This window comes from Erythranthe guttata, chromosome 14, assembly GCF_056151865.1.
Source record: "Erythranthe guttata isolate IM_541 chromosome 14, IM_541, whole genome shotgun sequence".
NCBI classification, from domain to species: domain Eukaryota; kingdom Viridiplantae; phylum Streptophyta; class Magnoliopsida; order Lamiales; family Phrymaceae; genus Erythranthe; species Erythranthe guttata.
In genome coordinates this window covers 24,003,122-24,119,683 of record NC_142546.1, presented here as the reverse complement: position 1 = coordinate 24,119,683, position 116,562 = coordinate 24,003,122, and the positions used below count along the sequence as shown (strand labels likewise).

Below are 116,562 nucleotides of genomic sequence, written 5' to 3'. Positions count from 1 at the left end.
TTAATTGTAACTACGGCAATATAATGTGGTGTTTTTCATAATTTAATCCTACTTTAAGGGGTCATCGTAATTTACCTCATTTATTTTTTACTTAAATGTTTAAATAAAAAAAACTATCTAAAATCCTTTCGAGATCCCAATTTATTGATTGAATAATCATCGAAATTTAATTTATCCGGGTATAATTATTGTATACTGATCTCTTTTTGTAATATTATTGATTATCAATCTTAAAAAAAAAAGTTATTAATTCTAAATTAAAAAGAAATGGACGATAAATATTGTAGTGGGATGTTGGAGGGAAGGGCTATGCAGGCTAGCCCGGCCCATATGACTATATATTACGACCAAATATAGGCCCAATTGACAATTTATAAATAACAATAAGGGTTACCCTTGGCTAGCCCGGCCCATATGACCCGACCAAATGCAGGCCCAATTAGCCATTTTAAAAATAACACTTAACCCCATGTAGTTTAAGTTTTATGTACATGACCCCCTGTAGTTTGAACTTTATGCACATGATTCCCTTCTAATTTTAATATAAGCACACATAACTACCCTATGGTATTTCACTTGGTAAATAATCATACTCAGTAGGAAGATTTTTTTTTTTAAAGTACCAAAGAGTTATGTGCCTATAATAAAATACAAATTGTTCATGTATACAAAGTTTACACCACAGATGAATTAAGTGCTATTTACCCTAACAATATTTATGGACTTTAAATGAGAACGAGACACGTGGTAGAATATAGATCATATAAGTTCAAAAATAATTGTGCATCATTGAAAAATGAATGATTGACATCGCTTTATATAGAGGAACATTGTACTATATATAATGAACAAAATCAGAAGAAAAAAAACCCAAAGCAAAATAAGTAATTGTATACTTACATAAATAAATCCTTTAACAAGTGATCAAACGTGGTTCTAAAGGTAAGTTTTCTATTTCCATTACAGTTGCATAAGTTCATAGTCAACAGCGGAACCAAAATTTTAAATGTGCAGTAACCGAATGCCGTAAAAGAAACACTATGAGATTACCGTTAACACAATCATACAAAAAAATTATATATTTATATATAAATAATAAATATTTGAAAAATATTAGGGGAGCATGCCCCCATAACCCCATGTTGGCTCCGCCAATTAATTTACGTGTGATGTGTGTTCTCTTCTTCACATCACACCTCATATAAGGATATTTATTACTCATAAACTTCACTTTCACATTATTACCTAAAATCAATATGCTAATTAATATATATATAATTGTTTTATTACTGTCCAACATTTATGGATATTATTATTATTATTATTATTATTATTATTATTAATTAAAAAATCACAAATAAATACTTATTAATTAATTATCTATTTTATTTCATGTGAAGAATGGCGAAAAACATTCCGGCCATGTTTGATCACCGGTTAAAGCTAATTATTTGTTTAGTCATTTCAATGAGTACTAATATAAGTGCTCATTTAACTGCTGACTACAACAATATTAGCATCACAATACTTGGAAGTGCAGTAGCAAAAGGAGCAGGTTTGTTTTTATTTAATTTTTTTTTAATTAATTTATTTATGATGTTAATCGAATATTTATATTCACATTAATCTTAATTTAATTGCAATATTTTATACTATGCAGTTTGTTTGGATGGGAGCCCACCAGCTTACTATTATGTAAAGGGATTTGGAGATGGAGTCAATAATTGGGTGCTTGATTTGGAGGTTTAATTTATAAATTATTATAAATATTAATTAAATTTACATTAATTTTTTAATTAATTATTTATTTATAAATTAATTATGAGGTTTAAATATTAGGGGGGTGGATGGTGTGCCTCAGATGATTTTTGTGCCACTAGATTAAAAAACAACCTAGGCAGCTCCAAATATATGAACGGTACCCATGACTTCGGACAGATCAAAAGCCAAAACCAAACCGAAAATCCAGGTAAATAATTAAATAAATAAATAAAATAAATCAGATTTAATTATAATTAAACTATACAAGTGTTGTTCATCCTGCATCAATAATTGTACCACGAAATTTAATTCGTTTTTTGAATTCCAGATTTCTATAACTGGAACAGAGTCTATGTTGCTTATTGTGATAGCTCTTCGTTTATGGGAGACAATATTCAATCAGTAAGTCTATCTCATAATATAATCTTTTTTATATATATATATATATAATTAATTTATTTTTTCAATTAATTCCCGATTTTTTTTCTTTAGGAAACCGGAATTAATCGTAGGGGTGCAAGGATTTTTAATGCCATTATGGAGGATCTTTTAGCTAAAGGAATGGCGAACGCTGAAAATGTACGGCTATAACTTTACGCGATGATTACTCGATTTATGTATATTTATATACAAGTGTTGGTAAACTAAAGTACTAGACGAAATTCTTGTAATAATGTAAAATAGTATGCGATTAAAAATTCAATCGGAATTTTGCAGGCCATACTCGCCGGAGGCTCAGCCGGTGCATTGGGCGCCCTCTTTCATTGCGACGGGTTCAGCGAACTTCTACCGAATGCTAAGAGAGTAAAGTGCATTTCCGATTCCGGTGTTTTTGTCCACGCGTAAGACTTTTATATTAATTTACCTTTTTTTTTCAATTAAAACATATGATTTATAATATTTTGTGTGAATAAATTTGTAACAGGGTACATCTTCCTGGAGCCGACAAAAGAGCTAATTTATTTGCCAAAGTAGCTGCATATCAGGTATATGAATATACATTAAAAATTAAATAAAAAAAAAATATTCCCACAAACATGGAATATTTTATTTATTTATTTGATAAATGTAATTTTAATTTTTGTAATATATATTTTAATGCAGGGAATACCCATCGATTCTTTGCCTTCGTCATGCACGTCAAGAATGAACTCGAGCTTGGTGAGAAAATATTAAATAACTTAATTTATTTTTACTTTTATTTTTTATTAATGAATAATAAACTTTTATTACACGTAATATATTTGCAGTGCCTTTTCCCCGAGAATTTTATCGGAGATATCAAAACGCCACTCTTTTTAATCGAAACAGCTTTTGATCAATATCAGGTACAATTAATTTTTATTTAATAATAATTAAAAAATATATATATAAGTAATGCATTAATGCATTTTAATTTTTTTATAATTCGGATTTAATTTTTTTCAGTTAGGGTCTCACTACTTCTCAAATGGGTCCGCTTGGAAAAATTGCACTGAGCATTTAGAACTTTGCACCCCTTCTCAGCTACAAGTCATGAAAGGTACCAATATAAATAAATAAATAATATAATATTTTTCACAATTTTTTATTTTTTTTATAAATTTATATTTTAATTTCAGATTATGGCATAGCCGTTAGACAAACATTGCAAGAAATAAGTGATACTACATCCGTAGGAATGTTTGTTCACTCTTGCTTACGTCATGGTCACACGTACGAAAGCTCGGGTTGGGATTCGTCGTATGTACTGGCAAATAAGGTAATATTTACTCACACGCATTATTTTATTTAAAATTAATAATAATTTATTCATTTTACTTATTGTGCAGACTATTGCACAAGCCGTTGGCGATTGGTTTTACGGTAGAGACTTTTTCCAAGAAATAGATTACGATAACGAGCTCCCACTTTTCAAGAATTGCACCAAGCTCACTGCATCTACATACGACCCAAACTTATACGCATAAATGCACTTGTAATTTATTCCAAATATATTATTCATTATCTACTTGAAATTTGAAAATCACCAAAATACATATATATTATTGGTGACGTTTCATATTTTACGTAATTGGTTATTTACAAGTATGTCGTCGTGTAAGCTTGTCGGTCCATCTTTATACAAAGTGTTGACATATTTATTGAGCAATTAATTCATGAGTTATTATAAAAAAAAACATATATAATCAAACCGTTAATTTATATAATACAATCAACCCTTTAAAATCTATATATTCTAAAATTAAAACGTAACAACTTACCAGTGATCTTAAAATAACTTATCAGATGAGCTTATCTGTTGTTTAAAGTAAATTTAGTCAAACGGGCCTATGGTTTATATTTCTCATTTTCTTTAATTTAGTATATCTTAACTAGCTAGTGCATGGCCCGGCCCATATTTTATATAGCCTGAAATCAATTTTTATTTTAAATCGAACAAGGTTCAGCCCATTTTCTTTTTTAATATAAATAGACCATTCCTATAAAATATTGGGTAAATTACACACACACCCCTGAGGTATGCTTAAATAACTGTAAGGTCCCTGTGGTATCGATAATTACACTTAGCCCCCTGAAACGTAGTCAGAAACTCTAATGGGATAATGAATTGGATACGTTATTCCGATAGGGTTCTAACGGACTACTGGTTTCAGAAAGTGGTGGAGACAACAAAGAGCTATGGGTGATTTAAGAAATGTTCGGGAATGTTCGGGGAGCCATGTCACCCCATAGCTTTTTGTTGTCTTCACCACTTTCTGAAACCAATAGTCTGTTAGAACCCTATCGGAATAACGTATCCAATTCATTATCCCATTAGAGTTTCTGACTACGTTTCAGGGGGCTAAGTGTAATTATCGATACCACAGGGACCTTACAGTTATTTAAGCATACCTCAGGGGGGTGTGTGTAATTTACCCTAAAATATTTTCAACAGTTATACCAGTCATAATTGATAACAGTCTTCAATTGTTTTTAATAATTTAAAAATACAAAAATATAGTTTTATACTTTTATTTGAGGTTCTACGTGCTGCCGAAATTTTCATTATATTGACATAATTAAAAAAAATTAAAGTAATTAATAAGTCGTATCTTGTACAAACTAATAACATAGTTTAAGTAATTAATTTTGATCCACGCGATTAAATCGTTAATCAATTAAATCAATACAACAATAATAATAATTTAACACAATCTCAATCTTGTAATGTTTACATATATACTTAGATTTATACATATATTACGTAAAATTAAATAGGTTTCGTAGCTTTTGGGGAAGGAATGTATATCTGTACTTGTTATTATTAATTTATTATTATTATTATTATTATTATTATTATTATTATTATTATTATTATTATTATTATTATTATTATTATTATTATTATTATTATTATTATTATTATTATTATTATTATTATTATTATTATTATTATTATTATTATTATTATTATTATTTATTGTAAAAGGAGAGAGAGAGAGAGAGAGAGAGAGAACCGTTGGGAAAACTACAGTCCAGTAAAAAAATTCACGTTCAACACTTTTTCTCTCTCTCCTTTTCTTGTTTTTACTTTCCTCTTGGACAATCTTTCTCTGTCTATTCGTACGCAAGTAGCCCTGAAATCTCGATCTCAAAAATCCTTCGGTCAGAATTTTAGAATCTTTTTCTTCTCGAGCGTTTTCGTAAGCGACGCAATTAATTTTCCGAAATTGAGATTCGGCGATTTGCGTACGGTTTTCTCTCACGTTTGTTTTTTTTAACGCGATCTGCTTGAATAATTTGATGATGGGGGGTTTTCCATTTGCTTTATTAGAAAGCTGATTTTTTCTCCTTTGATAGGGTTAGAGTTAGCTCGTATCGTGACTAGGTTTCAGGGGCGAAATTAATCTATGAATTTTGAAGAATTGGGGTTTTCCGGTTGCTATTTGATCCGCTGCCGTTGTTGTGTAAATGCTTTTAAGAGGGGATCTAGGATTGTTGTGCAGTTTGGTAGCGGTGGTGCTTGGATGGCTCTTCGTCCGCCGGAAATTGCGGCGCGCCGCTGCCCGGAGGGACGAGGTCAGGAGGCTCATGGCTTTTGCGTCGGAGGAGGCAGCTAGGGTTGAGCGTGAAGCTGCCGCTGTCTATAGAAGCTACGGCTCCCCCCTGCCGGCTCAGCCAATTGTGGCGGAGGAACCAATTGTAGGGCCAGGATCACCTCCGGTACGGCAATTGCAGTACCAGTGCGAGGTGTGTTTTAGCCCAACCACAACTCGTTGCAAGCAGTGTAAAGCCGTTCGTTACTGGTAAGATCTTTGATCAACCCTAACCCCTATTTTGGAATTTTTATTTAATTTTTTATAGACTTGCAAATATTTATCTTTAATTTGTAGGGTTGATTATGGGTGCATCTTTTTTTTATAGAAATTCCACATAAAAAATAATAAATGAGTGAAATTGTAATTTCGATACCCTGGTAAGTAGCACAAGAAATCTGCCTGAAATTAGTGCAACAGCTTATGAACTAAGCTAAGCTGTCTTTTACTTTTCAGCTAATGATTGGATTGCATAATATCGTAAAAATGTTGAAAAAGTAAAAAATTACGAACAAAAGAGAGTGATGTTAAAACAGTTAATGAACTTCTCCGAATAGGGTAATCAATGTTAAGAAAAGTATAACTATATCTCTTAATTTGGGATAGTGCGCTATCGTTAGAATTGGAAGTTAAATGCGACGTCCTACATTTATCGTGTTCCTTTTTTGTTTTGTTTGTTCCGTACATTTCACTAGCTCTACCCCCTTGATAAATACCCTGGAAATTTAGAAATCAAAGTTGCAAGGAGGAATTAGGAATACTTGAGCTCTTGTCCAAAATGTGAACTTATGCATGCTTCATTAAAGCGTAATCCATATTCTCATGTTTAAGATGGAACGCCTTCATAATTGAAAATGGGTTGTGGAATAACTCAACTATTTCTGCAGTTTCTGCAATAGTTTAGTGGACATAATATAATTTAGTAACTGTATATTTGGTCGATGTGAAGTCAAAAAAACGTGTTTGAACTATGTATAGTAATTTTTTATGTTGTTCTAGTGATTTTGGTAATTTCATGAAACCTTTTCATTACGAATTCTCTCTTTTAGATGGTAATCTTAAAGTGAAATTCAACTGCTTGAAATAATAAATGTTGACTAAGGACCAAAAAATTAACAACCGTAGGCTATACCGCCATACCATGGCATTTAGAGCCATTACAAATTCTTATCAATTATAAAATTTCTAGCTCAAATGATTCTTGTTCTGTATTCTTACTGTGGACCAAGACAAAATCTAATTGTTTAGAATTAAATAATGTTTCCTTTTTTCACTAATTAATTATAGTTTTCCTTTGAGAGATGGTGCTAAATATTAATTATTTGAAATGACTTTTTATCCCATAGATATCCTCCGGTTTCATATGATGATGTCACATCACCGACGCTAAGTCGTTGAGGGTGTTGAAGTAAACACGAAACTCAATTTCTTAACTGCACTAAAAATTTGTTCCGAAACAAGATTTTAAATGAGAAAAAATGTCGAATCCTCACAATCAAACGATTTCCTGAATAACATAGTTAAATAAAATTATTACCCAGAACTTGTTAAATTGGATTCAACATCTTTTGTCATTTATATTATCTTGCTATGTGTTATGTTCGACACTTGAATGATAATGCCATGGTTCAAATCAACCTGCTAGTTATCCTGTTCCGAGGCTTGAACTCTTGTATAAGAACAAAATTTGGAGGTGACCTTGCCTTCTTTCACCAATTTATTGCTTATCTAATCGTTCTCCGATAATAGTTTGGTTCTTCTTCTCCCACAATCTAAAAAATATGTTTCCAAGTATCTTTTTCTTAATTATGATTTTATAAGTAGGAGCCTAAATAGGCACCTTGGCAAAACTCCTTTCATTTTGACGAAGATAAAAGGAAAGGGAAAAGTAGGGGGCGTTCTAACAAACAGTGTTTAATTACTTGCTTAATGACATTAAAATACTACCATGTATATGCAATGATTGTGGTCTTTTGATGGCACATGTTCCGTTTTATATACATATCAAAATGCTGCAGCTCCAGAAGATGTCAAATATTCCATTGGCGACAAGGTCACAAGGATGAGTGCCACTCGTTTAGCAGTAATCAGAATGGTGATGCAGGAGCCCAGTCCGATCATGAAGAATTTAAGCAAAATGAGATCCAAAGCAGTCAAAATGTTATTGAGGTTGAAGTAATGGATTCTACCAAACCAGTTGAATTGTCTTCTCGAGAAGACGTGGTTTCAGATAAAGTTTCTCATGTGCTTGATGAGAATAATGACACTGAAACTGAAGCTGAAGCTAGTCATGATCTGAAAAAAGCTGATATAAATGTGAAGGCACGGGTACAGTTGCTTCCTGATGAATCTTCGCCATCCGCCATTTCAAAGGACACATCTGTTGCTTTGAATAACTTAAAAGATGGTAATAAATTTGATGCACAGAGTACTATGAATGTGGAGTCCATTAAGCCTCTCTTATCAGAACAACCTACTGTGACCAGTCCTGGACATGGTATGCCTGCTGTCAGTGTCTCAAATCAGCTGAAGTCTGATTGTATCGATATAGATGAGAAGTCTGAATCTTCAACTTCATCCGGCTGCAATGACAATGGCTCGGAAGAACATCTACTTTCTGAACCTTCTTCGCCCTCATTTGATTTTTGGGGTGGAAAAATTGAACCCGTTAGATCCAAAATCAATCAAGTTCATGAGGATGATGTCAGCATGCTGAATTCTCGTTCATCACTTCGTCCATCCTCAGACAGGATTAATGGCCATGTTGAAATGTTGCGTCCTGACAAGAGTAAAGTCCTGGTCGATTATCCTTCTCCAGCTGCACCGGCTCTCAAGGAGTCAATTGCAGTATCAGAAGTGAGTGAAGATGGTTTGAAGCCCAGAGGACCACAATCATTGGCACCTAAACATTTGGACCGTGAAATTGGTCGAAAAAATGGTAGTTTAGATACTTTGAAGCGTCAACAAAATGATTCTTCAGGACTACTATCTTCTGAAGCCCGTTTCTCTTCTAGCGCCTACATAAGTAAACCTTCTGTTCTTGATGTGGAGTCTGTGAAAAACGAGCGTTTGCAAGGCGATGCTTCTTGCTCTTTGGGAAACGGTCTCTATGCGCGAAGTGCTTCAGCGAGAGTTGTGGATCAGCGGAGAGCGTCTAACTTTATTAGGCATGGTTCTTTAGGCGCTGGAAGTGGGAAAATGGGAAGATATGAGGTCTCTTTGAAGCTTCATTTTTTTTACTCATATATCATAGAAAACGAGAACTGCTAACCAGGTCTTGTTTTACAGGGTTCGTTTCCATATGACGTTTTTGTAAAGCTTTACCACTGGAACGAGGTTGAATTATGCCCCTTTGGACTTTTAAATTGTGGGAACAGGTAAAACTCAACAATTTTTTTTTCTCTTTTTTTTCCCTGGATGTTTTTGTATCTTATTTAACTTAAGGGGAAATATTTTGAAATGAATTTTTATCTGAACGGGTTGTGTCTAAATTTGTTAATGCTCACAAACATTTTTTTAATTTAAATATCCTGCAGCTGTTACGCGAATGCTGTGCTCCAGTGTTTGGCATTTACTCCGCCCCTCACAGCCTATTTTCTCCAAGGACTACATGCGAAATCTTGTAAGCATATTTGGTGTAATAATCATGTCAATGTACCTGCTTGTATAATCTTTTGGAATGGTGGTTAATTGTTTTTTAGATTATTATATTGTTTGGATCCTTACCTCTTCTATTTGCATCTTTCTAAAACATCAGGTCGAAGAAAAGAATGGTGCTTCACCTGTGAATTTGAGGCACTAGTTGAGAAGGCCATGGAAACCAATTATCCTTTGTCACCAGCCCGGATAATGTCCCGGATGCAGAATGTTGCAAGTCATCTGGGTAATGGTAGGGAAGAAGATGCTCATGAATTTCTGAGGTGAGTTCACGTTGGCGTACTTGATATCTGCCCAACTGAATGCATGGTTTAAGGTTCTACAGTTTATCAGTCTTCAAAATACGTCTGACATTATGCTAAATCTACAGATACGCAATCGATGCCATGCAAAATATTTGCTTGAAGGAAGCTGGAGTTAATGCGCCAGGCTCTTTGGATGAAGAAACAACCCTCATGGGGCTCACCTTTGGGGGCTACCTCCAGTCAAAGGTTATTTGAAAATATGTATCTGAACTATGGAGTTGGGGAGCTAAATTAGACGAGTTCCTAATTTCTTTTTCTTGTGACTTGTGAATTCACATTGCAGATTAAATGTATGAGATGTGGGGGAAAATCCAAGCAGCACGAAAAAATAATGGATCTCACCATTGAGATTGGAGGACAGATAGGAACTCTTGAAGATGCCCTACGTCAGTTCACTCACTCCGAGGTTTTAGATGGTGAAAATAAGTACCACTGCGGCAGGTTTGTTTTCTGTTATAATTATTGCATAAAGGTGGAATATAGTAGGGCAATGTAGAAATATCTTCAAATGAAATATGATAGAAATATATCATTTTGGTAGATGTAACTCATACGAGAAGGCCAAAAAGAAGCTGACGGTATTGGAGGCTCCTAATGTACTCACCATTGCACTTAAAAGATTTCAGGTAACCACTTTTCGGTGAATGTAAATTTCAGAACATTGTTTTGGTGTCTTTACTATAATTACTTTCTTACGTTGTGTTTGTGCTCACAGTCGGGAAAATTTGGGAAGCTGAACAAACCAGTGAAGTTTCCGGAGATTCTGAATTTAGCTACGTTCATGAGTAGAACAAGTGACAAATCCCCGATTTACCAGCTTTATGGGGTGCTGGTTCACTTGGATGTTTCGAACGCCACATTTTCCGGTCATTACGTGTGTTACATAAAGAACAATCAGGGGAGGTGGTTCAAAGCTGATGACAGTGTGGTATGTTTCTTTTTTCTGCTCTATTTTTTGTTGCCACTCAATCACTCGATCTCATGTTTTTTTTTGTTGTTTATCATGGTCATAGGTGCAACCGGTTGAGGTCGAAAAGGTTCTGTCCAAAGACGCGTATATGCTTTTCTATGCAAGGTAAAGATTCCTCAGAAATCTACATTCTTCTTTTAAACTCGAAACTGTTTTCATCCATAAAAATCAATCCTCAACATTAATGGAATTTCTATACTAGGTGCTCGCCACGCGCACCAAAACCAATACGAGAGTCAATCGCATGCCACGATCCTATAAAACCAAATACTATATTCAGAACCCCCCATCAACCCGTTTCATTAGACAATTTGACTCCTAACGTTGACTTTTTCCGGGATATCAAGAACAACAACACGGTGAATAATTATACCAGGAGGAGGAATTTAGAAGAAAGTTCGAGCGAATGCTCTTCTACTTCTTCCTCTTTTTTCTCTGAGTCCGAATCTAACAGCACAGAGAGCAGCAATAGGGGATCTGTAAGCACAAACGACGAAATATCGTTGGATCAAAGTTTGGGCGTTGACCAAACGATCAACTGCTGGAGCAGACAATGGAGGGGCGCCTCGGATTCGGACTCGTCACCGTCACAGTCATCTTCTTCTTCGTCACCTCTGTGCATGAGGCGCTCGCGGCTTGCTGAGCTGGGCCATTACTCCGAGAGAAGTGGCTTTTGCTCTGCTTTCAATGTAAGTTCGAATATGGATGGGGATCGTTTTCGGGAAACGGGTAATTGTAAAGAAAGGGTTTCGCCTATTTTGTGCAGCTCGAATAAGGTGACGGTTAGGGCTTGTAGAGGTAGTTAGTTGTAGGGACAACTAATCCAATAGATTAGGAATCAATAATAAAAGTCTGAAAAAAATATGTACATTTGAGAATATGCAAGAGAGAGAGAGAGAGAGAGAGAGAGAGAGAGAGAGAGGATTGAACTTTGGTAATTTATATATATTTTTTAATTTTTTTATTTCTAAATAGGTGGGGAAGAATGGGATTGAGGAGATGGGGCTAGGGGGTGAGTAAAATTTGGTGTTATATGGCCTTGCTCATGTTGAAAATGATCCCTCAATTTTGTCAACTCTTTTTTTTCCCCTTTATACAGATGTATAGGTTTATATATATATATATATATATATATATATATATATATATATATATTATATGCACATATATGTAATGTTATGTAATTATTATTTTAATCTAACTGAATTTTTTTATATAATTATTTACATATTATGGATCCCCCCGGGTGTCTGAAACTGTCAGGTGTTTCTTTAGCTGCTGAAGTTTGTTATCTTATGATATGCCAGCTATTTGGGCACTATTTCGTATTTAATACATGTTATATTGGAAATACTGAATTTATATTAGGGTTTTATACTGCACTATACCCAATCATAGTTATTGGGTAATATTCAATCGTACACGTGTGTGTATATATTATATATATATATTTTACACATTCAACTTGAGTGCATGGGCATCTGTATCTACAGTAGAACCTCGATAAATTAATAATCGATAAATTAATAATCTCGCTTAAATAATAATTTTTTCCAGTCCCTACTTCGGGACAACGTGCTAAATTAATAATTCGCTAAATTTATAAGATAATACACATTCGAAAATTTTAAGAAGCCCCATATAATATATAAATTAATAATTCATAAAAATAATTCTTAAATTACATGATACAATACATATTTTATAGATCTATAAAGGTTTAATAAAATATAATTTTATTGCCGTTTGTTTCTTGTTAAAGTTAACATTACCATCAATCTTGTGCCTCACTTTTCTTAACATAGTTATTAGAACTTCTGGTATAGCTTTCGCATAACTCAACATGAAATTGTTCAATACCATTGCTTCTTTAAGAGCTTCCGTTCGTGAAACGGGCTCTATAGTGCATTGAACGAATGGTACAATGAATAATATATACGTAAAAAAATTAAAAAAAATTGTTTATTGAAAATAATAACAAAAATAATTTCATAAATTAATAAATTATTAATTAATGTATAAATTAATAATTATTAATTTATCGATAAGTTAATATTTCGCTAAATTAATGAAATTTTGATGGTCCCAACTGTATTAATTTATAGAGGTTTAACTGTATTTGGAAATGTCTAAAGTGGGCTCCATAAATTTGGGTAAGGTAGTAATCGTCAGGATAAAAGCAAAAGACTAAACCAGCCTCGGTTAGTAGTTGCTAGTACATCATTACATAGAAGGGGCAAAACTGTCATTTAGTATCTTTTTCTAATGATATATATATATATATTATATATATATTATATATATATATATATATATCATATTTATGGGACGAATAAGTGAAAAGGAAAATGAAGAACATGAGAGAGAGAAGTAAAAGAGTGTGAAATCGACAAGGGTTTTGAGTGACACAATAGTAATAATACATTGGACAGAGAGCAAAAGAAATTATCACACCAAAAAGCACTTTTCTGCTCTTGCTGCTGCTTCTGCATTAATCCCCAGCCACGTCTTTCAATGCAAAACCTCTATTATTATTATTTATAATTATTTATTATTATCCACCCTTTTTATCCATCCATCTATCTGCTTATAAACCCTACACCAACTTTTTTATATGATTTTTCTTTTTTTGGCAAACGTTGGACATTGAAGAATTTAGATTATACTTTGGCTTTAATGTTATTTTGAAACAATATTTAAAATAGAAAATAAAAAGAAATAAAAAAGAGAATCTTGGTAAAACAGTTGGGTAGAGTAGCGTTTGGGTAAATGACAGAAACAAGGAAAAGGACATCTGATAAAGATTTTACTCTGACATTAAATCATATCAGCACCAGAGTACACATCTTTTTCTTTTTCATTTATTATTTTATTATTATTATTATTATTATGGAGAAAATTTATATATATATATATAAATTGTTTTTTTGCGAGCAGTAGAAGCGACGAAATAAAAGCTGAAGAAGAAATTGGAATGACAGCGAAAGCAGTGGAGGAATGGAATGCTTTTTTAAACCAAGACTTTTCTATTAAATAAATAAATAAATTATTAATACTTTTCAAAAAAAAAAGGAAAAAACAATTATTTTTTGTTGACAGATGAACTGAATAATAATTAGAAATATATTTCTTATTTCTTAGCATGCTAAAGATAAATACAAAATATATCAAATAGTGACACACTTAATGCAGGCATAGACTATGCATATAATAATGCATGTGGATAATATATATTATATTTAATGTAAATAATAAACAAATAATATTAATAAAATATGGGATTTAATAGTAGTTAGAATGAAGTTCAGATTAGCATTTTTTTTTTTTTTTTTTTGAGTAATTCAAGTCCATTACAAGGGGAAGTAGGGGTGGGGGGACTCGAACCCTAGACCGTTACCCTACTATTTGTAAAGGCTAGGGCTAGGTACCAACTCTCCTAATGAGGTCCTAATGAGGGTTGGTAAGTTCAGATTAGCATTCAGAAACCTTTGTTTATATTCTTAATTAGCTGAACTAAATTAATTAATTAATTAGAGTAATAAACAGGTGACAAATTGCTAAACTAGTAGTCATTAACAAAAATAAAATATAAAGTGAACCACCCATAGCAAACAGTATCGATCGGCATAAGAAAAAGAGGGAAAAACTAGGGCAAATAATTTGACACAAACATTCGACTAAATCGTCACCGGCATTGCGTGAACAATTGGATCAGTACGGTGGTTGTGATGGCGGTGGCTGTCTGGCGGTGGGCGCCCATATTACATCGGAAGGCTGGTAGCTGTAAATAGGAGTGCCGCCGCTGTCTCCGCCGGAAACCGCTTTTGGAGAGTCGCGGTGGTGGTTTTGGCCGCCTTCTATGGCCGCCGCGTCCGCGTGATCTACCGCGAGCTGCAGCCTGTCGAATGAGGGGCGATTGAAGCTGGCGGCGATTAGGTATATGGTTCCCGCGGAGATCAGAGGCCCAACCACGTGACCGCCGACCACCTGCCCCTGCGGACCTGCCAGGGAAATTGTGAACGAACCGTTTCCGACCGGCAGGGCGCCGGCGGGTAGGATAGTGGCGGAGATCGATAGAATATCGAAGCGGCCGTGGAAGGTGACTGTGGCGCCGGGGGTGGTGGACGGCTGCTTTATGGTGACGTTCGCAACGACGCCGTTGCCGTTGAGCACGGAGAGGCCCATGTTTCGCTTCCGGCAGAAGCTCGCCGTCGATTCGATGACGTCGACGCCGGGGGGGAGCTCGAGTACGTAGGGGCTCATGGAGGGTTCCGACGAGTCACGAGTGATGATGACCGGGGGTTTGGCTTTGTTCTTAGATCCCGGCGGACGGCCGCGTGGGCGGCGGACGACTTCGATGGTGGCGCCGCCGTCGCTTGGTGGAGGAAAAGCGTCGTCGTCGTAGGCCTTCCTTTTGGCGGCGGAGGAGTGGTTGTAGGAAGGGCTGTGGCTGTGGCTGTCGGCTTCCTCGGAGGTAGGTGGGCATTCAGGGCCGGCGGCGGTGTGGTGGAGATGTGGGGGCGAGGGTTGTGAATGAAGGTGGAAACTGTTGTGGCTTTGGTGGTGGTGGGAGAACATGGCGGCGGCGGCGGTATTAGAGTGGTGGAGACGTTTATCTTCACCACCGTATTCCCTTTTCATTTTCTTTAATTATTTTTTAGCAGTAGAAATAAGAATGATTCTAATATATGTTTGTTTATGCAGATGAGAGAGAGAGAGGAGAGAGAAGAGAGAGATGGATAATGGATGGATACAAAGATAAAATATAGCAAGTGGGAGAGAGAGAGAGAAGCAGACGTCTGGAGAATTTCAGAGTGGATTGGGGGTGCAAGGGTAGACATGACTTTTTCAGGTAACGACAATTATCCTTTTTATTTCTTTTTCTTTATTTTAATTTCTCCCCTAATTAATTTTCTTTTTTAATATTTGTTACGATTTATATATCAATACATAAAAATATAAGGAAAAATATAGCGGGAATAGAAAGAAGGGGGTTGGTGTAGGAGCCGCAGTTATTGGGTGGCGGTAGGGGTGTAATGAGCCGAGCTAGAGCCCAAGTCCAGTTGATTAAGTGAGTTTGCACTTCAGATCTATTCTGACGAGCTCGAGTTCGAGTTCAAATACTAAATTATATTTTAAGAAAAAATACTATATTTTCTTTGGTAGCAACAAACTTTCATGCCATTTTCTCCTAATAAACGTGACAAATCCTACAACGCATCCTTCTTCCAACCACCATCACCTCGCCGCTCACAATAATCATCTTCGATACTAATTGGGTATTAAAAAATAAAATTGAGAGATTCATCGATTTTTTAGTAAAAAGTGTGTGCGCAATAGTATACGATTTTCTTATTTTGCTTCACTACTAAACAATTAGTGAATGTTCTTTTAGATCATAAACTATTTCTTTTTTAGATCATAAACTATTGCTTGACTATAAGTAAACATCTTCTATACAACTTATATGAGTGTTGAAACATATTATTATTGCTTTTTAAAATTTCAACGAATTTAAGCAAAATGCGTATGCTATAACATATGCTATTTGCTAAAAAAATGTTGAAATTCCAAATTTTTACTTTTATATTTTTTGCTAAAGCCAATTAGACAACCCATGAGCCTTAGTTAGAAAAGAACACTCGAGCTAGCTCAAACTCATCAGAATTTACTTGAGCTCGAGCCCATCATACTCGAAGTCAATTAGTTTAACCTCTATACTAAAATATAGTATACAAGTATTTTGGTTAGTCTAGGGTTGGAGTCCCCTACCTCCCTTAATTAACTTGAATTTACTAAAACAAAAAAAAAATAAAAAAAATGTAGTACTTCTTTGGTCAAAATCCAAAAGCAGTAAAACTTGAATTTTCTCAAACACTCCTAATTACCTTTTTTCCTTTAGGAAAACGAAATATAAAAAAAGAAAATATAAAAAGAGATCCGAGTGGTGTCACTTTAAAAGCAGCTGAGCAGACCAAGTGGGATTGAGGAATAGACACAATGCCGCCCATCGATATATATTATGATGAAATCTCGTCTTCTTTTCCTTTTTTAGGTCACGGGCCCTTCTCTACTATCATCATTACCTCTAATTTCCATGGCGGTCATTAACATTTTACCCCCTCAACTATACATATATTTCAACACTTCCCCCATTTCTTTACGGACGTATTATCATGTCTCATCAAACGCGTTTTTGTATAGTTGGGCTGGGGTGAAAAAGTTAGAATGCGTTTAATGGAGGGGCAAAAATATAATTTACCTTAAATACCATTCTTTAATTCCTTTCCAAAAAGTCATCTCTCTATGTATCAGGCCCGCGTCGACGTTTGTATGTCTTTGGCAACTTGGCATCGCCCACTTTATTTGACTAGAGTTGTCCTGCACTATCCCACCCATATTTTCCCCTTTAATTAATATTGAAGCTATATAAATAAATAAATAAATAAACAGTTTTCCTTCTAATGTTTCCCTAAAATATATCTTTTCATAATTTTTTGGGTGAATTAAAACCACTTTTCTAAATTAACTATTTACGAAAAAATTCCTCTTTTTTGAAAAATTAAATTTTCATGTGATTTGTAAATTTCCTATATCCACCTCCTTACAAAAGTTTGTTAGGGTAAGAAATTTACAAATTACTGAGGACGAATATAATTATGGAAAAAATGAGGCTTTTTTTTAATAGTGTAAATAAGTCTTATCTCAGTGGGACGGTTATTTTTGTTAGAATATAAACAAGAGTACTTAGAATTCTAAAACGACAATTATTTTGGCATGTGACTTTCTTAATATCCATGTGCCTAAAATTTTGAAACCATAAGAAAAAAAATAAAAAAGTTGCATGGCGAGTGTGTTTAAATTCTTGAATATTTTGATATATTTTGATCATTAATAAATACACTTGCCTTATTTGGTGAAGACCATATTGTAGTTTCATTGCACACCAAATGCAAGGACTTCTAACTCAATATCATATGCAGTGACCACATAAATGTTGGCAATGGATAAGATTTGTTGGTCCAAACTATTTATTCAATGAATGCAAACAAAAAAAAGTCTAACATACGGAAAGAAAAATAAAATAATAAAGAGAGCGCAGCATATTTTGGATAATCATTTAATAGGGGCGTTACGTCTGAATTATTGACATTATTAGAATGAAATGTCAAAAGGCGTTGGTCATACTTTTCTTCTGGTGTTAGATTTTGTTAGGAGGGATTAATTAATTACGTCTACCTTCCTACCTAATTATCAAAACTATAACTCAATACTTGTGAAATCACTTAAATTTACTCGTTCTGACATTTATTATCATTTACTTCTCGAGGGGTTGAGGAAAATAAACGAAATAATACTCCATTCTTCCCATTTTATTCGGTTTTCCGGCTAGTGCACACGTATTTAAAGAAAAAACTAATAAATGTGCATAAATTCTGAAAAAAAAAACCGTAATAAAATGACTAAAAACCCCCTTCTCACTAATTGTTTCGCGATTAAGACTCTCTTAATAAATTAAGAGTGGTAAGGGCAAGATTGAGAAAAGTAAAATAAATATTTCATTGAAATTCCGAACTCACAAAAAAAAAAAAGGGGAAAAATATCCTAAACAACAAATAAAATGGGAAGAAGGGCGTAGTAAAATCGAATAAATGATCAATCACAAAAAGTTAACAAAAAACAACAGTTAATAGTACATACGAAACAAATGGAGTGCCGTAACTGACCTACATTTCCCTTGTTTGTGAATACAAAACGACAATTCATGTATGTGGGACAATGCACTTCCACAAATCCATTATTTGTGAATGCATACACCCAAGCAAAACTTAAATATCTTAAAAGATGCATCAATAGTGAAACAAAGATTCTCTCTTAGGCACTCAAAACTCTTGAATAAACTAATGTGACCTCAATATCATGTTCTGAAGGTTATTGTAAATTGTACATGCAAATTGAGAAAGTCCAAATAGTGCAGATAGTACATGCAAATTGAGCAAGTCCGAGTAATGCAAATTGTACATGCTATAAGGCATCCAGCTTCCGTCATTGAGAAAGCCCCGATCGAAAAAGAAAGACGTATTGCAAGCATTAATCTAACGAGATATAACTCAAGAAACATTACACTAAACGGCAATAGAAATCGAAGCATAAAAAGGAAATGAATATAAACAACGGGGAAAAACCATGACAGCTGTCACATGCGAGCAACATAAGAATTAGCCTGAGTGACGTATCTCACCCAACGATACGGGTTGGAAGTTTTGGACTTCTTCGCAATCTGTAAATACTTCACCTGCATCGACACAAACCAGATTTTCGTTAAAATGCTTAACAGTTCAGTACTTAATACATTAAGGGCTCGTTCGGTTACATCTATTATTTGTAAATTCGGCCCCTCGTGTGCTAAGAGTTATATATACTCATTAATTGCGAAAGTTGAATTCATAAATCACACTCAGTTTGACAAGTTTTGAGGATTCAACACTGTTCTTGTGCCACATTTTTCATAGCGTTAAGCAATCGTAAAGATAAGTAGCACAGAAAGTGGAGAGTATGCATCCCATGCAATCATTTGGAATAAAGGAAGTATAACAATAACATATTTACCTCCAGCCTTGAAGGATTATACATAGGTATTGTGAAGGTCATACTGACGGGTCCAGCTTCTTTAGTGATATTTCCTGTGTGATCAAGCAATAATAACATGAAGGGAAATAATTCCCAGTTAATATAATGAGATAACATCATAGAGTGACGAAATCTGACATGAAATTTTCGACTCTATAATCATACCATGCAACTCCTGTGAAAAATTTAACTTTGCACGTAGAGTGTGTTCTGATCCCCCCACCATCTGTGAAACATGAGCAATTGCTTTAATACAAAGATACGAATAATAATAGTAATAAAAAAACTGGAGCTGAACTCATTGACTATTTATTCAACAGTGTGCAGTAGCATTACCTTCTTCACACTCCACTCGAGTCTCTTCTGTGATTCTTTGAAATCAGCATTCTGCCCAACTACTCCACGTTCCAAGTCAAAATTGACTCTGAAATATAATGGGGGGAATTTGTTATTTCGCACACAAATAAAGAGAGAAACTATATGAATCAGCAAAAGACAAATGTTACTCATTTCTCGGAACATCCTGGGGTACAAAGCTTTTAAGCTAGCTATTTGGGAAAAATCATAATAGGATCTAAATGGTAACAATGCAGCACTAAAGTATGCAGAGCAGCAATCATTATACAAGTGAGAAAATAATTAAATCTGGCAAAATCATAATGTTGAAAATGAGATTCACCTGGTTGTACATGCTGGCAATGGCATTTCTACTAAAACTGTATTGGCAGTGATGTTTGAAGGAAACTCGGCACGGATTTTCAAAATCACTTCAGCCTAGGATGGAAAGAGAAAAGAAAACATCAGGTGCTGACACTAAAAATGAGAGTGGAGGCAAGAATCCTGGAAACATATTATAGCTTCTCATTCTGGAAATACAACGATCTGAAGCCCATTAAGCCCAAAATCGGTTCTCTCCAATTAATGACTTTTACATCACAAAAACATCTAATGATAAAAAAAAAAAAACCTTATATACCTTGAGGGATCCCGCTTCTTCAATTAAGGTGTTAACAGTAAAGGGGGGCTTGAATTCCTGGGTAATACGATAATTCATGACAGGAAATTCGCCGTCTGGTGGTACCTAATTGACAAAAGATAGATGAAGATAGAACATTTTAAGAGGAAAAGAAAATCGAACAATGTATAGGAAGTTTGTAAACCATGGGGCAGTACTGACCAGACTCAATGTTTTATCAACCTCAAAATTGTCCATATGTACAGATTCATGAAAATTGCAATCGTCCAAAATAACTGCTCCTGACCCTGAAGAACCACTGTAGCCGCCTGCAGAGAAATCAGATTTTGCTTTGAAATAGACTTTCACAAACTCATACAGGTTGCTAGCCACAAGTTTAAGAAACATGATCTCCTAAAAAATTTCATGTATCAAATTTAGATACATGTTATACATCGACCCGCAAAAAAATATTGTTATTAATAGAAACAATAAACAATTTTGCTGTGCAGAATAGTGTAATCATGAGAATACCATAATTTGGTACCCCGCCTCTCCCGACGTATAGATCATCATTGAGAGCTAATTTGATCTCTGGGTTTCCAGTTAGATAACTCTTCATTTGAATGGTTCCATCAATTTCGGAAGTCAATACATATCCCTGTTCAGCATCAGTTTGACCTCGGTTTAATTCAATCTTTCAGCAAAGTAATAAATTAAAATAAAAAACACTCAAGATCAGATATATGAAATCATGTAACATAGAGTTAGGCGTAGAAAGATTAAGAAGCACAATGTTAGACCTATGCTGTTTCCTCTGTCCTGATAGGCTAGCAGCTTAACTTTTTATAACAAAAAGTAACTATATTTGACTCCATATACATTTTCCTACAAGTCCTGAAGATGGAGGAATGTAAATAAAATTCCCTCAGGTGATAAATAAATTATCTTATGCAATGAATTATCATATCCAACTTCAGGCACAACATAAGGCATATTGTCTGCAGCAAATTTTTGAATTAAAACATCATATGAATAACTAACATATAAAGAAAAAATCAATGAAATATATCGGAACATAAAAATTGCTTATGGGTCTGACAAGGTCTCTGCACTCACAGTTTCTCAAATAAAGTGAATGAAGAATTAGAACAAGAATAATTAGAACAAGTAATACAACGAACTGAAACTTCACTTACACTAGAGCTAAAGGTGACACTTATTTTCTCAATTATATCAACAAAGATTTCCTCCCTCTTTCTCCCCCCTGGTTCATTTGCCACAACAGATTTTGTAACTGCGGTCCCAGGCATTCGTTTGGTTCCTTGCTGCACGAAATAAAAAATTGCTGGCATCAGGATATCACATTCATAATCAGCCAGCTTAAACTATATACCAAAGCATAATAACTTAATACCATGAACAAGGATGCCGGACCAAGGGGAGGCAAACGTGCAGCATCAACCACAATTGGTTCATTGAATATATAAGACTTCAAAACTTCAGTCGATGTCGTTTGAACATAGCCAAAATCCTGCAAACAGAACAACACACATGGGCACATAAACCACCAAAAAAATTACAGCCAGGATAGTGTGAATGCACAAGTTGTCACCAGAGAAAAATCATCAAATGTCCTAAAAAACATTATATGGGATGTTATTCTACAACAAAAATCGGACTAGATTTAATTTTAATAATGGGGCATTGCCTTCTAGGCTGTTTATGATTGACATATTACTTGAATGTTAATTCTAACAAGCAAAAGTTCAAAGAAAGATAGCCGTTAAATACCAATCCATCAAATAAAGAACAATGTACAAGGATACAAAGTAAAAAAGGTGAACATGCTATGGTTGAGGGAAATGCAACAAGCACTTATTCAATAATACTTACTATGACTTCATCAAGCAGCTCATACACAAGTACAAAATTTTTTCGTAAGGATTCTTCGTTAAGAACACCAAGATAATCTTTGATGACGCGTGCAATCCTCTGCAGAAGTTCCAGAGCTAAGGAAGGGGACAAGTTGATCCTTGTGGTTGCAACAAAAAGCAGGCCAACCACCTTCACATGAAAGTAGTTTACACCATCTAGATTCTGTCGAAATGATGTGGAAGAAAATAAAGTTAGTCCCAGCGCTCGACTCATTTGTTATGTAGTACAATGCAAGTCATTAAAAAATGTAGCGAAAAAAATATAAATGGATTGGAATAATAATTCCCAATGATAGAACAATTCACTTCACAAAGTAGAATGCCAAATTATGAAATATACGAGTTTAATTCACAACATTTTTCTTACAAATGCACACCATCATAGAAATGAAGAAACAAAACATCCATGCTAATCATGTGGTCTGAGATGTTAAATTTAACATCGCTCGCTGCTGTTGGTGAATAAAAAGGTAGGAAATACCCACAAAGACAGGAGGAGCTTCCTCTTTGCCATCTTCCTTCCAGAACTTCACTTTGCGGAAAAATATCTCTGCACTTCCTTTCTGTACATCACTACGATCTGCATCATAGGCAACATTACACTCAGGAAGAAATAAAGTTTCGAAGGAAGCAAAATTAAATGGAAACCAATCAGAAAAGGATAACAAATTACAAAACAATCTAAAGGAAACTTTGTGATTGCCAAATTTCTATTGAGTTGACCTATCATTTTGAGACCTAATCTTCGTTTACAGAGGAAACTCTGTGATTTCTAGAGGAACCAAAGTAAAAACATTGAATATATAGTTTTATACGAAAGCTCGATACCAGGATAATTTCAATGCATGTCCTTTAAATCTCCTAACAAATCCCAGAAACTACCAAAAATATATATACCAATGTAAAATCTCCTCAATCAGATATCTAGCAACAGTGGAAGTCGAACTAATGCCAGCTTTAGGTTACAGATCTCCAAACCATTAAGAGAATTAACTCAATTAATTTCAGGAAGAAACATATAACTAAGATCGTCTTCCTTCAGTAAGCTCAATCAGCGAAAACCCCAAAAAAATTGCGAAAGAAATGAAGGTAAGGAGAAATAAGTCCTAATCAACACAATACTGAAGAATTAGAGAAAAAGGATGAAGAAGAAAAATCGAACGAAAGCAAACACAATACTGAAACAATGCACGTAATTCTTCTATTTCAACAAGAACATCAGTAATTTGGGGATAGATGATCTACACAGCGTGCGAGGAGAGAGAGAGAGAGAGAGAGAAATGAGCGTACAGTCTCGGAAAACGATGTTGTCGCCTCTCTGTGATAGCACGAAGAATTGAGAGATCATTGATACGATGAAGACGATGATCAACAGCTACCACCAAAACCTCGCCTGTATTAAGAGAGCTCTGTTGAATTCTAGATCGACTGATTGAAGAAATTTCTCATTGTCTTTGAAGGCGAAATTTTGCAATTTGGCCCCCTAAAAGTTATGTTTTCATATATAACACCTCTATATTTTAATAAAACAAAACTTCACCCATCTTAGTGCATAAATAAGTCCATAATGGAAAATTTTCAAATCGCTCAAAGTTAAATGATTTTGTTTTTTTTTTTTTGAGAGACAAAGTTATTTCATTAAATTAAAATCCACAATAATGAGATCATTGTGTTACAAGGTTAAAATTTATTTTAAAAAATCAACATATATATTTATTTATTTTAGTTTATTGCGATGAATTGAATATTAGTGTAGCATTTTTTAGTCACGTTGTGCACGATCTCCTTTTTATTTTTTATTTTTATTTTATTTTTTCTCAAAAAACATTCACCTAATTGTGATGAATCAATCCATGGCAAACGTAAAAAGATGCTCGATTCCGAGACTTCAAACAAGATCGTTTTCGTTATTGCTAGTGTCGAAAACAGTTCTAAGAGATGCTACAATGTAATACAAAAACCTCTACAGTATTCCATTTGTAATAATAATATTCGCATTCTAATAACTCAAGAAATATCAACAGAAATCGAAGAAATAAAAAGGAAACGAATATAAATACGGGGAAAATATAAACCACGACCGCTATCATCATACATGAGCAACATAAGAATTAGCCTGAGTGACGTATCTCACCCAACGATACGGGTTGGAAATTCCGGTCTTCTTTGCTATCCATACACTCTTCACCTACATCAAACAAAACTTTATTTTTCAGACAAGCCCTTAAGTAAAAAAACAATAGCAACCAGATTTTCCTTAAAATGAATGAAATAGTATACATCTCCAGGAAATTAAAAAGAAAATGGAAATTTAGTTGACACCGAAAATAGGGAGTAGTAATCACATCTCATTTTGCCTTTAAACCGTTTCGTTTTATTTTATCAATTAATTCCAAAAGTTGAATTCATAAATCACGCTCGACGGTAACACGTTTTGAGATCAAACTAACATATAAATAAATGGAGCCATAGCGAATAACAAGGCGGAATGCAACACTATTTACCTCCAGCCTTGAAGGATTATAGTTAGGTATTGTGAAGGTCATACTCACGGGCCCGGCTTCTTTACTGATATTTCCTGTGTTATCGAAGCAACAATCAATAGCATGAATAATAATTCATCAGGCAAAAATACTAAGAAATGAATTATATGATCAAGCAACTCTATAACCATACCATCTAACTCTTGTGAAAATTTTAACTTTGCACGTAGAGAATGCTCTGACCCCCCGACAATCTGTTAAACACCGGCAGTTATTAGGCACTTTGTCAAAGATACAAGTAACTATAATAATCGATACGCCAAATAAAAAAAGAAAAAAAAAAAAAAGCAATACTTTCTCCACACTCCATTCGAGTCTCCCCTGTGATTCGTTGAAATCGGCATTCTGCTCAACTATTCCACGTTCCAAGTCAAAATTGACTCTGAAATACAATTCGAAGAGTTTGGTATTTCATATGCAAATTAAGAAACTAAATGAATCGTTAAACCACCAAAATATGCAGAGCAGAAATCATGATACAAAGTGAGAAAATAATTAAATTTGGCCAAAATCGTATTTTTTAAACCGAAAATTCACCTGGTTGTACATGCTGGCAACGGCATTTGTACTAAAACTGTGTTGGCAGTTATGATTGAAGGAAACTCAGCACGGATTTTCAAAATCACTTCAGCCTAAGATGAAAAGAGAAAATTAAACTTAATAGTTTTGTTATAATCTTATACAACGTAACCATCTGAAGCTCGTTAAGCTATAACCAGATTTTCTCAAATTAATCACCCCAAAGATATCTAAGTGGTCAAAAAACCCTATATACCTCAAGTGATCCCGCTTCTTCAATTAAGGTGTTAATAATAAACGGAGGCTTGAATTCCTGGGTAGTGCGATAATTCATGACAGCAAATTCTTCATCGGGTGGTACCTAATTGACAAAAGACAGATCAAGAATATAATATTAAAGAGTGAAAAAAAAAAGAATCCCAGAAGAACAACAACCATTGACAGAGTAAGCACTACTGACCAGACTCAATATTCGATCAACATCAAAACGATCCATACGTACAGATTCGTGGAAATGGCAATCATCCAAAATAACTGGTCTCATCCGTGAAGAACCACTATAGTCTGCTCGAAAAAAACAGATTAAAGACTTGAGTTCAAGAAAAACGACATACAATTTTCAAGAATCGTATTCATATAGACTTTATACATTGACATGCAAATAAGTGATGTTAGCGTAATATCGCCTTTATGAGCATACCATTATTTGGTAGTCCGCCTTTTCCAATGTATAGCTTATCGCTGAGAGCTAGTGCAATTTCTTGATTTCCAGTTAAATAACTTTTCGTTTGAATGGTTCCATCAATTTCAGAAGTCAATACACAACCCTGTTCAGCATCAGTTTGACCTTGGCTTAATTCAATTTTTGAGCAACATACTAAATGAAAAAAAAACAAATAAACAAAATCTCTATTGAAGAAGGAAAAATAAATTATTGTATCCAAAAATTCGAAAGCACTGAAAAAAAAAGCATAGGTCATTGAATGAAAGGAAAAGTATGACTTACGGTAGAGCTGAAGGTGACACTTATCTTCTCAATTATATTAACAAAGAGTTCATCCCTCTTTCTACCTCGACGCTCGGCGGATTCTGTAACAGGTGGTGCTTCCTCTTTGCCATCTTCTTTCGAAGACATTACTTAAACTTCGCGGAAGAATCTCTCCGCACTTCCCCTTTCTGTAAACAACCACGATTTGCAGCGTTGAAACACAATTTTAGAAGCAAGAGTAAAATGGAAACCAAAAAAAAGAAGATCAACATCTATTACAGATTCAGAGTTGACTGATCATGCCAAAAATATTATTATTTGAAAATACTGTAATACCCTTACTTATGAAAAGAAAAAATAAGACACAAGGCTCACTTCACGCTTTACCTTTGGTGCTTCCTCTCCCTCTTCTTCAATCTCTTCTTCCTAATTTGCTAGCCTCCCTCCGGCTGCCATGCCGGAAAACGCCGCTACATCCACACCCGCAATTCCGCCTCCGATTTCGACACGTAAATTTCGATTGTTCCCCTTAAATTCGACACCTCCCTGTGATGTCGAAATTTAACATGCACATATCGAAATTTTTGAATTCGATCTACAAACATAACTCGAATTTTCTGCAATATTTCGACACTTAAACACTTAAGTGTCGAATTAAAAATTGACATTTGTGAGGCGGCAATGGAGGACTTCTTTTCCGGCGGCGATGGAGGACTTCTTTTTTCGACGGCTATGGATAACATATTTTACGGTGCCGACGGAGGGATTATTTTCCGGCGGTGGAGGCGGCGACACAAGCTTCATCGGTGTGTGGGCGAATTCTCGGCGATTCCGGTGAGCTTGAAGTCCGTGTCGTCTGGTTGTGGTCTTGTGTGTAGGAGGAATTGGCTTTTAGGTCCTCTTTCAATAACATGAGTTGGGAGGGTAATATTTTGGTATTTGATATAGGTTGGTCTTCCTCTTAGAATTTTTCCGCTTGCAAATAGCCAGCCCCTATTTTCAAACTACGATTTTAACACAATTACTTAATTTAATACCGTTTTTTTTTCTCCCAAATTTACCCTTACAAAGTTGAAACTTGAATGGCAAACGTTCTTCATAAAATGTGTTCCAAGTTCTAACATAAGTCAATGGTGCATATCTAAGTTATCTAACAATCGAAAATAAGTAAATAGCCGACGCACATACACGCGTATGAACCACGACCTTGTACTATAACACACGCACACACACACGAACACGAACACAAAAGAGACTTAGAGCGTCTGGCATAATTAAATCGATAAAATAATTATCAACAGTAAGTTTGAGCAACGAACAAATGATATAATACATCTCTCTCTCTCATGAAAACAGTGGGAGATTGTAGTAGCCACTGCTGTATTTCTGTACACAAAAAAAACTTTACATCACCAGTCCAGTGGATTCACAAACTTCAGCAAGGCTCTTTAAATCATCGACTTCCCTGTCATACTGAACCAATCAAAAATATATCTCGTTAAAAAAACATGCGCACGAGATTAACGGGATACGCTAGTCTTCCAAAACGGTAAACTGATAAACATAGTAAGAGGTCAAATCAAATTCAGGACTTCTAGAATCATATATACGAAAATTGATTTTTCTTTTTTGGACAAAAATAATATCAGACCTAAAATGAATGTAGAAACAATAAGTAAATAAATAAATATGGTACCTATAGCCGAATACAGTGAGAAGAACTATATCAGCTTTGCGTGCACTCAAATGGATGGAAACTTCCTTCAGCAAACTCGTGCATCCTGAAACGTTCAAGTATCTCAAAAGGCCTGAAACGAGAATAAATGTTTGAATAGAAAATTATGGTCAAATTCAACAAGAGGACGGATTTAATAAAATTGAGCAGGTGTAAACTAAGGGGGAGCTAATTAGTAGCATATGCTATATGCATAATGTCCCACATCAGAAAAAGAAAAGAAAACGACACCCAAAAGCAAAAGCGCAACAATAACACAAAAGACAACAAAAATAAAGTAAGGGCAGAGTTAAATATAGAGAGTCATAATACATACAGAATTGTTTCACGAGTACGACATAATCTGCGCTGATTGCCCTCCATAGCATCTAATACATTTGAAGTCTCTGGTCCAGCTGCTCCACCAGCCACAATGGAGGCGACTGGGGAATTTGGAGACCAGATCTGCATCCAATATAGTGGTGAATGAGATACCATTCCTTATAGAGATATAACTAACCGAAATATATATAACCCTTTCCCACCTTTATCGTGCTATCAATTCCACTAGTTGCAATAACACAATCATGTGGATGGCACTGTATACAGTTGACAACTGCAGATGGTAAGAATAAAGGCATTAGAAAATCATAAATACAATTAAATGAAGAACATAATCCAAACTATTTTTGTATTAGTTGTTCCAAATTCAATAAGCTTCACAACTTGCACCTAAAATTTGGTTCGCTGTGAGGAAGAGAACAAAGCTATACACAATACTATTCTGGGAATACAATTATACCGAGGGGCGGACATGTGTGTGTGTGTGTGTGTGTTGGGGGGGGGGGGGTATAGTTACTTTACCAGCATCATCTCCATGTAACATCTTTATTAAGCGGCCGGTTTTCTTTTCCCAGATAAACCATCTACCATCGTCACTTCCGCTGGCAATGTATTCACCTGGATACAATAAAAAAATCAACATAATACTATAATAAAATGCAATCTTCAAAGGGAGTTTCACTAAGGGATCAACTTTTCAGTTGTGTTTAGCCACGAATGACATTCCAAGTAAGGGTTCATTTAGATCTTACATTTGCTTGAGGGGAAAGTACAGGAAAATTCTGTTTGTTCTCATATTTATATTTAAGGGTAAATTACACACACCCCCCTGAGGTAAGCTTAAATAACTGTAAGGTCCCTGTGGTATCGATAATTACACTTAGCCCCCTGAAACGTAGTCAGAAACTCTAATGGGAAAATGAATTGGATACGTTATTCCGATAGGGTTCTAACGGACTATTGGTTTCAGAAAGTGGTGGAGACAACAAAGAGTTATGGGTGATTTAAGAAATGTTCGGGAATGTTCGGGGAGCCATGTCACCCCATAGCTCTTTGTTGTCTTCACCACTTTCTGAAACCAATAGTCCCTTAGAACCCTATCGGAATAACGTATCCAATTCATTATCCCATTAGAGTTTCTGACTACGTTTCAGGGGGCTAAGTGTAATTATCGATACCACAGGGACCTTACAGTTATTTAAGCTTACCTCAGGGGGGTGTGTGTAATTTACCCTATATTTAAATATTTCACCGGAAATGTTATGAGAGTCTAAAAATGATTAAAAAATTAGATAAAAGAAATCACATGGTCAATGAAGTCGAGAAAATTTATCATTCATGCCGAGTAAAAAGATTTAGAAATGATCCGGACACTAAACGACAGGAGTACAAAGGTATCTTCCTGTCTTTCTCTAGTTTCATACATTACTGAGCATTCAGTATAATAAATATAATGGTGAAAGCTGCCTTGGGCAGAAAACACACACATATTTCCCTTTCTTTGTTTATTGCACAAGTATGATCCAGAAAGGTTGCATGTAAGATCTTGAACATACCTCTCTGGCCAATAAAACTAGCTTGTTTTATATCAGTGCCTATATTACAATGACCAACATATCTCTGCTTCATATCTACCGCCATCTCAGGCTGCAACAGAACATTAATTTGTTAAGATAATCTGGCGACAATATACTGCATTTTAAAAATGAAATCAGCAAAAGAATCATAAGCATTTCAATGTTGGAAGCATATATATATATATATATATATATATATATATATATATATATATATATATATATATATATATATATATATATATATGATTATCAAACGTGATATAATACCTAAAATAATTCTAAATTTATGAAGGAAATAAGTATAGAAAATATTATGTTTCTGAGTAACACACAAAAGGTGAAGTGGCTTTATATAACTACAAGATAGAAATGAAAGGAAATTCCAAATACAAAAGAGCACAGTATTTAAGACTTATTGACAACAGTGAGAAACAAACACATGATAATTCACTCACAAAAACCAAAAACCAAAAACTGCACTACCAACCACAGAATTCTACGAATACACACAAAGTTGCAAACAGTGACCCAGGAAGACGCCACTAACACACCGCATGAACCATGATGGTATATCTAATAAAAAACAACATAATGGCCATCAAACAGTTCAATGCACAAACACACAACAGATGATATGAGAAAAAATCAAAATTATTTTTTTGGGTAAAACATAGAACCAGAAACCTGGTAAGGAGCTTCATTTTCACACGACAATAGAGGCCATTCACTAGATCCATTCGGCCTCTCAGTTTCCACAGCTGAATCACCTATCCTGTGAATCCTCAGATTTAAGTTTCTCGGGAGAACATCAGAGTCAACATCATACCCTCCTTCAGTAGATATTGATGTGTCAAAATCCAATTCCAGCTCTTCATCATATTCAGAGTCTTCTCTTTCAGGTCCATCTATTGAAGCATCATTGTCTCCTTCGGAATGATAGATTATGTCACTCAAAGAAAGCACTCTTCCTGCCCGATAGCTTGCCTTGGTTCCTCTATCACTCTCTGTGTTAGCTTTGTCAGCTTCAGCTATAAGTCAAGGGCACAATATTACATATCTAGAGGTGTACCTAATGAAAAGTTACCGCTAGCAAACAGATCCCACACCATGAGAAGTGAAGTTAGCAATTCTAGTGAAGAATGGACTTCAAAAGGATTTCCCACTCCATTTATAGACATATATTTTATTTAAGTTTTCATAATTGCATTGACTATTGATGGAGCAGTTTGATATCTTAAGCTTGGAGATAAAATTCAAAACAGAGTCACTTTGAAGTACTAAAAAATGTTCAAGATATCAACAAGAACAACAAGTATTGCGAACCTGCAGCAACATTCTTCTTAATACTCTCCACCCTCTCCATAATTTCAGAATCAGTTGGAGCTAGAGACCGGGATGTAATAGCAAATTCCAACGCTTCCTTATGTTTTTCCAACTGCAATGACCAAAAAACCAGAGCCATCAACATAAGACCCAGACGTAGCATACAGTAAATTCTCTTCAAAATGCAGCACGGATCCTATGTGATCAAGTATAAGTCAAAGGTCACACTAAGTCAATCGTTACGACAGATCAACCCATGTAACAGTCAGAAAAGTCAAGTCAGAAAACGTATATGACATGGGACGTCAGTCGTGGAATCTTGCCGACAAGACAGTTGCAGATCAAATCTGACCAATTCCACGTCTAGAAATTGTTCTAAAATTATTGGATTAGTTAAAGACTGTTAGGCATCAGACTGCCATTCAGTTACCAAGAGAAGTGCTTCAGCCATGCAAATCAGTGCCCTGGTTGAAGAAGGATTAATAATCAGAGCTCTATGACAGTCCCTGATAGCCATGTGCGAGTCACTTTTCCACCTCCGCTGTAAGAAAGAATAAAAAAGATTAACTGATAGAGGAAAGCAGCTAGAGCAAATGAAGCTGGATAATAAATTCCAACCTTGAGCAACAAGGATGCACGTATACACAAACACTCCTGCATGAGAGTTGGCCCAATTTCATGACCATGGCCATCCAAAACTTCATTACAAGCCTCAATTCCATAATAATAATCTGTGTCTGTTTTTAATGATTTTTCAGCAATCTGAACTAATTTCTTGCACCTATCAAGCTTAAATAGAGAAACACAACCATGCATCAGCACTCAAAATTATGAGCTCGCATATCAACATAAAGCAGAAAAGAGTGCATACTCCTGCTTTATTTGTCCGAGGAAAACCATTTGAGGATACACCAGAACGAGATGAATGCATTTCTACTCCACGTAGTAGGGGACTCGAGCTGATACGATTCGAGACATCCCCCGAAGAATACCTCATTGTACTCCCAGAATCTGTTGAAAAAGAAACTATTAGTGCGCAGTGATAATAGTTTCAGACATCATGGCAGTCTGATTCTAGATTAGATAGAAAATATTACCTTTACATAAATTCTAATTCGAAATTTGAAGTAGCTTAGAAAAACATAGCATATAGTAGTACACCATACAAAATGGATATATAAAGGGTAAATTAAAAACACCTATAAATTACCAAAAAAAAACTCTTGCTTGCAGAATTACATTTACCCCCTCAAACTGGAGTCAGAAGTTTTAATAAAAATGGTTAAATGTAGACCTCATTTTCTCTGATAGCATTTTAGATAGAAACATAGTTGAGGCCACGAATAGTGGTTCAATAGATGATGAAGAAAGGGAACACTGAAAATGAAGAGACAATATATACCAAGATTGACGTCCATCAGGTAAACATGCTCCCCACTATAACTAAGAAGAACCTCCTCTCCATTAGGACTAAAAGTGACGTGAGTGAGATGCAAGCTAGAACGACCCTGGCAAGAAAGATGCGACCATAAAATTGCCACAAGTCAGCTTTTGCTCCAGAACTCACAGAATAAATTCATAACAGAGACACGTCACCAAATCTACAATGTATATATATATTATATATACATATATATCATTATATTGTATCATGGACTTACAAGGTCAGAGAGATGCATCGGGCAAAAGTAGTTCACACAAGGAGGTGGCTGCAACTTGTACTGACTAGATGATAGTGGGGGCAGCATTCGTCTGTCATACAAACGCGCAAATGTATCACTGCAATCATTAAGCACAGTAATTAGTGGATGCACCATAATAATAGGATACAACTGAAGTAACTATAAGGTACCTGCCACCAACAAGAAGTAAATGAGGCCTAGTGGAACTGATATCGAAAGACTTCAGAGCAAGGGACTGCTTAGGAGGATCTGCTAATGATTTCTTAGCTCCCAAACGCAAATCAAGCTGCAATCAAGTAGTACGCATGGCCAAATTAAAAAGTGGCAAAAGAAGATATGTTGGGAATGTCTGTTGCAAACAAAACTGACAGGAAGAATATCCTAGGTTTCAGTTTTTCGGCATTTGAAACAAGACTTCCAACTTTTTTATTTTCCAAATTTTATTCAAGAAAGCGAGTGATTTGCTGTGGGAAGAACAAGAAGGGGAAAAACAAGTATGCAAGGAGTAAGAACTCACAAGGATATTGCGACATTCTTGATGAGAGGACCCCGCAGGAGGACAAGAATCACCCTCACGGAAATCATGCTGCCTCAATGTCCCGTCTTCACTGGCACTCCAGACCACATTAGGGTTTCCGACCTCCACCTAGAACAAGAAACATATATTTACAAGCAGCGAACACATTGACAACATATAATCAATTACGAGACAGAACAAGGAGTTCACATTAAAAATAATATATAAAAAAATAAAGAAGTAGCTTACAGCTAATTTTTTAACCCTCCTTGTATGACACTGAAACACTGCTGACGGGCTGATAGCTCTCTCCTCCAGTCCACTCTTCCTCAAACGGGACAAATTGAAGAGGCGCACCTACGATGAACAGATATGACCTTAACTAAGGAATTATAAACCACTCAAAGTGAAAAGTTCGCACAAATTCATAATCTGATAACATGAATACCTTACCTCGGCATCAGCCGCCCCAGAAACAACTAGTTCATCTGAAGTTTCAGGGACGAATTTTGCACAGAAAATGTTAGCAGAATGACCAGTCTCAATGGATTGCATAAGTTTCCGGCTAGAATAGGACCAAATATTAAGCTGCAACAGATGCAACATTTCTAATTTTCAATAATAGGTAAACATTGATACAGTTATATCAATAAGTCAGGTTCATGGGCCACCAGAATAAAAAAATAGCCATGGAACAAAACTATTCATAAGAACAAAGTGATCACGTCAATAGTAGCAATTGTCATTATTACATCTTCCTTGAAACATAAAGAAATATAACACACACAACTAGGTCAGCATTAAGAAAAACCACTCTCATGTATATGTTGTAATTTGAAGTATCGCCTTTATGCACACAAAAATAAGTATGTTACCGTACTAGTAATCTTCAACCTTCATATATAAAATACAAGACCAGGCAACCACTGTAATAACCTCATATATTTGAGTGAATATGCATATAAGGTTATGTTCATCACTAATTCACTTAAATAGTATACTCATGTATAATTAGACTAGGCAACCACTGTAATAAACTCATATGTTTGGGTGAATATGCATATAAGGTTATAGTATATATTCGTACTTGTGTGTCATCAGATCCTGATATCAACAGTGAACCTTCTGAATTCCAAGCTATAGTATTCACACATCCACGGTGACCCTGTAAAACAAAAACGTCCCGGAAAAAAGGACATTCAGATTGTGGCAGGTAACCAACAACGAAATCGAAGAGCGGATACAAGGATGCTGATTTCAAGCAATGCCATTAAAGTACACATAAGCAACTCAATATGGCAGAAACTACAGACCTCAGTAACTATTTCTAACAACAAAAAAATACCAAAAAAACATTTATGAAGGGATAAAATCCATTGAATGAAGTGGCCTCTAAGTACAAGGAAAATGCATATACATTACCTCCAGTTCTCTTTCCAGGGTCAGCCTTCGCACAAGTGAGGAGTGCATTTGGAGATCGTTATTAAAATCCTGAAAATGAAAGGACGGAAAAGTAAGTGCTCTAAAATCTCAAGCCAATAATATTGAAGTATGATAACAAATTATCGTAGTAGTCCCACAGAGAAGTAATCAACAGTAGTATTAAAAAAAAAAGTCCAATGCAAAGGTTCTATTATTGCTCGATGCATCAAATAAGACTTAAAATTAGATGATTTCTAACGGTTTGAGAAAATAATCTGCAAATCCCCATATCCACCTGCCCAAGTGCATAACCATTAACATCATCGGGCCATCCCACCAAGTGCTACTTCCCTAAATGGAACGCTCTAGAAATGTATACATTTTCCCAGCACAACATTGAGCATCATCACATATTCAAAAAAAAAAAAAAAAAAAAACAATCAAACCAGACATTATTATTATGTTGCCTTCATTCTCGCATTCCCCACCCCCAATAATTTATGCAAAACGTACTGTTATCAGAGGAAACCCCTAAGTGACACAAATATATACATATATCGCCCAGTAATCATAACTCACAACTCTAGCGAAATTCGTAAAATCATAGTAAAACGCAATCAAACAAAGAATATACGAAACAAAACCATTCTGAAATCCATTACAAAAAAAATAAAAAATAAAAAAAAACAACCGAATAAAATTGATGATCGAGGGAGAGAATAGAAACAGACATGGTGAGCGCGGAGAGTGCGGCTGTTAATCAAGTCAGTGATGTTGCCGTCGTGAAAGCAGATGGAGTAGTCCATCTCAGACAAACCAGCGGCGAAGATCGTCGGTTCTCAGCTCACTATCGTACGCCAGTTGGAATTTCTCAATTTTTTCACGAACAATACCCTCGTCTGTATGCGCTATAGATACATACATTGTGTGTATATATATATGTACAACTGAGACACGTGTAGACAACTTGAAGCCGCTTTGTTGCTCACTCAGCCCATCAAATTTCCGATTACGCACAGTCAGCTGATTCGTTCCCAAATCCCATTGATTGATATAGTAATTAATTTGGCCTATATTAAACCGGACCGAACACAAAACAGGACAAGGTATAACCCGGGTTAAATCCGAGTTTTTATTTTTATTTTTTTAATTACTTTATTAATTTTAATATTTCTAAATATATATTTTCTAATGAAATGCTATTTACGGTTAGAAAATTGATATTTGCGGTTTATAACAAAACCTCCAAAACTTTTCAAGAAAATCCAAAAACCCCCAAACTGCAAATAGCAAAAAAAAAAAAAAATTCGAAAATTCGAAATCAAGCTTGAAGAAGGGTTCGGCTTCGATTTTTTGATGTAATTTCGACTCTTTTATGTGAAATATGCATTGAGTAGGCCGATTACGGAACCAATTTCATGTTAAAAAGCCCTATAAATCGATTTGTAAGACTTTTTTTTTCCGCAAAAACATGTTGGAACGCCCAAGATGGGCGCCCAAGGCGTGTACGAACGCCCGTCACGGGCGTTCGTACACGCCTTGGGCGCCCATCTTGGGCGTTCAATTAAAAGAAAAAAAAATTTTGCACTAGACGCCCAACTTGGGCGTACACTGCATGAATGCGCGCCCAAGTTGCACTTTTACGCATTTTAGGGGGGTTTTGGATTTTTTTAGGAAGTTTTGGGGTTTTAGAGAGATAAAATATTTTTTGTTATAAACCGCAAATAGCAAATTTCAAACAGCAAATAGCAAGTCCCGTTTTCTATATATCCTTTTTTTTTAACCCTTTCTCCCTCCTCTTTCCACCTTCACTTCCCTCTTCACTGCACCATCTTCTTTTTCCTCCCTAGTCCCTACATATGCAACCATACACACCCTTTTCCGGCAATCCACGATCACCGCCAACGCAATGTTTTAGATGAAACCCGGTTCATTGGCTGGTTTCCGGGTTAACCGGGTGCGGCCGGTCGAACCAGGTTATATACAATTGGGGGTTTTAATTTACCCGGTTTTAGTTGTCAGATCGGACATGTTATCACCAGAGCTAAGTCACCGGCGAGGTTTGGCACCGGAGTGGTGGCAGATAGGCTTTCGCGTAACTTTCCTCTCCCTTCAACTTGTTTCGAATAAAAGCTCTTGTTTTCTTTTCTATGCAATATGATATATAAATATGTAGGGGATTATATGCAACATGATTTTAGTTTCACGAAAAATAAATAAATTAATTCCATCAATGATATAAATTCCATCTAAAAATCTCTAAATACATAAATAGCTTATAACAAATCAGACAAAAAAATTATTTCATATTTGTCAACGTTGGAATAAACCTATACAACAGAACCAAAACTTCTTCTCCAAACAAGCCCTTCATCAATTTTGCTCACCGCCATTCTTCATTACCCGAACTTCGTATTACCTTGTAGCATTCTACACAGCACAAAAGAATCTTTATTTGTCAATTCAAATGTGAGAATGCTGACATCATCATCTGGAAAATGTTCTCGGAGGGAATTTAGACTGATCTTTTTCCCCCGTTGGAAAGCTCTCGGATTTTCCCTTTTCGAGATTCGGAGGCACTTCCGATTTCCCTTCTTTATCGAGATTTTGTTGCGTTTGTCCGTTCGCGCTGTGAGCTAGTTCTTTGTTCTCGGGTTCCGAGGTTGTTTTCTTTGATGATGATTGTTTGTCTTTGGAGAGTTTATGATGTTTGTTGTCTGAGTTTTCGACCGAGGACTGGCTATTGTGGTCCGATGATTTTGTACCTTGTTCGAGGTTTTGCACAGGCTGAGACGAACTCCTGCCTTTGTCCAAATTATGGAGCTCGGACGCAATTTGTGAGCGTCGTTCCTTTAAGAAGTTGAGTCTGTTTGTCAGCTTTGACAGAGCAGAAGTGGTTGAATTAGAGACCTGGCATTTTCACCAAAATCAAGAATATCAAAATCGTGTTCTTTTTTATGAAATTCCGCTTAGTAGAATTTAAACGACATTTAACATTTCAAATCGAGAAAATACTACCTCGCCCCTTGTGCTCGACTTTCTAGACATGGAACTGATGGGCTTATTCGTGCTCGTCTCCACAGCTCCAGTGGTGGCTTTTGATTGTGTACCATCTGGTTGTAGGATCAGAGGCGCAGATATATTTAAAACCTCGTGTTTCTTATCTTTGTCACTCCGATAAGATTCGTGCTGTACACGGATTCATTAACCAAAAAAAAAAAAAGGACGATGAGGTATGACTGATAAAAAATAGTAGAACATACTAATTATATCTTCAAACTTCAAAACGAACTCTAGCTATCTTTTTCAAAGTTAAAACGATAAAAATGCTACTGATTATCAACTGAAAGAAGTCGGAGAATCAATCGACGTAAATTCGACGGAACTGAAATGGGTATACCTTACTTCTTGAAAAACTCTCGGAAGCACTTGAGATGGCTACTCTTCCATCTATATGTTTCTCTTTCCTGAATCCACAATGAAAGAAAAAGAAAACACACTAACATCTTGAAAACTCAGAAGTGCACAAACACTTGAAAAAATTAAAACAAAAAAATGAAAAATAAAATAAAAGTCTTGTTTGGTATTTTCTCTCAAAGGTAGAGAAGAATATTAAAGTATGTGCATCGTTGCAAAGGGAGGGAGGGAATTTCCAATTAAGGTAAACATCGAATATTTTTTAGTAATCTAGCCTATCTTGGAGATAGCTTAAACGTAGGCAGACATAATTAGAAAATTATATTCTATCACGTTGATAGATGTCTTATATTTTTCCGGTTAGTCATGCAAGAGTTAGGGGAAACACAAAATAACAAGTACGTAAGGAAGAAAAGTTATTCTCACGACTTCGTTTGATGATTTGGATTCTGATGAAGCTGGTTGACTCTATCGTGTACAATCCTGGAATTTTGTTCACGCTGTTGATTAATCTGAAATTGAAGATCATCGGTCTTCTTCTTTAAATTTATAACATCTGCCTCCGCTTGAGCAATTTCCTCGAGATCTGCCTTCATCTACAGAACCGGAAAGTTGGTTATTTATTAACCGAAAATTACATCGTCAGATGACAGCGAGGCACTCTACCTTTTCGTCAACAAGAGAAGAAACGGATATAGGTAATTCTGTTACTTTGAGTCCAGCTTCAAGTGCCGCCCTCAAATCCATCTCCTTCTGTAACTGCTCTTGCAGTTTTGCCACCTACAGTGCAATTTCCACTTGAGTCTACTTTTATGTTAAATATCATTTGAACTGATATTCAGACAAGACAAAGAAGGGTTTCGAAATATTCATTAAAGTTCTTACATCTTTCTCGAGAGCTATGCGACATTCATGCAGATCATGCTTCCGCTTCTCAAGTTTTTCTTGCAGATGTGAGTTAGCCGAAGCCTGTTATTGAATTCAAGAGAATTACATAAGCCAGAACAAAAAACTAATTCAGACTTCAGAATATAAATAAACGCTTAAAGCTCTACCTCACTAGAAATTTTGGTCTGAAGATCGGTTTTAATACCCTCGAGCTTATTGATTTCATCCCTAATAACAAAGCCAACTTAGTGTGATAACCATGTGGAACAAATTTTAGTTAAGACAAAGGAAAATGCTGCATAACAAAAAAATCCTACAGCAATTAGTGTCATCTGAGTTTACAAACTTATCATGTTAAAGCAGCCAAAAGGAACAATTGATTTTTTTTAATAAATTTTTGACGTAAATGAAAGAACGTTATAAAAGGTATTCACACTAAGAAGAAATTTATGATTGTTGTAATTGTTACGTAATAACTCAATTGAGCTAAAATGTCATCGAAAAGTTGCAAGTAGAGCAATTATTTGCTGATGGAAGATCATAACTATAGCAATACTTTAATTCAGACATATTAAACAAACACAACTTAATGGTTTAGAATTTGATTGGTGGTGAAATATTTCACTTACTCCTCTTCAAACTGAACATCAATGGATTCCATGGAAAGATTCTTCTTTGCCTGAACTCAAACCAGATCAAGCGAGTTTCGTAAAATGTCCAAAAACGTAAAAGTTTCATGATCAGTTAAATTGTTTCAGAATATGGATCTGTGTATACGTATAACTGTTAATCGAAGAAAAAAAATGATATACTCACAGGAGTACGTCCCCAAACAGTGGGTCTCCGAGCACTGCGCGCAGCTGCATATGACATTTCAGAAGACAATTGAAGTGCTGATTCTTCAACAGGATCAATCTCTAATTCAGAGTAATCTGATTGCATTTTTGCATCATTGGAACTCGGAGAATCGTCACTTCTTCTCCTACTATCATGTCGAAGAAATGAAGTTTGAGGTGGGGCCGATGGCAAATTTTGGCTGGTTTCAATAACATCATCCTTTTTAGGAGAGTTGGACCCTGAACTACAACTTCGAGAGACCTGCATTTTCAGCAGAATGTGTAAGAAAATATTCTCGAGGAAGGTGAAGGTTCTTATGTGGTTGACTATGTTGCTAACTATAATTATGCTGCACTGTTGTATAAGAAGGTGTAGATAAAATAAATTAAAACCTTTTTGATCAATTTTTTGTCACCAGTCTCACTAATCGTTGGGCTTGATTCATGCTCAAGATCTTCTTCTACATCAGAACCAGATTCTTCGGTCACATCATCTTCATCATCATCATCATCATCATCATCATCGTCCTCATCAAAGCTCTCATCATCATCATCTGTAATTTCCTCGCTCTCACTTCCACTCTCTTCTGAATCAGTGTAGGGTTCATGAGTTACAGCACCATCCTGGAAACAATTAATTATATGGGTTAATTTATAAAAACATTAATAATTAAAAAAACGAAAAAAACAGAAATCACTGATACTACATTGTTGCACATGGATAACAGGATTATGCAAAGAAGATGACAAAAATAGCGAGTCAAAAAATTTGAAGCATACCCCAAATATATTCCCATATTCCTCAAGTAAAGTAATAACGATGGCTTGAGCATTATTAGCAGCAGCAGCTGCTTGCAAAAGTTGAACAGAGCCATCACCTCCCACATCAAGACCATTATCTAGATCACAGTCACCGGCAAGAAGAGGGCGAAGAAGTAAGGGAGACATGCAAGCTGCTACAGCTGATACACTCATTCGGTTCACTGCCTTGTTAGAAGCCACTGCTTGCATTGTCATAAGAATTCTGATAGAGGCGCAAACAAAATGGAAATTCAACAGACTTAAAAACAAACATATAAACTTGAAATGAAAAGTGAAGCAGGCTTTGGTAAGCAAATATTTATTAAAAAAGAATTACTAAAGAATATTAGTTTCGTAAATAAAAAGATGTAAAAGAACATTGAAATGTGACAGGGATTTAGGACTACCTCTGTAACAAGCGACGATTTGGCTCCGGAAATGTTTCACACACTGCTGTACGCATAGCATTTACTCTCATGCTACGTTCAGTTCCTAATCATCACCATAAATTGCCCACATTAAAATCTAAATGATAAGGGAGATCCAAATGTAGCGACTTTATATTGCTATTCAAAATCCCACAAAAGCCTGAATATCTAGCTTAATCTTCCCCAATTGTTGAAATTAGTATATTTTGCTATTTTTCGGCAACTTATTAAAGTAATATCTCTGTTACAGTAATATAAATACTGGTTATCCAAACCAATTTAGTTGTATCACACAGATAGTACAAAGTTCTGATCTATCAATAGTCTCTCTAAATAGATAGAAATGTTTTTATTATGCAATACACACAGGAGAAACAGAGGTAATAAACCTGCTATTTACTTTTGTCTTCAAGGTAAGTTATCCAGTTACATCTCAGAACTACAAACTTTAAAATTTCAGGTTTAAAAATGGAAGATAGCTTGAAAGAAGATTCAAAATACTAGGATTTATTTATTAAAAAAAAACTAAATACTGAAACGACAAACTTACGGTAAGATTCAAGGAGAGCCTTGCAGCAAGAAGCAGGAACTGGTGGTGAAGGCAACTCCCGAAGAACATACTGGTCATGAACCACAAAAGAAAGTATTGAATTGAACTACATCAGAAAACTCCAAAATCAAATGTTTGTACACCATTATGAAATACCTTTATACAGTCAGCTATTACATGTGCATCCTCATCGGGTGAAAACTCATTTTTTCCTGTTTTTTTTATTGAAAAGGTATCATTTAGTATTTTGATAAATACCTTATGCAGAATTAATGAAATATATAACTGCAAGCTTCAGAAGATGCACTGTTTCACATTATATCGCATAATAACAAGGAGATGTCATATAACTGTTAAAAGTATGCACTGCATTAGCATGACAGAGAAAGAGATAAATATTTCTGCGTAAGTGCCTCGTAAATATGTTATAATTCATCGAACAAAACAGGGAGATATTTAAGGCATCGCAAATCTTAAGTAGGTTCAGAAACTTTAGCCCAGATCTTTACTAGGGAAGAGAAATTCTCAATTTCTGTAAATTACTTTAAAAATGTAACATATATCATGAAACCTATGCATCAAAACAACCAACCAACCTTTTTCGTATTCGTGTATTCGACGTTCAACATCTTCAACATCAGCAGCTTGCCTCAAGATGCCTTCTGTTTTGACTCCTAGAAAACGACTTTTGCAGATCAATACCAACCAAAAGGGAAGTCATAATTCCACATAGTGTGAGTATATGAGTGAAAATAGGCATAGCATGTCTTAGCTTAGCGCATAGGAGAAGTGCGTATGGTTGCTTCATGCTAATCATTCTAACTTTAATTTTTAAAAGATAAATGCATGTAAGGATTTTCCCAAAAAGCTGTAACAATGTCATTAAAACACCGAAAACGTTAAATTTCCCCTTTATGACTTACGCCACCATAATCTAAAGTAAACTTCTCTTATCTTGTGTATGTTTGAAATGCATTACATATTAATTGGGAATAGTGCATTTCCCTTCAATGGTAAAACGAATAAAGGAAATTTTGTGTCAAGGATCATCTAGTGGAATATATGCCAAATGTAATTTACTCGAACGAGTTTAACATAGCATATTGTTCCATGCTTTCCATTTGAGCCACTGATTCAGAATGCAAGACATGCAAAATATGACTTGTGGCAGTTACTGTCTTTTCACTGATAGAATTAATTGTTATAAATAAATACCTTTTACGAAATTGAACTACTTTATTCAATGTTGCACTATAAGAAAATTCAGGCCAACATGAATATGTAAATAAACAGAGCATGAAACCACTTCTGAGTCCATTAGTACAATGAAAAGGAGGCTCACCGTGCTCTTCAAGAAACCTAAGAGCTTTTTCCAAAAAGGATGGAGCGCCGTCTATATCTTCCAGAGCAAGTAAAATTGGTCGGCCGATAACCAGGGATTTAACTGTTTGTCTGTCTTTGGCTAAAAGCAAATACAAAAATAGCAGAATAGTAAGATTCATATTTCATGCCCGACAGCCAAAAGCCGAAGCACAGAAGTAATAAGGTACTAAAGTTCAATTATATCCCCCGACCGAGCCCATAATCAACCCATAACACTCCACAAAAACATCAAATAAAAATAATATAAATGAAAACAAAAGTAAAGAAGTTAATCGACTGGTTGATATATATATATATATATATATATATATATATATATATATATATATATATATATATATATATATATATATATATAAAATGCATGCATCACATTAAAAAGAATAACCTACCACTATCTAATGGTATAATGTTTAACCTACATCACAAAATAATAACACATTGAGGTAGTGAGAGCTTACACAGTTCTAAAGAAGCATCAGCTGCATTGGACTGATCATTCCTGAATATACCCTTTTGTCCCACAACAAGAGCAGCATTAGGGGCATTCGCAAGGGCTTCCTCAAGCGCAGCCTTCCATTCATGCAAATCCTCAAGTGTTTCTGCCTGCGCCCATGTAAATTAGATGAGTGATGATTATGGTAGCAGAAAAACAACAGAGTGACGGTAAACTGAGCTTGAATTTTTTTTAAGAAGCTTAAAGCCAAAGCTAAAGTTTGGTCAAATAAATGCATACAGTTTTACCTTAAGTGTGAAAGCTCGACCGTCGCGACCATCAGTGAAGAGCACGGTGAGCAACTTCTTATCTTCTTTGACTACTACACTGTAAATGGATACAAAAAAGGAAAAAGTCAATATTCCTTGTGGCTGGGAAGTAAGGCAAATGTCCAAATTGATAGGCAACTAAAAACCAAAAGCATGACAACTAAAATAAAAAGTAATTAAAATAGTAAAAGCCAACCTGCCTGAACTGTTGAGATCAATGCCTCCAAGGGTTAAGTTTACTTCACTCCACTTTTGAGGGACAGCGCTCTTGAGGAAAATTTTTAAATAGACAACAGAAAATTTAACATTTGACGAGAAAATCTTATACAACGCATAAAGAGATAAAAAATAAATAAAAAAATGGAAAAGAAGCAACTCACCGGGTCACTTCTGTAGAAGACCAAGGAGGTTTGAGTTAAAATAAACCACCGTTTCTTCCATGATGTCCAGCCAATTCCTACATAGAGGAAAAAATATTGAGGAAAAATATTGGCCACTGTGAAGAAACACAGTTTTTCTCCTTATAAGTTATTTAGTAAGGATTATTTTGGAAACATAGAATGCTTCCTCGGTACCAACGCACTATATTATTATAGGTTTTGGTGCACTTCATACCACTTAAATCTAAACTCATTCAGCAAATAGAAGTATCATAACAAACAAATGTGAGGAAGGGACCAAGAAGGATGTTCACGCTTGGCGATTCGTCATTTGTTCTTTCTAGTAGAGAAAAGAGCAAATGGAATGGCAAACAAACCTTTCGATGATAAAAATAGTGGCCCGCTTTTAAAAACCTGCAAGATGACGTAAATGAGAGAACTAGAATAAGCTGATTGTTCCAAATATATAAAGCAAAAAAACAAAAGTTAGAAATAACCAGGAGTAAAATATCAATGCCCTAATATCAATCCTCACGCTTTGGTATCACTCACGTATAATTCATAATCCTCAAACGAGAAGAAGGCTTTACAATGTCAAAGACCTATTCCATAGTTAAACCAAGAGTGTTTTTATCTAGTTTTTGGTAAACATTCTTCCTAAGTTAACCCTCAACGGCCAACGCATAACGTGTGCTGCCTGAAGCAGCTATCACCTTTGAATATGTAGAAACCATCTTAATTAGTTCTTACGCAAATTTATCAACTATCTGTCACCACCTTGTAACATGTCCAAATTCATGATTCTATCTCGTATTTTGTCCGAAAAATTGAGCTTAAAGCCACATCTCTAAGCCTGACTAAAAAGTAATCTCCTGAGGCTATAGGCCTGCCATCCTGGGAATTGCAGGCATATGATTCAGACTAATGTAAACATTAACGCTTATCCTCCACAATGCAGAAATTTTCACACCTAGTCTTCTATTTCATATGCAGCAAAATTAAACCTCCGATTAATAGGGGGGGAAAACACGATACGCTAGAAAAACGAATTTAGATATGCAAAATTTTGAATGAAAAAATACCTTACTCCCGCCATGAAGAGCGGGGCCTGGTTGCGCAGCGGGTGGAGGAGGCGGCTCAGTTTTTCCGCCACCACCTTCCACCTGAAATTATCATGCACAAAATTCACATTTCCGCGATCATCATCGTCATCAACAAACAACCGTCAGATTTGGGAAGACGTACCTGCGAGGGATCCGCTGCTACATTCAGATTCGTCATCTCGCAAATTATGAACGGATTAAATTAATGGAACCCATGGAATCAGAATCTGCAAAAATGCATGATGAATCTTCAATCAAAGCTCAAATCTGATTCATATTCTCATTGATTTGCTTTAACGGCGTTCACCTTTTCTCCTTACATTAATCTAAGAAAATGCACAAATTCTGAGAAACCGGGTATTCGTCACAATCACGAGTGCGGAGGAAAAACATCATACAAATGCGGGTGTGTATGTGGAGAGAGAAAGAGAGAGAGGAGAGAGAAAAAAAAAAGAGGAGAGGGAAAGAGAGAGAGCTTTTTTTTTGTTTTTTTGTTTTTTTTCTGTATTTGTATTTTGGGTACGTACGGTATTGATTAGTTGCCTAATTTTAATATTTAACTTTCTTAATTACGTATTATTAATTAAATAAATAAATCTGCCATTAATTCAATTTTATTTTTGTAGATTTAATTTTTTAGAGTTATTACATTCGATCTAACGTATGATTAATTAGTGCTAATCACAAGCCGAATGTCCAGCGGAAGCAAACTCGGTACTCCCAAAAACAGCGGGTGTTTTTTGCATGCTTTGTGGCTTGTATTTATTAGACGGTTAGACTAATAAACTTTCTAATTATACATTTAATTAATGCAGCTTAATCTACTTTACTAATGGCTGTTAGATTCAGAACATTGATTAATCACCGTTTATCTTATCCTCCTTTCTAATTGAAATATTCAATAATTTTTGGCAAGATGGAATTAACGGTACGCATTACTTAATTTGAATTAACGGTATGCATTACTAAAGTATTGTTTAATATGATGATAAATTTACAATACAATTAAACCTTTTCTTTTCTTTTTTATTATTTACAGACTATTGCACTGATAAATCGATTGTTTTTTTTTTAAATAAAATATATGTAATAATAAACTTATCTGAATTGATTTCTGTCCGTCTGCATAAATAAATAAATAAATAAATAAAAATATCTTGAATTTCTACAGTATTATATTGAGAAAATTGAATTGTTAGTGCAATCACATTGGAATTGAGATAAATAAATACGCAAATTACATAATAATAATAAATTGCAGCGTTAAGCGGCGGTACAAAAAAAAAATTATTATTATTATTATTATTATTATTATTTACAACACAAAGTGATGATTCATATGCAAAACAAAACATTCCCTTTTGCTATAAAGTTGGCTGTTCAATGTTTTCACATAAATTAACAAATGCAGGCACACACACAACAACACAATGCACCTATATTGCAGCATACAACAGTATCTTCAACCATATATAAGAATATATTTTTTAATCTGCACACCTTAAACACAAAACACATGAAATGACACTGCAATAATATCTTTACGATGATAATTTTACGAGTGATAATCCTGCAGTGCACCGAGTAGATTCTTCACTGCACTGTCATAGTACATGAATCCCATGAACCAGAACTCGTGACCGTCGACAGATATAATCTGGATATATTTTTCAGATGCATTTGTTTTGTTTGTTGAAGGATTAACTGCTTTCAGTTGATACAACGGGATAACCACCTGCACCCATAAATGACCAATAGTATTCAGTTTATTCGTTCACATAATACATACATATATATATAGATATAAATATCCAAATATCATGTTAATAATCCACACGATACCATAATTAATTTCTACAGATGTAACTGCAATCATATGAAGGAACTTGGTGGTAATTACGATAAATATAATCGTGTCCCTCCAATAGTGGAAAATAAATAATAACAAACAGACACGTGTTTGCAAAACATAGAAAAAAACAAGAATGAGTTCTGATTTGTATCATACCTTATAATAGCTCCAAGAAACCTCGTCACCCACTTTGTACGAAAGAGGACTATCGCTACAAAATGCTACTTTTGCAGACGACAAATATAGGACTCCCACAACGGGACCCACAGAAGTAGACAAGTAGCACCCGTAAGTCTTGAGGAGTTTCTCCTCTGGGATATTTTCAAATGTATTCTGAAAGACCTTTTCATATCCCCCTTCGGCCAAAACCTTGGTACTTTGTGCTATTCTTCCAACAGCAGCATCTGCCAGGCTTGGGCCCGTTTTCACTGATAAAAATAAATAAATTAACAACGGAAAACCCTTACCGTGTTACTGACATTCTCCGATTTTAGTTTTGTCTTAACAGTTATTTGGTCCAAAGCTAAACTGTAACCTATTTAGTTTCCAAGTGACATAGGATTCCTCAAACTAAGTGCCACGTCTGTCTCGTGGGTCGTTTTCAAAGTTAAAGCATATTTAAGGATTACCACAAGACGAAAAGGGTTTCGTTGTTTCCAATATGTGCAAAATTGTGTTCGATGCATGTTAAAGTGTTGTAAGAACTACAATCGGACCTTGAAATGACCCCAATTTGACCTTATGATATCCACAGATAACAAAATCGAATTACAGTCTATGAAATGGCCAGTGATAAAAAAACAAAAAAAAAAATTAAGTAACTAAAGAAATAACAAAATTGAATCACGCTCATATCACACGGCTTGCTTATTTACGGACTTACTCCTAAATAAGCCAATACTTACTAGAAAACGCATATGGTCCAATTTATGTTTGTTGCGGTTTTCGCCATTAAACCTTTGCAATTGATCGAGTATGAAAACCAAAACCCGTGTATCTAAAATTTAGAAACTCGAAACAAAGATCTGAATTCACAGAAACAGGAATTTTGTATCCTATCACACATCAGATTTCAAACACAATGTGTAATATTTGAGAACATTAATGTAACGAACTTCACATTTATGGCGATCAAAACACTATTAACAGGTACGCATCACACAGTTAATAGGAAGAATTGAAGGCAAAAAATGGAGCTCCTAAATTCACTAATTATCGAAGGAAACGAAAAGGATGAACTCACAGTGCTGCCACATGTTTCCGGCCAAGTCTTCAGCCGCCTTAGTGGCCTCTGAAGCCTTCTTACCCCATTTACCCAAAACATCCTTAACCTTGTCGACGTTATCTAATCACCCCGCAATCAAAATTACACAAACAACAAAAATATTAATAATTAAATCAGCCACAACTGATCATCGATAACGAAAAAAAGCAGGAAACGGAACCAAAATAAAAATAAAAATAAAAAAATAGCATACTCTTCATGGAAGACTCCGTCACGGGATCGGCGGAGATATAGGGATTTGACTCGTTGGGCATGGTGGTGGCGGGGATCTGACCGGGGGTGAATCTCGGAGGCTCGCCGGCAACCGGAACTGACGTCGTGGTGGTGGTCCAGGTATTAGCGACTGGAGCGACGTCGTCTGGCTCGAGTTTCGGATAGGGAGCGTACCCCGCATGGTGGCCGCCACCGCTACCGCCGGCAACTGGTTTCGATTCTTTGGAGTGGGTTAGGGTTTCATCGGAGGGATTTGCTTTCGTATACGAGTTCATGATTATATTATTATTAATTATTGTGCAGACTTTTTTTTTCTTTTCTTTTTTTTTTTTCTTTTTTTTTTTTTTTTTTTTTTGAGAAGAATTATTATGCAGATTGCTGGTTGTTGAAAAGTGGGTTTGCGCCTTCAAAAAAAAAAAAAAAAAGAAAAGTGGGATTGCTTCGTTGCCGCTGATGTAACATTTTAATTACAATAATAATAAAAGAAAAATTGTTTGAATTGGTAAATTAAAAATTATATGAGGGTATTTTTGTCTTTCCAGGATAATTACATTTCTAGTAAAATTAACGTGGTTAAAATTACACTGTTCATGATAGTATTTGATTGTCTTGTATTTGAAATTTGTAATTATTAATTACTTGATTGTGTTAATCTATAATTATGATTGTATAATCATAAGGGTCGACAAAATTCGAAATTGGTAAGTTAAATATATGTTAATTAGGAATAATTGATTATTCTATGCTAATCGGACTCTTGGAGCTTGGAAAGGCCCATTACTTAATTATAGTTAATTCTATACTAATTGGACTATTGGAGCTTCGAAAGGCTTAATATTATTGGTTCTTGGACCCTATTAGTAAATAATCAATTATATAAAATTATAAATCATTTATATCCGAAAAATGCAAAAAATATAAAAATATTATTAAATGGAAATAACGTGTATTTCTAAAAAGAAATAATCATTTTATTCGGGAAGTTATAAGAAAAAATAAAAATTCATAATATATATTTAACGGAATATTCCATTTCATTTGAGTCCTATTTTATTTATTTATTTTGGAAATAGATATGTGTAAGACAAATAATAAAGAAAGAGAAAACAAATTTAAAAAGAAAAAAAATAAAAAATAAAATACAATTAGAGGTGAGAGAAATAATAATAATAATAATAATATTATAAGCAAAGCTTGGCCTGGGTGGAAGAACCAAACAAACAACCACTCGAAAATATCGAAAGGTCAATCGAAGAACAAAGAGAATCTCATGTTTTCTCATCTCTTCGCGCAATCAGGCAATCTTCTCCAGCCGAAGATGGCCAGCATTTGCTAGATTTTAGGGCTACGACCACCGCAGGATCAACCTATTTACATACTCTCTCTCTCTCTCTCCTCTTTCTCTCTCACACAAACACGCGCGTAGAGAGAGAAATTTTCGATATGGCTTCCTCAATCTCAGCTGGACTCTCTCTGAAGCTGGGTCCACAAAGACGGCTCGCCGGCAAGGTACTGCATTCTTCTTCCTCGCATTCTCCATTCCACAACCCCTCCCTCGTCTCGTCGTACCCGTTCTCCGCCACCGGAGCGATCCATTTCCGCGGCCAGCGGGCGGCGCGTGATGCTCCACCACCCACGGCGATTTCCAATTCCGGCAACGACGTCGCGGTGGCGTCCAAGGCGGTAGGGCTGGAGAAGGATCCGCGTGAGCTGTGGAAAAGGTACGTGGACTGGCTTTACCAGCACAAGGAGCTGGGCCTGTACTTGGACGTCAGTCGGGTCGGGTTCACGGACGAGTTCCTTCAGGAAATGGAGCCCCGACTCCAGAAGGCCTTCAAGGATATGGAGGAGCTCGAGAAGGGGGCGATTGCTAACCCGGATGAGAGCAGAATGGTGGGGCACTATTGGTTGAGAAACCCCAAACTAGCTCCCAAAGCTGTGTTGACTCAGCAGATTGAGACTACATTGGACAAAATCTCCGAATTCGCTGCTCATGTCATCAGCGGTAAGGTCAGTTTGTTCACTTCGTTTTTCATTTTTTTTTTCTACTTTTGCTGTACGACAAGATATTTCATACTGTATAGAGGCGAATTTGTAAATCAATCATGGGAGAAAAAATATGATTCAACATTGATTGATTTAGCAAAGGCTCAAATGAGAATGAGGTTGCAATCTTACGCTGCAGATTAGGCCTCCTCTGAAAGATCGTTTTACGCAAATCCTCTCTATTGGAATTGGTGGTTCAGCTCTCGGGCCGCAGTTTGTTGCAGAGGCGTTGGCTCCTGACAATCCTCCTCTTAAGGTACTTGGGAACATCATTGGTGTAATAGACTTCTCTTGTTTTCATATTTTAGATTGAACTATGCTCCTTCTCTTATCATGTTGCCTCGATTCCCGTCTTGTTTAGTATCTGCATTGTAAAATATGTTGCCCTCGTATTAAAATTCGAGTGTATGTATCGATCGTTTGTTTTTTTGCATGTTTCATAGTATATATAATTGTATATTAATACCATGACACGTAACCTAAACTTTCAATTGTAAATATGTAACTGATTTCTACTATCCAGAATTTTGGCGCTCCGTGTATTTTTCACGCCGAGAGCTTATATTGACACTCCTGGTGTTTCGAATTCTGATATAATTTTCTATGCTCTGGTTCAATCCATATACTTAAGTTGACACTTGAAAATATTTCTGGGTCTTTTGCTTTATATTCTTGCTGTGAAATCTTAATAGTTAATACTATGTTTCTATAACATTTTCAGATCAGATTTATCGACAATACCGATCCTGCCGGGATTGATCATCAAATAGCACAACTCGGCAATGAGCTTGCGTCAACACTTGTAATAGTGGTTTCTAAGGTATATAGTTGAACGATTCCACTCTTCTGGTTAAGTCATTTCACAGTTAGCTCTACGTATCTTTTGCATATCATTTTTACCCTCCTTTGTTTCTGTTAGAGTGGAGGTACTCCCGAAACACGAAATGGTTTACTGGAAGTTCAAAAGGCTTTCCGTGAAGCTGGCCTGGAATTTTCAAAACAGGTCTAAGTCTCAGGTTCTTCTTTCTGCATTAGTTATTTTCCATCAAATTTCGGGGTTCTAATTGTATATGAATCATGGCAATAGTGATCTAGCAAAATATGTCCCCTTGTTGGATTACATCGATATTCTCTAGATTTTTTTTTGTTCAAATATAGAAACTGTTGTGACATTGTCCTTGGTACTGGTAAACAGGGTGTTGCTATTACACAAGATAATTCGTTACTTGATAATACAGCACGGATTGAGGGCTGGATAGCTAGATTTCCTATGTTTGACTGGGTGGGTGGTAGAACATCCGAAATGTCTGCAGTTGGTTTACTAGCAGCTGCACTTCAGGTTTTTATTTATTTATTATTATTTAATTCAGAAAAGTTTGACTGTTTTATTTATGCTGTTAATTTTCATGTAAGGACTCTGAATTTACATGATTCTCACTAACAGGGAATCAATATTAAAGAAATGCTTGCTGGGGCAGCAATGATGGATGAAGCCAACAGGACCAAAATAGTAAGACAACTCTTCCTTCTTTCTGAAGAAGCATGTCTGTTAAGTGGTATTAACGATTGTTATAATTTGATATCTTATGTTCACAATAGTTCATATACCGCATTATTATTCAATCTAATGGCAGTTTCTTATATTACGATGTATATAAATGTAGGTACTGTTATATTTGAAATAAATCATTGGTATAAATAGAGCTAACCTGTAATAATCATATGTTGTTCAGGTCAAGAATAATCCAGCAGCTTTGCTAGCTTTATGTTGGTATTGGGCGACCGGTGGAGTAGGATCCAAGGTTTGTGCTATTCAGATTAGACGAATCATAATATAGATATTCTTTTAAAATATTTCCTAAACTGACAAAAACTAAACTTCATTTTTTTGTGGCCACTGCAGGATATGGTTGTCCTTCCTTACAAGGACAGCCTTTTGTTGTTTAGTCGGTACTTACAGCAGCTAGTCATGGAATCTCTTGGAAAAGAGTTTGACCTAGATGGTAACAGGGTATGCTAAAATAACTCGACTTAGTAAACTTGTTTATTTTCTACATAGTAAACTTGATTAGTTTAAATATCTCGTTCTTGGCATCTTCGTTTATCTGCAGGTAAATCAAGGATTAACTGTATATGGAAACAAAGGGAGCACTGACCAACATGCGTATGTGTTTTATTCACGTCTCTGATTTTTGATTGACACAATCAGATTTGTGCTGCATCTATCTGATAATCTCTCTCTCTCTTCAGCTACATTCAACAGCTAAGAGATGGAGTCCACAACTTTTTCGCGACATTCATTGAAGTACTACGAGATAGGCCACCCGGTCATGATTGGGAGCTTGAGCCAGGTGTCACCTCCGGTGACTATCTGTTTGGATTTTTACAGGTTAGTATATTTTTGACCTATCAGCTCTTTCCAGTAACAGTTCCCTCCACCACAAAATAAAAAGGATTTGGTCAAAATTGCTGTGCATTTGGATCCTTACCTTCTAGTGATAGATGTTTTTGATAAAATTGGAAAGTTACATAATTGTTTATTTGCTTACTTTAGTTGCTATACAAATAAAATTGTTTGGTGCTTCCAAATTTTGATATACAGGGAACAAGATCTGCTTTATACGCCAATGACCGCGAGTCCATTACAGTCACAGTGGAAGAGGTAACACCAAAATCTGTTGGGGCTCTAGTTGCACTTTACGAGCGAGCAGTTGGGATATACGCCTCTTTGGTTAATATCAATGCCTATCACCAACCTGGTAAAATGTCCATCTTATCCTCGTGCATATTTCATGGTCATATAATCAGTAATTTTTTTTATTTTTTTTTATTTTTTTCAAATAATCTGTTATTGCTGAGGCTTGTCATTCATTCATGTACTGTTTTTGGATTCATAAATGGCTTTTGACAAAAAAAAAATTGCAGGAGTTGAAGCTGGCAAAAAAGCAGCAATAGAAGTTTTAGCTCTTCAAAAACGTGTTCTTGCAGTGCTGAACGAGGCGAGGTATTCTTACTCGCTAGATAACTTATAGGATCCCTCTGCTTACAGTTACAACCTATTCTAATTAATTAAACAAAAGAACCTACGATAGGAGGCCTCTTTAGTTATGATAAAGGAAAAAAAAAAGGTGTTAGATTAATTCATTTTTCCCTGCGATCTTGTGCCTTATTGTAGCTGTAAAGATCCAGTTGAGCCATTAACACTTGAAGAAATAGCCGATCGTTGCCATTCCCCCAATGATGTAAGCTATCATCAAACTCCATTTTATCACCCTCAATAACTACCTCCAATTTCGTTTTATACGTTTTTTTTTAAATATTTTATTAAACACCATTTGAATTTTGGTTGGCAGATTGAAATGATCTATAAGATTATTGCTCACATGGCTGCAAATGATAGAGCTCTAATCGCTGAAGGCAGTTGTGGGTCCCCACGAAGTGTTAAGGTTTACTTAGGGGAGTGCAATGTCGGTGAGATGTATGATTGAAGACATCATCCGTTTTCCATCAAGTTGTTTTTCAACATTTTTGGTACGAGGTTTCTTTTAGACCACAAAAAGACAGAAGGTGAATTTTGTGGCTTTTAGTGACAATAAATGGATGGTTTATTTTATCAAGAAAAAAGAAAATTGAAAATAAGAGTTTTCTTCAAACCTGCACCTGTGTGTTGTATTTGAGAACCAAAATTTTAGGAACAATATTTTACATTCCATTTTGTTTTCATGTTTTTTAGTAAAGAATAATATGTTTTTTAGGGCAAATTATGGTCACCCAGAGGTAAGATCAAATTACGAAAACCCTCATCTTGTTTTGGCAATCAGAACCACATTACCTAAGGGTTCTTTCACTTTTTTTTTTCTTTTAAAATTTAATCTTCCCTTGGGTTGGCCATAATTTGCCATTTTTTTACTTTCCTACAATAGTACGAACAATATCTTTCATTCCATTTTTTACTTAAGAAAAGAATGATTTTTCTTTTTTTGTAAAGTACCAACTACCAACTCCTAACTCATCTGTTCATAGAATTAGAATAATTCATTTTGTAAGCACTCAATTTTTTTCAACCAGAAAGAATTTAATTATATGGTTATAACACTAGGGAGGTCGGTTTAATACTACGGTAAATTTAAAGATAGATTGAAGTTTCCGCAAAGGAAGCTTGGCAGCTTAAGTTTCGTTGCAAAAGTCCACGTATAGTTTATGGCTCATTGACCTAAAAGATACACAATTACTTACAACACTCTACAATTCACAAAGTTGAAGATTGAAATGGCATCCTATAATAACTGCCAGATTTGTTTTCATCTTTTCTTTTTTCGTTTTACCTTGTGTACATCTAATCTACCTTATACATTTTATAAGTATCTAGTTGAAGAACCTCCCTCTCAGCTCTAGGACCTTCCATATCGAGATATGAAGACCAATCGACTACAGATTTTAGAGGCAGAAAAAAAATGAGCAATGGAGCGCCTCTGTGCATAAGTCGCTAGATCAAAGCACCAAAATGCCAGAGCAAAACATATCGAGCGACCAATAGCAAGTGTTGTGTCTTGCATCTGAGACAGAAAAAAGTTGGTCAAAACAAATTGATAAGAGTAATTCCACCACTGCAACTAGTAAAATTGCAGAGCAAGACAAATCACCTTGTTTACTTCTATCTCCATGCTAAATAAAACCAAGGACCCTTTTTAGTTACTGCACAAGCCTCATGGAAAAAGAACCATTCATAACGATTTCTGGAAAGAAAGTATGGTACTTTTTTTTAGGGAATCTTGTAATATATGCAATCATAAATTTATTATCCTAAAACACTTGAAATAGTTTGGAAAATATGGTAATAATTAAGTGGAGAGGTAAGAATAGTTAACCCTTTCACTTTAAACCTGCAAAGCATGTGCTTTGATGATATTAACAACTGACAAACTGGTTCATTAGTAAGTTTCTTAACACAGATATTTAGTCTTCTGAACATACAAAGTATATATATATATATATATATATATATATATATATATATATATATATATATATATATATATATATATATATATATATATATATATATATCACATACCTCAAACTAGGAAGACTCCTTCAACTTCAATATCTGCTGTCAACTATAATCTGTCACGTCATATGTGTTTTCGTTTTGGAGTTTTTCTGACCACCAGTCTTACGAAGTTGAGGATTTTCAATGGAATACAATAGAAGGCTTCCATCTCTAGTCCCAGCTATAAAGCATTCTTCAGGGGTCACAGTCAGTGAACTAATTGATTTTCCAGTCCCAGTATATTTTATTAATATTTCAAGGGTGTTCATCGAGCGTACGACTATTTGCCCCTGGTCTCCTGCGCAAACTAGAAAGTCGCCACAGGTACTCAGTTCAAGGCAGCTAAGGCGGCCATTGCAGTCAGCACTTGTAATGTGCCTTCCATTAATAGAATAAAGGTGCAAACTAAGATCATCTGCGTATAGGACAATTCTGCCATGACGAGATACAATAAGCTTGGACAACGGTCTGCCATGAGGATGCCGAAGAGATCTTACGTATCTACCTTCCTTTAAAGTATGGAAAATACAAGTGCCATCTTTCGAACCGCTTATCACTATATCAAGCTCAGTACTTGCATATAAGCATGTGATGATGTCATCATGTCCACAAAGAATATGGAATGGAGTTTCGGCGACAACAGAGTCCTTCCAAGGAATCTCTGTCCGATTATTTCGAGATCTTTTTTCGGGGGCTCTAACACGAAGAATTTCCCAAACCATAACAGTGGTGTCGTAGCCTCCAGTAGCCAGTATGCTTCCATCAGTTGTAACTGCAAAATCATGAGTAGATTTCTCTAGTGTCAAATCCATGAATTTTGTAAGTAAAGGACGGTCAAGCAAAAGTTATACTGACGTCGTAGGGACAAGCATCGCGAAAACCAAATGTTCGTTCTAAAAGAACTATAGTTTTGTTGAGTAAAATGGCAAGTTTCTTGAAAAATGGTCCAACTTATGCCAGATGACAATATTATGTTCTCTTATCAAAGAATTGTCTAAAATTGGCTGACATAGAAGGCCGATGTTTTAAGAAGAACTAAGCTCTGATAGGATTATCTAATAGTTATAGAGCTCTAAATACCTGCAATGCAGCTCACTACGTCTTTATGATGTCTAACACTCTGCACCATTCTACCATCACTGAGGGACATGACCTGGAAACTATTTTCCCAGTTGCCACAGGAAAGGAGGAAGTTCTCAGATGGTGTTTGCAAGGTGGCAAAGCATTGTGCTCCAATCTCAAAATTGTCAGCCAGAGGACTCCCAATTTTACAAGGAGAGAGCACGTCAGAACCAATCCCAAAAAACGGATCCTACAGGAAAATGCTAAGTCAATAAATATACATATATGCCTACATATGTTTATATTACTCGATAAACAAGCAACTGTAACATGGATCAACGACGTACCTGAGAGCCAGAGAATGTAAAGTTCCCACCAGAATGCAATTGAGTTGTCAACCACATCTTAACAGAAATTTCAAGGCTTTCACTCACAGTGACGATGTAGGAGTCCAAGACATTGACATAGAGCACCACAGAAGGAATATTGCTTATACTCGAAACAACAGAAGTTAAGTTGATGGAGCCAGGAGCAAATCGCAAAGGATGAGCAATTGGGATTGGTGGCCCCCTCCTTGGATGTTTCTTACGAAAAATTTGAATTGGTGTCTGACCGAAATTAGCAATCTGGTCTTCTATGGCTGACCTTTGCAAATCGTCATCCATGTTATCCAAGTTAACAGCACCTTCATAAGTTAAATAGTAAAAAATATTTGCAGCCTGCAGACCAGTGTTTCAAAGGTCAGGCCAATTCACAATTATTGGTATTCACATTGACTGAAGGGGAAATAATATTTTCTGCAAACCTCAACAGCTGGCTTTCCACGCTGTTTGTGACCAAACACCAAATCAATCCAGTGGTGAAGGTTTGAACTAACATACTCACTTTCAAGGGCCTCCCTGTTTTTATTTATGAATTCTTCAGGTGAGCCCTGCATAACATTTTGATGGGAGATCATTAAATGATACCGCGAACTTGTGAACAACATAGTAACATCCGTCACTTGGACATGAAACCAATTAGCTATAAAACAAAAGTCAATTTCTCGACAGCAATTATTCAAGACTCGTCACTTTTATCATCTTCATCACCTATCCTAACCCACAAATGGACCATCAAAAAAAGCTTTTCAAGTTTATCTAAGAACCACCAAACCTGGGTTTCAAGGACACCACCACAATTGGATAATGAGAATGGAATAAAGAAAGAACAAAGTTACATGCAAATTAAATATACCTTAGCCCAGCGGGGAAGGGAAACATCACCCAATGGTTCCCCATCTTGTTTCACTCCAAAATGATACGAGTTTGAATTCATTAGAAATTCTGGCATGTAAAAGAATTCAGGAATCAATTCCTTCACATCACTGGTATTGGAAAGACAGTTTTTGTAAGTGCCTTCAATGCTTTGGAAAAGTCGGTCTGCATGGTCAAATTTACCACCCTGATTGAAGATAGAGCAAGAAAACCTTTTGAGAATATAGCTGAATGATAAGTCCAGAAAAAACTAATAAGATGGGGCCGGATTAAATGAAAAACCTAAAGAACTGTCTATTAATGTAGAAGAGTTGATTTACTGTGGTGATTCGAAGATTCTGGTGGAAAATTTAGGTTTCAATTTAAGCACTAAGCTACGTCGTTTTGTAGAAGCCGCGTTAGTACTAATAAAAACCCGTAATAGCTTCTAGCGTTTTGTCTTCTGAAGAGCCCGTGAGGCATGAGCGGGTTATCTGCATTGCTGCCCAAGAAAACCTACTAAAAGAAGGAACCTCTAGCTTTAAATATGGAAAGTTGCTGAGTAATATGTAAGTTTTGGACTAGGTAGCTTGAGCTAGTGTAGGTAGCTGTAGAGATCTTCCCTAGTTATCACGTCTTTGATCTGTTTTGTAAGGCTTTAATTGCCATATCTTTTCATTCTATTACTATAAGAGCTCACAGCTCACTTTTGGAGCTTTGAATGAAGAATTCCTTTTCTGTTTTCTCTCAGTTATTTCATGTTCAACCCTAGTACATGACATTTAGGATGAATATCTTTGAATAATATTTTCTGTTAGCCATATTTTCAGATTTTCTTCTATTTAAGAGAAGAAATATCTCTTTGTAAAGTATGCAATGAATAACATTTTACTCTCTTCGTTTCTACTAAAATTCTGCAAGAACTATCAGGAGCTAACTATTAGAAGAAGAAAGTTAACTTCAGGTCCTACATAGAAAGCCTCTAATAGAATGCACGCGACACATACAGTCATTATGGACAATGCAGAACATACCTGCAAACTACGGTGGAGTGCAGTAAATGGCTCTAAGCGAAGTAGGTAAAATAGCACGATTCCCATGCTTGAGTAGTGCGAACCATAATAGAAACTGTTCAAAGCACATTGAATCATCATGAAGATGAAAATGATAAAGATTTTGTCTTGGAAATTAGAGTCATAAAATAAAACAACAAAAGGGGTCAAAATTACCTGGGAATATCAGGATCGATAAAGTTGTGATATCTATCCTCAAAAGCCTGAGTCATCGAAAAAGAATTTAAAAACAAATAGTATTTACAAGGAAAAAATTCTGAAATGAGAAAATAAAATTGCCCAACCTCAAACCGTTTTTGATCAAGAGCTCCAACGGGCTTTGATAAATCTCTGAAAGTCGACGACTTCTTCAAATCAAGAGTATCAGAGGAATAGTCCGCCAATACCCATGGAAACACAGGATACTGGGTTAAATCATTGTATGACCTTCCTGCAAGGGTGTTGAGGATCATCAGATACTCAAAGTTTGTAATCTCTCTTCTCCTCCATCTTTCTCTAGCAGTTTCTGCCATTTCTTGAGCTACGCGTCTATCAACAAATGAAATAACTCCAGTCTTGTCCTTCTGCCCCTTGAGGAATATAGTTTCATTTTTTGTTGCTACTATCAAGCATCCGACATCTTTTGCATCTTTTGGGGATGCAAAATCAAAAAATATTGGAGCCTCAGAGTTACTAAAAAAGATCTCTATTGCAGTATATCTCAGCAAATATCGAGTCCAATGCACAGCCTTAATCTACATCCAGAAACAGAAGTGTAGCAATCAGATTATATACACATAAGGTTCCCAAATACAAAAAAGTAAAAATTTCAAAGAAAGTTCTAGTACCTTAGATATCTTCCACCACCTATGATGCTTAATACTTTTGTGCTGCTTTTGATCATTATCTTGGTTAATTGAATTGGTATTCTGATTGACATTTGGTTTTTGAGAATCGAAAGTCAACGGCATGGGCCATTTTAGAAACTTCTGCCTATGAGGTACACCAACAGTTTCTGGCTTGCTGTGGTCAAAATTATCTGAAGAATAATAGGTTTTAAGAGCAGAAGATGACCCTCCACTACCTTCAACCAAAAACTCACCAAAGAAATGTAAGAAATTTTTCATAATTGCCAATCGCCCAGCTAATTTTCTCTTTGGTGTTACAAGAACACACGGGATTTCCCTGAGAACCTGAAAATAAATTAAAAATCTAGGATAACCTGAAGGTAAAAGATAGGGGCAATTATAAATGTTTTATGCTAGATGCTGATGTTCATATTCATACCTCACTGTTCTCTGACTCTGTCAATGAAGGATAATCTTCTCGGTCTTGCACAGTTTCCTGCTTGCTACTTTCTTTCGACACTTCAAGAGACTGCCCGTCTGAAGAATCCTCAATCTCTGGTATATTGGCCTGGCTAGATTGAGCGTCAATTTCACTTGTTTCTGTAGACCCATCATCAGTAATTCCTTGAATTCCTTTCAGTTGAAATTGTTTCATTTTCTCTAAAGTAAAAGCCCCAAAACCAAGTTTGCCATCATTGGTGGAAGGAAGTTCTCCAGCACTATTTATTATGGAGGGGTGGCAAAGCTTATCATTAAAATGATAATTTCTTCTTAACTTTTGCCTACGACGCCATGAATCCTCTGTTTTATCAAGTTTCCAGTGTGCAACCATGCTATTTGGGAAAGGATTAGCCGACCATGGACCCCTTTCATCAATCAGCAAGCGGAAAGTATGAATCCACTTTTCCTGTCGAAACAGCATTCAAGATTTATATATAACAAGAGCCAAGGTTCGAAATAGGTAATTAGTCAAAGACTAGATTCCTAAAATTACCGCAGCAATTTGCTGGTTCTCATCCAAAGATAGCTGGAACAAAGATCTTCTACTGAAATCAGAAGCAAGAATTGTATTCAAATTAATTTGTATTTGATCCTCAAAAGCTTTTTTCTGATTGGAATCTATTAACATATTTTCTTCAATTCTATGTCGCAGTTCGTCTAATTGCAAAATTCGGTCTGCTGCTACACTCTTAATGTACTTGACTTCATCCGCAATCTGCAAATCATTGGCTAAATTTCAGAAAACATGAAACACCCTTCACTTTTCAAAGGAAATGACGAATTAGTTATAAAAAAATGCATATTTACTAATTTTATGTTTGCATTAGGTGACCTGTCAAGAATCCATTTTGTCCCAAACAGTTGCTAATACTAAAAAGCAGGGAATAAAATTGGACACGCACCGCACCAAGAAGTCGGTCCTTTTGGATGAAATTGAATATAGTGTTTCCTTCCTTTGAATTACTACCTAAATCAGATAGATCATCACTACCCATGATACTTGTAGCTAGCATCGACTTCCCACAGCTGATAGTTTCCCGTATCAAGCTGGAAAGGACGTGAATGCGGGCACCACCATCAAGCACTCCATACTGGGACCTAACGGCAAGCAAGGACCTATCAAACAATCAAGTGGTCATCAATTCTGAAAAGCAGATTTCACAAGAATATAACCATGTAGAAAATCCATCTTATAAATAAGCCAGTCTCACAATGATGAAATTAAGATAGCTAATCCTCACAAACATTTCAGTTAGAACTGTGAAAAAAAAGAGTACCAGATAAGAAGTTGCAGCCTATTCTTGCTTTGGTCATCATCAGCAGTCAGAAGGGAAGGCAGAACAGGGATAACCTGTTGAACACAACGCGATGCTCTCTCAAGCGATGATCTACAAAGATAGAGAATCATAAGGCGGTTAACAAATCTTAAGCATCTTTCCGCTCTCAATAGCATAGCCTTATCCACAGTTCTATTTGGCTTTCCAACCAAGGCACTGCTAATCCCCCCCGACACAACTGCAGCCATCTCAGCAGCAGGGATGTTTAGTGACTCTACCAATCCACGAGCTCTTTGGCTTAAAGATGGCATCATAAATGATGATGATCTTGGTAACTGCTTACTTGATCCCTTGCCATACATTTCAATGATAATGATCCAAAGGTTGTCATATATATTCCACCAATCATCAGCAGTTTTTTCATCTTCATTGAAGTAATGCTGGTTCTCTACCCCTGTAGTCCTATTAAGAAAGTGAACAACATAAATAAACAAATAAAAATGGCAACTGATAATTAAGGTTAATAACTATAGTCAAATTCTTCATTGTTGATGATTCATAATCAAGTTGCGGGTACCCCGATAAGTTCCCAGAATCTCCCTGCAAGGCCTCAGATAAAGCAGCGTTGAAGTCTGGGCAGTTATCCAGTTCGAGAGACTGAGGAGGGAACTTGGAGCTGCATGCAGGAAACTGTTGCAAAAGAAGAAGGATTTGTTCTTACAGCAGAAGACTGGACCAAATGTCTAAGGAATATAAACAACAAAATTATCTCTCAGCAATGCCAGATCCAAAAGAGCAATCCAACAACATATTACAATTCAGTAAGGAAAAACAAATTCAAAAACTAAATTACAAGTAGACATGATATCTATAGAACAGGTCAATGTTGTGCAAATAAATTATATGATATATTCTGAATAAATTAATCTATTGTAACTTAGTCTGAGTTGAGGTTTTTTTGTTCTTCTATTTTTTCCTTCATTTTCATTCTTCATATCAAGTATTTTCAAGTATATTTCACTTTCTAAATTGATGTTTATATGAACATAAAAATATCTGTTTAATATATCGTATAATTTTGACTTTATATAGAAAATAATATTTTATTGTACAGGTAATAATTAATGAACCTAATATTTTCTTTTTGTCTCATCAGTCTAATTAGTTTAGATTGATTAATTGTTATTTATTTAATATGGTACCATCATAGAAAGTGAAATTATTACTTTTGTAGAAGTTCACCAAGAAAATATTTTGAGCCCAACAGATTCATAAAGTTGAAGAAAGCTACCGCAAATATGATTTAAGATACATACCGGAAGCCGGCAATCCATCTCAGAAATGAGCACTTCATCAACTAATTTTACAAGGTATAATGTGTTGTCGCGACATGGCTGAGAGACAAAAATATTTTCTTCGATAGGAGAGTTTATTAGCCTCTGAATTAAATCTTCATATAAATCACGAATAAATGATTGATATGAGATTCCAGCCTGCAAATAGAAGAATTTTATGAAGATTTTCCTTCGCTGATGTTTAAATGCGAAAAAATCATATTGTGAAGCAATAGTGGAACATACTTTTTCACTTTCAACCAACAGGAAATTCACGGTCTCTTCTAAATTCTGCCAGCCACCTTTTACAGAAAGAATATAGTGACAGAGAACAAGACTGTATACATTTCTCACGAAATATTGCTCATCCATATCAGTGTCGTGGCCAATTTGCATTTTCATTTTGTAGTTCTTTATCACATCGAGTTTCAAAGAGGCAACCAACCAATCATGCCATCCATTTTCCTACATGAGAAGTTCTACTATTCAGAAGAATGATTTCTTTAGCAAAGTTCACAGCAGACCAAAATATTAGTACCATAAGAGCTTCAATGTTCGAAGGATTTGAATCTAGAAGATCTAGCAGATCACCCATAATTTTCATTCTTGAAGTTCGATCCTCACAACCTGACAAAAATCTGAAAACGAGAGATAAAACCTGAGGAAGAAAAAATTGGGAATTGTTTTTGCCACTTTTTGGACGATCAGATTGGTTATGCTTCCGCAGAACCTGCAGATAGACCAAATTGATTATGCTTTCTGCAGCATGCAAGATCACAGAAACACTGCAAAATAACTACGGTTAAATGGTCTGTGAACATATATAGAAAACAAATCTGATGCATAACCTGTTTCGGGCTAGCACCACCTAGAAGAACATCAAACAGTGTAGCACATAGAAGATCTGTCTGTGGAAATTTGAAGAGCCTGTCCGATATTATGGAGAAAATTGGTTGAGTATGCAAGCTTATCTTTTTAGGACCTTCAGATAGAGATTTAGACCGCCCGACTGAAATGTTAAAAAATTTAGATCCTTTCTTTTCTGCTGGAAGACCAACAAGAAGTCTTCCAATGAACTGTAATCCAAGCAATCTAACTGGCTCAAAATCCCTACAATGGTGACATTTATAAATATATGAAATCAGCATCACCAATTATTTCCTCAACTGATGCAAAGAACAAAATCTGGACAAATGGAAAAGAAAACAAGTTTTAAGCAATATTATTCTTCACAGTGACATCGAAGAGGACATGTCTCGCAAAGTAGTCTAAATGGCTCAAAAGATTGAGAACACGCTTGTCAGTATCTTAACCTTCATGTTGTGAATAAAGTGCAAAAGTATAACTAAACATACTCGAAATTAGTTCATACACCTTAAACAAGGTCCAAACCAGCAAAGGTTGTCCAACAAACTTAAACCAATGACTAATCTAATAACCCATGAAACAAACTATTGACTGCAAGAAAAAAAAAATCCACTGAGAAGAATGAAAAAGAAGAGTTGGAAGAATTTGAAAGAATGTCACGGATTAAACTATGACCGCATAACAAAGATCATGTACAAAATAACTTGGTATTTGATGTTTTATACATTTAATGAATTATTTAAGCAAATATCATCTTCTCTCTCTCTTTTAAGCTTTAATTAATCTGTTTAATCCCTTTCCAGTATAAGAATATTGGTGGGAGTGGAAAGTTCAGTACATGCAGTTTGTCAAACTCAGAGAAGGAAATAATTAAATAAAGAGATGTTATCGGCATAACCATAAAATAAGGTAATGATTCTAAAGAACACGATCTGTTGCGCTTCTATTCTAAAAGATGTAATAAAATTCTGTTATCATCATCTCAAACCCGAACCACATAGTAAGCTTAGGGTAAATACCTCAATAGAAGATTAACAAAAATGTGACAGCCTCCAAGTAAATGCACTTGTTCTAAAAAGGAAGGAAGCAGTTGTTTGTGGGAAACAGTGCGTATGATCATGTTTAGAATGTCTTCAACGCAAGTCATATCTTGACAGGTTTCACAGAATGCAATGAGTGCTTTTATGTCAGACACTGCTATATGCTCCCTGCAAAATCCAAATAAAACCAATAGTCTGAAAACAAAAGCTCTTTAAAATCATATATACCAGCTAAATTGTAATTTAGGAGCGCCATTGGAAAAACGTCACTCAATGATAGAATTCTCATACAAAAGCACATATCATACCTGATACTCATCTCACCAAGACTTAATAAAAGGAGACGAATTTTATGTACTTCTTCTTTGTCAGGCTTCTCTCCAACAATTTGGTCCACCATGACATGTACAGTTGACTTGTTCTTGACGGCAGGTTTGAATTCTGCATTGTCCCAGTAAAACTGTCGAATAATATCAAGCACACGAGGAAGCCCACACAGACTCTTTAGCAACCTCGGATCATTATCAAATTGCTGGATAAGGAACATGTACAGTTCACGTTGAACCTTGTAAACTGTACGGACCCATATATGAGGGTTAAGAAAGATATTTGAAATAGCATCTTTGATCAGGAACTCTGACAACCCTGGAGGTGAACAAGAAGTAATTAAATACTCACCAAAAACAGTTCGAAGAAAAAAACATTAATCTCAAATAACTACTGGTCGAAAATTGATAGGTAGAATAGGCGTCATGCTTTACCACCATTAGCAACAATAGTAAACAAATGCTTCAACGCTGAAAGAGTATCCAAATTTAGCTGCTTGGCTGGCACTGATTGCAGCAAAAATCCCAGAACAGAAAATCCTGAAAGTAGCAGCATCTGCTGTTGATTGGCCAAATTATCATCCAGAATAGAAGCTACGAGCTTAATAGTCTCAGTAGTCAAATGCCCCCTGCTAATAGGAGAAAGCAACATCTCTTCAACTTTTTCACTTCTGTCGTCTTCATAAATATCAGACTGTGTTAAAAGAGGAAAAAACACAGATACTCCCCCAACACAATAAATTATCTGCTGCAGCAGTCGTCGAGAGCATAACTGTGTGCCACCCATTACAGTTGCTTCAAAAGGCTTCATATCAAGTGCATGATCAACAATTGGTGAAACATTAAATAATGCCCTACCCTTGCTTGCCTGAAAAAAAAATAATTTTGCTTGAGTTCGTGTGGTCACATAATAAATAAAATTCCTTATTCACAATTAAATATTTCTTAGAAAGGAGAAACAACCTGCGCGTTAATTCCAAAGATAATTTTTGATGCAAGGCCATCTTTAGCATCAAGAACTCCACCAGACAAAAAGTTATCAACATAAACTGAAATTTCATTATCAAGGAAGTAGTACATATAACTAGGCCCTAAAGAGCAGATGCCCTGCACAAGTTCAGAAGAGATAGCATCGCTGAAGAAGTATGTGGGACCAATCTGACCAAGAAAAGGATAAGACTCTTTGACAGGATGTGCGACATTCTCATCCTCGTAAACAGGCAGATCGAGTTTGGTGCCAACTGTGCAGCTACTCAATGGTTCATTTATTTTTGCATATCTGAAATCCAGAAGATTCGAATTGAAAATTCACCTGCTAGCTGAAGATACTAAAAGTTTTAGCCTTCCATAAGAAAAAAGATTACCTGCACTTTTCTGCAGAAACAAGGACCCCATCCAAATAACATTTCAACTGGCTTCCCCCTGAAAATGCTCTACCAACAGAATGTACTAAACAGAAAAAGTGCCACTTCTTTCTGACAAGGTTCAACTTCATTGAAACACATTGTCGTTTCTGATTGATCGACTGAAATACACGAGCAACACAATTAAATGCAAAATAACATCAATCCATATCAACAAACAGACTCTTTAACTTTATCAGATATGATTGATGCAGTCTCAAATTGTGCAGATATGACACGAGACTTATCTTTACCTCATAAATTAACTTGTCTTTCTCAAGGACAGCATAGCACCCCCGTCCATTTTCTGTGAGGAAACTGAAGATCCCCATTGCTCCATTTTGAGGAAAGCTTTCTACCCTGAGCCAACATGTAAATGAAAATCCCTTGTTCGTGGGCCACTGAAATGGTGTTTTGATTACAATGCCCTGCATGCACAGGTTACATGATAAATCAGTCATGTAAACAGCATAAGTGACCTGTTAAAAGTAAGACTTCAGCCAAATAAATTATGCCGCCACCCTTTCTTTTGCTCATTATTTAAAGGGTTAAATGCAAAAACACCCCTGTACTATGGACTTTGTATCATTTACCCCCCTGTACTACACATAAATACAAAAACCCACCTCACATTGCATTTTTTCCAAAATATGACGAAAATACCCCTACTCAAGCATATATATATATATATATATATATATATTGAGCCATTTTCCACTATATATTTTACCATTTTCAGTCAAATTTACGTTGAGAATTTTGGTATTTATACTTTTTTCTCCAAAACATCTAATTGCTTACATTTTTTTATTTTCTAAATACAACCTTTTATTTTTGCCATTTTGAGTTTCTTCATTTTGTTTCTTAAATGTCTTCCGGTAGTTCAAACATCCTAAGATTACAAACATCTTTACAATCCTATTATTGTTGATAATTTGAACTACCGGAAGACATTTAAGAAAAAAATGAATAAATTCAAAATGACAAACATAAAAGGTTTCTATTCAGAAAATTTTAAAAAAAATCTAAGTAATTAAATGTTTTGAAGGAAAAAATAAAAAAATAAAAATTTTCCAAGTAAAATTGACCGAAAATGTTAAAAAATATAGTGGAAAATGGCTCAAACAAACCCTTATATTTATAGGTTTAGCAGGGGTATTTTCGTCATATTTTGGAAAAAATATAATAGCAGGGGGGTTTTTGTATTTATGTGTAGTACAGGAGGGTAAATGATACAAAGTCCATAGTACAGGGGTATTTAAATTTAGTAGTACAACAAAAATAAGTACACGAGTATAGTAACTGGATGTTAAGTTTTTGGTTAAAATCTGGTTTCTAACCGTGTAACTTCCAAAGATAATTTCAAGAATCTATATCATATCGCAATCTGTAAGATTCATGATTATAGAGTCCTCAAGTAACTTCATAACTGTTATTTTTTTCGTGCTGCTTCCTTCTCCTAACTGCAAGTTTAAGATGCCCCACAAGAAGGAACTATAAACGTGCTTATATAGGTATAGAACCTAGCTTAATGCTAATTCAAAATTCTCTTTATTTTCTTTATTTTTTTGGGGTGGGGTAACTAGCAAAAGATGGGTGATATATTTGTTAGGGAGGATTGTTGAACTTACGGAATCAATCCCATTAAGATCAAAGAACGCTGTTGGTCCTTTCTCATTTAGCATTGTTAACATGCTTGTTAAGAGTAGTGAGCTTGACTGCTGCTGACGACTAGTACTCTTACTACGAAGCAGAGCAAATATTTTCCGGATATCCTTTCCAGATACGCTATGTCCACCAATCACCTGAATTAACTGGGAAATTTTCCAAACAATAGCTTCACCACTGTCTTGTGAAAACCAAGTGAGAAGAAATTCGAGCATTCCTGCTCTAACACATGAAGCTCGATTGGGTAGAGAATCCCTTAGCAGATGAAGGAAGATATTGAGACCATGGTGCTGCAACAAATCACTGCTCTGCCCAATTATTGAATGATGAGGTAAATTATTCAGATCAATTTTACATTTAACAACAACTAATAGGAAAAGAAAACCCACTATTCAAGTGGATAGGGTAAAGACTAAAAAGATTATGCAAGCTCATGAATAACAAACCTTTTGAAGAACACTGAGATAAAGCAAGATCACATCTTCATTCTGTTAAATAAAACAAGAGCGATGAGAAACATATGCAGGACAGATATTAAAAGCCAAAAGGAGTCCATGTTAGTCACTATGTATTCATTTGTACCCTGCATCAATAGGTTACCTTTATGACACAATTCGCTTTAAGATCAAATTTTCCATCGACCAGCATATCAAGCAGCGCGCTTAAGAGTGCTTCACTAGGCTGCCATTGGCAGAAATCCAACAGCAAACTCTGAAAAGTCTGATAACCCTCGCCAACTAGGGACCTAAAAGCGACCTTTAAAATTAAAAGATAACATGACAAAATTAGTCGACGAATAAGAGTGATAAATTCATGCAGCTATTTGTATTGCTGCTCTTATGTGTACTTATCTGCTAGTCCGCCCTGGCACATCACATGGATTGCTACTTGTAAATTATGCAAAAAATATAAAAGAAGATTAAACAAAAAGCATCAACCAGCTTCAAATAAACAAAGGGGACCTTCACCATTTTCAAGTACTGATGCCCAGAAAAAGATACCACGCACAATTTTTCAAAATGGGAAGAAACTAAAACTATGACTCCATCCCAAACCAAGTGCCTGCAGCTCTCCAAAACTAGCTCCCCTATGCTGTAACTAATAGAAAGTGTAAGGAATTACTAATAATTAGGGATTTGATAGATGTAATTAGTCCTAGATTATGGCTAATTATCAGCCATATCAATTACATATATTTTCCTTTCTGGTATTCTTTAGTTAGTATAATCTAGTTTGAGGTATTGTAACACACAAGAAATACAGAACATGTTCTTCTTCTTCTCTCCTTATTTTACAGAAGGCATTACTCAAATCTTTCTGGAGTGCAGCATATTTTCTCCCAACTATCCACTACTTTGTTTCTTAGTGGGCTATTGTTATCATTGGAAAATGGATCTAAGTACATAATATCAAGTGGCACAGATCAAATAGAAAAGAGGCACTTAAAACGAGTTTCTAATACATCAATTAACGTCCAAATCTTTCCAACTTCAAATTTTTGATCTAATCTGTACCAGGGTTGGAGAGATAATTTAGTGATTCAAATATGAACAAAAGGAGAACAAAAATGGTAAATCTTGGTACGTGGTGCCTGATTGAAAAACAACAATTAGAGACGTACCTTTGAAGCTTCATTCTGTGATAGCAAGCAAGTCAGCGTTTGGATGACATTCAAAACCAACTTCTCTCCATTTCCAATGTCCATATGTCCATTCAACAAAGATACAACGTGCAAAAAACATTCACCCTCGCGGAACAAAGCTTGATAATACTAGCAACAAAAATAGCGATTGGCAAGTCAAATTGTACTGGCTTTGTTCATACATATTACTGTCTATATGAAGATAAATTCAAAAGGGCTTGTTTCAATACCATTTTATCTGTTAGTAGCAAATCTTTCATTCCAACCAGTAGCTCAATTGACAAATCTGTAGAATTATTAACTCGTTCTTTCAAATGTGTGAATGTCTCCAGGTACTTGGAGCACAGGAAAAGTTTTGCTTTCCGTCCTTCTTCGGATAAAGGAACTATCTGCCAAAAGAAAGAAAAACTCCAATGATAAAAGCGAGAAATGACATCCATTTGCATTGGCCTTGATCAATTCGAAACGGAATATCGTACATAGGAGCGGCATACCTTCATAAGCTCAAGAACATAATTGAGCATAACACTTCTTAGGCCTTCTTGCCAAAACAAGTCAAACATACAAGTGATACACATAGAACTGCACAAAATAGAAAGTTTTGCATCATCTGATACTGAGAAGTACTCTGCAAACAGTTCCATCAATGTTTTCATGCATTCTGCCCAACTCTGAGTCACCTCAGGTGATAAGAATTCAGGAGATGCGACTTCACTGGTAATGTTTTCGGCTACTGCACTTGTAGAGCCAGGTCTTTTAGACTCTTGTACCTGAATACAGGCAACTTTGAGCATCCGAGGAATTGCAGCAAGCGTTTTAAATGAAGAAACTGTTTTCTCAGCTGAAAGCTGCAATATATGAAGCAGGCTTTTTGCCAGAACAGCAGCAAGCTCCGGAATACAAGCAGATTGTTCAAGGGCGTCCAGCAAAACACTACATTCAGGCTGCCATAAATTAATCATCAGATAAGCAGCAAGCTAACAGGAGGCATGTGATGAAACAAAAAGACAGACATATGTGAATCATATTTAGAACAAAAATCACAATGATGATGTAGTTCTTGCACATCAGCAGTCTCATACACATGGCCATGCTACATTTAATAATCATCAACTAAGTCAAAGTTCATCACCTAGAAAAAACAGGTTAGAGTTTGCATGTGCCAACTAAAGTAATGTGGATACCAGAGTTTAAAAGAAAACGCAGACCATAGGAATGGAAAGTGACACAAAAAAGTCCTTCAATTATGCATCCAGCGTTACTTTTAATTCAAATAACTAATTTATATCAGATGAAGGAACTGTGACCCCAAGAAAAGCTGCATTCCTTTTCCTTTAAAAGACTCATCTCTGACATGAAACCCATCAACCAAAACCAAGCACAATAAGAAGTTCATGTCCCACTACTTTGGTGCTCCAGTGGAACTCTTTTAAATAATCCGACAAAGATCCAACAAAGATTATCCACCATGAACTTTATAAATGACTATCAGATAAAAGAAAGACAACCAACCAAGTTATGAGAAATTCCACTTAAAGTAGATGCAAGTTCCATGAACGAGATTATTTCAGCTTGAAAATTTTCACCGCCGTTTGCATTTACTCGGTCCTCAACAGAACTTGAGCCACGATATCCTGCATCATCCATTAAAGAAACCTCGTTCCTACTAGAATCCTCTCCAGAAAATTCTGCAGGAGCAGGACCGAAGTAAAAAAAACTCTCAGAGAAGATGAAGTCCCACACACCCTCAGCACGGAAGACATCAACTAATGATGGTGACGAAACAAGAACCTTCTTAAATGCAAAAAGAACATAATGCTGCATCGTATAGGCAAAAATCCTGAAAAGGAAGCACAAAAGATGAAGAATTAAAAGGAAGAAAGCGAAACAGGAAGAAGGATAGAAGTTACTATAGACCTAAAACTCACACAGCAACAAAAAAGCACTCATATATTATATACTCCCACTAGGACAAAAAGAGACTGCAGGAAGTTGACTAGTCCACCTTAAGTGGCTGGGAATTTCATTTTGATTGGAACAAGCCTTGATGCACGGGAAAACTGTAAGTAGCACCCTTGTGAACCACTTCAAAGAAAGTTCCGCATAAACTGCAGACACCAATATTGTGTTTCTGCTCATAGTTGGTTGAATGCGTCCGGATTTGGTTTCGTTAGCTTCAAGAAGGAAATCACAAAAAGCTGCACTCAACCTGGCAACATATTCTTTCCAAGATCGTATGTAAGACGGATTAGATGAGAACAAAGGTGACAGCTCTGTTATGAGAACTTCTGAATCATTTGTATTTTCCCCTTCAAACTCAGTCACATAATTTCTCTCAGGAGAGGACTTGTCCCTTTTGTATTCTTGAATCATGAATGCGACTGAACAGAAGCTATTTGCAAACTTTTGTACCCTTCCATTTTCACACAGAAACTGCAAGTTGTTGAGATTTCCAAAGCTATAACTAGTTAAGAATTCAGTAAATTTGTTCTATGTATGCATAACCAGTCAAGATTTCCTTACACCATCCACATCTTCATGTGCCAAGAAGACTTGGCATATGCAGAAGTGGATCGGATATTTTTGCATGTAAAATTTAGCCTTAAACAATAGCAACATTAAGATTGAAATGCTTGAATCTGTTTCAGTAGAAAACTTTAGAACCATGGTTCAACTAGCAAGGAAAATTGAAGGTTAACATGGGTCAACTAACATCCAAGTTTGAAGGTTTGGTTAATATCATAATTCAAACTAACACGTGTAGCTCGAGGCTAACATGAAATTATTAGTCTTCTAAATCATGTGAACATAACAGGTAAGAAGTAGGTACGAAGGATACATAGCTTCCCTAAGAACCTCCAATGAGAGAACATGGAGATTAAAAAAATCCTGCAAAGGTTTTTTGCTTCTGCAACAAAAACAAAAAGACAAAAGTTAGAGAGAGCTGAGATATTAACAGAAGTAACCGCAAGAAATTATATTAGAGTACTAGTCCAGATGACACACTTACATGGGCACTCGTGTCTAATTGAAACAAAGCCAACCAATCACAATAAAGTACGATGATATTTGACGTTACGTTAAGTACAATTTAGTCAATGTATAGTTTCTGACAGCATTTATACTTGGATTTAGGTCGTATACACAACCATGTTCCATCTGGAACTCAAAAGAAAAATAACTTAACGTTCTCATTGTATGCTCATATGTTACATAATTTCATAATTTTGCATTAGTTGTCAGGTATCACCAGTTCAGGACATGACAGCGATGGTTTGACAATTGATAACTGCTAAGCATATGATCAAGGAACATAAGCATAATCCAGCAACTAAACTAATAACAAGTTACGGGATTGATCTTCATCGTAAAACTAAAAACCTGCAAATGTAAAGGCATAGTTCATCAAGCCCAAAGAAATCATCACCTTTCTTGATAGCTTGATGAATCATTTGTAACCAAGCTATCTATTGAAGGAACTCCCAGTCCATCCAACAGAACTTCTAAACCCCCAATACTTCGAAAATGATTTTGACCCCGTGGGTTGTCATCCAAAGCTGATCGAAGAGCTCTGAGGGTCAAGTGCTGAAGGTACATATCTGCCCACTGTTCTTTCATAATCAATCTCCTGATCAAACGCAATATCTCTGGAAGAATTATAATAATGATGAGTCTTCTATCAATAATACATGAATTCAAGCATTAGATAGTAAAGACACAATGCAGACAATCAAGTATTCAAGTTTCCATGAAAGAGCAGGGGCAAAATTTGCTGCATGATATAGAGGAGAACAGGGTAAATCATAAACAAAGCTGAAACATACCTTACCTAATAACCAATTAAGACCACCAGCTTCCATAACTGATACAACTGCTGTCAGATGCCAGGATAAGATTGTTTCAGATACTAGAGACTTTACAGCAGTCGAAGAGTTAACATATATTTCGCTGCTCCTCGATGTGGAAGATCCTGTGTTGGTACTTTGTATATTTTCGTCTATGCTTGAACGTAAATCAATGAAATTGCAAATAATGGACACCACATGAACAAGTATCTGCTGTAAAACTCCAGCATTCTGTACCATAGTATTTAACAAACTTTCATCTGCTGGAAGTGCACTAATAATAGTCTTAAGCTGGACAACAGCAGCTGGAAAAAGAAGCCATGAGTGTGAATATCAAATAGTAACAATCATAATAGTAACAGAAAGAACAAGGTGCTGCCACTCATTAAAATCAAGTGGTACTCGTACCTTTCATCAATGCTGTAAGCTTCTGTATCCCCCCATGGTAACCAAAAACTTTGCAATTATAAATCGACAGAGTCACAACAGTCAGAGCATCTAAGGTCATCCATGATTCACTTGATATACTTATGCTTGTCGTGATGCCCACTTGATCTGCAAATATTTCATTAAAATTCCAAAAACTAAAAACTAATAGGAAATATCAGTCAAAAACATCACAGACGGGGAACATAAAAATGTATACCAATGCACCAATTGAAATCTTCACATTTTAAGCAATAGCCAAAGGTGAACATTTAGAATGAGCCAAATAGATTAAGCAAAAGATGAAGACAGTTGTCGCATGGTTCTACAACCAATGTAACCAATAACCAACAAATAGATAGATTCTACTTTGCGAGGTATCATTTCTCAATTACTGCTAACTATCCATCAAAGCAGGCTTAAAAGAAAATAAAGGGAAAAAACATTTTTCATGGAGTAGAAGAGGACTGGAAATTGAAAAATAAAATGGGAAAGGAAAACGCATAGCTCACAGACATCAGCTAGAGTTTTATCAGATGCATAGATATGTAACGACTTACTGTCAGTAAGAAATCTTGTTATTTGTGAAACTTCTTCTGTCAAGATCAATATTACTTCAGCAGGGTGGCCCAAATTGCAGCCGACCACCACATCACTGATACCTTGTGCATGATCAGCATGTGAAAAGGTCTGAGATTCTTTGGACGTTTGGTCGAGATTGAACGGTTTCCAATCCCGGAATATTGTTAAGAATTGCTTGAGAAAAATATTAAACAACTTTCTCTTTTCAACCTGAACATGAGAAAACGAGCATAACTTGCACAACTTTTCACATAAACACAGGAAAGACAGGACGGAAATAAAATAGGAAGGACTTTCCATTAAACACATCAAGTGCTTCTCTAGCTATCATCAGTTACTTCCTGTCTGAGCAAAATCTAGCATATGTTTCAGTGAGTTGGGTGGTAAATATATGATTCTTTAGTTCAGAAGTATAGGAAACTTATTTAGAAGAGAAGTTGTATCTACATCCAGCTACTATCTATCCTGAAGCCTATGGATAAAGATCCGTAAGGATCTTCGAATTTAGAACAGTAATAGCACAATGTTTCTGTACTTATATAAATACAAAAATAGCTGTCAGCATAAATCCATATACATGCACTGTTTTAGACACTCCAGGTTTAATAACTTAAAACAGGTCGCTAATGGCCAGTGTCCAAGTAAGGACAATACACTAGTCTAATTGAACACTTTAGATGAAATCGTGGCACATACAGTAATATTTCGAGCAAGGTGCAACAATTCATATAGCTCAACTTTTGTTGTTCTGAACATGTAGAACCATCTAAATATTTTGTAAAGAATACAGCATAAACCAATTTCACATAGATATTTACACATACATACCTGATCAACAGCATGCACATATCTGTCCAATAGTGCCTTCAAAATTGCCTCGTCGCCGACCTCGCTAGAAAAAAACAAGATTAGAAATGTTAATTGATGGAGAAAAAAATAGTTTATCGTGAGTTATTACATATCTCATCATAAATCAGAGAGAAACGATACATTAATCCCATAACCAAAACAAATAAAACTAGACTAAAATTCAATGAATTGGCAGCATTGGTGGAGACATATGCGTACAATGGGTTAAAAGAGGTAAACATGGTAAATGAGTTGCTCTTCGGTCTCTTCACAGGAGCAAGGATTCAGAATTCCAAAGAGAAGACCAATACATAGCTTAATTATGAAAAAATTCTGAGTTTATCCTTCCATAATTACGAATGTCTTCCTTGGTTTCAATTATTGATCAAATCTATGCATATGGATGAGTAAAAAAGAAAAGCTTAAAATATGTTATACTGCGAAAGACCAAGAAACTGATTGGATCATTTGACTATTTGAGTGATTAGATAATTTTCCCAGACATCACATACAAAAATTCTCACGAGAGTCAAAGAATGTCACATGCTAAGGTACCTTGCACGTATTTTTATGCTCAGATGCAATTGAAATTTTATCATGGGATATACAATCTTATTACTACAATAAGTAGGCAGATAGAACCTCGTAGATTGTCGGCCTGAACCATATACTCAACAGACAACCCAATCGAAAACAACAAAACAAATACCTGAAGTTGATAGCCGGAGTTGGTGGAGAAAACCTCCCAGATTGTGCTACCGAGCCATATTCTCCACTTTGGCCACTCGAAGTCCTCCAAATGAGGTCTGCTACACCTTTGACTATGTTCATGGATCCTCACCACCACGCCAATATTACATACCCAATCAAGCACTACGCAACCATTTATAGATATGTAGGAGATAGCTGCAAACTACCATCGCTTCCTCAAACCTCAAGTTCTCACGAACGACAACTAGGGCTAAAAAAAAACATTGAAACAGTATTAAAATTGGTATTCAATTGAGCCATGATCAGTGCAAAACAAAGCTTCAAAACGAACGGGAAACAAATGAAATGATCAGCGCAAAACAACCGATTCCCACTTTCACATCAATCCATAATACAAACAACAACTAAGCGGACGTAACAGAAAATTATAAAACACACGAACAATCAAAAAAAAAGCAGCTCCCCAGATAGATTGGAATTCCAACATTCATGTCAGTCTATCGAGGTCAACGAATGACGATAAAGTAGCGTGCGAATCAAACATTTACAGTAGCAATGAAGAATCGGGAATAACCTGATCGGATCAGAAGAAGCAAGAACCCTAATTTTATTTAATTTAACAGGGTTTGGGGGAATTAAGATCGTGAGATGAAGATTTTCTTCGAACGTCGAAAAGAATAAAGGACCGATGAATGAGTCGAACTGGGAATGCTAAATAAATAAATAAATGTTGAATTGTTTATTAATTTAATTAATAATGTATAAATCCTATCTGAATATCCAACTTTGTTTTATTTTAGGACAAAATTAAGGGGGAATTGTCTGAAACTCCCTCGTTAAGTATTTTCACTAGCTATAGGTCCATCGCTATTTTGTGTATTTGGTTAAAGTCCCAAACTTTTTAGGTTAACTTTATATATTTCATTTATTGACAATTTTGCCCTCAATTTTGTTTTTTTTCCACAGACGGATAGAAAGGAGAAAGTGTTAAAGAAACCGTCGGATTCCTCATCGCCTCCGTCTGACCCACCAATTATTTCATAACCTTGGCCACCTTCTCTTGCTATTTGGCGGCGTGCGGGCTCATCGGCGGCGGCGACAGAGCGTAGGGTTCAGTGGCGGCGCGTTTGGCTGATTGGGAGGAGTTTTGAGCAGCGACAAGACGGAGATTAAGAATTTGGTCGTGTCTCGAGTGTTTGACGGAAGTTGCGGAGAATAAAGATTGGGGTGCCAGAAAGGTCAACGCCAAGACATTGGTGAAGATCGCGGGGTAAAGTCGTCCTTTAAAATATTCGAGCACTTTAAGCAAAATAGCAAAAGTGGATTGTCCTTAGAGAAATATAGTACAGGGGTATATAGCAAATTGCCCCATAACATTATGAACACAACTGTGAAACTAAATTTACCCGAATATCAAACTAACCGCATTCAACTCGTTCTGTTGGAGAACGTTATGTTGGTACAAGTAAAATCCACAATCTCAAGAAATAGGAGTCCGTAATGATTGGTATTTACGTGCAATCGATGACGAATACGTACGGATACGACTGTGCCAACTTAATGCATTTCGGGTGGATCCACAACAAGTCGGTAACCGCATTCAACTCGTTCGGTCTATGGTACGAGAGGTATTCATCTTCTTTCAACTTGACGAACAATAATTGCAATTGAGATGTCCCAGATAATTCACTAAAATTTAACTTAGAGATAGTATTGTAAACTGCTTCGTACCAGTTACATTAGACGGGTCATTTTCCTTCCATAATCTTAGAATTGTCATTGGTTTCACCATTGCTTTCTTCAAAGTGTGAACAAAGGAAGTCTGCTCCTTTGATAATCTTCCAGCATAAGAGTGTCCGTGCAAGTTTTCAAACAAGTTGTGGTTGTGAATACCACTATAAACTTCCAATTTCCACTCAGCCTTTTCATTATCCTTGGGTTCTTTTGTCCCCTTCAATTTAAACGGACAATAACAATCACATACGGTGTCCTACGTCCTCTATCCCCGTCACTCGAACCCGCAATCATTAACACCATTCCAATTATTTTACATACTTCACGAACCCATGCCAATAAAGCTTCTTTTGTTGAGAATTTTTCTGACATGGTAAATGAATGGGTGCAATCGATCTACACAAAAGTGGAGAAAATATAAGACAAGTAAATTTGCAACAGGCCAAAAATCGACATCTAAGTGTCGAATTTGTCCCCTACTTTCGACACATAAGTGTCGAAAAAATGGGAAAAATCGACACTTAGGTGTCAAAAATATGGGGCAAACTCGACACTTAAGTGTCGAAAACGGTAGCAAAATTCGACGGGTAACTGTCGAATGTTACTGCTATTTTCGACACTTAAGTGTCGAAAATGAGTAAAATATCAATTATTATGTTGTTCGACACATACATGTCGAAAATTAAGCACATTTTCGACCTGTATGTGTCGAAAGTTGATGGCGAATTTAAAAAAAAAAAAAAATCAAAATCGATGTTTTAGCTCAAAAAATACATGAATATATACCTTAATGGGTTCTCCTTGCTCGTAAACTACCATTCTATTATCATTTGACGCTATTTTGCAAGTTGTGTAAGGTTTTGATTTCTTTAGTTTTGAGGTTTTTTAGGAGGGTTTTTGAGGGAGGGAGAAGAAGGAGGTGGAGGAGGTGAGGGGTTTGTGAGTGTAGGAGGGAAATGGTTTTTGAGGGTTTTTGATTATTTGGTATTTAAGAAAAAAAAATAGTATTTGTAATATTTTTTTGGTTTTAATTTTCATTAAGGGTATTAATGTAATTTACCATTAATTATTTAATTTTTATTTTTTTGGTATTCAAGTAAGCAAAAGTTGAAATTTGTTATAGTGATCCCCATTAAATATAGGACTTATTTTTTAGGTTTCAAAAATTGCTATTTGCAACTCATACATATTTTTTTTCCTCTCTCTAGAAAAAAATCACTATTGTCACTAATTTGGCACAAAATCATCTTTGTTAAAGTAATATACGAACACAAATTCATCGGATGAAGATCGGGATACACATCACAACGAGGTAAAAATTTCGTCATTTGTTCAAAAATCTGGACAGAAAGGGCAAAAGCCCAACCCGGGCGCCCGAAGCTGTTTTTTTTTTTTTTTTTGCTTTTTATTTTTTTATTAATTTTTGTACGTTTTTTTCAGGGAAACCAACACAATGCGAGGTAGACGTCAAGCGTGGAATTTTATGTCAAATTTAATACTTTAGTATGTCGAACTTAGTACTTTATTAAGTCGAACTTAGTACTTTATTATGTCGAACTCAATATTTTATTATGTCGAACTTAATAGTTTTATTAGATTGACAAATCCAAATAAAGAAAAAAGACTAACAATCCTGAATCAAGATAACAGAATAAAAATGAAAACCAACAATCCAACATCAACAAGTGCTTGTGGTTGTTTAAAAATCATCGTCCGTTCGCCACGTCGTGTAGAACTAGTAACCTTTCGATTATGTCTGGGACGAATCATAAGCCCCTTCTTATTTCCCATCTTCAATTTTTTAATCCAATTAGACATCCTGCTAATATAAGAGATATTTAAATAAGTAAAATTGAAATTAAAAAAAAAAAAAAAAAACAACAACAACAACACTGCTAAACGCCCAGACCGGGTGTTCACCGACCGCATTTTTGACCAAAAACAGCCATATAATTTGATTTTAGGGTTATTTAACATGCAATTACAATCGGAAATTTCCTACCCAATGCAATTAAAACGTTTAGGAGTTGAAAATACCTCAAATTTTCGATGATTTGACTTCAATTCGAATTTTTTGAATTTGATTTTTTTTTAGAGAGAGAAAGCTTTTTGGGGTATAAATTGCAAATAGCAATTTTCAGACCCCAAAAAGCATTTCACTTAAATATCAATGAGCAGGGCAGATTAATTTTAGTTTATTATTATTTGTTTTTTTACTAGGGCAGATTTTTTAAGTTATTTTTGACAATGATATAAAAGGTTTGATTATGGCATTTGTGTCTACGCAAATGGGAATTTGGAGACGAACAAATCATCCTAGTGTTCTATGCAGATGACATACTCGTTGCAGGAAGTACGCCGCAGCTATTTGAAGAAGTAAAATACACAAACCATTTAGGAATTTTAGTTATATAAACTTGAATCGAAATATGGACCGTTCAAAAGTAAATAATACTGAAAAGTGAAAACTCTTCTATCGCTCTATATATGTGCATTTTCATGGTTTGCTTCCACTCGATCTGAAATACAAAATGGAAGTGTATATATGCATGTATAAACAAATATGACGTATTCGTGTAATCTTACGAGTCCCATCTCAACCTCTTACTCTGCTACAAAATATTATAGAACCTTTGGAATCAGCAAGTTCCCTTCTACGAAGAAAACACAATGAATGGAGAATACGTTGGCCAAAAGCAAAACATGCAACTCCTTTTTCAGGGAAATGAGAGCAGCATTAATACAAACTCTCACAAATAAATTATAAGGCTATATTTAAACAGTACGATATATCCATTGCCTTCGAAACAGAGCTTCAGCTCAATTTCTCTGCAGATGGCTCTACAAAAATCTACGGAAATCTTTTGCTGCAGACTCGGTCATGATTTTTACAATTGGCTGTAAAAATCTCGAGACTCTACTCATGAAAATCCTCATAAGGTGAAGATCCGCTTGAAGAATCACTTTCGTAGGGTGTGCTCTCCCTCGGAGATGCAGGCAGCGAGTCTTTTTGCTGAAATGATAAACCTGAAGTAGAAAAACATATATTTTGTTTAGTGATCCTCGAATTCCCTTTCTACAATAGTTATAATAACTGTTTTAGACGCTAATAACAATGGGTTTTATTTCTACTTGGAGAAACAAAGAAACAAAAGTGATATAACGGGATGGCGATACGGGGAACAAAGATGATATGCATAAACCTTTTCTAGAACGCAGCTTTTTAGTGTGGCGTCTAATTAGCCTTTTTGTTATAGTTAGCTGTCTGGCAAACGGTGAGAACTCTGCATCACTTTCGCTCCATTCACCTTGAAGAAGCTCACTCTCCGCGTCACCCCTCATTGTGCGGAGAACAAAAGCCTTTGCCTTACGGCGTTGGGAATTGAAAAGACCCTTTATGGAGGTAACAAAACCATCTCCTGCACCATCACTAGGGCGCTTGGGCCAGGACATTGGGTTCTGATCACCTTTTTCAGCCGAACCTCCATCACTATCACTGAGATTGAGACTACTCTCCGGAACAGGAAGAGGAGTGGGTTGTGCTTTATCTTTAAACTTCTTCACCTATACATACAAAAGTTGCGACACAAGATTACCGCAAAGTTGCGTGTCAGGTGCTAATCTCATTGTCATTGCTCTTGATATACGATATGAAAGAACAATAGCATTTTTTGGCAGTCCAACGGACATAAGATTCATTTTTCTTGTCAGTCAGAAGATCTGCAAATTACTGAGAGGGAGAGTTTACCTGCATCCCCGTGACCGATTTTAGAACTCCCCATATTATATGCTTCTTTACACGTGAGAATAACCTCCTCCAAGTCCCAGTGAACTCATCACGGTGGAATGTGTCCATTAACAACCTTAAGTCGCTCACTGCAAATCTAGATCCTTCATAGGTAACTAGAAGCTCAACCTACTCCATCGTGATGCACAAGTCAATGGCAATCAGAATGATGTCAGGAAAAAGGATAAGTACAAATCTAATAGAAAAAAAATCAACCTGACTAATCTTGATATTGTTGAACTCCCTCAGCTTTCGTGGTTGGGACCTTTTCTCATCTGGCACTTTTCCTGCCTTTTTCTCCTCATGAGAAGACCGGCCAGGTTTTGCTATTTTGGTATCTTTTGATTTGTTTCTAGTGTTTTCATCTTGCTGTTCAAGAGAAGTAATGTTGCCACTTTTTGATAAAGATAAAGGTGAAGATTGCACTTGCATTACAAGTTCATTAGCCACAGATTCTGCCAGATTTTCTTCCCATGTTCTATCGAAGGAAGATGTTCTTCTTAGCTCTGGATTTGACCCACAAACAATATTTGCTTTTAGATTTTGCAACTTTGATGCCTGCACAAGATAGTATATATTTTAAGAAACAATTAAGCAAATTAATATTGTATCTAAGAGAGAATACAAAAAGGCAGCGACTGTTAGTCAGTGCAAGTTCAACACTCTATAGTAACTCAAGTCAGGTTTACACTTAAGCCTAAACTATCTCAAAACAAAACTATAAAATTGTTTGAATGGAGACTCAATATCAGATGAAATCATGGGTACAACACAAAGTTCATGAAGTCTGTCCTGGTACAATATGGGTGCTGAGATCAAGCTTCTTTCAAGGGAAGAACATCTCGTAACGTTTTGATTGCTCAAAAATTGTAAGGTAAAACACCTTTACTATTCAGGTTGAGGTGTACAGATATGGTGGTATCATCAAGGCTTACAATGCTAAACGCTGAATTACATACTATAGGTATTGCACTTTATAGCATTCCCCTCCAGCCTTATTGGTTGTATTCAAGATACTTGAGGTGGTGTAATATGTAATGTTTATCGGCAAACTCATTGGTTCGACTAGATCATGTATATCCACGTGTAACTTTAATTTTGACTGCTATGTTTTATACTATAGGAGCAAACCTTAATTCTCGAATACCACTATTAGAAGATACTAGAAGCTATTTACTACTGAACAATAATGAGGCTCGTGACCACGTTTTCCACACTTTCCATCAAAATGGGTTCTTTGAGAAACTCACTTGGGGAGAATCAGCATGACTACTAGATTGGTTAGTCGCACTTGAAGTTGAAGCTCCAATGGTGGAGGTGTTTGATTTGGATGTTTCAGCATCTTTTGCTGATTGACTGGTGGACGGAGATGCACCATGAACTGTTGAGCCTTTCTTGACACGCCGTGAACCTGCTGTGGTTGAAACCTTCCATACTTCCTATAGACCACAGACAAATATATGCAAAATGAAAATTGCCCCAAGTGATTCCATGTTCAAATCTGCTACTCCGTAAGCAATCAATGATTGCACTAACCTGCCGCCTTTGTGAGTCTTGTTCTTCTTCAGGAAAGAAATATTGCCACATCAATTTGTACATGGACTCAGTCAAATGTATCTTCAAAGGGTAAATCTCCACCTGAACAGTAGGGCAGTGTTTGTTATGCAAGAACATTAAAAACTAGACTTGTTTATAGAAGTTCATCCTATGAAGACAAGCAAGCAAACACATTGGCAAACTTATCTTTCAATATTCAAATTAATCATGAACGTATTAATAATTGCAGTTTTAATGTGATACGAGACAATGTATGAAATAAGGTATCAGCATATTCTGTGTTCCTAAAGTGAAACACATCACAAGTACACCCCAACTGGTAAATGGAATGGCCACAAAGAAACGCCACTCAGTAACAATTCGAGAGTTATTAGACAAGTGAGATAAAGGATACTTCACAAACATAAAAGAATTTCCAACCTGGAATAATTCAAGAGGAGTGTTTCCATCCTTTGCAGATCCTTGTTTTGCATCTACACGGAGCATCACTTTTCTGTAGCCAGGAAAAGAAACAAGGAAAATGCAAACAGAAAGTTTAGCTGCATCTTTTGCTTCAATCTATCAGAGAGGAAAAAAGTTCATTGAAATAGACAGGACATCTGATTAGCAGAATGAGTTGCTTGCTGGACAATATTAAATGCCACGATGGATTAAGTGACCGAGCAGTTGGTTGGTATTGCCAACCTCATTTTGAAAATTGGACGAGGTTGAGGGGTTTCAACCATCTGAAAGCTAAGTATAGCTAAGTAACATCTACACATGGTAAGTAAACAATTGATTTTACTTCCAATTGTGCTATATCATTCACTTCCTAGAATTTTAAAGTGTTATCCCTGGAGGAGGTGTTTCCTGCTAGATGAAAATGCTAGAAAGATCAAAGTTAATGTATTAGTTAGGAATACTTGTGCAGAAGTGCTAAAGATTTTGGCAAGATAAAACATGAAAAATTCTACTATGATTATATAACTTGCAAAAAAAGCCATTTTGACTTTCATTTTGTGGTATTACCAAGATAATGTGAAAGCAAAGCCTCAATTAAATTCCAAATCAAGCCCCAATTGTCGGATTGGTTTAAAATCATATTAACCTCAGCTTGGAGTAACATAGCCTGTTGATAAGCTTATTTTACCTATGAGCATGTCGGACATAAGTTTAAGCCATGATAAAGGAGATGCAATATATGAAAAAGAAAAAGCAGGTCTACAAGACAAAAAAAAACAAATTAACAAAATATTCATGAGAGAAATAATACATACTTTCCCCATTCAGCAGGAGGACTCCATGCACACAGTAGCATGTCAGACTTGGCATTGGGAAGACAATTTCTCACAACAAAATACTTTGTAGTGAACTTAGCAACACCAACATCCTTATAGTCTCTGTCAAAATCATAAATCTGCAGCAATAAATTGCAACCTAAGTACTAAAAACTACACTAAAGGTTTAGAAAATGAAATAAGGAACTTACTTCGATGAGACTTCTATAGATAGTCAGTGAACACTTTTAATGAGATTTATAAGGGATAGTGTTCTATAACGCATAATACGAGGAATTTTATAAAATCTCTGCTACCTACCTTAAATTCACTACATATTAATGAGTTTGATAATTGAAGGGTTCAAGCCATGAGAAAGTCAGAGAGTTATATGGCAGATCATAAAAACAAACAAGAGAAGTTGCTTGTAGTTACTCACAATTTCACATTAGTTCACCTAACAAAATATGGACACACTTGGAACTTGCACAAACTTAACCGAACAAGGATAAGGCAACACAATTATGTATAGAGACTCACCATGTCATTTATCTCAGCTTCAGCAAAAGACTTTCCATCAAGAAGCATGCCCCAGACAACCTTATTGATTTGCAAAGAAATACGCATAGCATAAGAAGGACTTTTATTTTTCTCTTTTTCCATTATCCTCAACTGTGCAGCTTTTTGCAGGGCTGTCCTTAGAGAAGCTGATGCAGCCTTTCTAGACTTCTGCGCACTTATGAGCTCTTTTTTCAATCTTTGCACCTGAGTATCAACTCCTTTATAGTCATAAATTCAGAAAACGTAGAAACAGGAAGTAAAATAAACACAAAACCTACTCCTATTTAACTTCTCTAATATGTCAACAATCTTCCATGTACTCTTAAATAATTCTCGATTTAATATTTTTTTTCTGACAATTAACAAATCTAATGTCGGTAAGTTTTTTATGGTATGATTTCCCTATAAGTATGATAAAAGAATGTAACTATGATATACACGCTATGATAATTTTATGACAAGAAAAGATGAATAGCTTGAGAAATCCCAGAATTAGAGCAAACGATGATTAAGTTTGACAAGGCCTTTTAGGCACCTCACAGGTATTGTTTTTCCTGTATGTATAAATTCGCAAAGAATATAAAACCCTTTGGTAAGAATGCAAACTGTTGAACAACCACAGTCTAGCAAATGACGCTTTATCCCCAGGAAAATTAGAAAATGCAAATGTTAAAGCATTGGAACTCGTAGAGGCTTACCAGTGTGGACCTTCCACTAGTTATCATCCATAAATCCATTTCCATTTCTGAATTTGGGTCTCCAGAAATATCACCCCGGGAAGACAATTTCCTTATATCATCGAGGATCAACTTCTGCACTCTCTCTTTCTCTTCAAGGTTAACTTTTGCCAGTTCTACCTCTTCAACACCATCAGGAACCACTTCATCTGCCTCCTCCTCAATGTCTTCGTCATCTTCCGCAGAATATGATAGACTACTTTTCCGCGGTCTGGATTGTCAATAAACGACCATTAAGCATGAGATAATCAACCAAAATGCAACTACTATAAAGACAGTCATGTTCTAAATAAACTGTCCTCCTTCAGAAGAAAATTAAAACCACTATTTAAAGTTGCAGGAAAATATTACTTTTATCGACGGACTTGGTTGACAAAACTATGTTGACTAACACTTATGAATGCATTTTGTCATCATAATACATCTAAAGAGAAAACTATAATAATCAAAACATCTTATATCTTCGACTTCAAACTTCTACATCACTATCACTTGATTTTTTAACTTGCTAAACAAAAAAGAGGGTCCACTGAAAATAGATCATGCATCAAGACATGTTTAGTAGGGCCAAAGTTTAAATTTGTGACAAAACAACCCTGACCACATGCATCTTGAATGACTGAGAGGAAATATGTACTTGTTCATAGATATTTGAGTCCAGCAGAACTTCAATTTATCATCATCCAAAGATGCATCGAAGCATTGTACGGTCTACTTGTTGCACATTAAGATATTAGCCCACCTACAGTATTTTGCATTCCAGCTAGCTACCAGTAGTAACTTTATGTCAACAGTTAATTTCTTAATTCAGCGCTGCGGTAGTACGCCCACCATCTTTAACTTGGTACAATAATTTTTTTTTTTTTGGATCAATGATGTCCACTTTCACTGTTAATCTTAATCATCATAAGCAATGAGTAATAGTATATGTTTGCATTCCATGATGAAACCATGGGGAAAATAAACATACATCAAGTAGCTGGTCATGAAAATGTGCTTTTCAACTTAACTGACCTGTGTAGAAGAAATTTTAATTACTTGAAGGAAAGAAAATCTCTAACTACATATACATCTAATAGAAACTCTGGGCAACTCCATTATGTTGCAGCCATCTAATTGCATAGGCAGAATAGCCATTTGTGACCAGGTATTGAAACATTGTGAAGATAAACATAAAACTTTCAATTCAAACAGCATTTCAAGGTTATTCTTACTTTGGAAGTCGAGCAAAGAGAAGATTGGTTAACACGTCGAGCATAACTTGGAATTGTCTGGATGTCATTGTAGCTGTTATATTATGAGAATTGAATGTGAGCTCTTTCAAGGGCTTCACCTGTGACATGATAAATATGACATTGTCATGATAAAGTAAAACATATTTTTCTAACACTCGCATTCTTGATGCTATAAGTTTCCTTTGACAACTGTGCAAATTTATCCCCACAAACTTAGGTGCATACCTTCAAATCAGAAGTTCCTCCTTTGTGTCTGGTGTATCGGAAGTACATGTCACATGGCATAAAGACCCTTTCCAGTAAAGCACCTGTACGCTTTACTTTTGGTGAGCTACGACGAATTTTAGGGAGCCACTGCAGTCCAGCTCCTGGATCGACGTCAGTTGGAGCTACATGAGCCTGCACGTGCTCCAACATCACAGAGAACTCCATGCGGTTCCATGTCATTTCAGGCTGAGATTCAGGTGTTTGGATCTTTCCTTCACTAAGTGCTTGTTCGATTATCTCATAGCCAACATGAAGAACCGAATGAAAGGATCGGGCTAAAACACGACCACTCACAGCAGCAAGCAAGAATCTACCCTGTCAATGAGGTTTATTTGTGTTATAACAGTAAAGTAGAAAAGCCAGGATCATTTAACCAGAAGCCATAAAGTTTTATTATAGCAAATAGCCAGACATAATAGACAGAGATACAATATTGAATCAACCCACTCTGTTATATAGAGTTGGGAAAAGCCAAACTAGGAAAGACTTGTTCCCTAAGACAGACATAAATCTCATAACCAAGATACATAAGAATTACCTGATTTAATAAATTCCCAATCAAATAAAAATTCCTAAATATATTCTAACAATTTGTAAGCATGACCAAAAATATTACACAGTCCACTTACTGGTACTTCCCTATTTTCGTTCTACTGATAGCTTTATGTCACTTGGCCGCTCTAGAAATGAGCAAGTTTCTGCAGCTCAAACACAGCTCAAAAGGGTTGAGCAAAACTTGCTAATAAGAAGAGAAGCCAAGATGTCAAGGCTCAACATGCTTCAACTGCCCCACTAGTAAATCTATTTCACCCTTATCAGTGATCCGCGTACTAGTACAGGCATCCACAAGTGAAACCAAGAGACTGGCTTTGAAGATTATTGAACCACTATTTGGGAAAACTTGTTGGATAAAAAGTTGGATCAGGAAGCTTCAGTCATAAGGGGCCAACTACAGTTAACTACTAAGGGACTTTACAAAGTCTACACCATAAAACAACCCCACAGTTTTGGAAGGGAATAGGATGCTTCAGAAACAAGAGTAGGTCTTAACTTGAATGATTACAGGACTATCAAGGAGTATATCACTTTTATAATGAAATAACTATCCTATGGAACTAAAAGCATTTGTACTAGTCCTAATTACCTTTTATGGTATGCAAGCATTTGAGCGCGTCCCAATTCCCTTTCATGGTATTTCTCATGTCACGGGCAGCCAATGCTATGACAATTACTAAACACAAGTAAATTTTCAAGTCCATTGGTCTTAACTATCCACAATGGCCCTACTAGGATTCATTAGTAATATAAGGCAAATTCAGCATTAATTGCACAAGAGGGTTAACAGTAGTGGAAATTCAATATTTTTGTCGCATATATTGGCCTGACAAATAAAAGGAACAAGATTGTTCTCTTCCTTCTGTTTCTTCAGATGATTATTATCAGAGTCCATACATCAGCACCTGAAATCCTAGAATACTAGTAACATTACTTCCTGTTTTCATATTATCATTCTAACTCGTAGAGCATGCAAATACACAAACTACTATTGGAGGCTTGAGATGATTTCCCAGCAACAGTACTACTTATATTATTGTTCTAATGCATATACGGTTCTAGCATTAAGAACTTACATTAGATTCTTCTGAGTGAAGATTGAATTGTGGCTCAATGACGTTCACCATGAAATGGCGAGTGCCTTCCTCCTCAGATTCATCAACGTTGTTGTGCTTTGCTGTATGTGGACACAACAATGCTTATTAACTAGGAAAATAAGGTGCTGAAATTTTCAAACATGAAGGATTTCATAAACGAAAGCACTTTGTTGCAAAGAGACAGGCTGATTATAATATATGATTAATTCACAGGATGAAAGCCTAAAAAAGGAACAAGTGACAACATAATATAAGCATATAGTTCTCCATTCCTCCCTCTCTCGGTGTTTGTGCATTTGTGTTTACATATACATAAATAAAGAAGATCAATTTGCCGATGATGCATAAAAGTCACATTTGTTTCAATGCATGAATGTTGGGGAGAATGGGGCAGAACACTTTTTAAGCATACCAATGGCACTAGAGAAGGGATTTTCAACTGTATTTGAATTTGATGGAGAAGAGAGAGATCTTGAAGTATCCACGTTCTGGGTCGACGAACTTGCAACATCAACGGCAGCAGGAGACTTTTGGTCCTCCTTTTTCTGCATGTCAGGTTCATCAAGGGTGTTGTTCTCCTCAATTGATTTTCTTTGGGCATATTGACGAGAAGGAGAAGGCTTTGGAGGTTCGAATGCCTTAGATAACCCACCTACCCAAGACCAAACTGCATCTCTATTTTCAAGAGTCCAGAGAAGCTTCAGACCATAAACAAAAATCCGCTGACAATTATCAGCAATAACTACGTTATACCCATCATCATCACTGGGGTCAGATCTTGTATGGTCATCGCTTTCACTCCCATTTTCAAACTCAGATCTGACATAAGTCATCTCAACATTTCTTCTACCAGCTTCTTGCCACGCCAATAACCTAGAAGGGTCAGCTTTTGGGGCTTGCCTACGGATCGTAAAATAATCAGATGATAACAAAAACCCATCATCCTTAGGCCTTTCCGTGCTGTTTGCAGAAGAGCTATTTTTATCACTCATGACCCTTTCCATTGATGCAGAGTGGGACTTTTTCCTTGTCATTTGGACTACTTTACCAATAGTTGCACAATCTTCCTTATCTATGTAAGCTTTAGGCACGTGAAGGTCAACACCCTGATACACAAGGTCAAGAGGATCCCGAAAGCATTCAAATGTATACTTTTGCTTACCCCGACTAAAATACATTTCGTATTTGACTTTCGTCATCTTAAATGTCAGTCCCTTTGCTGGGTCATCATCGTGTAATGGCATGTGCCTTATACATGTCGGCGTTGCATCAATTCTGAACATGAATTCTGTCATTACTTTATCTAGTGACAGATTTCCTGATCTGGGAATCCTAGGGACCCCAAAGCGGGGCCACCTGGAAAAGGTCCGCAATTTATGAGGAGGGAGGTAATTTAAGTTCCAGAATTTGATTAGCCATGCTAAATCATGATGACCAATATTTACCACCGGTGAATCATTCAGTGCATTCTCTGTTTTTGATGGACTACAAGAACCTCCATTAAGAACCTGATCATTAGTTGCAGAGGAATGTGACTCATAACTATTTGAGGAAAGAGAAGGTCTAAGGGAGAAATTCCATCTCAGGGAAAGAGAAGTGGATCTGAAGGGATCAAAAACCTTTTCACGCGGTATGCCTTCATTGGGAAGTGCAAATAAATAATGATTCAATGGATTTCCAGATTCACACTCCCATTCCATTGTTACTTCAACAGTGAAAACCGGGGCTTCAAGGAAAGGTGCAGAAAATCCAGATGAATGTTTTGAGGTGGAATTCTTCAGTAAGCTCTCTAAACTGCTCAGTAAAATCTTGAAATCTTTAGCTGAAGCATAAACCCGACCATCTGCTTGCTGGATTTCCATATAGCCCGTAACAACATTAAGTTTATCTAAATTTTCATATGGATCGGTGGTTGCAAGAATATTCCATCTTGTCTCTGAAAAATATAAAGTGGTGTTCCCATGAACGTAGTTTCTCATTTCATCCCACCAAGGTAAGCTCTTTTCCTTTTTAGGGGGCTGAACTACTGGATTTGGATTCCTAGTGCTTAAATTAGCCCTACGGAGAGCAACAGTAAAAGCGTAGCTTAAATCAGTGAAAGATGGTTCAAAACCAATTCCAAAAGAAACTTCTCCTTTCTGAAAATGTATGGGCAGATCACAATATGTTTTCATTGGTGGAGTTGTGCCAGTGGCTGAGCGAAGGAGTTGCACCTTCCTCCATCTTCCAACATAGACATCTTGGTGAATTTGAGGCTGAAAACAAGTTGCCTGCAATTACAAAAAGGTACATGTGAATCAATGTCCCAAATATATTCTTGACCATAACATATGTAACAAATTATTGGAAGTGTTGTGCTAATCAACAGTTTTCAACCACCCCACAATGTGAATTATCCATCCACCCTTGCATATAAATTTTAAAAATAACAAGGTAAGTAGTTTAAGTAAAAAGCATGTATATTTGTTAACTACTGCATGTATCAGCTTCTACTTTCTAAGTGGGTTATTGAAGAGACTCGCATGTATGCTGAAGATGAATGAAGCACAGATACTGAAATGCAGAAATTAGACACTTCTGACCTCTGAGAAACACTGAGTAACTAGGGCTGGGTGGGTCCAGTAAAGTGTAGGTGAAGGCCAGTACAGTTGGCATAAACCGAAATCAAGGTTCTTATGATAAAAGTACACATCAACATGATATTTCACTTCCACTCCATGAATACACACATCAAATTATTTTGGAATCCTTTCTCAGCACAGGCTTGTCAAACTTAAACTGATCCATCTGGTGAGTAAAATTATCAATACCCAAAAGTTATATGAATACTCCTCAGCTCACCCAATTTAAACTAGAAGTTGTATGCATTAAAGCTTCAGCAGTTTGATTGACCTCAGAACTTTTTGCCACTGTGGCTGTTTAAAGTCTCTTTTGGGTCTGAATGCAGTGACACACTAGGAAAATTATGGCAAATGGAAACACAATTTTTGAGGTTATTGGGCATGGAGCTGTGGCGGAACAGAATAAGATTTTGTGATTTAAAACAGATGAGAATGTTTAACTTCTCAAACTCTATACAACGAGACGGAGAGGGGCAGGGTGATCTGTTTATGGTACTTTTAATATGATATTGTCTCTATTTCATAAAATATTATAAGGAAACACAGTGGTTGATTCATTGACAATTCTAGACTGAAGGGACGCTGTTTTATGAAGTTATATCAATTTTATAAGCATGCCCCATTAGCAGAAAAAGTTCATATAGAGGAGAAACAGCACCCAAAAAAAGGTACGGACCTGTTGAGCTAGTATAAGACGGCCTTCACACCGACCACCAGTTGCAGCAAATAGTGGATATGTATAGTTTCTTATCTGAGCAGCAAGAGAACCTGCATGCAAAATGATGTTTGCTCCATACAGTCTAGAAAATGGAATGTTATGGGCACGGCATACTGGATCGAGCTTCTGCAGAACTTCAATCATCCCAGCATCACCACCTTCAATTTTTATCAAGCTAAGCTCTAACTCAGTAGCACAAATAGAGAAGAGAGAAGTTCTGGCTGTGCTGGGCTTGAAACCAGATTGGAAGCCAGCTTTGCAGGCCCCTGATCCTTGTGATGGAACTAGGCCCTGGCATGCCTGATAATATGACTTGAATGACTGTTTGTATATTTTTTCATGCAATTTCTGAACGGCTGAAGCATCTTGAAAATCAATCTCCTCCCCATCATAGTGAGTCTTTTTTTCTAGAGAATCATTTGATTCACTAACACCAGGACAGTTGGTGCCCCTAGAAATAAGTTCATCTAGAAAACTTAACCTAACAGCTAATTCACGAGCCTCGTTCTTCAAAAGCTTGTAATGCTCATCGAGCCAACCCTGTAGTGGTTCTTCCTCAATATCAGCTGTTAGTTTACGAATGCTTAACTTTATGCATCCAGTTTTCATTGAACTAGCCTTTTTGGGTTTTGACTGCTCTTTCTTCTGAGGAAATATACCTCTAGTTTTACCAGAAGTCACAAGCTTCAAAGCTCGCAGCATTTCTTCCACAGAGTCATCGATTGCGCGCAACTCTAACCTAAATGGCATGCATATATGCACATCAAGGGCTTGAATTACCCAATCCCAGATAGTTACGGTCTGAGATTTTGCATCTGACAGACTTCCAGAAACATTAGGGACTCGAGATATTTGCATCCTGCTGCTTCTTAAAACCCTAGCTTCATTTAGTTGGACCATAAGTCCCTCAAGAAGAACTCCGATTTGGGCATTCTCAGAAAAGATGGACTGAACCTGGATGAAGGTTTCAACCCCATCACCAACCTCAGCAGATATACTAAGCATTTCCACATCAACAGCAAAAATGGATTCTCTCTTCTTTACTGTTTTTTCGGACTTCATTGCTTCGGAAGATGTCTCCTTTTTCGGCTCATTATCTTTCATATCCTGAGTTTTATCCCCATCATCGTGTCTCTGAGAATTGTGATTATGTACTAGTAACTTCAAGTGCGACCCCAATTCAAATAGTGCAATATGCATATCAGGCTCCCACCTTATAGATATATCTGTAGCACTGAAGAGAGAGCAGACCTCAATCTCTTTTAGACCACCAGATCTCCTAACAAGCTTTGCATTCTGCATGTCAAGCAAGGCAACTTTTGCTCCAGGACTATTGTCTTCAGGAAATTCCTGATAGGTAGATCTAGCTCTTTCAAGCTCCATCTGCACAGATTTTTTCTCCTTGTTCGTGCAAACACTGAAATGGTAAATATCAATACATACAGAATATTTCATTTGTTTGCGTTCTTTTGAAATTGTAGACGTTACGTGTGCAGTGCGCGGAGTCCCATCCACAGAGTTACTAATTAAAATTCTACCACCTTGGGATCCATAATTAACACGTTTGGGGTCTGGAACAACCATCTCCTCCAAACCCATCTCTCCAGAGATATTAACAGAGCACCTTCCAAGATTAAGTCTCAAAAGCTGAATACCTTTTCCAGATGACCTGGATGACCTCATTCCTCTGTTTTGTGCTGGTTTCTTACTTAATCCAGATATTTTTTTACCAAAGGCCTTGAGGGATAACGCAGTTGATATCAGTGATTCAATACGCCTGAAGGTCAAGTTCACACCTACGCCCGTAACATCTACACCAAGAACCATCTTATTCAAGCTATCATTAGGGACATCCGTATCTTTCTTGCCCAAGTCCAAGCTGAACTTAGCAATGTGCATTAGTGAACCTGTATTTGTTTCCACGCCAAACAAGCTCTCTTTCAAGCATTCTTCATATTCATCAGACAAGTGCAAATTTAGTTCACCAAGTTCCATATGTACTGTTGCACCTGTGCTGGATATGTTGTTAGCAAATAAGTGTGATGATTGCGAGCAACCCTGCAGTTTAAAAAGATTAGGACAGAGTTGCAGTTAGCTCAAAAGAGAAAACTAATGCATAGTAAAGATATACATGAAGAAATTTTAGAACAGTATGCATGGGCAGAGATTGTTTCTATCTAAGAGCATTTTGGTTTTATAAATGCCATTGTGGCACTGGTATGATAGGTGATTGTAAGTCGCACATCTACATTAAGCTAGACTATGGCGCAAACAACTAATTAGAAATAAATGCCATTAATTTTACCAGCGTAAAGAGGAAAGCCATGGGTTATGCAGGATACTCAATCCCGCCAATTTCCTCCAACCTAACATACCTAAAAGACTGACAATTATGTTGCTCCTGTGAACAACGCATTTAACCGTGGGATATAATTGAAAAAATACAGGTTTCACGTTTGCCTCAGCAGCCTAATCCCAATCCACACAGTAATTGCAACCATAATGGTCAAAGATTTGAGGAAAAGATAAAAGGTCATTGAAAAATAAAAGAAACATTTTAGGGACCAGAGTGTCATAGATTCAAAATACACTTTAGGAAGAGAAAACTCTTCAAGTAATATTAAGACAAACAATTCATTCTCGTATAAACTCTTACATGGTAAAGTGGATTTCCAGTCAAACTGTAAAGCACAACAGTCATCTCTGGGGCCGAAACAGTGCATGTCCACATAATTGCTTTCTGTTCAGATGATTGTGATATTTCTCTAGAAGAACTTTCTCCTGATAAATCCTTTTTTGGCTTCTGCGGAGGACGAATTTGCATCCATGGCTCTAACCTGCTCAAATTTAAGTTGCATTGTGTGCCTCCAAGCTTAACATCAATTTCAGATCTGATAGGGGAGTTAGGCTGCAAAACAAAAATTAAATGTAACCAACTCAATGATATGATGAATACTACATCAAGAATAAGCCATCATATTTACGTTTCACTTAAATATGAATAGGTGTAACGTCTCTTATATTTTATGCACCACTTACAGAGACAATACCATGCTATGTTCATAAAACAGAAAGATCCTGGGAAACAGGAGAATGTTCCGATATGAAAAGCGAAGGACCTTTAATACGGTCTAAAACAATGACAAGGTGAGCATGTAATAGATGTTGTATTTATAATCATAGTGTATAATAGGTGCACTATGCAGATTAAAATCCACGATATGTATGCCTAATTTAAAACATGAAAAAGGAAGTTGCGGATTGAATTTTGATTCTCCTGCTCACAATTTTAAATTACTTAAGTATTGCAGACAAATAATATGTTGGAATCAGGCAGTTTAACAAAATTAAGTGCTAATAATGTAATTTGTGAACCAAAATACCTGTAATGGTATGTAAAAAGAGGAAACAATATCCAACTTCAGTATTTCCACAATAGAGATGCCAATTTCTCTGAGTAACTGCAAAATGGTAGAGCACATTGGTAAAAGATACTCAGTCAAAAAATTCAGTGAATTTGTATACACTTACATGAATCTCTCTAAATTCCATCTGAACATCAAGCCTTACACTTTCACCCACATCTTCAACAGATTGAGATTTCATGCATTTCAGTTGGATTCCCATAATGTTATTCTCAACCAGAAGTCCATAACCTCGATGTATGACCTTTACATCAAGTTTAGGCAGAGTGAAGGCAACCTATAATAAAAATCAAAAGTACATCAATTTACTCAGTCAAAATCAGCAAAAGATGAAGCCTACATCTAACAAAAATGAAACATAAAGACTTTAAAAGTAGTAACAAAACTGAAAATGTTCATTATGATATTAAGTCAAAATTAAAAGGCCATTGTATTAAAATGCTAATCTCTATTAGCATTTCCATCCATGTAAGGAGGAAAACAATTTACATGATATATAAGTTAGATAGGAATACCAAATACCAACTCAGACAAAACAAGAAACTTATGCAAGATTAAACTGTCACTGAAGCCATATATCATTGAAAGCTAGAGTTAAAAATTTAAAATAAAGAAAAAAAGAAAGGAGCATAGTTGAGACGAAAGCGAATATGTCATGCACATACTTCTCTCATTTATAGGACGCAATCCCAGTAATATCCAATAAGCCCCTATAGGACGCATAAAATCTCTGACACTCCTAAAGTAACCCTTCTTAGCTGCATCCAAGACCAATAACAAGGTTTCAGCAACATATTCTAGAGTGATACCCGTCACAAAGTCTCAAATAATCAAGCTCTTTCCCAAATCAAGTCTTTTTTAGACTTCACACCTCCACCTAGTTAGATACCATCAAATTTTCAAGATTTTAAGTTTATTCCTTCTTTCTCTTGTGTTAAAACACATCAACTTGTGTTAAAACACGTTACATCCAACTAACAAAGCTCTTTTACTCCAGGGGATGACTTCCTTCTATGGTAATACAATGAAAGTTCTATGCTACTACAATGAAAGTAAAATAACATATATGCGTGCTAGCTCGTCTTCTTCCTAAAGATGGCTAATATCACCATCCTCAACATATAGACAGTTGATCTGACAAATAGAAAATATTGAGAAAAACAGAAATGTGATGTCAGAGCAGTTCAAATCAAGTCAACCTTTTCAGGAAACATGGAAGTGTACTTGGATAAAGCAGACGACAATGCTTGTTTGCCCTGCAGTTTTTTAGCCGACTCCGAGTCCTTGTCTGATGGTACAGCTCCTGAGGCAGGGTGAGGAGAGGTGTTGGACAAACCCTTTTCCTTGAGCAGAAAATCCTCATTTATGTTTATGCTGACTTCCCCACTTGTAATATCCAAATTTCTAACAACTACACCTGCTTCCCTGCACCAACAATAATAAACAGTTTAAATATCAGCTCGTTTTCTTCTCTTTATACCAATTATTAGTCGCGGATTTCCCCTCTGTAGCAAGAGTTTATACAGTCTACGTTCTGTATTTAGAAAAGCAGTATTTTCCTATGGAAAATAATTACATCTTATATTGTCAGTAAAAATATACAAAAAACAATTCAAACATTGAATTATGTACATAACACTCTTATTATGTGCATTCTGTCGAACATAACACTCAGTAAATGATAACATGATCCATGATGAAATCCTCAAACAAAAGATTAGTTTATACTACATTGTACACAGTTATTATCTACATTTGTGAGATACACGTAGTTGCACGAATGCGACCAAATCTGAAGTGATTACTTTATATCTCGTTTTTGGGACGCACGTTACTCATGTGTTTCAGAATAGGATGAGAGAAAGACAACTATAACGTATGCGTTCCTCAGATGAACTCACTGCAACCTTCACTCATGCATGCCTCAGAAAGTTCCAGGACATTCTCTTCCTCTAGTGTCCCCTCTAGTGACATTAAGGATAGATAAAGGATTCTCCTTGACTCCTTGCATAATCTTTTTTGCTTTTATTTATAGCAATTTCCATCCTTTTTTACATTGCTTCACCCGTAATTTAAGTTCTTCTGCACCATCTATCAACAAGCTATGGAAATCATCATGTTTCTCTCTAGAGAATATCGATATTAGTCAAATGAGGAATCTGAAAATTTGTGTTCCCATAAGCAATAGAAAAGAGATGAACTTATATAGGTTCAGCCCCAAAAGACACTTAAATTAGATGTTAAGATGGAAATTCTGGCAAAAGTTCGTAGAGATTGTAGGAAAAATATCCAGAAGACGTCTTAACTCCACTGAGTTTACCCATGTCTACCATCATGGTGCACTAATTTCTTTTCTTTAATAAATGGAACGCTTTCTAGTAACAGTTAATGGAATGGGATATAGAAGAAAAAAATTGTGCCCTAACATCTCCAAGCTACACGATATAGCTAAGGTGATACCGGGTAGGGAGGGAGAAATAACAGACATGATGTAGAAGTACTTTGGGGCCTAGTCCCTTTCAGTTTCATTCCTTAAAGATGTTCTGCAGATTAACTTACGAGACTAAGAGAACTAACTTTAGTACGATTTCAAGAAAAAAAAATTGTGATTGTGCTTGATTCTTCTATATATAAAAATCATATTCGTAGGGACACCACCACCTAGGTTCAGTTGGTTTCTAGTGATAGAAAAAAAAAAAAAAAGAAAAAAAAAAAGAAAGATGCACATAGATGGCCAGAACATATAAGTTAGTTAAATGTCATTGATATCTGCTATTCTGAACTAGAAAATTCCTAAGCCAAAAACTATTTGTTTGATAAGATCCTAAGTTAACAAAATTAGACAAAACCAAAATATTAAAGACATGCTGAATCTCATTTCCGCAATAAAAAATGAAAAAAAAAAAAAAAAAAAAAAATTCATGGAAATCAATTAACAAAGAAGACCTACCTATTATGACCAAACTCACACAAAAGAGAGAATTCTTCACAGCTGAAAGGAGCAGAAACCCCATCAACCAACTGGTTGTCAGAGAAAGTACCACCAGAGGTTACAGAGTGATCAGATATCACTCGTGATTCACCTAGGTGGACATTAATAGGAAAAAGCTGCAGCTTTACGAACAAGCCTGCCTCAGATCCCCCATCTTTAGATATATCTACCCTCAGTTCTTTAATATCCAAAGTAGCCTTTGGTGTCTGCAGTAGCAAGTATAGAATCCAATATTAATTTATGATTTAAAGGAAAATTTAAGTATTTAATCAAATGTCAAAGTATATCCTGACAAATTATAGAAACTCTAATCAGTTATAATCAGAAAGTGAATGAAATTAATTATACGACATATAAACCTCTAACATGATCCAGAAGACTTTGCCTTGAGCCATATAAATTATATATAATAAAATGTCCCTATCTTCCAAAATTATTAATTAACAAAGTATAAGCTTTGTCGATAGTGAAAACGAATAATTGAAATGAAAAATAGTAGCAGCAAACACATGATGGCCAAGCCAAAAAATGAATGTTAACCAGAAACTTACCTTTAGCACCAACTCAGTAAGAGAAATTGACAAAAACCTTGCCATGTTAGCCAAAACCATCCACTTTCCTCTACCTGAGCTGCGAGATTTTTTTGATCTGGTTTTCTGAGTGCTTTTCGTTGAAGACCTGATTACAACTTCCAAGTCACATATTAACACCTGCAGTTTTGGATCCCTAGAGATAAAGCCAACCCCAAGCTTAACCAAGGACTGCCGTAAACTTAATCTGATTTCACCAATAGATATGGATTCGATAGCACCCTGTAATCATCAGACTCATCAAACATGTCAAGTAAGATTTCAGAAATAAACTACTATATTGTAAGTTCAATGAGAAAAATAAGAATCGTATCATACTTTAATCAGAATTTTGGTTTTGAAACCTCGAAGTGCAACTGATTCTGTTTGCTTACTATTATGGACGGGCTTAGGAAGCGATGCATGAAAGAAACCAGTCTGATAATTTAGTTTCGCGGAAGTCAAACTATATAGTGGTCCACTTGGTTTTTTCTGATAGATAAAATCACAATTTTTTATCCTAATAAGCGAAAGAGATTGGTCTACATCTATCTCTAGGTCCATTCCTAATGGACGTTGTCAGCCACAAGTCAGGAAATTTGTAGCTCACATAAAAAAATACAAGTTCGATCACATATGAGACTAGGCATAACAACTATGCACGTATGAGAAACGGTGTTGCTGCAAAATCCAGTTTATTTCAAAGAGCAGATGTTACTAATTTGGATTGTTGCTGGAACTAATGGACCCTTGGGCTAAATTTTTCATTTCTGGTCTCTTTACACAAATGCAATATCAGTACCTTATTGTCATAAAAAAATGGTCGCACCAACTCCCGTATAAACTCAATCAGCCTAAGATAATATGGAACTTGTATTTTTCTTGTTCTATTTCTTCTATAAAACATAAAGGGGTTTGGTCTATATTTAATATTGAAGCTACAGAATTGTCACAAGCTGACAGCAGATAACAGTTTGGTTTGGAACTTCCCCAAATTTAATAACAGGTATCAAGATTTATTTCTGTAAGCCAACAAATAGAGCAAATTGGTCGAAATCAGGTTCACCGATTCAGCAACAATCAATGCTTTGAATTTTTTTTAATAATACCAGTTTTTGATGTAATTTTAACAGTTGAAATGCATTAATCGAATTATGTGATGTATTTACACATTGAACAACTAAGATTTCTTAGAGTCTTTTTTTATAGAATATTACTACAGGAACAGATTCCACGTGTTCATAGTCCAACACAAGTGCTCATGGTTTTGAAAGAGTTAGAATACCATGTTCCATGATGCAATTATATAGTTTCTACCTAGACATATATTAACTACTCAAATGATAAAAAGATAATAACAAAAAATAAATTAATTAATTAAAAAAAAAAAACCTTATTGAACTTCAGAACAATGTCTCTCAAGCATTTCCATCCACCAACACGGAATCCAACAGATGCTCCCATAAATCGACTGAGGATCCAAGCCAGCAACCTGGAAGCAAACCTGAAACAAGATGAATCGTGATTAGTAAAACAACTAAAAGCTATCTTTAATTCATTGGACATTTTCAACAATATTTAATCAGCATCCAAAAGGTAAATTCCGAGTTTTCATCAGCAAGCTTCAACAAATTATAATAATTGTGCCACAAGGGGATTGTACATAGAGAAAAATCCAAAAACAAAACTATTATACGCTAAGCATAAGCCTTAGGCAGCAGAGGGCACAGTTGTATAGGCAACTGAAGAACAACCAAAGATTAGTAAAGATCACTCTGGGACACAACTCCAATATTTGCAGAGCTGGATTGCAATTCTCTATGTTTGTAATAGGTGATCTTAGACTACAACAGCGATTACCGAATTCGGATGTAATTCTGGATACAGTGATCAAATTAAGTTTCAAAACGAAAGGGAGTTTGAAAAACTGTACAGCAGAGAGGACAGAGGCACCACAAACAACTCGACGGATTTTGTTCTAGGTAACATTTTCTGAAATGCAATGAGTTTATTGAGTTGGCAATAAAACTAATCGAGTCCTGAACAGTGGTATTAAAATTATTCTGCGTAATGTAGAACAGCGGAAAAAAAAAATTGACAGTGCTTACTCCAAACATCAAGCACATCACACATACCACATAATAATCTTAAAACAAAAAATAAAAATAAAAATAACACAGTAACCCTTTCAAACAAAAAAAAACGGAAATCAGTGGGAGACGTACATGAATATAATCCATAGTACAATGGAGCAAAAGAGAAAGCCGAACAAAAACTTCGCCGGCGAAGCACCCATCTCTCAATCAAATTCGCGCACCGATCTTCCCCAAATCTCCGGTCTACAACCCGAACGCAGTGGCCGTGCATGCCTTCATCGGTCCATCAATTAAATCAAACACAATGTATTTCATCAATTGGGGGGAAAAAAAAAAACAATTACAGTAGCTGAAGGATCACGCATTCAATTTCGAGGAAGAATGTTAGGGAGATGGTCAGAGAGATGTGGAAAGTGTTTGATCTTCGGAGAGAGAAAAATTATTAAAAAAATATATATTTATATATATGTAATTTTATTTATTTTTTATATATATATACATGTATAGACTATAGTAATGGGGGAGGGGTGGAGGGGGTGTCGATCCGTGATGGATGCTCAATTATGGCGGAATGTAGAAGATGAGAACATCGGGCTCCGATCCGGTGTGCCTGGATGTACGGGAAGCTTGTGCGCCATTTTTTTATTTTTGCCCTCTTTTTGGTGTGGGCTGTTCAGTGTTGGGGTTTGGTTGGGGGAGGAGGGGTAAAATCGTAAAGCGTAACGAAATGTCTTTTCTGGACTTGGGCTTTTTGGGGTTATTATTTCTTTCCTTCTTTTTGTCTCTTGTAATTATTGGGATTGGATTGATTTTCTAGTAAGTAATTAATAATTTAATTAGTAAAATATTTGGTTAATTAAATCAAGTCTTGTAGTATTTTTTTATATTTTATGATATTATATGTAATGTCTATAAAATCTATTATTTTACGTACAAAAATAATAGTTTTATTTTTTATTTTTTTCTTTGAAAATAATACTTAAAAAAGCATTATAATTTGATGAATTTAAAATAGAATTTTAGCTAAAATTAAACTTTACGGGTGGTCTTTCATTTTTTTAAAATATGAGGGTTTGTATGTAATTATATAAGACCTCAACAGAGGATATCATATTTAATTACATACAAGCCCACGTACTTAAAAAAAATCAAAGACCGCCCCTAAGATACTATCTCTTGAGGTTACATATAATTTACAATTAATATGTTTAAAGTCTTAAAGATACGTGTACTCTCCATTAAGTTTAATGTTAATTCATTGTCGATTAAACTTATTTGAGAATATGCATATTTTTCAAGACTTGAAATAAATTAGTTGTAATTATACCTAACCTCAAGGGAGGTAGGTGTAATTTATCACTCTCCGAAATATTTATTTAAATAAATGACAACAAAAATATAAATTCGTCTAGAAGAACTATTATTATCATAACTAGCATTTTCCCCCGTGCCGATGCACGAGATAGCATTTCAAATGAAAACGATGATTAGCTTAATACATGATAATTACAAATTTATAATAAAATTTATTAGTCATATCGATAGCAACATCAACATTTATACGAATTTAATAATACAGACACATTAAAAAAACTATAAAAACTTAATTGTCAATCATTAAATAAATGAAGTATATTTTTTATTAGAAAAATAGGCTGAAAATAATAATAATAATAATAATAATAATAATAATAATAATAATAATAATAATAATAATAATAATAATAATAATAATAATAATAATAATAATAATAATAATAATAATAATAATAATAATAATAATAATAATAATAATAATAATAATAATAATAATAATAATAATAATAATAATTAAAAATATATAGATTTAGTGAATTACCCTAATGTCATATTTGTAATTCTATTTTATTCATGTTTTATCAAATTTTTATCTCCTTAATATTATTTTAAATATTATTTTCGAATTTTATCATATTTGTATCCCCTAAATATTATTTTAAATATTATTTTAAATATTATATTTTTTTATTTTTATCAGATTTTTGTCTCCTAAATATTATTTTTTATTTATCAAATTTCTATCTCCTAAATATTATTATAAATAATATTTTTAATTTTCTCAAATTTATATCCCCTAAATATAATTTTAAATATAATTTTCAACTTTTAGCAGATTTTAATCTCCTAAATATAATCCTAAGAAACCCTAATGTCATATTTGTAATTCTATTTTATTCATGTTTTATCAAATTATTATATCCTTAATATTATTTTAAATATTATTTTCGAATTTTATCATATTTGTATCCCCTAAATATTATTTGAAATATTATTTTAAATATTATATTTTTTTATTTTTATCAGATTTTTGTCTCCTAAATATTATTTTTTATTTATCAAATTTCTATCTCCTAAATATTATTATAAATAATATTTTTAATTTTCTCAAATTTATATCCCCTAAATATAATTTTAAATATAATTTTCAACTTTTAGCAGATTTTAATCTCCTAAATATTATTTTCGAATTTTATTAAATTTATATCTCCTAGATAATATTTTAAATATTGTTTTCGAGTTTTATCATGTTTTTATTAGTTTTTATCTCCTAAATATTATTTTCGATTTTTATCATATTTTTGTTTCCTAAATATTATTTTTGATTTTTATCAAATTTTTATCTCCTAAATTTTATTTTAAATAATATTTTTGATTTTAATCATATTGTATCACCTAAATATTATTCTAATTATTATTTTCGTATTTTATCAACTTTTATCTCATTAACATTATTTCAAATATTATTTTCGATATTCATCTAATTTTTATTTCCTAACTATTATTTTAACTTTTATTTTCGGTTTTTATCTCCTAAAATTTTTTTTTAATTTTTTATCAAATTTTTATCTCCTAAATATTATTTTAAATATTATTATCGATTTTCATCAAATTTTTATCTCCTAGATATCTTATATCTTATCTTATATATAAAAGAAAGAAACGCTAGGGTAACCCTAAGAAACCCTAATGTCATATTTGTAATTCTATTTTATTCATGTTTTATCAAATGTTTATCTCAACATTTATACGAATTTAATAATACAGACACATTAAAAAAACTATAAAAACTTAATTGTCAATCATTAAATAAATGAAGAATTTTTCTTAGATTACCCTAGCGTTTCTTTCTTTTATATAATGTCAATCATTAAATAAATGAAGAATTTTTCTTAGATTACCCTAGCGTTTCTTTCTTTTATATAATACTAGTAATTGTACCCGTGCGATGCACGGGACAACAAATTGCATTGTTTTGATGTTGTAAGAATATAAACAAACGTTTGATGTATCGTATGATCAAAATTCTTTTATAATCATTCATTAATAATTCATCAGTGGAACATTATTAAGTATACTACACACACAAAAAAAAATAAAAACTTTGCCGTTGAATAATTTTCTAAATGAATTGAATCAGCTAATACCAGTAGATTGAAAATTTGAACCAGGAAAAAAATCATCAACTATATCTTTCATGTTGAACTTAAAAGTAATTAGATTCAATAACTTAGTTAACATAATCAAAACTAAACTATCGACAACATACCATCGTAAAAGTCTTGAATGTCGACTTCCTTATATATAAAAGAAAGAAACGCTAGGGTAACCCTAAGAAACCCTAATGTCATATTTGTAATTCTATTTTATTCATGTTTTATCAAATGTTTATCTCAACATTTATACGAATTTAATAATACAGACACATTAAAAAAACTATAAAAACTTAATTGTCAATCATTAAATAAATGAAGAATTTTTCTTAGATTACCCTAGCGTTTCTTTCTTTTATATAATGTCAATCATTAAATAAATGAAGAATTTTTCTTAGATTACCCTAGCGTTTCTTTCTTTTATATAATACTAGTAATTGTACCCGTGCGATGCACGGGACAACAAATTGCATTGTTTTGATGTTGTAAGAATATAAACAAACGTTTGATGTATCGTATGATCAAAATTCTTTTATAATCATTCATTAATAATTCATCAGTGGAACATTATTAAGTATACTACACACACAAAAAAAAATAAAAACTTTGCCGTTGAATAATTTTCTAAATGAATTGAATCAGCTAATACCAGTAGATTGAAAATTTGAACCAGGAAAAAAATCATCAACTATATCTTTCATGTTGAACTTAAAAGTAATTAGATTCAATAACTTAGTTAACATAATCAAAACTAAACTATCGACAACATACCATCGTAAAAGTCTTGAATGTCGACTTCCAATAGCTTGTGGCTCCGCCCATTTTTGGTTAATTCTCTCAAATCATCCCTTTCAATAACATGTCCAATAACATATAAAATGAAATAATTGTTATACATAAAATTTGAAATCTTTGGTATAAATTAATGAAACACATAATTTAACAAAATGAAATTACCTATAAGCCATGATGGAAAAAGATGTAAACTAATTACCACACAGTCAATAGGATGAAGAAGAAGATAAGAAACAAAATCTTAAGTCGGGTTACCAAAAAAAGAAGCCTTAGGTAGGGAAGAAATAAAATTCAAATGTTGCAGACATTCTGTAAAACGATGTATCAAAATCCGCTAGGTATGAAAATCAGATTTATTTACCCTTTTCTGTAAAAATCGAAAATCAGATTATTATAAATAATATCTAGGAGATAAAAATTTGATGAAAATCGACAATAATATTTAAAATAATATTTAGGAGATAAAAATTTGATAAAGAATCAAAAAATAATATTTTGGAGATAAAAATCTGATAAAAATCGATAATCAAATTTAAAATGATAGTTAGGAGATAAAAATTTGATAAAAATCGAAAATAATATTTAAAATAATGTTAATGAGATTAAAGTTGATAAAATACGAAAATAATAATTAGAATAATATTTAGGAGATAAAATATGATTAAAATCAAAATTATTATTTAAAATAATATTTAGGAGATAAAAATCGAAATTAATATTTAGGAGACAAAAATCAGATAAAAATTGAAAATAATATTGAGGAGATAAAAAACTAATAAAAACATGATAAAACTCGAAAAAATATTTATAATATTATTTAGGAGATATAAATTTGATAAAATTCGAAAATAATATGTAGGAGAAAAAAATCTGCTAAAAGTTGAAAATTATATTTAAAATTATATTTAGGAGATATAAATTTGATAAAATTAAAAAATATTATTTATAATAATAAAAATTTTATAAAAATAAAAAAATAATATTTAGGAGACAAAAATCTGATAAAACTAAAAAATAATATTTAAAATAATATTTAGGGGATACAAATATGATAAAATTCGAAATAATATTTAAAATAATATTAAGGAGATAAAAGTTTGATAAAAATTGAAAAAAAAATTGCAAATATGACATTAGGGTTTCTTAGGGTTGCCCTAGCGTTTCTTTCTTTTATATATAAGTCCGCTAGGTATGAAAATCAGATTTATTTACCCTTTTCTGTAAAAATCGAAAATCAGATTATTATAAATAATATCTAGGAGATAAAAATTTGATGAAAATCGACAATAATATTTAAAATAATATTTAGGAGATAAAAATTTGATAAAAAATCAAAAAATAATATGTTGGAGATAAAAATCTGATAAAAATCGATAATAAAATTTAAAATGATAGTTAGGAGATAAAAATTTGATAAAAATCGAAAATAATATTTAAAATAATGTTAATGAGATTAAAGTTGATAAAATACGAAAATAATAATTAGAATAATATTTAGGAGATAAAATATGATTAAAATCAAAATTATTATTTAAAATAATATTTAGGAGATAAAAATCGAAATTAATATTTAGGAGACAAAACTCAGATAAAAATTGGAAATAATATTGAGGAAATAAAAAACTAATAAAAACATGATAAAACTCGAAAAAAATATTTATAATATTATTTAGGAGATATAAATTTGATAAAATTCGAAAATAATATGTAGGAGAAAAAAATCTGCTAAAAGTTGAAAATTATATTTAAAATTAGATTTAGGAGATATAAATTTGATAAAATTAAAAAATATTATTTATAATAATAAAAATTTGATAAAAATAAAAAAATAATATTTAGGAGACAAAAATCTGATAAAACTAAAAAATAATATTTAAAATAATATTTAAAATAATATTTAGGGGATACAAATATGATAAAATTCGAAAATAATATTTAAAATAATATTAAGGAGATAAAAGTTTGATAAAAATTGAAAAAAAAATTACAAATATGACATTAGGGTTTCTTAGGGTTGTCCTAGCGTTTCTTTCTTTTATATATAAGATATATAAAAGAAAGAAACGCTAGGGTAACCCTAAGAAACCCTAATGTCATATTTGTAATTCTATTTTATTCATGTTTTATCAAATGTTTATCTCAACATTTATACGAATTTAATAATACAGACACATTAAAAAAACTATAAAAACTTAATTGTCAATCATTAAATAAATGAAGAATTTTTCTTAGATTACCCTAGCGTTTCTTTCTTTTATATATAAGATATTTCATCATTAATGTTATGATTAGGGCATATAATCCAACAAAATAGGGTATCGGGGCATCAACAAATAGTTACGGGCCTTATTGGATTTCAGCCCATCATCAATAATCAAGTATTTGGGCCTCAACAAATAGTTACGGGCCTTATTGGATTTCTGCCCATCATCAATAATCAAGTATTTGGGCCTCAACAAATAGTTACGGGCCTTATTGGATTTCGGCCCATCATCACTTATCAAATTTTTGGGCCTCAACAAATAATTACGGGCCTAATTGGATTTCAGCCCATTATCACTAATCAAGTGTTTGGGCCTCAACAAATAGTTACGGGCCTAATTGGATTTCAGCCCACAATCAAATAATCAAGTGTGCAAAAGACCCCTCCCATTTGGTCCGGCGAGTAATCTGGAAAAGCTTGTATAGTCAAAAAGGCACTACTCACAGCGACCGGCGAGTCCACCGCCACCGCCACCACTACGGCGTAGCTTCCACCACTCCGATTCCTGTCCACGGCGACGGAGTGAGGCATAGATAACCGAATTGGTGAATGGAGTCCAGCCTGGAGTTGGTGCGATCGTCGGTGGAGCAAGTGTTGGGGGTTAAGTTGGGTGACGAGACGGCGGTGCTGGTGCTGACGACGTCTGCGGCATTGATTTTAGGCCTGCTGATATTTATATGGAAGAGATCGAGTGGTGATCTCAGCAAGGCGGCGAAGCCGGTCGTTGTCCCCAAACTGGTGACGCTTAAGGATGACGAGGAGGAAGAAGATTTGGACCCCGACAAGGTTAAGGTCGCCGTATTTTTCGGAACTCAGACTGGCACCGCTGAAGGCTTTGCCAAGGTATATCCCTATCTCTCATCAGCAAATATGCTGATTTCTGTTTATGTGAATTTTAAGGATTCCAGATTTTAGTTCTGGGAGATTGGTTAATTTAATCCCCAATTTGATTGAGGGGATGGATTGAGCTTCTGAAAAGGATGAAGACTGCTAGTTCATGCTCAATCATGTCATAACAAACTCAGTTCTCTAAATTATACCCCTTATATTTTTCCGTTATTTTCTGTGGAACCGTAATTCGAACCTCGAAGATAATGATCTCTATCTGTCAAAATGATCTGTTGATTTCTTGTTGGAGTGTTATTTATTCGGGCTACTGTTGATTTAGGACAATGCTTGTACTTCAATCGTGTTTTTATTATTTTTCTTATCACAAGTGATGAGGCGAGGTTGGGAAGTGTGTAGGAGGCATCCATGATTTTATTTTTTTTAGTTCTTTTTGTGGACAATTTGGTCTGAATGTAAGTTTGTACATATTTTTTTGACAGTAATGGCATGTTAGTCATTTTACTTGCATATAATGTAGAGATGTATTGGGAAAAAAACGGAGGTGAAAATTTTGTTAGTTACACACTCATGTTCTCCCAAGGGAAGAGAAATAGCGTACTTTGAGTGAATGCTGTTTGTTTGGGATGAGTTGAGGTGATGCTGTTGGGTCGTGAAACATTTGGCAAGAATGCTTTATATACGGTCTTGACCTTCTAATTGTCCGCTGACATAACTATAGCCTCAAAAGTTAATGGATTTTTGCTGAACTAAAAGTGAGTGCAGTGCAACCTGTAAATTTTTCTGGATATTAAGAAAGGTTATGTCCCTACGTTGAGCTGATAGTACTGTTAAAATTATTTTGTTCCATCTATGAGGCTAATCTCAATCCTTGTAACTGATATAATATGCTTTGTGTAGGCTCTAGCAGAGGAGATCAAAGCAAGATATGAGAAGGCAGTTGTTAAGGTTATCGACTTGGTATGTTTGTGTGCAGTTTTCTATTGGGAGAAGTTCTTTCCCTTTTATGTGTTATGGTTTCTGTCATTTGGATATTATCTTTCCTTTTCCCTTTCTTCTTTTTAGGACGATTATGCTGCAGATGACGATCAATATGAGGAAAAGCTCAAGAAGGAGACTCTAGCATTCTTCATGGTGGCAACGTAAGACAAACTTTTACTGGCAAATGACATCATTTTGATGTTGAAAACTTTCTTGCTCTAAATTTCTTCACTGAAACAAATACTGAATACTTGAGATGCTCGTACAGTTATGGAGATGGTGAGCCGACCGATAATGCTGCTAGATTTTATAAATGGTTCACTGAGGTTGGTTACGAGACTGTAATGATTGGTTTGTATCCCTCATAGTGGAGCTGTCTTTTGACCATGCATTGTATATGATTTAGGGGAAAGAAAGAGAACCGTGGCTTCAACAGCTTGCCTATGGAATATTTGCTTTGGGTAACCGCCAATATGAACATTTCAATAAGGTATCTTGGCGTTTTCATTCCCTTACCGGTGATAGTTGATGTTTGTGTTGATTCTTGCTAAAAACATTTTGGCAAGAGCATGTAACTAGACTTTAATGTTGTGGACCTGGTAACTTGTAAGTTTATGTAATCATTTTTTCATTAATTATCTAACGCATATCTTTCTGAAACAGATCGGGAAAGTAATTGATGACCAGCTAAGTGAACAAGGTAAAATATATTTAGTAATCTTGATTATGTGATATAAGTATGTGATTAACAGCTGTATGACTGATTTTTGTGTCAGGTGCAAAACGTCTGGTACCGGTTGGTCTTGGAGACGATGATCAATGCATCGAAGATGATTTCACTGCTTGGTATAGCTTTATGACTGTGTGTTGCCTTTATTTACTAAAGTATAGCATGGCACTAGAAGTCCTGCTATTTAACTGCGAGAATTCTTTGAACTGTAGGAGGGAGCAACTATGGCCTGAATTAGATCTAATTCTTAGGGGTGAGGATGATGCGGACTCTGTGTCTACCCCATACACAGCTGCAATTTCAGAATATAGAGTTGTAATTCATGACCGTACTTCAACACTGTATGATAATAACCACGAAAGCATTGCTAATGGGGATGCTGCGTACGATGTACACCATCCATGCAGGTATTCCATTCTCCTTATATGTGCGTGTATCTGCTCCTGATATGCTTTACTGACTGGCTCATTATTTACTTCTCTGAAGAGTCAATGTTGCGGTTAAACGAGAGCTTCACACTCCCGAATCTGACCGCTCTTGCATACACCTGGAGTTTGATTTATCTGGAACCAGTATAGTGTAAGTATTATTCGTTCTTGACATCATCTCAAATTCTAACCATCGCCCATCTCCATGTATAAACTGTACTTGTAATGAAGGCCTTAGATTTATCTTATAAGTGGTGAATAAGTTTTATTTAGATTGATTTTATAGATAAGGTTCACCCCGATATATACATATATCATGAGGATCCTGTTGATCATTATTACCTATAGAAAATTGAAGTATGAAACATGTGCACTATAATACACTGGTGGTGACAGTAGGGGACATGATTGAATCGGTTGACGTATCACTGACTACTTCAGACCATATGGTTAAAATTGTATCCTGCAGGCTGCTGCACCACTACCTCATTCCAATATTGTTTTCGTATGCACATGGCTTATTTGTTCCATGGGCTACGTCTTAGAGTTAATTATACTATTAATGATCTCACCAACGTCATTTTCACTCGCTACAAATATGATAACGGGATCAGGGTGTGAGAAATACTAAACATTTTTAATAAGATTAAAATTACACTAATGTCTAATATTCACTTTCTTTCAGATTTCCTCGACTTCTTCGATAATCATATAGTCCAAGTCTATATTGAACTTATTATCTCAATGTTTTCCTCTCATTTTGCTGACATATTTGCATCTTATTTTCTCAATGTCTTTCAATCCTCGCTTTTATTTCCATTTAACTATCTCAAGGGGAAGGCCAAATTTAGTTATCTTTTCTCTTGTGTTTTTTCTTCTCAGTTATGGAACTGGAGATCATGTGGGTGTCTTTGCTGAAAATTGTGACGAAACTGTTGAAGAAGCGGCAAAATTATTGGGCCAGCCTTTGGATTTATTATTTTCTATCCACTCTGACAAAGCTGATGGCACATTACTTGGAGGCTCATTGCCACCTCCATTTCCTGGTCCTTGCACGCTTCGGACAGCTCTCGCACGCTACGCAGATCTGTTGAGTCCTCCTAGAAAGGTGATAATGTTTTATCCTTCTAGATCAACTCTTATGTATATTTCTTCTATCATATAAGATTTGTGGAACTAAGTGGTGTCTCTCTTCCCAAAAATCTTACAAACGGTACCAGGCTGCTTTGCTTGCTTTAGCTGCTCATGCTTCTGAACCAGTTGAAGCTGAGAAGCTTAAACTCTTGTCATCGCCTCAGGGAAAGGTGAACTAACTTTTTCTTCACTTTGTCACTTTTGCTTTCTGCTTTGTGATAGTTTTTCCTGTTTTGTATTGTATGGTTATGAGTTGTGGAATTTGTAGATTGTATCCTGTTGGTTTTATTTAAGCCTCTAACCAATCTCTAAATGTATTCTGTCTCTTAGGATGAGTATTCTCAATGGGTTGTGGGCAGTCAGAGAAGTCTTCTTGAGGTTATGGCTGAGTTTCCTTCCTCAAAACCACCACTTGGTGTATTTTTTGCAGCTGTGGCTCCACGCCTGCAGGCTCGTTACTATTCTATTTCGTCATCTCCGAGGTGAGTTTTGTCTTGGTAAATGAATTAGTCATTCTATCCAGAGCAAAATGGACTTGGCAAAATAATGAACTACGGACTTAACAAATGAAGAGTTTGAAAAAGTTGTTCGTATGGACAGTTAAGCACATAACTTATCATCATTTTGATCTTTGAGGAATTGATTAGCTTCTTTATCTGGTACAGGTTCGCTCCAAGTCGTGTACATGTGACCTGTGCAGTAGTTAATGGTCCGAGTCCCACTGGCCGAATTCATAAAGGAGTGTGTTCAACCTGGATGAAGGTATGAACTGAAAATTGATTACGTGGGCTGGGAAAGAAGTATATGTTTTCGTGTCTTAATTCTGTCAATGCATTTAGATCCACCTCCCCTAGATCGTAGAAATATATATGCCCAGGTCTTGGTCATCCGTCCATCTCTATGATTACGGAAGATAAGATAGGTCCTTACTTCCCTTTGGATCAACTCTAGCAATTCGCTACTAAGAATCCTGCTCGGTAAGAACAATATGAATTCATTAAATCACCCAAGCGATGATAAGTGATAGTCGTTGCTTTGTACTTGAAGGAGTTCGCTTCCTCTGAACGGAGCTGAGCTATATTCATATATAGTGAACAAGTCCTAAAGTGTGCTACTCGAGGATTCCCTTTCCTTACAGATGAAGAACGATTTCCTATAATCATTCAAAAAGGCGCTAACTCATTTGCGTACGTTGTAAGACAAGTTAAGGGCTCGGCAAAAAGAAGTAGGAACGAAGCGAACATAAGGAGACGGATTGGGTGAGCTAGGCCAGTGAGGAGGTTTAGAGTCAGGAATGGTTGGACTAAAAGCGGTTGATCCAATCCCAACTATAGCAAATGGAGAGAAAGAAAACTAGGCCGCTATAGCAGACCAATAAGAAGCCTTTCTATGTCATTCCTGATCCTCGTAGCATTACTAATCATCTAAGGGGGGACACTGTAGCATCATCTATGCAGATGTCTAAATTTTTTACAAAGACATACTGTACTATAAATCTTTGGTTTTTGCTGTTATTTGGAGATTATATCTCTTTCTGCGCATTTAAAATAAATAAAAAATCAAGGAAAAATGTCAGTGCTCTGTGGGGTTCTTATAATTCAATAAGAAAACGTGCCTACATTTATATCGCTGCCAATAAAAGAAAAGTCTGATTATGAATTCAAACTTTAACATTAGAAACCTTTATATGAAATATGACCAGAATGCAACTCCCTTGGAGACACACACTGATTGTAGCTGGGCTCCTATCTTTATCAGACCGTCTAATTTCAAATTGCCTGATGATGCGTCTACTCCAATTATAATGGTCGGACCTGGAACTGGTTTGGCACCTTTTAGAGGATTTCTACAGGTACCACGATGAGTTGAATTTGTGATACTCTTTGAATGAAAGGAAAAACTTTTACACTGAATGTCCTTTACAGGAAAGATCGGCTCTGAAAAGGGAAGGTGCTGAACTTGGACCTGCTATACTGTTTTTTGGTTGTAGGAATCGTCGAATGGTAAGAATAGTTATCACATCAAGTAGTCATACCAATTAGAAATCTGAGGGTTCGTAACCAACCTCCTTTGTGTCTTGATCTTCTGTCTTAGGATTTTATTTATGAAAATGAGCTAAACGATTTTGTGGATCAAGGAGTAATATCAGAGCTGATTGTTGCCTTTTCAAGGGAAGGGTCGCAGAAGGATTATGTTCAGCATAAAATGATGGAAAAGGTGAGCAACTGATTAGTTTGTAATTCATTTGGTTATTCGATGTTTACGTGTTAATCACCACTATACATATATCAGTTAAAAAGTTAATATTTCATTTCCTATCGACTACTTCTACACTTAAAAACAAGCATATAAATGCGATATCATTTTCATTCCATTCCTCAACTTGTTTTATTCCCACCTTATTCCATATTTCCATTCCTTCATACCGTGCCGTTAGAAGTAATCGTAAAGAATAGAGGCAATTATGATGATGCCTCCACATTCGACTGTATAATTTAATTTTATTTTACCACCTGAAAATATGAAGTCACTAAAAATTTTCACTTAACAGGCTGCCCAAGTATGGAGTTTGATTTCCGAGGGGGGATATCTCTATGTGTGTGGAGATGCTAAGGGGATGGCCAGAGATGTTCATCGCAGCTTGCACACCATTGTCCAAACGCAGGTACAAGCACACACAGCATTCTATTAGGACTATCAATACTATAGTTTCTTCACATTTCGAGCTCGAGCTCAATTTATTTTTGCATTATATATTTTTTTATTTGAATATATTATTTATGTATGTAATAAATAAAAAAAATAAAAAATGAAAAGAAGTAATGAGCTCACAAGCCATTCAAATTTATTACTTCAATGTGGAAAGTCAATCTTAAATAAAGTATTCCATAGTACATATACCACAGTTAGAGAGATGCAAGTCTTATAGTTTTGTTGCCGAGCGCAAGAGCTTGGTTGAATAAAATTACTGGATTATTTCCAGAAAATTAACCAGTTCACGAGCTTAATAAAGCACTTTTGTATTTGATCTTATGACCACCAGGAAAATGTAGATTCATCGAAGGCAGAGGCCACTGTGAAGAAACTCCAGATGGATGGTCGATACCTAAGGGATGTGTGGTGATTGTTTCAGGTCAGTAAGATGGTCTCGGTTTCGGTGTTTCTGAAGCTTTGTGTACCAACGCTAGTTGCTCTATTTTATTAGAGGACACATTTTCCTTCCCTTTTTTAACTTCATTAAAATATGTTATATAGAAAATCTTTTGCTAGTTAGGAACAAGATATTCAATGGAAACAAAGTGGTTATAGGTCATATATTAAACGATTTTGTATATTTTTACTTGTATACATGAAGTGAAGATACAAGGACCTGATCTTTTCGATTATTTATTATTGCTTCGAGGATGGTATAATTTTCTATATACGAATTTTCCTCTTTTGAGTTGTTCTTGTTCTTTGCCTTTTATTTCTCTTTTTCCCATCCTCTAATTCACATACATTACTTCATTTTTTTCTAAAAGAGTTCAATACTTATTTGGATTAAATAGCTGACCAAATATTTTCAGTATAAATAATTTAAATGTTCTTTCACTTCTATAATTTTTTTTATGGGTAAATTACAATCACCCCCTGAGGTATGGTCAAATTACAAAAAAAAACCCTCTTGTTTGGATAATTACATCCACCCCCCTCAACTATAATTTTTTTTACACGTCCACCCTTGTGGTTTCAAATTTCGTAAATTTTTTTTAGATTATATGGATTATTATCACTTTGTACCGTTTTATCCTATTCGAACTCCATATTTTAAAGCAAGATGATCATAATATGTGTTTTTAAGCTTGTATATATTAGATTGTGGTGCACTAGAAAATGTATTTTTACACAAAACAAGTACAAACTAAAGCACATATCACGAAATCTAGAGGATTATGTTGAATTTGACACCATAAGGGTGGAGATGTAAGAAAAAATCATGGCTGAGGGGTAGATGTAATTATACAAACAAGAGAGATTTTTTTGTAAATTGACCATACCTCAGGGGTGGTTGTAATTTACCCTTTTTTTGTAAAAAAAATTTGTCAATTGCAAATACCACCCCAGTGAAATACCTAATTGTCAAATACCCCATATGAAAA

General features: G+C 35.2%; 13 protein-coding genes across 19 annotated transcripts; 4 read left to right on the top strand and 9 right to left on the bottom strand.

Annotated features, from left to right (window-relative positions):
• Positions 1–812: 812 nt before the first annotated feature.
• LOC105959343 (pectin acetylesterase 7) lies at positions 813–3,896 on the top strand. The gene is made up of 13 exons (XM_012983426.2): positions 813–942; positions 1,401–1,555; positions 1,661–1,743; positions 1,840–1,969; positions 2,090–2,163; positions 2,254–2,340; positions 2,479–2,603; positions 2,687–2,747; positions 2,866–2,922; positions 3,012–3,089; positions 3,190–3,283; positions 3,363–3,502; positions 3,573–3,896. The coding sequence occupies exons 2-13, from the start codon at positions 1,402–1,404 to the stop codon at positions 3,708–3,710; spliced, it is 1,221 nt and encodes a 406-aa protein (XP_012838880.2). The 5' UTR covers positions 813–942; position 1,401; the 3' UTR covers positions 3,711–3,896.
• Positions 3,897–5,205: 1,309 nt separating this feature from the next.
• UBP16 (ubiquitin-specific protease 16) lies at positions 5,206–11,826 on the top strand. The gene is made up of 11 exons (XM_012983425.2): positions 5,206–6,029; positions 7,838–9,032; positions 9,108–9,196; positions 9,356–9,441; positions 9,577–9,739; positions 9,847–9,967; positions 10,065–10,222; positions 10,323–10,407; positions 10,497–10,709; positions 10,795–10,856; positions 10,954–11,826. The coding sequence occupies exons 1-11, from the start codon at positions 5,695–5,697 to the stop codon at positions 11,555–11,557; spliced, it is 3,111 nt and encodes a 1,036-aa protein (XP_012838879.2). The 5' UTR covers positions 5,206–5,694; the 3' UTR covers positions 11,558–11,826.
• A 2,479-nt stretch (positions 11,827–14,305) lies between these two features.
• LOC105959341 (AT-hook motif nuclear-localized protein 28) lies at positions 14,306–15,581 on the bottom strand. Its single transcript, XM_012983424.2, has one exon. The coding sequence runs from the start codon at positions 15,390–15,392 to the stop codon at positions 14,463–14,465; it is 930 nt and encodes a 309-aa protein (XP_012838878.2). The 5' UTR covers positions 15,393–15,581; the 3' UTR covers positions 14,306–14,462.
• A 3,062-nt stretch (positions 15,582–18,643) lies between these two features.
• On the bottom strand, positions 18,644–23,840 carry LOC105959338 (AP-4 complex subunit mu). Its single transcript, XM_012983422.2, has 13 exons — positions 23,565–23,840; positions 22,760–22,854; positions 22,234–22,437; positions 21,755–21,871; positions 21,537–21,665; positions 20,872–20,998; positions 20,560–20,666; positions 20,359–20,463; positions 20,062–20,156; positions 19,719–19,806; positions 19,548–19,608; positions 19,362–19,435; positions 18,644–19,047 (listed from the first exon to the last, which is right to left on the bottom strand). Exons 1-13 carry the CDS (start codon positions 23,620–23,622, stop codon positions 18,949–18,951), a joined length of 1,359 nt encoding a protein of 452 aa, XP_012838876.1. The 5' UTR covers positions 23,623–23,840; the 3' UTR covers positions 18,644–18,948.
• A 312-nt stretch (positions 23,841–24,152) lies between these two features.
• On the bottom strand, positions 24,153–27,237 carry LOC105959339 (AP-4 complex subunit mu). Its single transcript, XM_012983423.2, has 10 exons — positions 26,712–27,237; positions 26,343–26,512; positions 26,037–26,163; positions 25,797–25,900; positions 25,593–25,697; positions 25,355–25,449; positions 25,112–25,199; positions 24,951–25,011; positions 24,779–24,852; positions 24,153–24,462 (listed from the first exon to the last, which is right to left on the bottom strand). The coding sequence occupies exons 2-10, from the start codon at positions 26,469–26,471 to the stop codon at positions 24,364–24,366; spliced, it is 882 nt and encodes a 293-aa protein (XP_012838877.1). The 5' UTR covers positions 26,472–26,512; positions 26,712–27,237; the 3' UTR covers positions 24,153–24,363.
• Positions 27,238–27,566: 329 nt separating this feature from the next.
• ASG2 (transducin family protein / WD-40 repeat family protein) lies at positions 27,567–35,997 on the bottom strand. 4 transcript variants are annotated; one of them, XM_012983419.2, is made up of 20 exons: positions 35,636–35,997; positions 34,905–34,973; positions 34,570–34,647; positions 33,936–34,070; positions 33,732–33,839; positions 33,483–33,611; positions 33,136–33,251; positions 32,945–33,062; positions 32,686–32,791; positions 32,155–32,294; positions 31,902–32,072; positions 31,714–31,824; positions 31,284–31,395; positions 30,645–30,988; positions 29,937–30,027; positions 28,903–28,998; positions 28,584–28,654; positions 28,376–28,503; positions 28,021–28,132; positions 27,567–27,797 (listed from the first exon to the last, which is right to left on the bottom strand). In XM_012983419.2, exons 1-19 carry the CDS (start codon positions 35,708–35,710, stop codon positions 28,051–28,053), a joined length of 2,280 nt encoding a protein of 759 aa, XP_012838873.1. In that variant the 5' UTR covers positions 35,711–35,997; the 3' UTR covers positions 27,567–27,797; positions 28,021–28,050. The 4 variants fall into 4 exon arrangements, with proteins under 4 accessions (XP_012838873.1, XP_012838874.1, XP_012838875.1 ...); XM_012983420.2 differs by having other exon boundaries at positions 27,567–27,789; positions 35,636–35,976; XM_012983421.2 differs by having other exon boundaries at positions 28,021–28,105; positions 35,636–35,976.
• A 1,102-nt stretch (positions 35,998–37,099) lies between these two features.
• REN1 (Rho GTPase activation protein (RhoGAP) with PH domain-containing protein) lies at positions 37,100–46,102 on the bottom strand. Of its 2 annotated transcripts, none has more exons than XM_088814278.1 (24): positions 45,776–46,102; positions 45,598–45,682; positions 45,435–45,515; positions 44,730–44,766; positions 44,353–44,429; positions 44,169–44,239; positions 43,952–44,030; positions 43,669–43,813; positions 43,167–43,286; positions 42,421–42,498; positions 41,981–42,036; positions 41,825–41,894; positions 41,254–41,338; positions 40,826–41,069; positions 40,439–40,669; positions 40,026–40,307; positions 39,839–39,888; positions 39,377–39,437; positions 39,207–39,290; positions 38,988–39,101; positions 38,748–38,917; positions 38,305–38,371; positions 37,923–38,093; positions 37,100–37,814 (listed from the first exon to the last, which is right to left on the bottom strand). In XM_088814278.1, exons 2-24 carry the CDS (start codon positions 45,631–45,633, stop codon positions 37,392–37,394), a joined length of 2,832 nt encoding a protein of 943 aa, XP_088670404.1. In that variant the 5' UTR covers positions 45,634–45,682; positions 45,776–46,102; the 3' UTR covers positions 37,100–37,391. The 2 variants fall into 2 exon arrangements, with proteins under 2 accessions (XP_088670404.1, XP_088670406.1); XM_088814280.1 differs by having other exon boundaries at positions 45,763–46,057.
• Positions 46,103–46,789: 687 nt separating this feature from the next.
• Positions 46,790–49,282, bottom strand: LOC105959335 (GEM-like protein 1). Its single transcript, XM_012983417.2, has 4 exons — positions 48,786–49,282; positions 48,551–48,652; positions 47,464–47,735; positions 46,790–47,190 (listed from the first exon to the last, which is right to left on the bottom strand). Exons 1-4 carry the CDS (start codon positions 49,078–49,080, stop codon positions 47,011–47,013), a joined length of 849 nt encoding a protein of 282 aa, XP_012838871.1. The 5' UTR covers positions 49,081–49,282; the 3' UTR covers positions 46,790–47,010.
• Positions 49,283–49,923: 641 nt separating this feature from the next.
• PGI1 (phosphoglucose isomerase 1) lies at positions 49,924–54,574 on the top strand. The gene is made up of 14 exons (XM_012983416.2): positions 49,924–50,815; positions 50,991–51,107; positions 51,573–51,671; positions 51,771–51,854; positions 52,047–52,190; positions 52,296–52,361; positions 52,585–52,653; positions 52,755–52,862; positions 52,963–53,015; positions 53,102–53,240; positions 53,454–53,610; positions 53,777–53,855; positions 54,027–54,093; positions 54,205–54,574. The coding sequence occupies exons 1-14, from the start codon at positions 50,249–50,251 to the stop codon at positions 54,337–54,339; spliced, it is 1,884 nt and encodes a 627-aa protein (XP_012838870.1). The 5' UTR covers positions 49,924–50,248; the 3' UTR covers positions 54,340–54,574.
• A 420-nt stretch (positions 54,575–54,994) lies between these two features.
• Positions 54,995–77,306, bottom strand: LOC105959332 (binding protein). Of its 3 annotated transcripts, XM_088813353.1 has the most exons (42): positions 77,144–77,306; positions 76,568–76,813; positions 75,838–75,901; positions 74,988–75,219; positions 74,410–74,556; positions 73,986–74,306; positions 73,584–73,803; positions 72,996–73,064; positions 72,162–72,614; positions 71,669–71,996; positions 70,651–71,100; positions 70,387–70,545; positions 70,136–70,285; positions 69,115–69,270; positions 68,961–69,002; positions 68,478–68,822; positions 67,101–67,274; positions 66,808–66,968; positions 66,407–66,722; positions 65,879–66,311; positions 65,426–65,762; positions 65,097–65,285; positions 64,059–64,320; positions 63,749–63,940; positions 63,457–63,675; positions 63,193–63,369; positions 62,454–62,566; positions 61,877–62,338; positions 61,502–61,715; positions 61,093–61,314; positions 60,538–61,005; positions 60,099–60,443; positions 59,556–60,005; positions 59,428–59,474; positions 59,233–59,326; positions 58,200–58,406; positions 57,769–57,894; positions 57,311–57,682; positions 56,982–57,213; positions 55,926–56,673; positions 55,495–55,587; positions 54,995–55,407 (listed from the first exon to the last, which is right to left on the bottom strand). In XM_088813353.1, exons 2-40 carry the CDS (start codon positions 76,687–76,689, stop codon positions 55,979–55,981), a joined length of 9,765 nt encoding a protein of 3,254 aa, XP_088669479.1. In that variant the 5' UTR covers positions 76,690–76,813; positions 77,144–77,306; the 3' UTR covers positions 54,995–55,407; positions 55,495–55,587; positions 55,926–55,978. The 3 variants fall into 3 exon arrangements, with proteins under 3 accessions (XP_088669479.1, XP_012838865.1, XP_012838864.1); XM_012983411.2 differs by lacking the exon at positions 55,495–55,587 and having other exon boundaries at positions 76,568–76,819; XM_012983410.2 differs by lacking the exon at positions 55,495–55,587.
• Positions 77,307–78,080: 774 nt separating this feature from the next.
• Positions 78,081–79,122, bottom strand: LOC105958773 (uncharacterized). Its single transcript, XM_012982777.1, has 4 exons — positions 79,090–79,122; positions 78,625–78,699; positions 78,308–78,520; positions 78,081–78,215 (listed from the first exon to the last, which is right to left on the bottom strand). Exons 1-4 carry the CDS (start codon positions 79,120–79,122, stop codon positions 78,081–78,083), a joined length of 456 nt encoding a protein of 151 aa, XP_012838231.1.
• Positions 79,123–80,758: 1,636 nt separating this feature from the next.
• SAB (HYPERSENSITIVE TO PI STARVATION 4) lies at positions 80,759–102,430 on the bottom strand. Its single transcript, XM_012983408.2, has 23 exons — positions 101,906–102,430; positions 101,073–101,184; positions 99,663–99,923; positions 99,070–99,317; positions 97,319–97,544; positions 96,226–96,396; positions 96,078–96,155; positions 95,351–95,602; positions 92,653–94,752; positions 89,768–91,625; positions 89,335–89,435; positions 87,662–88,018; positions 87,416–87,534; positions 86,163–86,412; positions 85,444–85,668; positions 84,904–85,043; positions 84,068–84,140; positions 83,627–83,728; positions 83,341–83,529; positions 82,307–82,648; positions 82,052–82,219; positions 81,507–81,867; positions 80,759–81,330 (listed from the first exon to the last, which is right to left on the bottom strand). Exons 1-23 carry the CDS (start codon positions 101,974–101,976, stop codon positions 81,221–81,223), a joined length of 7,914 nt encoding a protein of 2,637 aa, XP_012838862.1. The 5' UTR covers positions 101,977–102,430; the 3' UTR covers positions 80,759–81,220.
• A 6,226-nt stretch (positions 102,431–108,656) lies between these two features.
• On the top strand, positions 108,657–115,862 carry ATR1 (P450 reductase 1). The gene is made up of 18 exons (XM_012983407.2): positions 108,657–109,147; positions 110,051–110,110; positions 110,216–110,292; positions 110,400–110,457; positions 110,538–110,621; positions 110,795–110,831; positions 110,908–110,977; positions 111,074–111,268; positions 111,348–111,440; positions 112,172–112,397; positions 112,510–112,593; positions 112,754–112,905; positions 113,089–113,185; positions 114,126–114,275; positions 114,349–114,426; positions 114,518–114,640; positions 114,975–115,088; positions 115,467–115,862. Exons 1-18 carry the CDS (start codon positions 108,854–108,856, stop codon positions 115,545–115,547), a joined length of 2,073 nt encoding a protein of 690 aa, XP_012838861.2. The 5' UTR covers positions 108,657–108,853; the 3' UTR covers positions 115,548–115,862.
• The last annotated feature ends 700 nt before the right edge of the window (positions 115,863–116,562 follow it).

What these genes read in the sequence shown, in the direction of transcription:
- LOC105959338 (XM_012983422.2), bottom strand. Translation starts at nt 23,622, where the DNA reads ATGATCTCTCAATTCTTCGTGCTATCACAGAGAGGCGACAACATCGTT. An exon ending in AGGCGGGGTACCAAATTATG is followed by an intron (nt 20,667 to 20,871) that starts GTATTCTCATGA and finishes ATTTCTCTGCAG; the next exon opens with GCGGCTACAGTGGTTCTTCA. An exon ending in TTTTTCACAGGAGTTGCATG is followed by an intron (nt 19,436 to 19,547) that starts GTATGATTATAG and finishes TTGATCACACAG; the next exon opens with GAAATATCACTAAAGAAGCT.
- LOC105959335 (XM_012983417.2), bottom strand. Translation starts at nt 49,080, where the DNA reads ATGAACTCGTATACGAAAGCAAATCCCTCCGATGAAACCCTAACCCAC. An exon ending in GACGGAGTCTTCCATGAAGA is followed by an intron (nt 48,653 to 48,785) that starts GTATGCTATTTT and finishes CGGGGTGATTAG; the next exon opens with ATAACGTCGACAAGGTTAAG. An exon ending in CGGAAACATGTGGCAGCACT is followed by an intron (nt 47,736 to 48,550) that starts GTGAGTTCATCC and finishes TATTTTTATCAG; the next exon opens with TGAAAACGGGCCCAAGCCTG.
- LOC105959341 (XM_012983424.2), bottom strand. Translation starts at nt 15,392, where the DNA reads ATGAAAAGGGAATACGGTGGTGAAGATAAACGTCTCCACCACTCTAAT.
- ASG2 (XM_012983419.2), bottom strand. Translation starts at nt 35,710, where the DNA reads ATGGACTACTCCATCTGCTTTCACGACGGCAACATCACTGACTTGATT. An exon ending in GCACTCTCCGCGCTCACCAT is followed by an intron (nt 34,974 to 35,635) that starts GTCTGTTTCTAT and finishes TTTCATTTTCAG; the next exon opens with GATTTTAATAACGATCTCCA. An exon ending in TAAGAAGAATGTTGCTGCAG is followed by an intron (nt 30,989 to 31,283) that starts GTTCGCAATACT and finishes CTTGACTTATAG; the next exon opens with CTGAAGCTGACAAAGCTAAC.
- LOC105959343 (XM_012983426.2), top strand. Translation starts at nt 1,402, where the DNA reads ATGGCGAAAAACATTCCGGCCATGTTTGATCACCGGTTAAAGCTAATT. An exon ending in TGGGAGACAATATTCAATCA is followed by an intron (nt 2,164 to 2,253) that starts GTAAGTCTATCT and finishes TTTTTTCTTTAG; the next exon opens with GAAACCGGAATTAATCGTAG. An exon ending in CGTATGTACTGGCAAATAAG is followed by an intron (nt 3,503 to 3,572) that starts GTAATATTTACT and finishes CTTATTGTGCAG; the next exon opens with ACTATTGCACAAGCCGTTGG.
- LOC105958773 (XM_012982777.1), bottom strand. Translation starts at nt 79,122, where the DNA reads ATGGTAGTTTACGAGCAAGGAGAACCCATTAAG. An exon ending in AGCAAGGAGAACCCATTAAG is followed by an intron (nt 78,700 to 79,089) that starts GTATATATTCAT and finishes ACTTTTGTGTAG; the next exon opens with ATCGATTGCACCCATTCATT. An exon ending in TATTGGCATGGGTTCGTGAA is followed by an intron (nt 78,521 to 78,624) that starts GTATGTAAAATA and finishes TTTAAATTGAAG; the next exon opens with GGGACAAAAGAACCCAAGGA.
- PGI1 (XM_012983416.2), top strand. Translation starts at nt 50,249, where the DNA reads ATGGCTTCCTCAATCTCAGCTGGACTCTCTCTGAAGCTGGGTCCACAA. An exon ending in TACTAGCAGCTGCACTTCAG is followed by an intron (nt 52,191 to 52,295) that starts GTTTTTATTTAT and finishes TCTCACTAACAG; the next exon opens with GGAATCAATATTAAAGAAAT. An exon ending in TTGACCTAGATGGTAACAGG is followed by an intron (nt 52,863 to 52,962) that starts GTATGCTAAAAT and finishes GTTTATCTGCAG; the next exon opens with GTAAATCAAGGATTAACTGT.
- LOC105959332 (XM_012983411.2), bottom strand. Translation starts at nt 76,689, where the DNA reads ATGAACATAGTCAAAGGTGTAGCAGACCTCATTTGGAGGACTTCGAGT. An exon ending in GCTTACAGCATTGATGAAAG is followed by an intron (nt 74,307 to 74,409) that starts GTACGAGTACCA and finishes TTCTTTTTCCAG; the next exon opens with CTGCTGTTGTCCAGCTTAAG. An exon ending in TCATCAAGCTATCAAGAAAG is followed by an intron (nt 73,065 to 73,583) that starts GTGATGATTTCT and finishes TTTTTGTTGCAG; the next exon opens with AAGCAAAAAACCTTTGCAGG.
- SAB (XM_012983408.2), bottom strand. Translation starts at nt 101,976, where the DNA reads ATGGGTGCTTCGCCGGCGAAGTTTTTGTTCGGCTTTCTCTTTTGCTCC. An exon ending in TTACTGAGTTGGTGCTAAAG is followed by an intron (nt 99,318 to 99,662) that starts GTAAGTTTCTGG and finishes TTGCTACTGCAG; the next exon opens with ACACCAAAGGCTACTTTGGA. An exon ending in AAAGCTGCGTTCTAGAAAAG is followed by an intron (nt 81,331 to 81,506) that starts GTTTATGCATAT and finishes TTTCTACTTCAG; the next exon opens with GTTTATCATTTCAGCAAAAA.
- LOC105959339 (XM_012983423.2), bottom strand. Translation starts at nt 26,471, where the DNA reads ATGTCTTCGAAAGAAGATGGCAAAGAGGAAGCACCACCTGTTACAGAA. An exon ending in AGGCGGACTACCAAATAATG is followed by an intron (nt 25,901 to 26,036) that starts GTATGCTCATAA and finishes TTTTTCGAGCAG; the next exon opens with ACTATAGTGGTTCTTCACGG. An exon ending in ATTTTCACAAGAGTTAGATG is followed by an intron (nt 24,853 to 24,950) that starts GTATGGTTATAG and finishes TCGATAACACAG; the next exon opens with GAAATATCAGTAAAGAAGCC.
- UBP16 (XM_012983425.2), top strand. Translation starts at nt 5,695, where the DNA reads ATGCTTTTAAGAGGGGATCTAGGATTGTTGTGCAGTTTGGTAGCGGTG. An exon ending in TGTAAAGCCGTTCGTTACTG is followed by an intron (nt 6,030 to 7,837) that starts GTAAGATCTTTG and finishes AAAATGCTGCAG; the next exon opens with CTCCAGAAGATGTCAAATAT. An exon ending in AGGACTACATGCGAAATCTT is followed by an intron (nt 9,442 to 9,576) that starts GTAAGCATATTT and finishes CTAAAACATCAG; the next exon opens with GTCGAAGAAAAGAATGGTGC.
- REN1 (XM_088814278.1), bottom strand. Translation starts at nt 45,633, where the DNA reads ATGACGAATCTGAATGTAGCAGCGGATCCCTCGCAG. An exon ending in ACAAAAAATTGATCAAAAAG is followed by an intron (nt 40,308 to 40,438) that starts GTTTTAATTTAT and finishes CTGAAAATGCAG; the next exon opens with GTCTCTCGAAGTTGTAGTTC. An exon ending in GATGTTCAGTTTGAAGAGGA is followed by an intron (nt 39,438 to 39,838) that starts GTAAGTGAAATA and finishes CTTTGTTATTAG; the next exon opens with GGATGAAATCAATAAGCTCG.
- ATR1 (XM_012983407.2), top strand. Translation starts at nt 108,854, where the DNA reads ATGGAGTCCAGCCTGGAGTTGGTGCGATCGTCGGTGGAGCAAGTGTTG. An exon ending in GCATTCTTCATGGTGGCAAC is followed by an intron (nt 110,293 to 110,399) that starts GTAAGACAAACT and finishes ATGCTCGTACAG; the next exon opens with TTATGGAGATGGTGAGCCGA. An exon ending in AGCATAAAATGATGGAAAAG is followed by an intron (nt 114,641 to 114,974) that starts GTGAGCAACTGA and finishes TTCACTTAACAG; the next exon opens with GCTGCCCAAGTATGGAGTTT.